The 144,179-nt window shown below is 37.0% G+C and overlaps 3 protein-coding genes across 11 annotated transcripts in view; 1 reads left to right on the forward strand and 2 right to left on the reverse strand.

Annotated features, from left to right (window-relative positions):
- Nucleotides 1-10,755: 10,755 nt before the first annotated feature.
- Nucleotides 10,756-29,167, forward strand: LOC121413926 (homeotic protein spalt-major-like). The gene is made up of 3 exons (XM_041606931.1): nt 10,756-11,155; nt 19,342-19,582; nt 27,361-29,167. Exons 1-3 carry the CDS (start codon nt 10,892-10,894, stop codon nt 28,728-28,730), a joined length of 1,875 nt encoding a protein of 624 aa, XP_041462865.1. The 5' UTR covers nt 10,756-10,891; the 3' UTR covers nt 28,731-29,167.
- A 10,134-nt stretch (nt 29,168-39,301) lies between these two features.
- Nucleotides 39,302-83,382, reverse strand: LOC121413927 (methyltransferase-like protein 24). Of its 2 annotated transcripts, none has more exons than XM_041606932.1 (6): nt 83,050-83,382; nt 71,751-73,618; nt 46,331-46,438; nt 44,597-44,742; nt 43,861-44,125; nt 39,302-40,700 (listed from the first exon to the last, which is right to left on the reverse strand). In XM_041606932.1, the coding sequence occupies exons 2-6, from the start codon at nt 72,264-72,266 to the stop codon at nt 40,386-40,388; spliced, it is 1,350 nt and encodes a 449-aa protein (XP_041462866.1). In that variant the 5' UTR covers nt 72,267-73,618; nt 83,050-83,382; the 3' UTR covers nt 39,302-40,385. The 2 variants fall into 2 exon arrangements, with proteins under 2 accessions (XP_041462866.1, XP_041462867.1); XM_041606933.1 differs by lacking the exon at nt 83,050-83,382 and adding an exon at nt 80,073-80,320.
- A 6,958-nt stretch (nt 83,383-90,340) lies between these two features.
- LOC121413928 (protein mono-ADP-ribosyltransferase PARP4-like) overlaps nt 90,341-144,179 on the reverse strand; it is a 62,185-nt gene continuing 8,346 nt past the window's right edge. For 3 of the 8 annotated variants that reach the window (XM_041606939.1, XM_041606934.1, XM_041606935.1), the window contains 34 exons: nt 143,538-143,678; nt 140,895-141,065; nt 138,063-138,223; nt 136,995-137,132; nt 135,436-135,534; nt 134,691-134,877; nt 132,760-132,928; nt 132,079-132,209; nt 130,733-130,951; nt 128,537-128,742; nt 127,861-127,942; nt 126,978-127,118; nt 124,376-124,562; nt 123,590-123,845; nt 123,212-123,311; nt 121,653-121,823; nt 120,006-120,086; nt 119,107-119,289; nt 116,779-116,895; nt 115,234-115,380; nt 114,351-114,459; nt 113,753-113,808; nt 108,940-112,233; nt 106,437-106,517; nt 104,311-104,445; nt 101,944-102,024; nt 100,879-101,001; nt 98,550-98,627; nt 96,428-96,517; nt 94,540-94,774; nt 93,438-93,679; nt 93,110-93,169; nt 91,878-91,965; nt 90,476-90,716 (listed from right to left, as the gene is read on the reverse strand). In XM_041606939.1, the coding sequence (XP_041462873.1) occupies nt 90,526-90,716; nt 91,878-91,965; nt 93,110-93,169; nt 93,438-93,679; nt 94,540-94,774; nt 96,428-96,517; nt 98,550-98,627; nt 100,879-101,001; nt 101,944-102,024; nt 104,311-104,445; nt 106,437-106,517; nt 108,940-112,233; nt 113,753-113,808; nt 114,351-114,459; nt 115,234-115,380; nt 116,779-116,895; nt 119,107-119,289; nt 120,006-120,086; nt 121,653-121,823; nt 123,212-123,311; nt 123,590-123,845; nt 124,376-124,562; nt 126,978-127,118; nt 127,861-127,942; nt 128,537-128,742; nt 130,733-130,951; nt 132,079-132,209; nt 132,760-132,928; nt 134,691-134,877; nt 135,436-135,534; nt 136,995-137,132; nt 138,063-138,223; nt 140,895-141,065; nt 143,538-143,678 (7,950 nt within the window). In that variant the 3' untranslated portion in view covers nt 90,476-90,525. The other 5 variants (XM_041606938.1, XM_041606937.1, XM_041606936.1 and 2 more) reach the window with 5 other exon arrangements.

The following is a 144,179-nucleotide window of genomic DNA, read 5'->3' on the forward strand; positions in this document are numbered from 1 at the left end:
ATCGAGAAAAATGTTGATGGAAATATTTTTCGGCCCCCTATTGGCGAAAGCTGGATCCGCCCCTGTGTTGAGCACTACGTCTTATTGCTTCTGCCCCTGTGCAGAAGCAATAAGACGTAGGCCTAGTCGCATTATGAACGTTTTTTGGATGTGTGTTCGTTTTGTGTTCGGCGGCACAGTTTATTTTCAAGTAACGGCTATAAAATGGTGAAATCGACCATGATCAAACCCTGATCGTGTTTTTTAGAAGATGGTTTGTTGTTGTTCCGATTTTGAAGTTTTCAGTCTTATGCTTGCTGGATTTTTCTCTTTTTATTAAAAACAACTGTTGGGGGACTTGTCCTTTAAGCGAAACATTCATGTCATAACTTTCTTATGTGCATCCGATTTTTATGAAATAGTTTTCAGTGTTATGCATGTATGATTTTTCTCTTTTTATTCAAGTCAACTTTTTGTTGGGATGAACTTGTCCTTTAAGATCCACATCACTCTCTTTCAACATAATTTTCCATCTGGAACTTTATTCGCTAGTCTCTTAAAGTAGTTATCATACGTCCATCATCGTTACGAGCTTTCTGGCCTTTCTCTTTTTTTAACAAAATTTTGTCAGAAGCGTCCGGTGCATTTTAGCGCGTGACTTGTCCGCGTTTCGCCGGATACGACAGGCGTTTATTGACCATAAACGTTATTGCGACCTCATGTCTGGTTATACACAGTTTACACAATCATGCTCAATTTATCAAACATCAAATATTGAAAACTAAACTTTGTTGCTGAAGATTTTAAACGCTTCTTTAAATTGTTAAATAACTAGGAATGATTCTGTAATTGCTTTCTGCAGAATCTTCTTCCTTTTCTGTAAAATCTGTTTTTTTTAACCATGTTAACAGTGTATACTCCATGGGGCGTGTGAGCCTACCACTGAGCCAATATACACTGTGGATGGTGGTCGGGTGTCGAGTACTGGATGGAACCACCAATGATCATTCCTTGTAAAAGAAATCTAAGGAAGAAAATAATCTATTCAAGAAGCTGATAGATTTAGTGGAGTAAGACTTTATAATCACGGAAACTGAATGTGTGAATTAAAACATTCATTTGGTGAACCTTAAATAGCAGACGTTGCTTTTAATGAATTTAGTTAGTTAAGACACGTCATGTTCATTACCCAACGTTGAGCATCTGTTCCTTCCTTCTTCTTATGTTTTATAAAAATAAAACTTCCGCCGTATCATAGAGCAAAAGAAAATAAATTCCATACTTCAATTAATCATTTTAATGGTTTTGTGCGTAACATATTTAAACCGTCAAGTATACGACCCCCCTTTGAATAAAAGGACAAAGCCTAGCAAAGAGGGAGAAAACGGTTGTTTGGTAAGATTCAATATGTTTTCTTACCAGATTGTATCAGTCTTTATTAGACCCTCCACTTTACTCACTTGTCAATTGGATGCCAAAGCGATTGAAAACATTGGAGACGCCTTAAGTCTATACATTTGGCACATATGGGCTTGTTTTGGTAAGTTTAATTAATCGCCATTACAGGTTGCATACGCGGGGGGACTTCTTTTACTTTTCTTTTATTTCCCCGAACCAAACACTCAGGACTGCACAGATTTGCCGTGTAACTATCCAACCTGCGCCGCTCACTCAGCTTTTAAGAAAAGTCCTTGATTTTTTTCCCTTTTTGCCACTTTTTCTATGTCTCTCACAAGTTTGATTAGGTAGACAGCGCGCCCCTCTCCATCTCTATATAACGATAAGGCATTAAGCAGAGGTGCGTTGGACGAGCGCGCTTAGTGTGTGGGAATTTCGCACAAAGCCTCCACATGTTGACCATCCCATTACAATAGCCTGACAATGGTGCGTGCGCCCCCTACAATAGACGGGGGAACTCTCGCGTCGGGTTTGGCCTTCTCGCCGCTGGGTTGTTCCCGAAGCCGACTTGGCTCCGACGTGCGGACCGCTGCCCCCTCACATCACCTATTTTGAGGGGGAGCGATTGTTTTAGTCGGCAAAAAACGAAGGGGGACGACAGTAGTTGCGATTAATATCCTCTGCAAACAAGATTCATTTTCAGAATCTCAATCACGGTTAGCCTGGTAACGGAAGAGAGTTAAAATGAAGGGAGTGAGAGAGAGAGGGAGAGACAGAGATGGAGATGGGGTGAAGGATGAAGGTTATAATTATGGAGGGGAAGGCCACGGGGACGGTAAGAGGAGTATGTGAGGGCGCGTGCGTGTGTGCGCTGTGAGTGTGTGTAAGCCTGTGTGTGTGGAGGAAAGGGAAAAGACAGGGGAGAAAGAGAAAGAGAAGCGGGCAGAAAAAAAATAAAATGACAAAACAAGTGAAATCCTGAAGAAGAGGGGGGAAACACACCGAATTGTGCTTTCAGGCTCATAAGAGATTTTTTACTCAATTCCAAATTAAGCTCCGCAACCTGTTCACTTAGCCAGACCCATAAAAATCAGCTCGGCAAATGATTCTGATGACTATTATTCACCGGATTTAAACAACAACTGTCAAGTATAAAGCAAGTGTTTAAGGAGCTGGAAAAGGACGAGCTTTCCTGCTTGCCCCCCCCTCACAGTCAAACAATGACACATGCACAAGTCATAGAGACGTTTTCGTTTGATATTTTTGTTCTTACTTGTGGCAAATTATAAACATATAAATGGAATCTCTTTAAATAAATAAACTTAAAATATATTTTGAATACATTCAATATAACAGATGAGAGTGACGATAAAGATTAAAACTACTAACCTAGTAGATTTTATAGATATAGAATTTTTTTCTTTCATTTCTCTTAATTATCCAAATACTAATAGACCTAATAAAGCTTAACTTTTATTAAAATATGAACATATCTACTAGTCTACTGCTTATGTAACAAGAGAAGATAATTGATGATGATAAAAATGGATAAACAAAACGATGATGTTCCACGCATTGAAGGGAATGAAACATATTAAAATAGAAGTAAAACTGCTTCTAAAAAAGCTACAAAGGTACTGCGTCACAGATTGACCCGAAAGGGTCAAAATAATGATTGTCACATTCATTATGTTTTCATGTCATTCTGACCCGAGACAGGAACCTCTCTTTTTATTCCTTAACTCGTTTTGAATTCTTTGAATCAGGCTACAATTCTTGGACTTGTTTATATTTTATTATTAGTTACGCCTCAATTTCAAACAAAATATAAAGACAATCTATCAATTTAAGTTTATGCCCATGCATGCATGGATTCGAACCCAAAGCCTCGTCAATGTATAGCGCAAATTAAGAGTAAACCAGTGCGCCAGGTTGACGAATTGATATTTGCAGCGTCTATTTTGGCCCAAATCAAAACCATCTTTCTTGGAAGACTAGCTCCCTCAAATTAATGAAAGGAAAGCTTTCTAGTTTCCCTTTTGCATCAATCTAATCTTGAATATAACAGCGATTTGTCGATTCATTAACATTATCCAGTATCCTTTAATTTCATCGAGATGATGAATTTCTTTTCCGTAATAAAATAATTTCGTGCCTTCACTATTCAATATCTTAATTAAGTCATTATGATCAGCAACATCATTATCATCATCACCATCATCAATCATCACCATCATCATTATCACCATCATCAATCATCACAATCATCATCATCATTTACAGCATCATCAAATTCACCATCTACCATCACCGCCACCGCCATAATCATCATCATCATCGTCGTCACCACCACCATCGTCCTCCTTCTCCTCCCCCTACACCTCCTCCTCATCAGCATCATCATTATCATCATCATCATCATCATCATCATCATCATCACTACCACCACCACCATCATCATCAACAATAACAACATCAAAATATATAATGTAACTTTAGTTTCTCACCAGGGATTGGAGAAAGTGCATAATCTTGGCTGACGAGCAAGAATCTGACGACCGATCTGATAACCTGCATGTCAAGAGTTAAGAAAACACACTGAATGTAAATAAATTATATTGTTATTATCATTATCATTCTGAATTAAAACGCAACTCTTTGTTTTTAATGGTTTTTCTTCATGTCTACTTCCGTGCTCTATGTTCTTATACTCTTTAAGTTTTTCTTAAGAAGATGTTGGTAGATGGCGCATCCCTTGGCGTTTGATGACGGGGGTCATGTTTAAGCTGATGTAGCTGGCCATCCCTGCCTCCCAGCACCGGCGCACGCACTCACTCGCGGAGTGATGGCGGGCAATCCAATCGACCGCCGCTACCCTACGGTTAACCAAATCCACACTCCATTAGTCATTTAAATTACACCGCTTACAATAATCTTACTCTACTTCTCGGCCCGTCTCGAAATTCCCCCTCCTCTATCACTTACTCTCTATCACTCCATCATGTCCTCCCCCCCTTCACCCCCCCTGCCCCCTTCCTCTTTCTCTCTCGGGGTCTCTCTCCCTATTGTCTCTTCCCTCTCCCTCTTCATTCTCTCGTTATTTCTCGCTATGTTTGTCTCAATCTCTACGTCTTGATCTCTCCCAAAACTCCACATTTCCATCCCTTTTTTATGTCAAAAAGTTATAGAACGGAGTTGTGACTATACGAACGCGCGCATGCGCATGCCCTTCCGGATGTCCCAACGTCGTCTGCTCGCGCCTGTTTTCCTTAGGTGGTAGTTGCATTGGTTAACCCCATTGACTGGAGTTGGTGAAAAAAAAGGATTATTCACCGCCTCCCTCCAGCTCTCTCTCACTTTCTCTTCCAAATCTCCCCCTCTCTTTTTTTTCATCACTCCAAGCGATGTTAACGACAAATGACGCGATGACTTCCCACTTGTTTAAAAAGATGATGAGGGGGAAAACCGAAGCCCTCTCGCAAGTAACTGTAGCCGTGCAAGTGATACTCGGAGTTTACCAGGCTTTGCCGCTGACTTTTGTGTAGGCCCTTTTTTGTCATGGAAATCGATACCACGGGCTGAACGAAAAGGAAGAGGAAAAAAATCCAGAAATGTTTGTTTGAGTCCCCCATTCCTCTATCTGAACACCACCCCCGTTCGTGTTCCTCCGCCCCTGTCTACAATGGGGGGGGGGGGGTGGAGAGAAAATGAAAGAGAGAAGGTGAAATATTATTTTCTGAATAGTATGTCAAAATCTATCAAAAAAATGGATTTTAGTAATAAACTGTAAAAAGGTTTTTACTCGCTCGCAACTTGTTATAATAAATTTTGCCCGATACGCCATATTTCGTCCGCTATTTTTTTTACTGCCTGCTGCATCACAGAAGCATTGAAAGCCCTTTATAATTAAAGTGAAGATATTTATGATGCGAGTCCTCATCAATGAAATAAAACAATCATTGCACAACAAAGACTGTGATACTGATCGGTGTCAATCATTTTACTCTGGTGTTCAGTTTTTGGTGTTATTTTCAACACCTTCACTCTCATAGGTTGGTTGAACGGTTTATTTTCATTTCGTCATATGCCAATTCGTCCAATTACCAACTTGTCTACTATCACTTGGTCTACCGTCAGTTCGTCCAATATCCACATGGTCTAACTGCCATTTCGTCCACTCACCATTTCGTCTAAGAACCAGTTTGTCCATTAGCCACTTAGGCCATATACCATTTGGTCTAACTATACAAGACTTTGGGCATAATGAATGAAAATAAAACGAATATTAGACCAACTGGTTGTGAGACGAAATGGTAATAGACGAACTGGTGGTTAGACGAAGTGATGATTGGAACAAATGGTTACTGATTGGACCAATGGTTTTAGACGAAATGTTGATGGACGGAATGGCATTAGACTAAATGAAGGTAGACCGGTTGAACAACTGTTGGTTAAGAAAAATCTCCATTCGTTGTGCATGTAATGTTCTGTTAACCAATAGTTGGTAGGTTTATAGTGGCCTATGTTAACCAACCTATCATCATGAATATTAATGGGTTTTATTACAATACATTTGGCATGTTTGGTTGTCCTCTTACACTCTTTAGTTGGTGTAATATTAACAACTTAGCCTCATTAGTGTCACTGGCCCTCTGGACACCAAAAACTGCATGATATCAGTTTTAACACCCCAGAATACTGATACAAAAGACTTGAGATTACTTTTTTTTCGAAGCGTTCAAGCCCCCATCCCCTCAAAAAAATGAAATAAAATGAAATTATGAATTAATTAAAAAAATAAATAAGACAAAATTTTCCTACATTGTAATCATAGATACAGGTCAAAAGTCTGACATAATTGTTTGTCAAGTGTCAAATAGGAAAATCGGAAGCTTAAAGAAAGCTATTGTGATAAAATAATTTTGCAAAGGTAACACCAATTTTGGAAAAAAATCTTGCCTGGGATCTGGCCCCAATCGAGACATAGCATAGGTGTTCATAGCTTTATTATTATACTGCCAACATCACAATAAGATACCAATAACTGTATTTGCCTTTCTCTACCTCTCACAAATTAACTGACTCTATCTCTCACAAGAAGAAAATTGGATCTATGATATCTTAAGAATCGTCATTTTTACGTACATTTTAATTTTTTTTCTTTCATGCACTCAAGTCTGAATATTATAAAGAAGTCAGGCACATCTTTGGTCCACATTGTGCTGAACCCAGGTGTAGAATGACTATAATGTTTTATTTACCCAGGGTAGCCACTTCAGTTTGGAAAATGCTCTACCCTCGGGCCCTGCATATATTAATATGCCTTCTCCGATGTAAATGCTAAGCGACTTTTTATAAGTCTTTGACTTGACTCGGCCGAGGATCGAACTCACGACCTCCCGTTCATGAGGAGGACCCTCTATACCACGCCCGGTTTTAAATTTATACAAAATGGTAGATCGTACATTCTTTTAATCGCTTGATAATTTTAAACGCTTGATAATTTTAAACGCTTGTAATTTTTAGGGATCAACTTAGGAATATTGACTCCGTCGGAAATAAAGGATAGCCAACGCAGCCTAAACCATGTAAACGGTGTTATTTAATTGGTGTACCACATCACACACAGTCATGTTACACCGGTGTTAAGTTTTTGGTGTCAATTCAAACATTTCGGTATTAATATCGAGGGTATAATGTTAACACATCATGTTGTGTTCCTCCAGGGACACCAACTGGTGACAGTTTGAAACCCAAGTTTTTTTCAGTATAATAATCTTCATGAATAACTTTTCGGTCGGATTTTTTCTAAAATAAATTTTGCTTCACTTGTAAGGAGCATTATCATTTTGCTAAGAAACATTAAGACATGATGTTAGTCTTATATGTTATGTACGAATTCATGAAAATCATCAAAATGCTCCACATCTATGCAGACTCCCACCCCCCCCCCTCCCTTTCCACACTAGTTAAGGACCTGCATGCCGGCTGCAGTCCAAAGAGCTGGTATAGATGTACCACGTCCACCACCCCTTGTGTACCACGAAGTTGAGTGGCCAACTGGCCATGCATATTTAAAAAAAGTTAAAAACTTTAGAAAGAGTTTTTTTCGTCCCAGTGGGGTATTCAAACTTCTGTTTCGAATCAAAGTCATACAAGATTCAATAACATCGCCGGGTCCTCTCAAAGTTTGTATTTCGAAGGTGACATATGTGTCAAAATTGGGGGAGGAAACGGGAAAATAATGGACTATACGAGAATAGAATGGACATGGAATTGAAATCAAACATCTATTTTGTCTTGCATAAACCCTAGCTGTACTATTGAAGGCGCGCAAGCTGTTCAGTTTAATGGCGTTTAAATAGGCTTGTGAAAGTCATCGATACAGTACACTATTAACAGTGCAATCTACGTTTGTCGAACCCCCCAGATGCTTGTAGAACAGAATATGAACTTTACTCTGTAACACTTATCACCACTTTATTCTTTTCGCGAGAAAACTCTCTACAAAAGAGGAAACGGTTGCCTTTATTTTATTACCATGATTATTGCTTTCTATTTTCGCTCTTAGGATTCTGCAGCTCGCTTTCTCCACCTTTATAACGTCTCCAATTAAAAAGAGAAAATTTACAAAAGATCGAGTTCTATTCCCAGGTGAGTTGCAAGTGGGCCGGCCAACTCAAATTTGCTGAGAGATTAGCGGTGTTTGCTTCTCCACGTACGGGGAAGCGTCGGGCTGCCAGCTCCGTGGTTTCTCGTGAGCTTGGCTTGTTTTGACACAGAATCCAGCGACTTGAAAGTTATGCCTGACTGATAGTTGGAGATGGACCAGAAGCTGGGGATTGCTGGTTATACCGCAACGAAAAAGTGGGAATTCGAAACAAAGGATTTTGATAACAATAATAACAATAAAGATTGATTTATTAAGTGCAGAATAGAAAATTCTCTCCCTATTTACATTGTAAGACATAAGTATTAACATAGTAAAAACCAAAGTAAGAATGCAAACTAGCTAAAGGATAGAAATTACTGATGCATCATAAAACAAAACAAAGCATAACTAAATCAAAGGTGAGTATAATACATTTGTCAATAACATGTAAATGTTTATTAATTCTTATGGGAATAAACTAGCAATACGTGGAATTATTTCAACATGATGATACTAGGAGTTAGGAAAGAAATGGGCAAGTTTTAAACAAGATTAAAAGGGAGAAAAGGAAGATAGATTTCATGTTAGAATCATTTAAGAGACGTTGCGCAGCATAATGAGAAAAATGAATCAAAACTAAGTAATGTCCAGACGTATGAATAAAGGGATTACAAGGAATTTTTGTTTGAATATTAATCATGGGATTAATAGAATTTCGTTAAGTGGTGACATTAATTAATAAGTACCAAGTAAGTGATTCATTTCCGAATTGATTGCTATATAATCATTAGACTGATGGTGTCGAAAACAATAAATCAATGTTGAGTTCAGCTAGACTCACTGGATACCATTACAAAATAGATCAAATTAATTAATGAAGATTATAATCAAAGTATGTGTAACCAGTTGAGATGTATTTTTCATTGTGGCTGTTAAAGTGAAAAGTAAACAAAGAAATGAGAAATTAAGAGATTTTCAAACAAATATTATATTTGAAGAATGAATAGTCATTGTTTTGTGGTCGACAAGCAAACAGCTTGCGCCGTGACACTTCATGACAATAATTTTTATCAAGAATCTGGCTCAACTGTTGAGAGCAAATTTGCAATGCCCGTGTACGCGGTTACGGATTAATGCAATATGTAAAAGGGAATTGTGCTTGTCAGGTTGAAAATTGCCCCCCAAAAGTGATTTCATGTATTTATCCATCTCATTTTTTCTAGCCAAACTGCAGCATTATTTCAATTAATACTATTTGAAATACATCAATTTCAATGTTGTTTATGATCATAATACATCGCTGACAATTTCCGTCGTAAAACACCCGATAATTTTTTTCAGAGTTAAGACAGTGAATTCTTAAGACAATAATCAAATACAACAGATAACATAATATACAGATTTTTTTTACACATAATCATGATCAAAATCCTACGAAGCTTCTCAACCCCTCTTTCTCTCTAAAAAAAAGAGCAGATAATGGATTTGCTTTATAGATTTCTATATTTATACTTTCATGCATAAATTGGCATGAATAATGCACAATTTAAAATTAAATGTATTTAGTGAAGTTTTGCTGCACCATCATCATAATCAAGCGATTTTTTAAAGGGGGGGGGGGCATAACGGAAATGAGATACCCCGGCCATGCCGGAAATGTCAAAGATAGTTATTTTTTATGATCGACAAAGAATGAGCTGCAATAGGGATTTATTTCAGTCAAGATAATCGTTATATAATAATATTCTCCTGTCATAACTGAATGGGGCATTATAATTTTTCTGATATTATTCTTGCAGTAAATCAACGAAGTTAGGTTAATTCCAACATCATTTTGTTTACAGGAAAGAAGATTTTTGTCCTAATATAAGGTACTGAAGCAGTATAATGGTTCATTTGCCTAGTTTGTTAATCTTCTTATATTATTGGCGAATCTCTTAACGAAAATATGAGTTTAATTCGTAACCGTGATGACCCACTCTCAAATTTGAAATATTTTGAAATGAATATGAACTTGACGACCAGACATATGGCATGCGTCGGCTTAAAATCGAGATGAATAAGACTGTCAGATCAGTGGTAAGGCCTAGACACTGCTCATGGCATTTCTGTGAGCGATTCACACTTGATTTGTTTAATTAATTTCAAATCGTCATTTAAACATCTGAAAATCAGATTTAGATTACCAGGAGGCGATGGGAAAATAGAGGGATGCGCGGTGTAGTGTTAACTTAATGCAGCCAGCGGCCGATAAATTCACTGCATATTCATAATGTCGATGGAGTCGAGAAAGAAAATCAAACCGCAACCCTTGCGAGGCGGGTATCATTAATTGTGAGACAGGCGACTTCTTTTAATCGCCTACCAGCTAAAGTGGAACAAATTATCAAAGAATCCATCTTGGTCCTCACTGCGCATGTGCGGTGTAAAGTTTACCGGCTGATCATTGGTCGTGTGTGTCTCCGGCACATGCGCAACAAGTGTGCTCTTCGATTAGCGCGCAGTGCGTGTGTGTGTGTGTGTGTGTGTGTGTGTGATACAAGTAGACAGGCGAGCGTGTGTGCGCTTCATCGCTTGTCCGTCCGCTCCCGCGCTTAAATTGCGAAAACTACCCCTTTATTGAATTATTCAAGTAAAAAAAGGGGCAAAGTAATAGAAGAAACCAGTCACGGCAGAGCCGGGCAAGTGCTCCAAACTGCTCTTTGTTGACTTCATCTATACAGTGCAGCTGTTACCAGTGATTATTTTCTCACCGTTCCTCGGCCGAACCGGTTGGGTGTTTCAGGGCTTGTGATAAGTTGGAACCCGTTATGACTACCCTCAGTATTTCACGTTACCGTTGGCTTGCACTGGGACCAGTAGATGTCCAAGCTAGTGCATTTGCGCTCCACCATGCATCGCGAAATGTTATCTACACCCGGGCACCGTGCGGCCACCAACCCCGCCACCGGTATGCATGTCGCTGGGTTCCGCCCATTTCAGGAGTTATCCCAACACCGCGGCGCCCCTCGAGTTTGGACTTCGTCGGAGATTCCAGCCGACGTCGTGATCGGGCCCTTCGACGACAGCTTGCTCAACTTTGGAGAAAGAATAAGTGAAGATTCGTCTGATGCGACGATGATCGAGGTTAGAATATTATTATTGATCTATTTTCATTTCATATTGATAATAATGATGACATTGCGCTTTTATATGGAGCTTAATACATAGAAACGACGTCTCTAAACGTTTTACAGATTATTATCTTCCGGTCATCTGACCCTTGCCATGCTGGCTTTCCCCGCACACTGATGGACTTCTCATGCACTCCCTGGGGAGCATTCAACAAACGTTTCCAAATAATCATATTAATTTCATTGCAAAAAAATATACGAAACTGAACAAATCAACAGGTGATTTCTCAAGTACTTACACAAGACAAATCCATCATTATGGAAGTTATGATATAAATGAATAACATGTCAGAGATAATATATTTCTATATCTTTGGGGCAATGTTGGTGCACTTATACGTCTTTATTTTAAATGTAATTATAATTTCGGTAACAACTTGCGATGTCCAAACACTGCCATGATCATGATTCCGTCTGATAAAAAACTGCAGTTCTTTGCCCAGTCCCCATCTCTCACAATGTCTGAATCCACAGGCGGTGGAAGCGGGGGGGGGGGGGGGGGCACGAGGGACATGCCCCCCTAAAAATTTGACAACCATAGTTTCTTTTTTTTTGCTTGTCAAATCTTTTACCTGTGTCCATCCCAAAATTTCTGGTAGACCCCCCATGTTTTTTTGCTTCCGCCGCCAATGTCTAAATCAACAAGTTAAAAATGCATCAGCTCCATCCCCTTGACAGTAGCTATACTTTATCTACCCATAATTCCGAATTATCGAACATATCTTATATATCGTATATATTTTCAATCTTTATGTTAACACATGCATATGTATGGATTTCGAAGCACATCGAGGTGTGGTCGTTAATTTATTCTAAAATCAATTACCAAACCCTCCCACCGTCCTTTTCAGCATATTTCATGCTTTATCAAAGATTTTACATAATTATATTAATTATATTTGATGTGTGATTTTTGCATTCTTCAATGCTTTCTAAGAATTTGTGACAGAATTGATCGGTTGACTTGTTTATTTCTAAAAATATTCATTTAGCAGATAAGTTTCATTATCTCTTAATGTGTTTCAAATCAGTTACTTCACCATCTAGTTGGTTATTTCCTTTTAAGAGTTTATAGAAGATTTGTTTCTTTCCAATAACTATTGTACACATACCTTACGTTTTCCTATCGATAGTAATAAAGTATTTGTAATACATTTACCATTGTTATTATCGTCAATTTATTGATATCACCATCAGTGTAATTATTACTAATGTCGTCAACATAGTATCGAAACAACGTTCGATAATAATCATATTATATCCAACCTTAAAATATAACTTTGAGAAAGCTATACTCGCATGTTTTAAGCGAAACGTTACTAATTAATATCATAATGAACAATTAATGGTGATTTTCTTTTCTTCATGTGACTGCCGTTTTATCGATGTGGAGAATTTTCATTTTCTATTCTCTTTTTGATATTTACTTATCGCCAATACTTCTCATGTTTTTGTTGTTCGTTTCTTTTACCTTGCCTTCATTAATTACATGTACTTTGATTGTATCATTCATTTATCTAACAAGCTTTTATCAATATTTTTTGCTAATTGTTTGATTTTGAACTCAAGCATGAAATTTAAAGAATTTACTTAATTTAATCTTGGTCTTGAATTTTTTTGAGGGTCTATGGACCGGACCCAAGCCCCATGTGATATGTAAATCACGAGATGGTAAATAGTACACAAGGCCTGAATAATATTATAACTATAATAGACCTATTTAACTTCATAAATGAAATTTGAAACTATTGATATTTTATCCTTGGTTTTTCAGTCAATTTGTTTTATTTCATATTTATTGAACAAACCAAAGTTTGCATAGAGTATTAATTAGCATGTATTATGCTAGAAAACAAATTATGGTTAATAGTTTTCCCCTTTTTGCATTTATATCTGGTCTTTGATCATATTTCTATATAACTTTATTCATTTTATATCATTTTTATCAGAAGCCACAAGCACAAGACGTATTTTGAAAAATGTTACTTTTCAATAATTCCATAGGTCCATGAATTAGATGTACATTGTGCGTACCTTAAACATTATATGACTATTTGTTAAAACATAAAGAAACAAATTTGAAATTGAAACTAATATTGCGAGATTGGATGGCCTATTACTACGCATTAACACGTAACGCAGTCATCGGTGATCCATCCCTTTTCACACTTATCTTTGCACTATATGAATCGTTTCACGCCCTTTATAGAGAACAAATATCGACTATTAATATCACAACCGGTACCAGTATCACAACACGGAGAGATATTAAACAAAAACAGCTTTTCATTGAAATAAAAGGGCTTGTACACAGCCTCCGCGCAACTGGTGCAATTTTCATACTTCTATACCTCGTGATTGTATTTCACTTACTATTAACATGTAAGAGTCGTGAGAGTAAATCGATCCCATTGATTTACACTGTTTGTTCTTCCAAGCAACGTTTACTCAATCTGGGAACTTCACACGTGCTCAAAAGTGGATTTCGCCTCCTTTATCTGCTTCTCATTTTGTCGCATTAGAATAAATTGCCAGTCTTGATTGATAATGTTAAATAGCTGTATATATACCACGTCAGATTTTTTTTCATCGCGTGGACATTATCCAGATGCATGCAGTCACTCATAATTATGTTGTTTTAAAAAAATCTCTCAGATTTTATTGCATGGTCATCCCTGGCAATTTCAAAGCACTTAGGGGCGATTTAATTAACCTATACAAGTACATTATCCACACCCCTTGGAATATCCAGTTATTCGCTGTTCAAAGAGACCTTGCCATTTGCAGTGCATAATGATCAACGCACTATGTGATTTCATTTGCACACTGTCCACTCCCCGTGGGAGATTCATCCATTTCTGGTTTAATTTTTTTCCCATTTTCATTGCATGATCATCCCCGGCAACTTCGAAGCAGTACATAGGTGCTATTTCATAATGTACATTGTCCACTGCAATTGGAAGATTCATTCTGATGTGTTATTCAAAAGGATCTTTCCGATCATTCCTGGGCACTTCAAAGCAGTATTAAAGGTTTAAGTTAATATGAACACTGTCCACTCCTTATGGAAGGTGCGGTCAAGTCTTGTTAAAACAGATCTTTCAATTTTCATCCCAGCCACTTCGAAGCAGTATAAAGGTGCGATTTCATAATGCACACTGTCCACTCCACTTGGAGGATTTATTATTGTGTTATTAGATTATTTCCGATCATTCTTGGGCACTTCAAAGCATTATTAAAGGTTTAAGTTAATATGAACACTGTCCACTCCTTATGGAAGGTGCGGTCAAGTCTTGTTAAAATAGACCTTTCCATTTTCATCCCAGCCACTTCGAAGCAGTATATAGGTGCGATTTCATAATGCACACTGTCCACTCCTTATGGAAGGTGCGGTCAAGTCTTGTTAAAATAGACCTTTCCATTTTCATCCCAGCCACTTCGAAGCAGTATATAGGTGCGATTTCATAATGCACACTGTCCACTCCACTTGGAGGATTCATTCTTGTGTTGTTCAAAAAGCAGTGTGTGTCATTTCAAATGTCATTGTCCACTTCCCTTGGAAGATGCACGCAGTCAGTGTTGTTTTAAAGAAGATCTTTCCATTTCTACTGCATGATCATCCCCTGCAACTTCGAAGCAGTATATAGGTGCGATTTTATAATGTACATTCTCCACTCCAATTGGAAGATTCACTCTAATGTGTTATTCAAAGGGATCTTTCCAATTATTCCTTGGCACTTCAAAGCAGTATAGGTGAAGTTCATGCCTACATTGTCCACTCCCTGTGGAATATGCAGTCAAGTGCTGTTTAAAAATATTTTTTTTATTTTCATCGCACGGTCATACTATGAAACAGTATATAGGTGCAATTTTATATTGTCATTGTCCACTCTTGGAAGATTCGGTCATGTGTTGTTTTACAAAATATCTTTACATTTTTATTGCCTGTTCATCCTTGTCAAAGCGAAACAAAATTATAGGTCAGATTCCATATGTATTGGCAGCGATGTCTCTGGTATTGGTGAGATGTACGTTATACACTCCCCATGGAAGATGCATGTCATTAAGCGTTGAAATCGATCTCTCCATCGCGTCGGCGAAGATTTTTTTCTTTTTTTGTAAGGGGGGGGGCTGGTGGTATGCAGCCAATCAGTTAACTTCCTAACGGATAGTAATAATGTTCTCTATTAACATAGAACTTGCTTCAGGCGAAAAAAAACATTTCATGCTTCGTTATCTTTTGTTGAGAATGTAGCTTGCGCATCATTTTGACAAATCATGATGGTGAAATGGCCCATGAAATGGTTGGTATATCACTTCCGGCATACACCGTACCTAGACTTCTTCTTCTCCAAATCATGGATGTTATTAACCCGCAGAAATCATTTTGAGTAACAGCGCCACCTTGTGATCGGAAACAATGCGGCTCGGCAAACTTTTCTGATTGGTTCTTCCGAACGATGTGATCTGCCGCAGAGCAGACGACAGGAGAGCAGCGCATGAGTGGTTCTGAGTGCGGCTGCGCAGTCATCGTCCCCCCTTCCCTCACTTGGAGAAATCGATGACGGCAGGTTCGTAAAACAGTTCGTCTCTCGGAATATACTTAGAACGGCTGGAGGGGTGGCGCCATGGGGAAGAGGGAAGGCCTTTTTTAGGGGGGGTGACGCCATGGGAGCAGCCGGGCAGGGGATGGCTGCCCAAATGATTTTCAAGTAGTGGGGAAAAGAAGGGAAAAGGCTAGGGAAAATGGGAGAAGGGAAGAGCTGCATAAAAAGAACGATTTCGGTCGCTTAACTATATATCAACCCTATTAGTATTTACGTCGGCATGCCCGCCTTCCCGTCGAAAAAAAATCTGGCCCCACCCTTGCCTGTCTGATGCGTTGGTTGTAATTTCTATCTTAATTCTTTTGACCAGAGGAGTTTTTCATCAATATTTTTGTCCGACAAGTTGTCGGATCTGACAATTTTCCCTGATTTTGATTGGCTGATAGGCACTGTTACTATGGTAACTGCCGAATGAAACGTCCGACAAGTCCTTTCGTGAAACACTCCCCTGGTCTGACTCGCTAAGAAACAAGAGAAGTCATGATTTATTTAAAATTCGGAAACGTTCCAATTTGAATTCGATATATGTATACTGACTGGATCGCTTCTTCGGAGTTGGGTGCGCTTTGAAGTGGGTTCCCACTGCGAGTCTCCCTCTAATTATATGATCAGAATATGTATATTATAACATAATGCTGCTTAAAATGCAGTACGATTCTTCAGAATGCAGAAATGGTATATGAAAAATACCATGAGAATGATCACATACTTTCCAAATATTCGAACAATTATTAACTATTGCTTCAATTCATAATTCCGGCTCATTCCACATCTAGCAAGCCTATACCGCGGCCATATTGAATTTAACAATTTCTGAGTCCTCTCACTTGCTTCATGACGAATTTTGATATTGCTATCGTATTATATCGAACTGTAAATTGCAATTTAAGTCTAAGAACTTTTGGTTAAAGTTTCCTTTTAAGAGTTGACATTGACAGAAAGCAGCTATTTTGTGAAGATGCTCGACGTTGAAATTTCTACCTACTCACATTTAGGGATTATCGTCAGGATGTAACGGGCCCCTCTCCCAACCCCCTTCTTCCCCCTTCGACTTTCTTCTTTCAAGATTAGGTCCATGCTTCAATCTTTCCCACCGCATTTTTAGTTCTTTTGTGGCGATATCACCTGCGGTGTCGAGGGTTAGCATTATTCAGAAAACTTACTGGTCCAACATGCCTTGCTCTAACTAATTGTTAAAGAGTTTAATGCCCCAAACTCAATCTTACTTAATACCAAGCAATACAACACCAAGCACTAATCTGTAAACTATTCAAATCCCGTCCTTCCAATCAAAGGGGGTGCTTTGCAAGACATGCTTCTCTCGTTTAATGGCGTTGTAAAAAGGACGTGTTCATATTAAATAAAAAGCTACGAAAGTGTTTTATTGGCACGATCTTTCGGGTGTTGAATATATGGAATATCAATATAATATAAATTCATTTATATATCGTTTAAATGCAATAGAGCTTTTTCTTAATATATTTTACTGTAAACTTTACAGACATAATCTTCATCATATTTTTGTTCTTCGTCGTCATCTTCTGTCTTTTTTCTTTTCTTCTTCTCCTTCTCCTTCCCCTTCTTCCCCTTCTCCTCTTTCTCCATCATCATCATCATCAGCACCATCATCATCATTATTCTTTCCCCTGTACTGCGTTTTATATACACAATTCTGCTTTCTACTGCAACTTTGCAATATCGATAATTGTTAATCTCAGTACTCAACATGCTCAAGAAAAACTTATGAACAAAAGTAAAACTATACATATATCTATATATATATGGTTTGTCTTATATTTTAGCGTATTATTTGAATTAAGGTTGGCAGTCTCGTGGCATTTGCTCTTTTATAATTTATATGAGAACATTAAAGTTGATTTTGGAAATTCCATGGGTAACCGGGGTGGGAATCGAATCCTAAACCGTTAGATAGTGGTCCGTATGAGGACCGCGGTGTAACTGAATTTATTCTAGAGATACAATGATATGTTGCCATCTGAACACGTCATGCCTTACACCCCAATGCTTCACTTCATAAAGACTGGTCAAAATACATGAAAAGCTGAAGATATTCCAGATTATACAACAAAGAGAACACGGACAATAGTCGACTCAGATTCTTCTTTTCCCCCTTCACATCAGCTCGAAATCCTCCTTGAAATTTCAAAAAAGACAAAACGCCAAGCAGATTAAATCTTCCATTTCTCCTTCTCTATCTTATAAGCATAAGAGAGTGATAAATCTGATTTCGATTTCTCTTCTTTTTTTCTTTGTTGTTGGTTGTCTTCTGTTGAATTGAGCGGGTTTATTATTTTCAACTGACTGCTAATCGGATTGTCAACCGTGTATGGTATCCGTAAGCCGTCATTATCTCACCATCTTTTGGTTAACAGAAGAATAAAATCCCGGCTCGTGGTCTTGTTGTACCAACAAGGGAACTCCATCTTCAAATATTTTGACAGATTTAATGATCAGCTTTCTCAAGGCTCTTAGCAGTCCTCAGGGTGTATACATTCATAATAGGGATGTGCTTTCCAATTCCTAATGTTCTTACTCCGATGACGTCTATACTAAGCGGATCATTTTTTTTCAAATATATAATGAAACGATTCTTTTCTCCGAACAGATAGTGTTGCAAAAATGAAATATGAATATCATTCAAAATTTCAGTCAACTATTTTTTTAGAGTAGGCATTATCTTCAACGTAATCGAACGAACCGAGTTTTGATACCAAAACAAAACACGAAACGTTCACATTCAAAATTAAATGAGTACAAGGCAGTGACGCGACGAAACAAAGTTTTGAGGGTGCCAGATATGGCGTATCGGGCAAAGTCCGCAAAAGTAGCGAGCGAGCAAAACGTTGAGACTTTTTCTAACAACAATCAAATTTTGTGATAGATTTTGGCATAATCTCAGAATATGATATCATGATCCTTTTCTCTTTCCTTTTATTCGCTTTTCTGTTTTTTTCTTGGTCATTCAAACAAATTGGAGAGAGAGAGGGGGGGGGGGGGCAAGCGCCCCAAGCCCCCATCTGTACACCACTGGTACTAAAGATGAATCAATGAACCATTAAAGGGGACGTTCATCCTGACGATAAATTGATTTTATCGACAGCAGAAAAAATAAAATTGTTGAAGGTTTGATGAAAATCATTCAAAGAATAACGGTGTTATGAATGGTTATTTTTGTGACGTCACCTAGTATAGCTCCTCTTAACATGCTTAAACGTCATGTGATATCGTTGTTTTTAATGCCATTTTTAAATGAAAGTGATTTTGGTGGAAATATGTATACAAATTTATTTCATCACAAAATGAACTTCATGAATTTATATCACATGATATCGACATAAATTCTCAAAAAAAATCATAAAAAAATACCAAGTTTGTTTACAGAAGAGGGCCACGAGACCACACTTCCTCTATATCAAAAAAATCCAGTGCAGAAATGTTTTGTGATTTCTTCTTTTTCTGGAAATTTATTCTAAATATGATTTTTTTTTGTTTGATATCTCTCCTTGTTCAGGTTAAAGTTTCGTTTGGGCGTGTGGTAAGCGCATGTGGCAACGATTCGACAAAGTGGGCGTGGCATATAGCGGCAGCACGCAACGACCACGAACAGAACCTATCAGCAGAGCGCACCTCCGATGGGATGGTCATCTTCAAGACTACGAGAAGGATTCTGAAAGGGGAGGAATTAAGGGTGTGGCACACGCCAGACCTGGCCAAAAATATGGGCGTGCCGGCTCACGTTGGAACTTATCAAGGTATAAATTTTATTTAAGATTTATATACACACCAAAATCGTTGTTTTCTTTTAACACCGATGTTGAATTCGCCACGACAACGTCTTTGGTTGTTTAGTACTCTCTCGTGTTATGTTAAAAATGTAGAGTTAATTTCAACATGAATTATTAGGGTATGGTCTCTAAGAGCACGGTGTCAGTTTAAGCACCCCAATTCTCAGTGGACATTTTGTTTTCTACATACTGGAGCGCTGTTTCTCTAACAGAGGAGGGAACAGAAACCTGTGGGTCACAGTGATTCAGTTCGTTTTTCGCCTCCAAGGCACAGGGGACGCTAAACAAATAATATTATTAATATTAAACATATTTCATCATGATTAGGTAAAAAAAATCGCCACCCTTTTCCCTATCAATCCTTCTGAATGTTCTCTCGATCGAAAAATGAGTGGCCCCTCTTTTTATAGATACCGTCACAGTCCTTTGCTGCAGCTACTTGCAATAAACATAAAATATTAATACAGGGACAGAATAGATCCGAGCAAGATTGTCATGGTCATTACAATGAAAACACACTATGTAGACAATACTTCAAGAGTTTCAGAGAGTTCAATACTTTTTAAAATGTGAGATTGAAATTGGTTCGCCGATTTATATATTACATATACCTCACCTTGATCTAATCCAGCACAATCTTTTTGTTATCCTGAAGGACATGACGACATGGCTGGGATTCGAATCCACAACCAATTGAAAGACGAAAGTCAGAACCGCTAAATATGAATAATGCATGCAGGGGTCGCGGAATTTCAGCCCCCCCCCCATTTTGTTCAATAAACGCGTAAAAAAATTACCTCCTGATTGTGATTTTTTTTGTACATTGTCAGCGCCCTCCGCCCCCACTTTTCAAACCGTCCAGCATGGTCCCTTATAGTTATGGGTACACTCAAACTCGTTTTTTTTTTTAAATGCCTGAGAAATGATAAATTTGACACCAGGGTTATTATTTAAAAAGTCCAACATTTTTAGCGAGATGAGAGGGTGAGAAGAACGTTCTAGACAAACGGTAACCCGTTAGAAAGAATTAAATCTTTGTCCCAACATCTTGGAGAATATCTTGCTCGGATCCTTTTGTTCTGTCTCTGATCCTCCAAGATTAGTATAGGATATATCCTAAGATTTATCCCCTACAGTTATTACCGATATACAATACACTACTGCAAACAGATGTACCCTAAGTGAAAAGCACCTATCTGCTTATGGTATTAGATTGTTAAGAGGATTTTAAATGACAAAAAAGTGAGCCACGATAACGCGCCTTTTCACTTTCCGCCATTCTTCCATCTTTGGGTTTATCTTTTGATGTAGAATATTGAAAACCCATCCTTTCTTTTGGGCTAGTTTAAGGAGGTATGTTAGTATAGTTTTGTATGGAAGCATACCCGTGTCTAACAGAAGTACAATTAGTTGGTGGGATCGTCGTTCGACCAGTTTGGCCGTTGCAGAAGTGGAACAAGCCTTAATGAAAAAGGGAGAGATTTCGTATAATCGGTGCCCTTTTTTATTTCTTTAATCCGATTGATAGGGGCTTACTCGTCTTTGCTATATCAAACTGAGACAGTATTTTAATAATAGCACGAAGCCAGAACACATCATTAGGTCATTTTATTTTCAGTGGAAGTAGGCGTGAGTTAGAGATCTGCCAGTTTGGCCCTCTCCAAACATTTAGGTGACCGTGTGAAGTTTTCAGTTGTAACTTTCTCTCCAGTGGTAAGAAATATATAACTTATTGTGAATTCATAATTATTTGTAAACTTTGTTTTTATAATTATTTTCACGTAGAGCTACCTTGTATATCTAAGTTATACCACTTGTAGATATTAATTAAGAGTTGTACAGAAACGGATAATTTGGAGGCTAAGACAAATCAGCTTCAATGTATAAGATAATTATCCGAATGCCGACATGCCTACCTTCTCTTTAGGACAAGCAACTATTTCATTTAGCGATTTGAATGATACGATTATCATTTAATTAAGTGAAGTCCGTTATATTAATTTCATTTATTATTAATGATAATAATAATTAATTTTTTGGGGAGCATGAGATTTTAGACCCCCTCCCCCCTTCGTTCTGAAAAATCGTGCCATCATATTTGCCGATCCCGTTTTCTTCTCTCAAATTCTGAATCGATGACCGATGGCAAGCAGACATTTCGACTGGTCGCTCTCGATTTAATTCCCATGATTTTTTTTTGCTCATCAATGATGCATGCTAGACCGTGTACCAGGATAATCGAGCCACCATTCGTAAATCGAAGTCCTAAAGGGGGCGACATGTTCCGCTTTGTCCGGGAAAGTGTTTACCACCAGTTTTGAAGACCTAACAGAAATCGATCCATCGATCGTTCGTTGTTAGGGCAGCTTCTTTCCCCATCTTCGCCTTTATGTCACGTCTATAAATGTTTTTTGAGTAAGACAGTATTACTTTTTGGAAATTATGCTAAATATATAACACATTAATTATTGTTGCGTTGTTAACGACCAAATAAAAAGGAAATCGGAGGCATCGTCTTAGTTTGGTTTCGCGTAACAATCTAAACTTGTTGGCAATTATATTAAAGAAGGGGGAAAATCTCGTATTATTACCATTCTTAAATATGGATATCTTTGCAGTTTTTTTTTCTATAATTGTAACTTTTTATCATTTATATTAGAAATAATTAACACCTTTCTCATTTATTATGAATGTATTAGCAGATTATCATAAATATGAAAAGTAAATAAAAAATATAGTTTTTTTAATAACGTTTAAAACAATCCATCTTTTTGGCAAATTCATTACTTAGGAAAATATATTTGTTCCTTACATTATTGCTTTTCTTGAAAATGACTTTGTCATAAAAATGCTAGGAAAACTTCTGGCACCTTTATCATTAAAACCCCCCATTAAGTCTGTCTTTATTAATCATAAGACCAGAAAATCGAAGATGAAAATATAAATAAATCCTTTATTTGTCATCTACTTTATTTGAAACAATCTCGTTATCATTCAATGGAGGATATGATTCAATTTTTTTTAATTATTATTCGTTGAAAATTAAAAGCAATGGCTTCATTCACTTAAATATGCCATATCACTGATATTAAATCAAAGGGGCAACATTGGCAATGAGCGAATTGAACCCCGATCAGCGAGGGCCTCCCCTCCCGCCCGCTCGGCATGACTGTCGGGGCGAACGGTGATCGCGCGAAGCGCACAAGGAACACTCTTAATGCATTCGAATTTGAAATTTAATATGGTATCTCTCAACTTCATTACACTCTCATCCCTTCTGGTGTCGGTTTCATAAAACTAGTTATAATAACAAATTTACAATGACAGTTAAAAACTACTGAAATCCTATCTGATTGGCTGATAATAAATTTGTTATAGAAATTGTGCATAACAAGACTTTATGAAACGGGACTCTGATGTCTGCCCGTATTGGTAGACGATCAATAAAATGAAGACAAGTGACTAAAGCTCAGCTCACTAGGCCGCGTCGGCCTGCAGGACAAACATATTTGTCGATTATTGCTCCAGGCCTTTCCCCGCTAACGCGTTCAACTTCCAACCAATCCTTTCACCCTTTTTTTAAAACGTCATATTGTGATGGTTACTGTTTAGCCCTCGGGGTAATATGAACATTAACTACTATGACACAAAACAAAAAAGCATGGCCTTCGAAAAAATGTGTTTTGGGGACCTGGTGGTTCGCCTGACAACTGCCCAAATATTACAATTGCCATTTTTTTCCAGTGAGTAATTTTTTTTTGATCGAGCAAAGCGACCGAGCGCAAAACTTCTAAATTATTCTTCTGTAATTATAGCACTAAGATGAACTGCATGGATAATGTTGATCTTTATGATATATTTTATATCTAGAATCTCAGGACATAACTTTTACACAGCATTCTGATGCGTTTCACAATGTATGAATGAGACAAAAAATGAAACTTTTTTCTACAGAAAATGATGCAAAAGATAATGCATTTTGTGTATTCAATTATATTCATCTTCTTTTTGTTCGGTTTCAGTAATTATGAGTTGGCAAATACATTGTTGGCTTTTTTAGACCATGATTGGTGTTATTTTCAAAGATGTCTATCAATGGATGTACTTTGGTCTCTTCGTTATTCATAATATTTTGCCCTTTGAATGTAAAGTTATTATTTTCAGAAATGATCATTGTGCGCAAAAGCTTGAGATACGATATTTTTTAATCATTCGTACAGTAATTTCCAACTAAAGTGTGACATACTTTTGTTAAAGGCATTGCATTAATTCAATTTCTTCAAATAACATCAAATTATTAATTTATGTTAAGTATCACTGCATCTAAACCATGAATGTACCGTTTTCAACTCCTTGCAAAAACGTGGTAAATAGTCTTAATTTGCACTATAAATTTGAATTCCCTAATTATTTTCTTAGTTTTAAAATCGTTCATAATTTGCTGAGTCGTACGTACTTAAAACTGTATAGGCCATGCAGATATCGAACGCGGTTCATTTTAACAAACGTCCTTATAAAGGAAAATAACATGGAACGCCTTGGGCACTCACGGGGAGGTTAAACTAAAGAGAATGGAAGAACAAAAGAGAAGAATCCACATTTGATTATCAACCAATGACCATTAATGTCATATCATCCTTTGTTCCAATCTCATTCTATATTCTTCTACTAGTCAAGTCATAAAAAGAAGCGTTGCTGCTCTTTTTGTATCTATATTGTTTCCTGGTTTTGCCGGATAGTTCTGACCGGGAGTTATGATTGCGATAACGAGTAATTAAAATGAAAATGAAGAGTCCGAGGCTAGCCCATCTTTTTCTCTCATGTCTGTCTGCCCATCATCCCCTCCTCTCCTTTTTCTATTTCTGTCTCTCTCTCATTCTTTCTCCATTTCTCTCCCTCTCTCCCCCCTCTGCCCTTCACTCCCTCCGTCTCTCTCCTTGAGTGTAGAACGCCCTAGGGGCAGAGATTTTGAAAACAGACGATCAATCGATAGTGATCGATAATCGCGATTTTTTTCCACCTTTGGTACCAACCAACCTTTCTCTGCTGTATTTTCACGAGGACCTAAAAACATTCGTAATGATCGATAGGGATCGATAGCTCGGACGGGCAGGTAGGTAGTCAGGTGTTCAATTCGCATTGAGATTTTTCTCTCATCGCCTTACCGCATATGAATTATGTCTTTGTGACGTCAGTGACCCTTTTAAACTTACATAAAAAGAAACCAATCCTGATCCTAATTTCCTCTGAATAAGAAATGAGCATGATCCGTTAAAGTTTTCAGAATTTAAAGGCTTGATGATAAAAAGCTGAAAACTGATTTTTGCCCCCGTGAAGGTAATGGAACATGAAAATACCTTTCGTATACCTCGGTTACAAAACATGTTGAAAGGATTAACGAAACGACATTGTTGAAAATATTAGCCCCTTGACATTTTTTTGGTTGGCACATTCTTAGAAGGTAACCACAATAAAAACAACATGCTAGTCGGACAAGTCTGAATACAGAGATTGTAAGAGGGACTGGGTATACGGTTCTAATTAATCGAACACCATCCTTTCACCATGTCCTCAGCCTAATCGATTCTGGCCTTTCTTCTGCCCGCTATTTTCAATTGGACCCTCTTTCATAAAAAACGTGTAACTTGTCGTAAACAACTTCCGAAGTCCTGACAATAGAAAACAGGGGGTATTAAGCTCAAAGACATTGGAGATAGAATTCATCGTGCCAGATGATGGTCTCGTGAGTAGGCGACGCGCTCCCCGGTCTTTCTCTTGCCTCACTCGCTCGCGATACTTCCTCTCATCGTGCTGACAAGTTATGGTGTTCTACGGATAAAACTCCTAGTTTGGAATCTCTTTTGACGGTGCTACTCGGTAAATAATGATACCTGCTTTCTTCTTCTCCTCCTCCTCCTTCTTCTTCTTCTTCTCCTCCTCCTCCTCCTTCTTCTTCTTCTTCTTCTCCTCCTTTTTTCCTCTTTTTCTTCCTCTTTCTCCTTATTTTCTTTTTCTTCTTCTTTTATTGTTATCATCATCATTATGATATCGTTCTTGTTGTTTTAGTATTACACTTTCTGTCAAAAATCCTATACATTTAATTTCCATGAATGTTTTGATCTACGTACTGACATCAGCCTCGTTTCTTGTTTTGTCTCAAGATAGTAACCATTGGAGCAAATCTGTATAATTTCATTCGAAAAATAATATATCGCGATGCAGCTTGACATGAAAATAATTTTTTTTTTATCTGCAAAGTTCATATTCGTATACATTTTAATACTGTATTTTTTTCGTAAGAATGAATCAAAGATCACGAAGATTGGATTTTTCTGTATCTACGTTGATTATGTGTAGTTTTGTTTGTTCCTTCTCGATTTATTATAAATTCAGTTATTTATGGTAAACTTTATTTTTAGTTTGAATATTCATATCTTACACAATTTCTATGCTCACATTCGATTTTGAAGAAGTTTTCAATGCTACACTTGTTTCATTTTCTTTAATTTCAAAACTAAATTTGAAAATTTTTCCTTCTAATTTTCCTTCTTTTTAACACCGCCTGAATAATAGTTCAGAAATAATCAAATGCCAAATTCGTATTAACAGCACAATAATTATGAAAAAGGATAAAAACAAATAGATATACACTGTAATATCAGGAAATAATGATGTTGTGCAGAAGGGGGTTTTGTTATTTCAAACATCATGAACATTGGCCTCGATAGCTATTTGGCCCTTGGCAATCCGCTACATCCACTGCATTTTTGTTTTACCCTTTACTTTTGTCATTATATTGATTGATTTCATCATTGTTTATGTAATTATTGTATGTATTATTGTACCTTTTAATGGATGTAAATAGAGTGAATTTGAATTTGAAACTTTGCTTTAATAGTTTAAAGCAACGGGAACAAGAAACGTTACCAAATCCGCGAGGTGTATTTCGTCGCGTGAGCGCAGAAAGGCACACAGCTCACATTTGTTATCTGATATTTTTTTAATTTTTTATTTCTTTATTTATTTTCTTCTTCTTTTTTTTTTTGGGGGGGGTGAAAATTTTTCAGAAATCCGAATCTTTAATACATGATTATTTCAACAATATACCCACTTAAGTATATTTTTCTAAATCAAGAAATATTTGTTAAATCATTTCAAAATGTATTATGTCGATATAAATTATGTATATTTTTTTCTGCTATATGGTTCGATGATAAAAAAAATATCAGGTATAATTATATTTCAATTAGAATATTGCAGTGTACGTATGCACATGTTACTCATTATGTCATTTGCTTCTTATCATGTTATGCTGAGAAAAATTATTACACTTGTATTTACTTTTGTTATTGGAATTTGGAAATAAATCAATCAAATCAAATCAAATCCGCCGTGCAGTGCGTTTCGCCGAAAGGGTCTTCCTATGTTGATTTTGTGTACACGGCAATAAGCTCAGATATTACACGGACGTTAAAAAACATCTCTAAAAAGTGGGGCTTTCTTATAAATCGTTTATATTGATTATGCAAATCCTGATTTTATTGAATATACAGCGAGATCTATAAACATTTTAGACATCAATGCCTCTAGGAAAAATATATAATTCGTGTTGAATCAGTGTTGAGCCATATCATATAATGGTGAAGTTTATGATGGTGCAGTATTTCTAGGTTATGAATCTCCTTTGCTTATATTGTTTACATTTTTAACGATCCTTCTTCTTTTCTTTTCTTTTTTCTTTGCAGCTGAAGATCGTTCTTTCGTGTGTCCAGTGTGCTCCAAGAAGTTTCGCTACCCGAACACTCTCAAAGCCCACCTGATGAGATGCGGCGCGTCGTCTAAGAGAACCGCATGTCCGCCTCATCGACAGGAACCTTTAGAAGATTCTACAAGGATTGGTAGCGCCTTCAGACGGGTCACGCCACGGTCGATCCCCTCTTCGTCATCGTTCACGACCACGGTGACACTCAGCGACGTCGTCACCAACGGGTCAAGACGACCAGAGGAGCACCCTCCCGAGGAAACCAATGGTAACAGCACAAACAACTCTTCATTTAAGTCGAACCCTTCTAGATCAAGTCCAAAGGTGGGCTTTCGCGCATTCCGCAAGAGCAGTTCCCCATCATCTACGCGTATGCAAGATACCACCATGAGTTCTTCGGATTCGACCCGGAAGGACTCCTCCAACGTCTTGTTTTCAGTAGATAAGATGTTGAACCACACCGAACCACCGAGTTCAAGCAGTCAATCTTCAAAGTCACCGATCGGACTTGATAAGAATGCGAATCCGTTCGATCCGCTTGCCATCCGGTCTCAACTTTCCATACCAACCGGCATCGGTCAGTACCGCCCGATCGACCCGTATTTACCGATTCGCTGCTTCCAACCTGTCATCCCCACCATCACTAGGTATGGAAGCATCCTTCCACCTGCCCATCATAGAGGTTTATACAGTGGTGCGCCTAATCCTTATTTCCCTTACAAAGTCCCCATCCCAACACCTCTCAAATTCGTCCACCCAACGCATCCAATCCCTTCACCCAACGAAATAGAAATGCCCAAATTTGCAGGACTCGATCGGAACCATTTACCAGGAGCGTCCTCCTCGTTCCAGGTCGGCGAAACGCAGTATTCCTATCTGCAGGATTCCAGTAGAAAGAACAAGCGAGGACACCTGTGTATCTACTGCGGCAAGCTCTACTCCAGGAAGTACGGTCTGAAGATCCATCTGAGGACACACACGGGTTACAAGCCACTTAAATGCAAGGTGTGCCTTCGGCCGTTTGGTGATCCTAGCAACCTGAACAAGCACATCCGTCTCCATGCAGAGGGGGACACACCCTATCGATGTGAGTACTGCGGGAAGGTTCTTGTCAGACGGAGAGACCTTGACCGGCACATCAGATCCAGGCATCCGGCCGAAGCGAAGAAAAGAGAGAAGGAATCAGAAGAAGCGGAAGATGCTTCCAGTCACACAACCCATGTCACGGATGAAGACGATCACGATGATGAGGAGGATGTCGATATGACGTCACCTCATAGCCCGGATGTCAGAAAGCCGACTGTATTCGAAGAAGGCCTCAATCCATGCATTGATGTACAAAGCAAAAGCTGAAAATCCAACTTTTTTAGGCCTACTTATATCATATCCACAAGATTGTAGAAGATGGATATTGTAGAGGTAACAGTAGAGCCACAATCTTTCCCAACATCAACATGATCAACGAAAACGTGATTTTGTGCTATTTATTTCGAGGAGTGTCATGTTGAAAAGTCGGGCATGTAATGCTCAAAATATAATTTCTTACTACTATTCACGACGCGTTTGAAAACAATCCTCTCAGTATTCAGTATATATGCGATATTACGAATCATTAATACCGAGTGGGCAATAAATATTTGCTGACACACACAAATGCCAGGATAAATACAGTGATAATCATCATGGTAAAGTTGGTCATGATCGCAAAACCGTCGTGATCATCAACATCATCATCATAATCATCATCATCATCATCATCGTCATCATCATCACCATTTTCATCATCGTCATCATCATCATCACAATCATCATCACAATCTTCATCATCACCACTGTCATCATCATCATCACCGTCATCACAATCATCATCATCATCGTCATGATCATCATCACCATTTTCATCATCAACATCATCATCATCACCGTCATTAACAACAACGCTGCTAACATTATTGTCTTTGCCACTGTATAATATGGAATTATGTTCTAATTCATTAAAAAATTAGTAATCGATCATCACCATGACAATTGAAATAAAATGCAAAAAAAAAACTTAGACCGACATGCATTTTTATTTTAATATTTATTCGAATTTGAACGTTAAATTGCATTGCCCATTAAATAAAGCATCCAATTATGTTATTAAAAATTTATGCTATTTATTTACATATATACCATCTACTAACCTGAATTTGTATAGTAAAAAATATGCTTAAGGGAATGACATTTAATCAATATCAAATACCTTGGCTCAGTACCTGTTTTATGTGCAATGAAATATTATAATATTTAAGTCTTTTTATATAATGTTTTGACGACGAATCTAGCTAAGTTTGATGCTTAATTCTATAAATATTCGTATGTCTATTGTATATTTCTTGATCAATATCATCTAAATATTATGTTTGTTGTATTAACAAAAAGCAATAAAAGTATTGCGCTTCCATGAAATTAATCATTTCGATGCTGTGTTACATTGTTTAATCAAAATTGGATTGTGTGAATTAACGACAGACTGAAATGAAAAGGGGGAAATGAAATCAAAATTATACTGCCTTGATATAAAGAAATTATAAAAAAAAAGATTAATGGGCGGGGGCAGGTTATGATAAGACTGATAACAAGTGTGTGAAGAAGAGAGAAGCACAGATTCAATCAACAGAGTGGTGAACAGACAGGTATATGTATACAGAGATAATAATGAGAGGGGCAGAAAGAAGGAAAGAAGGAAGGAAGGAAGGAAGGAAGAAAGAAATAAAGAAAGAAAGACAGACAGAAAGAAAGAAAAGGGAGAAAACAAAATAAGGCAGAGAGAGAGAAAGAAAGAAAGAAAGAAAGAAAACGGAGAAAACAAAATAAGGCAGAGAGAGAGAAAGAAAAGGGAAAAAACAAAATAAGGGAGAAAACAAAATAAGGCAGAGAGAGAGAGAGAGGAGAGAAAGAAAGAAAGAAAGAAAAGGGAGAAAACAAAATAAGGCAGAGAGAAAGAAAGAAATAAAGAAAGAAATAAAAAAAGAAAAAGAAAGAAAGAAAGAAAAAGGAAGAAAGAAAAAGGAGAAAACAAATTAAGGCAGAGAGAGAGAGAGAGAAAGAAAGAGGAGTGGGATAGAAGAAAATATAAAGATAGATGGATGTGTATCCCGTCAAAGTTCCGCCCGTGGCACTTGCCCTTACCCCTATACAGAAACGACAGTGATACTGGCTTTGGATTAATGGTGTTAATTCTACGGACCGTTTGGTTTGATTCTAGTTTTATCAATTGCTAATTTGAAAGAATTCCGATTGGTTACTTGGGATTCTTTTAAACAACATTGGTCACGGCAAATTTGTGATTTATCGCTACCATCGTGTTTTGGAGTGCAAATTTACCAACAAAAAATGAATAGCACAAGACTAGATATAACAAATAACCCATAATAGATACAAGTCTTGAGATTTAAGAGAATTATATTCATTTTCAGCAATATTTATATATATATATATATATCCTACTTATATTTATTTTTGTCTACTCGTTCACACACCCACACATCACTCGCCGACACAAACTCCCTCCCTCCTCTGTCTCTGCTCCCTCTCTCACTCTCTCTATCTGTCCGTCTGTGTGTGTCTCCCCCCTCTCTCTCCCCTCTTTCTATATCATCTTCGCCATCTCCCCCCTCGTTTTATCCCTCCTCTCACTCTCATTTCCCCCTTCTCTATCTTTCCTCGCATCCCATCATTATTGGAGGGATGAAAATGAGTCACATGGATTTTGATTAATCGTTAAATCTCTATCCATGTTGCTGGGATAAAGATATCTCTTTTGCAGAGCAAATAATCTTTGATAATCACAAGAACTATTTCTGATAAAGTGTAGATTTAGGGTGGCTTATAATGTCATCTCTCTGTTCGCTATCAATGTGGACTTAAGATTAACATAAAGTCAGCATTAGATTACCCTCTAATGCAATTACACCTGCCATATTGATAAGAAAAATGACATATAATCCCTCATTTTTTTTCAATGCATCCATGCCTGCTTGTAGTAGGAGAGATAGTCATCTCGATATCAAGGCTTGTAATTAAGATTTAATAATTTCCTCAAAATACGAGATTAATTGCAGGGACGGGTCGCGATTCATTGATTAAAAAAAGATGATGAATGAATGTGCGCATGAATGCGTATCAAGGAAGAGCGAATGTATGGTGTCCGAGAAAGAAAGCATATTTTCTAGAATGGGGGTTTATTGAGAGGCGTATGTGAAATCGAACATCTGATCATCCGGCCAGCCGACAACGCACTATGCGTGAGACGGGCGGGAACGGGTTTCACGCGATTGTCAATGTCGGTTCGCGAGAAGAGAAGCGAGTTTGTGAGTTATATATTTCCTCTTAAAAACACCGAAACCACTGTTTCATTCAAAACATTCATCGTCTATTCAATGTTTTGGATCTTCCTGTTTTGGGAGAGAATGGCGTAGATATAGGCCTTTTGTTTAGCATTAGCATTGGTCATGTTGGATGGAAAAATAAAATTGATAGCTAAATGCTGGAATTATCAGCAGCAGTTCTTTTTGAATGAGCATGCGTCATGCCTACTAAGATACGCTGGTTGTTGTTGTATGGGGTGAGGAGAAATCGAGATAATGGAAATAAGAAATAAAGAAAGTAAGAAATGCAGAGAGAGGGAGGGGGAGGGCGTGGGGGCAAAGACAAGTTTTGTCGCAAAACGGTTTGAAAGTGGGGGGGGGGGGGGGGGCTGACCATGTAGAAAAGCGTCAAAAGCATCATTCTAAGTTCTTGTTTTTTCTACCGCTATTACAAAAAGTGTTGGGATGGTGCCTGAAACCCACCAAGCACCCCCCCCCTCGTTAAACGGCCCATGAAATAAAGAGGAAGTGAAAAAGAGAGAGGATCACCCTTGTATTATGAGGGAGAAGGCAACAGAAGATCGAATAGGGCAAATAAACTCTGCTGCCAGGTATATCTATGGTACAAGATTAGCTCTTGATTTAGTGACGTAAGAAGCGAAGGATAGGTTTTGCCATGTAACGATTTGGCCGAGTGAGAGGAACATGACAGGGAAACCCCAGACATACGAAAAATTATAATAGCCAGTTTTTATATTAGCATGATATATGACATGATGTACGGCTCAAAGCGGGACAAAGCGCTTTACAGCATATTATTACCCCCGTCCATAGGCGGCGGAAGCGGGGGGGGGGGGACGGTGGGACGGTCCCCCCTAAATTTTTTGATAACCTTTTTTTTTTTTTTTTGCTTGTAATTTTTTTTCCTGCGGTCCCCCTAAATTCACGTGGACCCCCCTGTTGTTTAACTTCTAACAAGTTGTTTAAAAAACACTCAAACAATTGCTCCAATCTTTTGATAGCGTTTTTACAGCGCTTAATCTGGAGCTTAAGAATCGCTGAGTCAACTACACGTATCCAATGCCTTGCCTGTCATGTCTCCTGTGGACGGCGTATAGGGTCGTGCTGCGCAGTATCGCTCAAATCTGCTGAGATAAAGTATCAAAATTATTACCAAACCTATCCTCGCTGAATGTGAGCAACTTTGGTTATCATACATGCATGCTATTTCCATTAACTGTTTCCTCATTCCTCTCTCCTCTCGAAGGCACAATATTTGAAGCCTATTAAACTCTGGTTCTTCCTTCACTCTCTCACGTTCGGGCATGCGCTCTACTCGTGCCTCCTTTTCTGTTCTTCCTCAATATAAGATCTCAACTCCGTACCACTCAGGAACAGAGAACGTAAATTTTTGCACCGCGAGGCAGAACGCTTTCAAGAACATTGAAAATACATGTTTATTATCAATTGCCCTTCATGACAAAGAAAAACGAAGAAGTATTTGCCGAATATTTGTGAAATCAAAACAGTAGTCTTGTCCCTGCAGGATTCACCATCATTCGACAAAGACCTCCCAGCTGTTCATTGTCATTTGGCGGGCACTTTCAACAAGCTTACTGTGATTTTAATTCGTTCTGCGTCACGATGCGAGTACTCACTACTTCCCCGATGCCAGCGAGTTTTTAGATATCCATTTTAAAATCTACACAACTCTATTCAGGGGCGGATCCAGGATTTTCCAAAGGGGAGGGGGCACATTTTCCCTGAGGAATAAAATGACAAGAAAAAAAAAGGTTTTCAACAAAAACAAGGACATTTCGTCCACGAAAAAAACTTGACAAGGAAAAAAAAATAAAAACAAGAAAGGTCTTCACTTTAAAGGGGGGGGGGACACACTTCTGTTTTGACGGCATTTTCATATTACAAATTTTGATTGTGCCTCTCAAAAGAGAGGGGGGCAAAGACCGGATTCCCCCCCCCCCCAGGCCTGGATCCGCTAGTGACTCGGTTACCTAAGAAGTTTCACACTTACCCCCGTTCCTGAACCAAGTTGCCTCTCGAACCAAGCCTTTTACCAGCAGCTCTATACACTCTCAGCATACATGTATCTGGACGTCCTATACAAAGAAATACCAATATAATTATATAATGTAAGTTCGCATCCTAGAAACCATTCATAACACTGCAAAGTGAATCTCATAAATACAGTACACTAAAAAAAAAATGGTAAAATATGCTCCATGAGGGTAATTATGTGTCCAACCAACATCGGGCATTTCTTTTGGGCATTTCATTTATCCAGAGTGATGAAAATTTTGCCAATTCTAAAGTAATTGCGCCTTTTTTAACCTTACTGGATAATTACGCTTCCCACATTGAAAATACTTCCCCAAATATTGGTTGGACACATAATTACCCCCGTGCTGGCTAAAATTTTACCCAATATCTTTTTTACAAGTGTATCTCGAAGGGAATCTATCTTGGTCGTAATAAAATCATTTGATTTCTTTATATTACTCTTTGAAGGAATAACCATTTTAGGTTAAACTTTGAATACCTTTAAATTTTAACGAAGATAACACAGTTTCAACTAAACCACTCTTTTGCCGTTTCTTACTCTTCCCTTGAAAAAAAATTAAGTGTAATTCAATCTCACATAAAATATCAATTAAAGAGGTACTCCAGTTTTGATATATGATTTGAACAGATCAAATCAAACTATGAAAATACTGAAAAATCATCAAAATCGCACAAGGAATAAAAAAAAAAGTAATTTCGTTGAAACAGCTCAACACATGTCATCGTTAATATTCAATTAGCAAGCTAATGATAACATATCCCCACTAAATCTTTTGTATTTAATTATATGAAATAACTTTGTTTTCTTCCAATTTTGTCCAAGAATGAATAAAAATGGATTTTAATTCATTTTAATGTGCAAGACAAAAGTTGAAGCAACATATTTTGTTACAAGGAACCATAGTGAAAACGCTGAATAATTATGTTTTAATGTGATTACATGAGAAAAGGCAAACTGGAGACATTACATCATCAACCCAACTCATGAATACTGTTTCCACAAAATATCGCTAAAAGATTATTAAAGTTCAGCAACTTCATTATTTGTTATCAGATTTCTATGACATTTTCAGCATTTTGCGTGGTGAATGTTACTACATTTATTTACATATATAATCATTTTCAACCCGGAGTATCCCCCTTGATGAAGATTTAGATTTTAATTACCTACACAATATACAGGACAACAGTTGAGTGGCGATCACTTATTCAATTTGTTCTCAGTTATATCTCCATGTGGGCAAAAGAAGGGTGGCAACGTTTGGCTTATTTTCTCTTTTTCTTTGGGGCAAATGCTTGATTTTTTTTACACTGACAGTTTTCGATAGACCTGTTATTCATACAGCTTGCACTGTTAAAAAATCCCTGATTTTACAGAAAAATAAAAGAAGATTTTGCAGAAAGCAATACCAGAATCATTCTTTAAATTCATGAAACAGGAATTTTTCTGCAATTTAACAGAACAGGTCTATTGGAAAAAGGGGAAAAGAGTGTTTTATTTAAGGAAATTTGTAAGATTACACACACCAAATACCAATTTCCTGTAAGATTACGCAATCTGGTAAGATTACAGGTGTTCTCGAGACTCTGCTGCAGGAACTTCTTTTAGTTTAAGGATAAATTTTCTAACATATGGCTCTTATTTAAATTTGATTCTTTATATAATTTTTTTTCTTAATTAAAAATAGAGATCAAAAAATTAAAATTTTCTTGCCATATTACTTTCCACCAATAGAGGGCGTACAAAAAAATATGCCCAAAATTCAAGTTTTTGAGCTCTCTGGTGAATACAAAAATTATTCCCAAGTTACTAATGGTAAATAAATTGCAACTGTATGGAAATAGGTAATTTGGTCACAATAGTGATATTTTAATGATTTTTTTAAAGTGTGTGCTCAATACAGCATGGGCATACCATAGTCCTACCTGTAGATTCTCCACAGGCCAGATGGTAGCAGTGAACAAGTGGTGGCGATGTAGTTTTATTTACGACTGTTAGCCGATGGCAGACAGTCTACCTTGTATAATCCAAACCCAGCTTATATCATGCATGGTCTATGTCGTCGTCAGCTAGGACCGCGTTGTCGAGATGACTCGCATGTAGAACCGAAACGGAGACAATATCATTCACAGTCGACCTCGATCATTCAGAACAAAATGGCGGCCTGGTGTCACAGGCCGCCAGTGAGAGTTTATCTCGAGAATGAAGTGTCTAATAAACTGCAGAGATCCGTTGGCGTGGTCGTAGTGACTTTGCTGTGGGTCCATGGTTTTATTAACGGCCAAAGATGGATAAACATGCAAATTCTGAACGAGAAGAAGTCCCCTTAGCCTGGCCACTTCTTCTAATACATTGTAATAGACCAGTTCGTAGTTACTTCATGGACAATTTTGGTCAAATGACATTTCATTTATTTCATTACCATGATTACGATAGGCAGATTTCGAAGCAAGATATTACGTAAGCATGCCTTACATAGCAGGATGAAGAAATTGAATAGACCAGGTGACTAGAATGGCACACCAGTGAACACTCAATGAAGGTATTTGTTGTATTCTTACTTTGAATGCATATTATAGCATGCTGTACAATGTACTTGGCAAACTGTGAAATACCAGTCGTTCGTGGACGCATTGTTGTTTTTTGTGGGTGTGAATGAAAACCACTATTCAAAAGAATAAATGAATAATCAAGACATCGAAGTTGGTGCTTATCTCATTAAAGTTTAAACCACCATGTCACTTTAGTACAAATGACCTTCTTCTGATCATGCGCAGAATGGAACTACGAACTGGCTTATAAATACACCACGCACCATTCTTATCTTATACCTCGATCACATTTGCTCTACGTCGGCCGTACGGCGAGTCGAAAACAGCCGTTTTATTGATTTTTATTCAAACCATGTATATGTAGCTATTACCAAAATGTCAAAATGGCTGTTTTCGACTCACCGTACGGACGCCGTAGAGCAAATGTGACCGAGGTATCACACTCACACATTCTGCTTTCTTATCTTTCTGCCTATATGACTTGAACAATGCCTGCACCTGACCTAGCAACAATGGACCATTGCACGCTTCATAGAACACATCGCATTCCATTATCTGTTCTCGACCGTGAATAGTCGCGGACTAAAGGGGCTTTCACAATTATATTTTTCTTGCGATCGTTTACGATCATTAATTTTGGTCACAATATAATGTTGCACACAATCGCAACGGTTGTAAGCAGTCGCACCATCAATTGTGAAAGGGGCTTTCACACTCGCTCTTGTGATCGTTTGCGATCATTTGGTTACAATATATGTGGTGCACAATCGCAACGGTTGTAAGCAGTCGCACCATCAATTGTGAAAGGGCTTTCACACTCGCTCTTGTGATCGTTTGCGATCATTTGATCACAATATATGTTGCACAGAATCGCAACGATTGTAAGCAGTCGCACCACCAATTGTGAAAGGGGCTTTCACACTCGCTCTTGTGATCGTTTGCGATCATTTGGTTACAATATATGTGGTGCACAATCGCAACGGTTGTAAGCAGTCGCACCACCATTATTGTGAAAGGGGCTTTAAGGGGCTTTCACACTCGCTCTTGCGATCGTTTGCGATCATTTGGTTACAATATATGTGGTGCACAATCGCAACGATTGTAAGCAGTCGCACCATCAATTGTGAAAGGGGCTTTAGAGGCTTTCACACTCGCTCTTGTGATCGTTTACGATCATTCGGTTACAATATATGTGGTGCACAATCGCAACGATTGTAAGCAGTCGCACCATCAATTGTGAAAGGGGCTTTAGGGGCTTTCACACACTCGCTCTTGTGATCGTTTACGATCATTCGGTTACAATATATGTGGTGCACAATCGCAACGGTTGTAAGCAGTCGCACCACCAATTGTGAACGGGGCTTCAAGGGAGTTTTAGCTCTGCGATGTACGGAGGATTCAAGAACATAGAAAATATTGTCAAATGCCCTTCATGACAATGAACAACCAATAAGTCTTTGTCGAAAATTTGTGAATCAAACCTGCAGTTTCGGCCTTGACTCTGCTCAAACCACATAATGTGCAATTTTTTGTCAGCTCCGAAACGTAGGAGGAAATTTGTTCCGATTCTCAATTTTTCGACAAAGACCCCTCCCCAGCTGTTCTTTGTCATTTGACCGACAATTTCAACAATACATTCATCATCCGTATGTTGCGGAGTAAAAACTCACTTGCAAAATCATGTTTATTATACAGTTTGTAAGGCTATTGTATAATACTAAAAAAAAGAAGACAATGACCGTAGCTCGCAAATTGCTTCTATAAACACGTCGACACAAACAATGAACATCTTTTTAATGTAAACTTGTCATAAAAATGTTTATTATTACGACACAATACAATGACAGAAGCCAATATTTTGGCAATATCATAATAACATTAAAAACAGATATATCAACTTTCAAATGACCAACAAAAGATTTACATTCATCAATGAAAATAATGTAATACTACAAAACTGAAAAAAAATCAAGGTTTCTCTCAAAGAATGCATTTGATTTAAGTAATATCGAACAGAATTTCTATAACTTTACAATTAATTATATTGCACGCATTATAAATTTATACAATGACTTATGAAAACACTAAAAACCATTGATGAAAACCATTAAGTGTTTTAATTTAAGTACACGCATTCTCGAATAATTCTATTTTGTGTTCTCCCCTAATCACGGTAGAAGTAGTTTTAAGATTTAATTTATTCACAAAAAAAATAATCATAAAACGTGTTTATTGAAACTTTTGAGGGTATTCTTATAGCTTTTTTATAAGGCATGGATGATTAAAACTTGGGTACATAACTAAGTACTGTATTACGCAAGTACTGTTTTACTTTAAAAATACCAGCATGGACAAGATAGCCATTCAGTACATGAATATGATGTCTCAAATATTCGAATATGTTCAAACCAAATAAAAAGTTGTTTTTAGAAGAAAAAGAAAAACGAGACAAGTATATAAGTGTACAATATCAGACAAACAATAAGAAAGTTATGAATGTTTAAAAGTTGTAAAAATTGATAATCACTACACCAATTAAGACTTCAAATTGGCCGCATTGGTGATGTCATTGTGATGTAAGACAATGACAACTCTTTAATTTACTCCAATACATAATGACTAAAATTCTTCTTCTTCTCGTAATTTTTTTAAAGTTTATTTTGGGGTTTTTCTTTCATGGGGACATAAAAGAAATATGTTATACTTTGATTACTTTCCCAGGGGAATGAGTACTTATAAGGGAAAAACACAAATCCCTGATAATTACGTTCATGACCTGTATGGGAAAGTTGTACTAGCGTTTGTTATGATTTACTTAATCAGTTGCCAATTTTGAATTTAGATAGTCTTAGGGGTCTCAATTTTTAAACACCTTTACATTCCTTAATACTTGTCTTGTTCGATTTCTTTTAAACTTTCACAATGTTCCTTTTTCCCCTCTCTGTAACTGAACATTTTATGACCAATGTTGGCTTCCCCTTTATATAACAGTAATGAATAGTAGCACAAGTATGGTGTAATGTATTCAAACCATATACATTAAAAAACCACATATCAAGTTCTAAAGTAAAGTAGTATTGGGATTGAAATTGTATTGAAATTTATCATACCGCAGCAGGGGAAAAAATACAAGGCTAGCGTAAATTGTGTATTCATTATATACGGCAAGAATCATCCGCTGAATACTCAGAAAGAATGTTGAGTAAATTAACATGGACTAATAAATAAACTGAATGAAATAGTGGAGATTATGATAAAAGTTCACTCGACTTAAACATTGAAAACAAATATTTTATTGTCACACTGAAAGTCCATATTGAAGTTTTGTAAAAAATACTAAACTATGCAGCTCTATAGAGGGCAGCATATCAATTCAAGGAGAAAGGAGGTTGATGAAACTATCCAGTGGACAAGGATCATCTGTTGAGAAATTCAGGAAGAAAGTCTGCCTTCCTTACTCAAACTGTCGATCGTCTGATTGATTCTTTAATGAACAATTATTCATGCTTTAATATTTCATTATCATTATTCAATCCTCACATCAGTTTCCACTGAATATGTCCTTATTTAATATGTACTAGTATAGTTCGAGTAATAAAACAAAACTCCATATTGCCTTTGTGAATGTAGTGACATTTTTGTGTATTTTGCTGGAACATTGTATTCTGTCACCTCCATATGAATAAGAATTGAAAATAAAACTGAAATTCAGCGCGTTAGCATTATGGATTTAACTCTGAAAATGAGTATGTTCAGAACTTTCCAGTTCGCTAATTATGCATAGCAAGCAAACAGAGAGCTACCATGCTGTATATTACTGACTGTTTCATAATTTTCATCTGTTTGATAAATGCTTTATCATTAAACGAGCTAGACACTATTGCAACTTGGAACAGTGTCTTAAAACCACAACCACTTCGGAAAGAAGTGCCACACAAATTCTAAGAGTGATGATAGTTCAAAAGTGAAATATAGTGAAAGTCTTGATGGAATGAAGGTGGGGTATAAAAATTTACGCTGTTCATCACCTCCATGCATTGTTAACCCACCCTAGCGTGTAAGTACTACTAATATTAGGCATCGTTTGCCCCAAGAAGATAGACGGCTCCGCCTTGTCTTCCAAAGTGTGAAATAATTTATAGTGCGCCCTCTCTAGTTCTTTCAGGACGCTGTACCAGAAACGGATGACGTCCTGATTGGAGCCTTGCACTTCGAATCCGCTCCAGTTGAGGTGGATGTTGAAGATGAGTTGATGAACACGCGATACCGTCCCATCAAGAAGAATGTTTTCTAATACTTTCCATTCGGCGCTCTGGAGGTCGGCTCTGATGATATCGATCTGAAAAAGTAAACAGGGAATAATGCAGTTACTAAATTATTATGAATGAAACAGTATTACCTAGATGAATTATGAATTATAAACAGATTTTTTTTTATTTGGCAAGGAATTTTAATGGAGGATAAATTGCAAAGTTGTGACGGTTGGGGGTGGGGGGGGATAAACAACACCAATGATAGAAAAAAATGGGGGAATCTATATAGTTTGCCCCCCCCCATTTAGAAAGTTAATATCGTATCAAAATTATTCTTCAAGACTTTACCACCACACCACCATCATCATCAACATCATCATCACCACCACCACCACCTGGTCCACCATATGCACCACCAACACCATAAACATCATCGTCATCATCATCATCATCATCATCGTCATCATCATCATCATCATCGTCATCATCATCATCGTTGTCAACACCACCACCACCTTCATCATAACCAATGAACGGTCCCAGACCACAATGATTTGAATTACTTTGTTTAACGTGCAACTGCAGAAACATTTACTCTCGATCTCAGGTCCGAGAGCTACTATCCTGAGAGATGGCGCTATACTAATTCACATTCGCAAAGTTATTGACTGCCTTTCTTAGCACTTGACTACGGCAACGGAGATTCATATTATGCTTTCCACTGAAAGAGAGAGAGAGAGAGAGAAAGGGTGGGGGGGGGGGGGCACGACGAAAGAATTTGTGATAGTTCGACAGGATTTAGCTAGACTGGTAACCCAAACTATAAAACAATACCATTAGAAGTTGACATTGTAAGCGAACGCAGTGAGATCACTTAAATTGAAGAATCAACAAACACAACATAATGGACAAAAAAAAATCACAGCGCAACGACTTGCAGTAAACGAAGTACAACAGTATTCCAGAAGGAATTGTATAAGGTCATCTGGTGTCCGTCCCGGAGACCAAATCTTAAAAACATGTATAATGTTTGTGCTGAAGATTGTAAATGAGAAGCTGAAAATTAAGTTAAAGGGCAAGTCCACCCCAACCAAAACTTGATTTGAATAAAAAGAGAAAAATTCAACAAGTATAACACTGAAAATTTCATCAAACTCGGATGTAAAATAAGAAAGTTATGACATTTTAAAATTTTGCTTCATTTCACAAAACAGTTATATGCACATCTCGGTCGGTATATGCAAATGAGGGAACTGATGATATCACACACTATTTCTTTTGTATTTTATTAGATGAAATATGAACTATTTATATTTTCTCGTCATTGTCATGTGAAATAAGTTTCATTCCTCACTGAACACATGGAATTCCATTATTTTAACATTTTGTGCTTCATGCAAGGAGGTCCTAATCATCAAATTCGTAAAAATTGAAACATTGTATAATTCAAACAATAAAAACCAAAAGAATAGTGAATGAGTGAGTGACATCATCGACTCTCCCATTTGGATGTAACTGGCTCGTTCATATAACTATTTTGTTGAAAATAAGCGAAACTTTGAAATGTCATAACTTTCTTATTTTACATCCGATTTTGATGAAATTTTCAGCATTAAGCCTGTCTGATTCTCTATTGATTCAAATCAACATTTTTCTGAGGTGGACTTGACCGAAGTCATCAGATTGGGCCAACTGGTAACAAGGAGGAGCCTAATTGTGGCACCCACACCAGTTTCGACATCCTCGTCTACAATCTATGCGTCATCATCCATGACTTCGTCGTCATCGAACACAAAGTCATCTTACTCATTTTCGTCAACTCATGCCAGCGAGGTGAATTCATATACTTCAGTTGATGAAAGTCATCACAGAGTCATTTGCAACTATTTGTATAGCTCAGTCGGTAGTGTGGAGGTTTCGTATTCCCGTGACCCGGGTTCGATTCACAATTGATGCACAAGTGACCTTTGGTAAGGCATTTAAATCCTCATTACCAGGTCCCTTGGAGAGGACCATAAGAAGTCGGTCCCCTGGTTGCTTGCTTTCAGTTGATGAACGTCATCTTGTTATGTTATACCGAGGTTTTTTTTTTACCTGACTGCTAAGAAAGCACGAATGCCTGTAAGCAAGCAACCAGGGGACCAACGGCTTAAGGTCCTCTCCGAGGGACCTGGTAATGAGGATAAATGCCTTAACAAAGGGCACTAGCATCACAGAGCTATTAGTGTGAAACTTACACCATACCGCACTCATCAAGCTTACTTCATTCTCGACGCAAGCTGATGAATTCAGGAATATCCATATCTAAAGACCTAACAGCAGCGAATTACGCAATTTCGAAAAAAAACAAGAAAAATCTAAGAAACTACCGCAGCATGGTCAAAATGATGGCCGCATCTTTGTCGCATTACCAACCACGAATGACAAGTTTGTCAAGAAGCTCATTAGATCCATGGAAGAAGCAAAGCAGCTTTCAATGTCTTGAGAAATTGAACATCTGACAATTATCATGCTACTAGAAACAATGAACGCGGAAAAGCAATCTACATAAGTTTATAAATCTTTTAGGATACTTCCATCATACTTTACGTCATGAAGAAGCTTCTTTCTGTTATTACTTGACTATTTTACTTGGTAATTGTCTTTTGTTTATTTTTAATTGTTTTTTTTTAATGCAGAAACCATTATTTTGTGGAATATGTAGAAAAGAGGTAAAAGCTACACATAGAGGTTTGAAATGTACAATGCGTACCTATTAGATTGTTCTTCCGATGTTACTGATAAATAAATACTTCTGAGATTGGAAATGTCGTAAATACTGTATGACTGATATACATTTTCCTATGATATGTCATTCCTTTTCCTATGATATTCAGAAGACAGATCTATTCATCACGAATAGCTCACTAGTTTTCTTGTATATATTGACATAGAAATCGTCATCTTATGCTATTTCTTAAAGACCTATTCCCACGAGGAATTGCAATATATATTTCAGCTTGAAATTTGAACGATTGTATAAGCTCATTACAGTAGTAATCATCGCCATTGGCATAGTCATCGCCTTCACAGCCATCATCATCGTCATTATCATCGTCCCTATCATCCTCCTCCTCCTCCTCCTCATCATCATCATCATTATCACCATCATCATCACCATCACCACCACCACTGGTCCAGCATCACAAACGTTCGAGATATTTTTATATTAGGTTCGTAAACTCAGATTATTTGTTCAATGCTTACCGAGTCGTGTCCCAGTTTGGACATGATAGCAGACAATTTACTTGGTTTCCATGACGATGACCCTTGAAGTCCAACGTTCGAATCCCGCCAATCAAGGGTAGTTTTGTGTAGTACAATGTTCTCGGGCAATGTTCCTTTGCCCACACCATGTTGTTCACTCTCAGATAGGATGTGCGCCCTCATGCGACCACTCGGATCAAACACATGCACCTCGCATCCCCTCTCTGCCATCTCAATCTCGAAGCGAATGTTTGATGAACGAGTTCTAAAAAAGAGAAAAAAGGAGGGAAAAATTACCAAGACGATGAATAGCGATCGTCTATTTTGATAAAATAAACCTTTAACAACTTTCCACCACAATTATTGTGCATCCATTGATTTTCATGATTGTCAATAATCATTATTTTCGTTCAATAAGTTGGAGAGCCCACTGAAATGAGATATATCACTTTTTTTGTAAAAGCGACCTCTTTTATGATACATTTCCCGAGTTATTTCCCCTTGTTAGTTTATCAATTTGCTGTGTATTCCGTATTGGGGAAAACAGGAGGGGATATCATACAACATATTGTTTCCTCACATAAAGTGTAGCTGCGAAAAACGCAATTTGTGTTTAACACCTAAAAAAATACATGCATGAATTTGCTCTATTTTTTTTATCACCCTGTGAATATGAAACGAATGGAAGAGGGAAATGAATATATCAAAATTGAAATTAAAAATCTGAATAAAATACCCGAATGAGTAGACCACGCATCCGGGTCTTAGAGCGCCTCTGCCTCCGTAAGATGAACCTTCATCAAAGCAGACCGTCCATGGCCAGTCTGAACCGGTTCCAACCGGACTGCTCCGCCCTACAGCATGTTGCTCCCGACATTGCACCTTAATACACAATCGGATAGGATAACACGATATTGAAACTAAGGTTCATATTGTAATGTACAATGATCTAAAACGGGGACTATGACACATTGTATTATAACGGCATTGGTTCATAATTGATATGACATAAAACAAAGCAACAAAAAAAGAAACAATAACAAAATGCCCTAAGTTGTAAGGTCTCATTGTTACCAATGTATGTAATCATGGTTATGTTGCGAAAATACAGCCACGAAAATCGTAATTAGCCAGCGACATATAACATATTTAGTGCAAGTATCAATTCTCCATAATGCAACTGGTCGCATGTCATGAGCTGGTCCAATTTCGTGAACAGAGTAAAAATTGTCATTTTTTATATGTTATAGGTATTACCATTCTGTAAAAAAATTTTAAGTCTCAAATACCTTTATTTTTCTTTCAAATGACAAATTAATAGCTAATCATATAGACATCAATATAAATATGAATTTTGAAATGTGTTTTTCTCAAATTAGACCTGCTGCACATAAAATGGTGTCAAAAGTTAATGCAACATTGGATCACGCTAGTAGTTTGCATTTTTAATCTTGTAACATCAATAATTAAATCGGTCACAAAAATCGAATAATTATCTGTTATTGTATGCACATTAATTATACTAATTAATTGACAATATTTAATTTCAAAATTTTGCCCCCAAAATGCCTGTCATTGTTTGTAATTATGCTTGGCAAAATTACTACATGTGCATCAAGGGTAGACATTTTTATTGCAATGATACACAAAATTTGTACTAAAAATTAAGTTTACAAATTACATGTACTAGTAGATAATTAACCCAATTTCTCCAGTTTATTAATTGATTAGGTTGCAGATCAGAGCTGACATACACAATGTATTTCATTCCTGCATATTTTCAAAATTGTCAAATTTCTATAACATTTAGTTGTTCCCTGCTTTTAAACTGCCTAGAAAAATGAGGCCAACAGTCATATTACATTAAGTTGTTGATTAAGTTTAATTACATTTTATCATTAACCACATCCACCGTTTCCGCCACCCCTGTTACGTCAAACTTAATGTACTATAGTTTTTGTTCCTGATAATTTATTGATCTAAAGTAGAGTAATATATTTAGCCTATAGTTTGAGCTTCAAAATGAAATCTTACTCAATAAATTTGGTCAAGATGCTGTGATGGAGCAACAATTTATCCATGGCACTATGTGGACTGTTGTTCATCCGCCATGCACCCTTTTTGCATACCCAACTTATGAAATGCGACCAAATGAGAATAGGATATCGGGAAGAATGGGATGGGTGGGAGGGAGGGAGGGAGGGAGGAAAGAAAGAAAGAAAGAAAGAAGATTGACGAAGAGGAGGGTTGGGGAGGGAGAGATGGGTGGATGGGAGTTGGGGGATGGGAGGGTATAAGGGATGTGTTGATGGAGGGGAGGGGTGACTGAAAGGGGAGTAATGAAAGAGGAGGGAAATTCGATAAAAGGAAGAGAAGGGGTGAGGAACTTGGGTGGAAATGGAGTGAGATGGAGGTGGGTTGGTAGAAGATTGTGAGAGGGGGGATAGGGAGGGGTGGGGTGAGGGCATACCTGTATCTTGGTAATGTATTTGAAGAATCGTCTTGTCTCAGCCTCCATGGAATGATAATTGTCAGCCCAAGGCTGGAGTAGCAGACCCACACTATTCCTCTCTCCGCTCTGAAAAACAAAATAACATAAAAATTCATTAGTATAACGTAGACTTTAAATTTCTTATAAATAATTCATCCTGAAAGTCATCAATGAGTTTATGAATTTGAAAATGATAATAGTCTCTGAGAACAGTGGGACGTTTCATGAAAGGACTTGTCGGACGTTTTATCCGACAGGTCCCATTTTATCCGACAGTTACCATAGGAACATTGCCTCTCAGCCAATCAAAATCATGGAAAGATGTCAGATCTGACAACTTGTCGGATGAAAATAATGATGAAACGCTCCCCAGGCAATTAAAGTAGGCATATTTTTTCCTTCAGTGATTGCCTTCAGAAATTCACGACACTGTTGAATGCTGCAAGTAAATAGCCACTGTAATACATTTGAGCGCGAAGCGCGACGTGAAACATATATGTTATAAACCGACTTGTATTCTCTCTCTCCTTATCTTATTTTTTCTCCATCCATTTTAGGGGGAGGGGCGATAATCTCTACTTCAGGCACTGCGTTATGCGCTACGTAAGATTCAAGGGTATGTGCCCGTAGACTAACTTTCTACAGACCGATTATAGCCGAGATTCATAGCTCTGAAATTAACTTGTCCTTGTCAGCTAAATTAGATCTAGAAGTTGAATGTTATTGATGAGCTCTAGTAATAGCTTACTGATGCTTTTTCCGATCACATCTGTTTTTATCCTCCGTATACAGAATGATTTGGCGGGGGGGGGGGGGTGGTGATCGCTGACGTTCCGAAATTGAGACAAACATGCTCCCCTTATAGGAAGAAATTGGTAACGTGATTATCTGAGTGATTTATCCAAACTCGACTTGCGACGACGTCAAATCGTGGTTAGATTTTAGGTTTTACCAATCGAAACTAGAGAATTAGATTAGATTGTATTTTATTCTCGGTAGGCAAGTTGATATAAAGCGGGCTTTTCGCATTGACAGACATACTGTTTCAAAGGATTCTTTTATCCTGGCTAAATGTACAACATGGTTGTGGAGAATAAGCAAGGAGTTTAAAGAGGTATACTCCAGGCTGAAAATAATATGACTTGAAAAGTGTATTTACATCATATGTATAATCAGACAAACAAAGCACTGACAATTTCATCAAAATCGGACAAGGAATAACAGAGTTTAGTAGGACATTTTCAAACTCTGATTTATTTCGGTGAAACAGTTCAATATGCATGTCTTTATGAATGTCAAATGAGCAAGCTGCATCTCAACATATTCTTTTCTATTCAATTTCATGAAACAGTTTTTTTACAAAATACTGCAAAATTTTAAAATCCGATAACTTCGGTATTTTTTGTCGGAATTTGGCGTTTTTTCAGTGTTTTGCTAAATGGACTTTACTCTATTCATTTACATAAATTATTTTCTTTTTCCGTCCTGAGTCTACCCTTTAAAGTACAGATTCAGTGCCGTTACAGAAGTTGTGACAGTAGTGGCGTTGATGATGTTAGCAGTGGTTGTGATGGTGGTAGTAATGGTGGTAGTAATGGTGTTGATGATGGTAGTAATGGTGGTGATGATGGTAGTAATGGTGTTGATGATGGTAGTAATGGTGTTGATGATGGTAGTAATGGTGTTGATGATGGTAGTAATGGTGTTGATGATGGTAGTAATGGTGTTGATGATGGTAGTAATGGTGTTGATGATGGTAACAATGTGTTGATGATGGTAGTAATGGTGTTGATGATGTTAGCAGTGGCGGTGATGATGGTGGTAGTAATGGTGTTGATGACGGTCGTAATGGTGTTGATGATGGTCGTAATGGTGTTGATGATGGTCGTAATGGTGTTGCTGATGGTAGTAATGGTGTCGATGATGGTAGTAATGGTGTTGATGTTGGTAGTATAGTGGTGTTGATGATGGTAGTAGTGTTGTTGATGGTGTTAGAAGTGGTGTTGATGATGGTATTATGGTGTTGATGATGGTCGTAATGGTGATGATGGTAGTAATGGTGTTGATGGTGGTAGTAATGGTGGTAGTAATGGTGTTTATGATGGTAGTAATGGTGTTGATGATGGTAGTAATGGTGTTGATGATGGTAGTAATGGTGTTGATAATGGTAGTAATGGTGTTGATGATGGTAGTAATGGTGTTGATGATGGTAGTAATGGTGTTGATGATGGTAGTAATGGTGTTGATGATGGTAGTAATGGTGGTGATGATGGTAGTAATGGTGTTGATGATGGTAGTAATGGTGTTGATGATGGTAGTAATGGTGGAGGTGGTGGTGGTGGTGGTGATGGTGTTGGTGGTGGTATGGTGGTGGAGTATCGCAGTGGTAGCAGCCGCAGAGTGGTGGTAATGGTGGCGGTAACGGAAGTTTACTTCACAACCGGTCTTCAGAATACAATAAGGAACAATTTTCATATTTTTTGTTGTTGTTGTGAGTGAGAGAAAAGAAGAAGCAGTCGGTCTACAATGTATTTATTATTTTTTTAATGCAGACTGAATATGGACACTGTAAAGAGAAGCAGGTCGAACGTTTTGGAGTAATAATTGGTCTTTCCATTATCTCCGAGTACACCTAGCTGACAACGTACAGTTTTCCATTACAACGTCGATCGCAGTCTCTTCTCGTGCATAGTTCAAGCATGACGATCAAGTCTGGGACTGTTTACATCGTAAATCTGAAATGCTTTCCAACAGGAATGTAAACAAGTCATATTTCAAGCAGAGGGACTGCTTGCACGAGATAACCCTTTCTATCGAGAGTTCGGAGGCAAGGAGATGATTCAACCCCACCCCCCCCCCCGTCACAGCAACTGACTCCTTTCTTTACCATCCGTTTACCCCTCTCCCTCCCTCACCCCACTTTTAAATCTCCACATTTCCCTCTTTCCCCTTGCGTTTTCATACCTCCCTCCTTCTCCACCTCTGCAATATAACCATAATACATATTTTTCTCTGTTCCTCTCACTTCTCTCCCTCTCGACCCCCTCTTTCCCCTCTGTTTCTCTCCCCTTTCCCCCACTCTTCATCTGTGTTTCTCCCTCATCTCTCTCTTCTTTTTATTTCGTCCCTTTCTCTCTTTTCACTTCCCCTCTACCATGTCTACCACAAATTAACAAGGAAAAGGTGAAACCCGGAGTGATTAAGAAGAGAGAGACAAATCTTTACTATTATTCTGATATTTTGACCATCTTTAAGATAATGACCTACATGATAAAGACAACCTACTTTTAAAATTCCGCTCGAGTTATTTTTATCATTACTCGTATTTACTTTGCTCTCATCACAGATTACCGAGATAATCACACGTTGATAGGGCTTGATTGGGCAAAGTAATGTCATTGATTCCGTAAATGGGCTTCATCATCAGAACCATTTCCCGCTAATGTTGTTTATCTTGTAGAATTCACATGCCGACAAAAGATTCCGACGCAAATTACTCATCACCTCAACCGGCGTTTTTATGGAGTATCCCATTATTTTGGTAAACATCTCTTCTTCCTCCTTCTCCTCCTCCTCCATCTCTGTCTGTCTGCCTGTCTGTCTCCCCCTCTCCCTATCTATACCCTCCATCTGCCTCTGTTTTACCGCCTCCCTCCCTCACTTACCCCCCCCCCCTCCCCGACCCTCTTTCCATTCTGTCATTCTATTTGTCTGTTCCTCCCTTTGTTTTCTACTTTCTCCAACTTGCACCAGAGCAAACGCCATTCTCGAGATCTTCATCATGTTTATGTATAAATGGCTTTATGTAATGTATAATGTAATGATTATGTGCTCTTATATTGTAATTTAACCTGCCGGCTAACTTAATAGGTTGCCGGGCCTGGTTCCTTGACACGATCTTTAATAAAGACACGATGTACTACTTCTCCAAGTTCTCTTTCTTTTGTCCAGGTTGTGATTTGGAGGTTTGAGCAACGACTCACAATGCGAAAGATAATATTGACACACCCGCCGTTCGTGTATTTCGAATATTTACACATATTATGCTATTGACACAAGAGAAGAGTAGCAGCGAAGAAATTCCAAAGGAGTTGAGAGCACTGAAGAGTCCGAATGCTTCTTTCATACCAAATGCGCGAAGCGCACTCTACCAAAAAAGAAAAAAAATCATTAATGTAAACGTATATACTAACGAAATGTAGCCTTGAAATATAATATATTCGACATGATTTTACGGGACGGGGCTCCCAAATCTCACGAATATGCATGTCGCCTACATGGTTCCATAATAACCTTCATGGTCATCACCCGTCATGTGCGTAAAGTGCGATGGTGTGACGCATGCATTTCATGGTACATCGAATAATTCAGTCAGGCATGTTGAAGACTCGTTACGCCGCACTCATCCCGGCGCATCCTGGAGAAAACTCAGGATTTTATTTTTTTTAGAGATGGCAATTAATCGTTCCAGTCTACCGGTCATGTGTGTCCAAGGAGTTAAATGGAACCCATTTGGCATGTTTGGTTATTCCATAAAATATGAATGATTAACATTGCCTTTTCCCTTACACAAACGTATAATGTTCCATTTTCAAAACAGCACGACACCAAAGATTAGTCTGGATTAACAATGCTAAATGCTGTATAGAATTGTGACATGGAATTGTGTGTATAATTCCCCAAAGAAAAAAAAAACATGTTATGTATTTCATTTCAAACATCATACAATAATTACAACACGCATTATTGCAAATGTTTGATTTATCATCTTCATTTCCAACATGACATGCTCGAGTGAATAAATTCTCCCCGTCCTTTCCACATCCTCCTAGGGAAATATATAGGCCCTATCTAATAGATTTTTGTTCAAATCCTATCACCCCTCATTTGAAGTGGCCGATGCTCAATTGTTTTCGAAGTAAAAGAGGGTATATACATATTAATATGTATCAAAATGTGGTAATTAGACCCCCAGAAATACATCCACGACGTCTCATAGATAAATGGCGCTATGAAAATGTTGTTCATCCTCATCATTGTCATCATCATATTTATCATCATCATCATCATCATCATCGTCATCATCATCATCATCAGTGTCATTATCATCATCATCATCATCGTCATCATCATCATCAACATAGTCGTCGTCATCGTCATCATTAACACCATCATCATGTTTAACATCATCATCTTCGAATTTATTTCTAAAGAACAGCCTCCTTTATCTCTCCCAAGACCCCCGTACGCTCGGGAGATATCATACCGAAGCTAACAGAGAAGGAAGAAAAGAAAAAGATTTAGGTCTCATTTCCAGCTGTTGAAATGAATTTTCATTCTTATCCTTTACTCTTTCTTGACATTTAGCTGTTGAAGATTCAACTGGGGAATACAATTGACAATCTCATTTCAACGCACGCTATCGTCAACATCCACCCCCTCATCATTTCTTTCAGAAATTAGTTACTTATCAAAAGGTATAGGCGCCATTATGTTGGGCGCTCCGTCACTGCGCCCCTATCCAAACTGAATTCTTGAATTGCATAACTCATTTCAAACAGTAAGCCTCCATGTCTGATGTATGTACATGTATACCATGCATACCCCAACTGTCAATCTGTGCTATAAATAAACAATAAAATTATCATATCATATAAACAGGAACGACTGTTACATAATAATGATAATGCTACTCATGTCAATCTTCTATAGCGCTCGAACCAGTTACAGGGATCGGTAGATCATATGGTCTACCTTCATTTAGTCTAATGCAATTCCGTCCATCAACATTTCATTTATTAACCATTTAACCTGTTAACCATTTGGTCCAATCATCACTTCGTCTAATAACCATTTCGTCTATGACCATATTGTTTCATTACCAGTTGATCTAATATTCATTAATTTTGCAGAATTTAACACTAACTCCAGTTAGACTAAATGATATATGGACTAAATAGCTATTGGACCAACTGGTTAACAGATGGAATGGCATTAGACTAAATTAAAGAAGACCATGTGGTGAGTGGACGAACTGATGGTAGACCAAATGATAGTAGAGACTAGAGTTAGCAATTGGACGAATTGGCATGAGACGAATTGGTAATAAACCCAGGGATCTTCACTATTGAGAAAGAGTTGCAATTAATCAACCATAGTGAACAAGTATTTTGACGGGATTAGCTTTTTTGGTTATAATTGTGGGTTTTTGACACTGTCAATACAAGACAGACACTAGTCAATGTAGTCTGCTGTTCAAATCCTACATTCGAGTATAGACATGATAGCGTGATATGAATATGCAGCATACGATGCCCTGAGTACTGACATAACTGAAGTGAAGCTTGTTTTATATGTGCTAGTCTTGTGCGAAAACCAACTTGTTGATCAAAGTTTCAATCAGGGTCTGTGTCTGAAGACTAGATAGACACCATGCTCGTACACGGACGATATAAACTCTTACCCCCTCCCCTAAAAAAACAATGAAATGAAATAAAAATCGACTTTTTAAAATGTTGTGCAACAGCCTATACGGGAGAGAGTCGTCACGCCCCACCCCCTTCTACAGATGGGGGAGGGGGGGGGAGCATGAATTCGCCGCGTTATGATAAGATGCAGTTGTTATGATATTTTTAGATGAAAACTGGATAGTTGCGATCAACTTTAATAAATCGGACTAGACGCTCACGGTCAAACGGTAATGAAATAATAACGAGTTTTCGCAATCGCAACGGGGATGGATTCTACAACTTAGTAAATCTATTGTAACCCCGTCACATCACAATTAATAAATGAGAGTTCTTTGTCGAAAATCGGTGAATCGGGAGTCATGGGTCCCGTAACACAAAAGTTAGCGATTCATCGTACGCTTGATTTTTACGATTGATTACATTGTAATCAATGGAATCAATCGTAGAAAAATGTGTCTTAAGCTTTGTGTTACGGGCCCCAGATTGTCCTCAGATTTGGAGATCAAAATTTGAAGATATGTCGTTTTTCCAGAGCCCAGAACGACATTACTGTTTTGACTCACTGATTTTCGACAAAGGCTGCTTTGTCAAAAAGGGCTTTTTTACAATAGATTCTCTACGTGATAGAAAGTGTCTGCGTATTGGTTGCGAAAGCTCCATTATCTTTCAAGGGCAAATGCACGCTATACGTGGGATGATACTTGTACACTGTAGAAACTGTGGTTTTAAAACTGACACCAGTTGGTGTTAATAGAGGACCACACCCTGAGGTGTTAAAATTACACCCTAGAGATTGAACATAACACCAAAGAGTGTAAATATAACAACCAAAGGTGTTGTAATAACACCTATACGTGTTAAACTAACACTGTCACTTTAACACCGGAGTTAAATGACTGGTGTGGTCCTCTATGTACACCGGTTAACACCACCGTTTTTGTTGTGTATCATGAGCACAGAGAAATACAAGACAATGAATACATGAAGTAAACCCAAGCTGACTTCGGTTATTCAGACGAATAAATCTAATAAAAATGTCTAGTTTTTGGTTTCAATTGTTCATTTCGCTTCCGAAAATGATATGTTTTGCGACTGAGACGGTGATCAACACTGCTATCGTCTTACAATTGTCTATAGCATTGTCTGTCGTTTTACAAAATAAACTCGGCAAATCTTCCGTTGTTTTTGAACAGGTCAATATTTTATTGACACTGTCCTTGACACAAATACAATTCTAGTCAAAATTGACAAACCATGTAAGTCAAGAAGTGAACAAAAAATAAACTCAAACTCAAGACGAACATTATCGTATGAGGAAGTAGAATATGAATGGGGCACTAGCTGGGTTCATCCAAAGATAATCATTAACGGTTAAAAGACTGATCTATTTTTACATTATCTATATAATTATATCGCAGGAATTCAGATAAAACTGAAAATAAAAACCACAAAACATCTGGAATTACTCATTTTTTTCATGTGCTAAAATTATCCATACAACGACACATACCGAGACAAAGATTATAAAGATCGAAGAACAGGAAATATGAGGATGTATTGTGATGAGCATGGCATCTCTAGGATCAAGTATCTACATCCGATTATGAAATAACTTTTGACCTTTACCATGGCAACCACAGTATAAGGCTTTACAGCTCTCAAAGCTGTTTGCTGCATCCTATTTGAATCATTCATTTTTGAGCCCCCCACCTCCAACAAAATCCTTACCCATAACTTTATATCATAATACGATGAAATCAAATTCAAGGTAGTTGCAATGGTTCCACAGTAATCGTGAATCGCGTAAATCTTTTTTTTGAAACGAGCCCCCGGTGACCGTTCGGACCAGTTTCCACGGACGACATCTGCATGCAGTGGCCCATATTATTCTCTATTACGTAATGATCGGGTGATGACGGCTAATAAAAACAATCCCCGAGGATAATGTGGATTATGAAGGATGAGCTAGATTTATTACCCAATGGGTGTCCTCATAAGGTCACAGACTAGACTCGTTCATAATGCATGGTCTGCCCAAAATGACCATGGCAAGGTTTTCATTCATATGGCCTGGTGCAGTCTGCTGTGCAAACCCTTCACTCGAGTAAAGGGTCTGAATCGCAGCCTACTCATGCCTTGTGTACTGAAGGCCCTCTCGCTCAGGCAAGATTTGTATGTGGTAGTCTTTGCGTGGAGGCACACTTGTTGATCAAAGTTTCAATCAGGGTCTGTGCCTGCAGACTAGGCCTGGTGTGTGTGTGTGTCCTCATAAGGTCACAGACGACTAGACTCGTTCATAGTCTGTGGTCCCGTGGTCTGCTCAAGAGTGACCACGGTGAGGTTCCCAATCCCAGGGCCCGTTCAACATGTTGAAAAAGGGGTTATAATGATAATTAAAAAATAAAAAAAGAAGAAAGAAAGAAAGAAGGAAAGAAGGAAAGAAAGAAGGAAAGAAAGAAGGAAAGAAAGAAAGAAAGATAGAAAGAAAGAAAAAAAAACTCCGCAACTTTATTTCTAACGAGAACAAATCTTGGCATGTAGGAATCTCGCTTGATTATTAATTTGATAATGCATGTTTTCAACCGTCCCCCTAAATAAATCTTTATAAGTGTTAATTTTTATATGAAAGCAAATCTCAAGGAAACATTTTGTGAACTGCTAAATGTTATTCGAGAATAACTTAACTTCAAACAATGTCTAACATAGGGGAAGGGCTTAGTGGGGGGTGGGGGCAGATTTGATAGAGAATAGGCAAATGGTAAAAAAGAATGAAATGATAAAAGTTAGACGAGACCAAGTTCAATTAACCGGCAGGCAAATTTCCAACCTTTTTATTCATTCTTTGTCGTTTGGTGCAGATGAGGTAATGAAAAATGAGTGATATTATTCTCTTATATTTCTTTCTTCGTTTATTATTAACAAGAGAATTGCCACAAGTTGCATTTATCAATTTTTTTTCAATGCATATAACGTCATATCACAAAAACAATCTATTCAACAGTACTATATTTTTTACACCCGGCCTGTAAACAACATTTTGCTGAGAAAGTGGAGGCAAGCAAGAAAAGGAATAATTCTGTCCGAACGATCTTATTGTGTCTCTATAAAGCCTACTGTAATATGTTTTTAAATTGGAACCAAAAAAGGAAAAAAAAAACCTTGATCATGACTGCGACTTTGAAGGTTCCAATCATGCAACAATCATCCTCGAGCCAATATTCTTTCCTTGTATCTGGTATGCCTATAGATCAAAGTCATATAAAGACAAAGCCAGCTACTATATTGGATTTATACCAGATCTGGCATTTCATATTCATCCCCACTGGTGCATGAATATTGCTCACAGTCGTTAGAATGCAATTTAATTTTGGATTCTATATTGCGGTATTGTACCCACAAACCCTGAAAGAAGAGACAGGGTTATAACCAATCCCTCAAAACGCCAGTCAAGGAAAAGGACAAATGAAAAATGATTTCTTTTTTCGATTTTATCCTTTTTTATTCCTCGTTTCATAATTTTTCTATACACTCTAAAAGAAAGTTTACCCGATATTGGTTAAAAATAGGAGGTTTGTTTGGTAAAAAGATATTTTGTAAATTATTTTACGCAATGTTGCGTTGAAATGTACCCTTCAAACATGCATTTTACCAAATTATGCCAATAGGGGGGGGGTACCCAGCAAACATGCATGTTTGAAGTCTATAGGCGACCCAGATTGGCTGGCTCCTCCAAAAATGCGCCTTTGAATGTCTTTGACAGATATATGGCGCTATACACAAATGCTGTGCATCATCATTATAAATATTGGGTAAATTCTTACTCTCTGTTTCTACAGTGTATATCAGGGCCCGGTATCACAAAGGGTAGTAATCGATCGTAAGGCTGAATTTATGATTGATCATGCACAATAAACAATGCAATCAATTATAAAAGAAATCAGACCCATAAAATCACTCAAGATTAATCATGTTACTATGGTAATGGGGGCTGTTTAGTTTTCAATAAGGAACCTCGACTACAGTCCTGCTTACATGTTAACTTACACAATATCTTATATCATGTTGCATCCTATTGTGAGAAATGATGATTACAGTTGTTTTTCTCTCATAATCAATGTAAACGCTGACCTTTTTTTTGGGGGGGGGGGTCTGCAAGGCAATGGTTATATAAAGCCATAATAGAAATCTCATGAAATTCACCGACGATGAAGATTAAGAACTGACGGAATGACAAGAATCAAAACTATCATGACAGGAAGAGATCAAACATGAAACTATTCTTATTCTCTTCTTTGTGATCATCTTCATAACATCTATCTCGAAATAATTTCATTAAAATATATATGATACAGAGATTTAACATAAAGTTTAAGGTTTCTTTACAATTCGAAATGATTTTGACTGTATTCAAACATGACAGGATATAATATGATGTCTCACGAGACATGGGCAAAAAAGTGGTCGGGAAAATGGAGATACAAAAAAAATCAATGTTAAATGTTTTGATGAGTTCAACTCTCGATAGGTCCTCAATAGCTATTCCCGAAGAATACTAAAATGCAAATGAATTTGAACGTCCAGTACTTCATTAATAGCTTCTTACTCGATTTTCTCATTCAACAAGTTTTTCATATCAAGCATTTATAATGCAAATTATGTCTTGACCTATATTCCAAATCGAACTACAATCAATTTTATAAGTTTTTAACGTTTAGTGGAGAGAAAACTCTTTCACAATGCAATATGTTTTTGTAATTACTTCAGGAACAGTTTATATGAACAAAAATACTATTACGAATACTCATCGCAATCATCATACTTATACCCACGGGGTCTCTCATCCCGCCATGTCTATCAACATAGAAAATATAATGATTTTTCTGGTATCATCCTTGACAGTTGATTAAATTGATTACCCTGCCCCGAATCACATCCACGAACCGACAGACAAAGATGTCGTTTCCTATGTCAAAGGCCAAATGTCAAAGGTCACAATGAAATGATACTGGATAAACAGAACATGATCTTGGAGCCCCCCCCCCCCGACCCCCCCCCCCCTCCCAGGGCCCTGTCCGCGGAGGATTATTCTATTGTTACTGGGAGTGCTGAGCATTGTCACAGCACCCCGGAGACCATAGATAATCATCCGTGGCCAGGTCCACCCCCGTCCCACCCCGTCCCACCCCTTGTGTAGCGGCGCCCCGGTCAATTATCAATTTAATCTGCCTTAATTGACATTTATGCACAATATCTGTCTTTGCCACCGGGTTGAAAAAAATACTGTTATTTGCTATACTAGTCGTATGATATAGGGGAGTCATTCGCTAGCCAAAAATTATTTATTACCCATTTGGGAAAAACTCCAATTTTGGGAGATGAAACAATTTGATGAGGAGAGTAAGATTCATCCCAGGTTATCGTCTAAATCTGTCAATCTCTCCAACTCATTTACTAACAAAATATTATTAGATTAAAAAGGAATATTTCCGTATAATGTAAGCAAGATGTCGGGATGTAACATCAGGGACATCCCTGGTAACATAAACCTATCTTCATCGCAAACAAAAATAATCCACTCCTACTAACTTCAAGTTACGAGCCATTGAAATTTCAGAGGAAAACCGCCAGACAATACAAGCCAGTTTTCCCACTAAATCATCGGATTTAGTTATTATTTGTGTTGTACTTCAAAGAGCAGAATGCCTTGCTATTGTATAAATGAGAGGGAATTTCGGGCATAAATTCACACTATTCTATCCGCATTTCAAAGCTTTCTGTAACTGTTTCATTTCAGGAGGTGTTTAGTGCATGCGCTTAAAACCCGTAGGTTGTAGTGATATTCCATGTAAATTCTCCCCCAATGTTTATGCTCAGTCCCAGGCAATTACTTCTATGTTGTGTATAAAAACAAGACTTAAGGCGCAGTAAATTCTGAGTCATCTGCAGTCCATTTGACAGTGTTGTATTTGACTTTGGCCCTAGATGTCTGGTGGTTTACCTCAATCGACACAGCGGGAGTATGAAGGGTGACAAAAAAGAAGGAAAAGAGAAAGAGAGGTGGGAGAGAAAGATAAGGGATGGAGCATAGTGGGTATAGCAACGGCTATGGGGAAAATTCCTTAAAAATCTACGAGCGAGCGAAGCGAGAGAACATTTTTCATCGCCTTCTAAAAACAAAACTTTCATTCTGTGAAATGTTTTTAACATAATATTCAGGAAATAATATTATCACCAACTTTTCCTTTTCTCATATACTTGGTCAAGAAAATTTTGGGGGTCCATAGCCCAAGCACCCCCCCCCCCCTCCTGTCTGTACGAAAGTGGGACAGAGAAAGAAAGAGGTTGGTTTTCTTGGGCAGATATTATTTTGAAGAGAAGGAAAAAAAATCCAATTATTTATCATCTCTCAAGCTCGAAAAAAAAATCATCTTTTTTTTTTTGGGGGGGAGGGGGTAGATTTTCTTCGTATTCTAATGTGAATACTGCAAACAGTGGAAAAAGAAATTTGAGAAAATAACTAGGCATTACTGTGTCTTCAGTTATATACGATATGGATTTAATTGCATCCGTGATGGAATGAATACTTTCAAGGTCTTTGTTTTCAGTTGATTCGAGGAATTTCCTTTTTTTTCCATTATAACGTGGATCCTTCTCAAGTTGATCTAAGTAAGATCCATGATTATAACTTCATCAAGGACAGGATAGCCAATATTGTATCAATGATGCCATTGATCCGAACAGGATGTAAAAAATAAAAGGGGGTTTTCTAATGAAATTATACCTAGGTCTAACCCATATACAAATCGATCCATACTTTTTATTTATATGAAATTATATGTTTTTAAAGCCAAAATATTTTTGGACAATTTATCGCTGCAGGATATACACAAAATCAGTATTCGTACTCTATTCGTGAATGAGCCGAGTTGATCTGGAAATCGAAAAACACTGAAAAAGTGGGTGAACTTAAGGTTTGAGCAATATTTTGTGAAAACAATCAGGTGGGCTGATGATGCCACGTTCTCGCTTTTATTTGATTTCTTTAGTGTGTTAACATGAAATCATAATTATTTAATATTTTATATTTGTATGTATGATATGTTTTCATTGCAACAAAATGATTTACAGCATCGATTATCTAACGCATTTGAATAATTATCAATCAAATATATTAATTCTTGGGGACAGAACTTGAATAATTAAATCTACATAAACATTATTTTTAGCAAACTAATTATGCGACTGTACTTTCGAAATGGTGATATTTCGTCTAAAAGAAACAAAACAAGTCGATAAGTTCAATTTCGCCGGTCAATGAACGAAATTGAGAACCATCATTAAACATGTCAAGGAGTGCTCAGATGAGTCACATACCATCCGAATCCATTCTTAATAAGCTCATGCCTCTCTCTACCCCCAAGGCGTTGGGAATATCAGGTGTCATTATACCATCATATTCTTTCATATTATATGATCTGCTCTCGGATGTTGAGAAGAAAGAACTCGTACCTCCGAATCCCATCAGGACGGCTTCTCGATATGAAATCAGAAACTACTCGAATGCTTAGGTACTCGTAAAGGTGAAGAATCAGACATTCACTATCTCTGCACGCATCGCTTTTCCATAGTGAGCACGGTTATGCTAGGTTTTACAGGCAACATACTGTACAGTCAGAATTGCCTTTGACAATCATAATATAGACCTATTTCAGTATGTCTACATGTACTTGCATCTTGAGTCCGTCAGTATCATATTGTGTTATCTTCAGTAATATACGATGGTCATTTTGAGCAATTTTACCCCGATCAACATAAATGAGAGCACAGGGGGTGTCACGGGGGGTGGCAGTTTCACTCTTTGAGGGGGTGACCCCCTCCTATGATATCGTCAAGAAGTTTCAGCAACAGAAAAAAAGGAGGGGGAAACTTCGGGGACAATTAATAAAGAAGGGATAATAGTATACCAAGGAAAGGTCTAGATCGTGTAACTGTATAACATATTTATAATTCAACTGCAAAATATGGCGTCACATTTAGGTCATCGTTCCTCCTTTTAAAATATCTTGTCGCCAACCATGTACTAGTACTTCTTAGATTCAGTATCATAAAAGATGCTCCTAGCGTATATAATGCATAAATCTCACATCACTATACACTCTAAAACACCGAGTAAAATTTTTCCCAATATTGGGGAAACATGCAAGTTTGCTGGGTATTTTGTTTACCCCATATTGGGCAATTTCAACGCAACATTACGTAAAATTTACACCATATTTGGTATCTTTTTACCCAACAAACATGCATGTTCCCATTTTACCCAATATTGGGTAATCCTTTTTTTAGAGTGTAAAACCATTAGACTTTTGGCGAGTCGCTCTTTCGGATGTTTTTTTTACTTCAGTTAACAAAATTCTAACTACATTCCAGTCAGTCGAACATCATTTCAACAAAATGCATGTGATTCTGAATAAATCATTATCATACAGAACTGGGAATAAATCAGATGAGATTAAAAAAAAATAACCAAGAGAAGGAAAACCCGAACAGAGCAAACACTATTTATACTTTATTTAGGATTCAGTCAATATTGGGTTAAAAAGGGTTTTGAACTGAGATACGACTTTGCAAATTAACCATTATGGTAACCATGGTGGCATAACTCAGCAGTGAATCAAAATCAAGGTTTCTTTGGAACATTCGTCATTCGTCGTATATACCCGAAATTGGGTCCTGATTAGAATGAGATGTCAATTCTTGGGAGTGTTTCATGAAAGGATTTGTCGGATGTTTTCCTTAATTCGACAGTTACCATAATAACAATGCTTCTCAGCCAATCAAAATCAAGGAAAGTTATGTTGAAGAAACGCTCCCGGACCAAACTTCTATAGTTTTAGTGAAAAAAAGAACAAGTGACAGAATAAAGCATTTTTATGAAAGGCTTATTGCATTTCAAAGGTTCTAGTGAACACTAAACGCAGCCATACATTTTTTTTCTGGACGTGTAAAATCATAAATTACATTTCGGCAATTATCAATACCCGTACATGCAGTGACCTATTGCAGGTGATACGGACTGTCCTAATAAAGGTATTCGAACATTCTCACCCCCTCCCACCAGCTGTCTCACCCCCATATCCATCTGCCTTGATGATTCTTTCTGATTGACTATGATGCCTTGTATCATGTTTGTGACAGAGTTTATCAATGTTTTATTTGCCTGTCACACTGACTGATCGCGCGCGGCAACAAATGCCTGTCGTCTGCTGCGGGCATGGTTTTCGCTTAGTGCATGCACAATCCAGAGTCTGGAGCGGTGAGACTAGATTCACTCATATACTGTGAATTCTTCTGCATGTTGTTGTTGTTGTTTATGTGGGTTTTAAGGCGCGCGCCATTCAGACGTGAATATTTACCATAATTTATATACCTCTATGATAATTACACACAGGGTACGCAGTGTAGGCTTCATTCTGGACATGATATCATTATTTTTTGTCAAAGTTTCAAATTTGAGTCTGTTTGAAGACTAATATTAATGCTTTAAGCCAATCAAGGGCTGGGCCAAGTTGGTATATATCGGCCTAAGGGGCACAGCAAATTATTGTCACACCTAATAATCTGACATAGAAAAATTTATATCATTTTAAAAAAACCCAACATGCCCAAAGGACACAATCCGCTCAGCATCCCCCTGTCCAATATCATTTGTGTAAATGCATGAATGTATGAACTAATTCTATCAGTAACAAAACAATTCTCCAGGTATATCTATAAACCCTCATTCAAGATCAACGCAATGTCTGAATTATAGCCCAATAACACAACCGTTGCACAGAAAACAAACTAACTAGGCTAAAAATAACGACAGCTTACAAAACACCCCTTGAAACTTGAAAATGAACATAGTATACTTTGCTTACAATACTGAATGAAATCAACCGCAATGTCTGTTTACAATGTATGCACTTCACAGTCACAGCGGATCACTTGTTTAAGAATAAATCAAAATTTATCCACCCAAGGGGGGCATTTTAAATGACCGATTTCTTCCATATATAGCTCTGCTCCTAGCAAGTTGAGTAACTACATCGGTGGATTGTTATAAAACTTGACCTTCTGTGTCTAACATTTAAATGATGCGAACAGATGTATACGCTAAGGAATGAGGGAGGAGGGGGGGGGGGGGCTAAAGCGAAAGCAAATCTTATGATTTTTTTTTAAACCGATCAGGGGGTATCCTTGAACCATGGAATTCACGACTCCCTGTTTGATCGTTTAAACTTTAACTATCGTCTGCTTTAGAATAATTCTTCCATGGTTGATGACATTGGCGTATACAGATGGAGGGTTAAGGCTATGACCCCCCCCACACACACACACACTTAAAAAGTTCCACGACCCTCCCCCAAAAAAGAGGGAAACATTGAAACAGAAGATAAGGAAAGAAAAAATATTGTAAGATATGATGTTCTTTCTTAAATATTATATGTCAAAGTCAATCACTATAGTCTCCAAGCACAGACTCATATTTGATATTTTAACCAATAATACCGAAGTCTATAGTGAAGACTAGATGCCAAACTCTCTGTCTGTGTCAAACAAGAGCCAGCCACAGAACATGGTGAATCTAGTCTCAATAGTTCAGACTCTGTATTATGCACTATGCGAATGGCGAAACCCTAGTTTGCCTACAGACTATAGCCTATATCACAAAGTTAGATTTTCATTTTGAAAAGAAAAATGTTATTCGCTCGCTTCCCTCACTCGGGACTTTAAGGAAATTTTGTCACACACCTCACGTTGCGTTGTGTCCCCTCATTTTTTTGCACATTACTGCTGGTTGAAGAAATAATCTGAATAGCAGGAAAATCTGAAAGTAACTTTATATGAGCACAATGCTTATGGCGAGAAGGCGAGAAAATGAGCCTTGAAGACTCAGAAACTTATTTCATATCGATTTCTCGTCCTGGGGATGTAAATATGGTGAGGTCAACTTAAAGAAATGTAATGTTTGATTTAATCATTTTGAAATGAAAGTGTGAACCGGAAGTCCTAATCACAGGTCTCGCGAACGTGACCTCCAGATCAAAGAAATTAAATATGAAATGTATTACACTATCTCTATAGCAATTTGGGCAAATGGTAATCCAAATTCCATACAAACGACGTAGGATGAAAGTTACTTAAATGGAAAGTTCACCCCAACAAAAAAGTTGATTTGAATTAAAAGAGAAAAATGAACCAAACAATGGAAATTTAATCAAATTCAGATGTGAAATAAGAGTGTTATTAGTCACGACATTTTTTAATTTTAAAATTTCATGTATTGTCACAAAACAGATACGTCCGATAAACAAATGACGGAACTGATGAAGTCTCCCGCTCTTTTTGCGTGTATTTCATTATTATGAAATCTGAAATATCTTAATATTTTCCTCATGTGAAAAACAAAGTTTGATTCCTCAATGAATAATATTAAAATTGCCATTGCTGAAACCTATTGTAATTCAATGATGATTTCCCTTATCATGCTTATTGTCAAATCTATAAAACTGGATATATTCTAAGGGGCTTTTCACACGTGCATCTTGAATCATCATTATAATAATGATTGCTATTGTTATCGTGACTGTGATTAGCGTTCGTGATTCTAATCATGTTCTAGTTTGGTTTCACACGTGCTAAACAGTCGTCATTAGCCTTATTTTCACTGGAATCATCATTCAAATTACGATTGTTTTACCGTGTGAAAGGGCGGTATGTTTCATGCAATAACACACAAAACAAAGGGTGAGTGTATGAAACCGTAGAGTTTCTCATTTGCATAAATTGTCATCTGTGTTGTGAATGCAACTGTTTTGTGTAAATAACAGAAACTTTAAAATGTCATCATTTTTTTGCTTCCAATTTTTGATGAAACTGATAGATTTATGCTTGTGTATTTATTTTGTTGGGGGTGGACTTGCCCTTTAACATTGATCAAGAATATTATGTGATATTTACTTATGGGGCTTTTTAATTGATAATATTTTACCAAATCAACACACTTCGAACTCAAACTCATCTCAGGACGAAAATGAACAAAAGTTAACTTTTAAACATGGAAACAAAATTAGAAATAAAACCACTTTCATGTTAGGCAAAAAATGATTTTATAAATGTAACCAGCAATGATCATTGATATTGTATCATCATATATATGTTTTTTAATGGAAATCGAACTGAAGTCGTTCCCTTTAACTGGCTGGCTGTACCACATATGTAGCCCATGGTGACGTGATTGGCTCCACGCTGTGGTTTTGTGTTTCTCATTCTAGCATAGGTCCAAGTTTAACGAGATTTCAGGTAGTATGGCATGCACATGTGGAATAATGAATGATTTATTTACAACACAACCATTCGAAACCACTAACAAATCACAAATCACGACCTTCATTACATTCTGCGGTGTTTGTTTTTTTACAATTCTGTTAAAATATCATATTTGTAATATTCACAGGATGGAATTTGATGAAGTAAACCGACATCGTGATAATTATGAATAAGCATGAAAACAGAAGTGTGGTCAAATAAAATACAATACATAGGCCTTCTAAATAAAATTAGTGATGTAACAATTTCTACCGAAAGAACGTTGATTTCTAGTTTGGAATTGTTTCTAGTTTGAATATAGACAATGTTGGATACGTATAGTTGTCTCATGGGCGGAAATCTGTCAGCAAAGGTAGGGGGATCAGAGACTGGAAAATTTCGCACCCCCCCCCAAAAAAAAGGTATTCACCAAAACGTGTAAGGTCATTTAGTCAAAAATACCGGTATCATTTCGGTTGTGAATGATTTTTTTTCTCCATCATAAAAGACCCAAAATAGTAGGGGGATATTTGATATTGTGACCCCTACTATTTTTGGTAGGGGGCACGTCCCCCTGAGATTTCCGCCAATGGTTGGTCTTATCATTATCATCTTTTATTTTTGTTTTAAAATCAGAAAAGTAGGAAATTCCCCTCAAGTGTTAATGATCAAAAGGGGTTCGGGTTTTCTCTTTGTTTTAAAATTATATTTAGTAGGAGATTTCCCCCAGGTTTTGTTGATCACAAGGGGTTCCGGGGGGTTTTCATTTTGTTTTAAAATTAGATTGAGTACGAAATTCCCGTCAAGTTTCACTGATCACAAGGGGTTCCTGGCGAAAGTGAATGAAAAAATAAATCCGGATAACAAAGGAAAGCGCCATAGGATACTGACAAAGTGCAAATGAAATAAAGATTGTGATATCATTTTGTTGACAATTTTATTTTAAACCTTTGTTTTCAGACCAGACAAAGACAAACAAAAACCGGAAAGGGTCAGTAATATTCATAATTCATGACGAAATGCGGAGGCCATGCTATACATTCACAGTCATCATCAGTTCTGCTATAATAATAATAACAATAACGGTATATTTACCCAGGGTAGCCACTTCAGTTCTGAAACTGTTTTCCCAGCGAGCCCTGTTATTATTGTTACCATGGTTACCCGGCTAAGCTAGGCTACCTACTCAGTGCACACAGTTTTTTGAGGAATTACTTCCTGCCGGTACCCATTTACCTCACCTGGGTCGAGTGCAGCACACTGTGGATGCATTCCTTGCTAAAGGAAATTTCGCCATGGCTGGGATTTGAACCCACGACCCTCTGTTTCAAAGTCCGCAAACTAATCCACTGGGCCACTCTTCACCATCATCATCAGGTCAAATCATATGATTTTGTACAAGATGATTTTAAGAAAGGGTATATCATATCAATCCAAATTAGAATACAAAGGAATTACGGTATTGGATGTCAATTCGGGTTAATCTTATTAACCTTTTACAGGATCAAGTACCCTCTAAAAGACTCGAATAGAACTAGATTTAACCAGAAAAAAACTCTTTTTTTTAAACCCATCTCACCACGGGGGGGGGGGGTCGCCATGCATCACGCACCACGTAATCTACACAACTAGATTTTTTTCTTAAAAAATGTCATATATCATTATCGTGCAAATTTATTACTAATTTACTCAATAAAGTACACAAACTGTGAATTTGTTTGCATGCTAGGCCCTTAGTGAGATTTTGATTCAGACTCCCATAATCGGTACCAATGATTTTTTTTAATGTGATCTATTAATTTCAAAATTTCGTACGTGTTTCTTGAACAACACGTAATTCTTTTCCAATGAATTTTTGCTCTATCCAGTTTGCATTGGATTTATATAGGGCGACATGAAATCACGTCCACCCCTTTTTATGGGGTGTGGGGAGGGGGGGGAATCCATGGGGGATTTACTCCTTATAGGTCGTCTGAATAATTATGGTCTTGAGGGGTGGCCTGGTGGGGGGGGGGGGGGGTGATTAGGGGTAGAGTCACTGTTAGCACATAGCTCCATGATTAGCACACCTGCATGTAGAAGACAAACTGCCGCCTTCAGACATGTCTGAGGGATGACGAAAGACAAAGATTGAAAACACAGAGCGAGGGGTTAGAGAATAAGATGAAGAATGAGGATGATGGGGGGGGGGGTGACATCCATGGGGAATTCACTCCTCAGGTTGGTGTCTGAATGATTATGGTCTTGAGGAGGGCTCGGCCGGAGGGGGGGGGGGGGGGTAGGGGTATTATCACTGTTAGCATACCTGCAAGTAGAAGACAAACTAGACAAACTGCCACCCTGAGACAATCATGTTTGAGGGTGACGAAAGACCAAGATTGAAAACACAACGAAGGGGGTAAAGAATAAAACGAAGGAGAATGAGGATGAGGGGAAGAAACAAAACAGGCAGAAGAAAGGAAGGAGGAGAGTGAGAAGGAGGGGAGAGAGAGCGAGCGAGAGAGAGAGGGAGATAAATAGAGAGAAAGAGTTGGAAAAGGGGAAGAATTCTGTAAAAGAAGGGGGATGATGAAAATGGGGGGGGATTCGTTCACTTCAAACAAAAAAAATTATCTATTCGCCTTCAATTCCCCCCTCTCCTCTGCCCCCCCCCTAGGCCCCCCCTCTCTCTCTCTCACTCACCCAATCTCGTATTAGTCTTTATTTCTATTTTATGTCTTTCGTCACTGTCTGACATGTCTGAGGGCGTCAGTTTGTCTTTCTCATGCAGGTGTGCTAACCCCAACAAAACGCATGAGCCTGTCTAGAGGGGGGGGGGGGGGGGCAAGTCCTTTATGTTAAACAAAATAGTATCCCCCCCAAAAAAAAAACAATAAGCGAAGGAGATAAAACCTAGCTTATCATGAAGACGTTACTTTTTAAATATTAAACAAATGTTGAAATAAAGAACTGGGTCCCGTCATGCCCGTCACACAAAAGTAAGCGAATAATCGTACGCTTGATTTTCATGATTGATTGTACACTGTAGTCCAATGAATCAATCGTCGAGAAACGTTCTACGATCATTGGTAAGCTTTGTGTTACTGGCCTCAGTGTGCAAACTAAAAGAGCATTTTGGTGAATATTTGCAATAAGAGTGATATCCGCTTACTTTCTCAAGACGTATTCTGGATAATTGAAAAGTCTGCTTCAACGTTGGACATACGGATATGGCCTATAGGCCAACGTCCATTTTGGCTCATTATGCCACTGACGTAAATCGTTTATGAAAAGCGAATAATACAAAAAATAGATGAGCTGACAAGCATTAAGATTCAAAGGCAATATTATTATACTAATGAAAGAGACGAAAAGAATAGTTTTTTGATAAGTTTGTTAATAGTTGATATAGCTATACATGTAGGGCAGGGGCGAAAATCAAAAGCTTAAAAGGCCTAATTTCGAGATTCTAGAATTTAGGCACATCGAAACCTACATTTCTGCTGAGATTTTCTGAATGTTATGACTGACCTTTCGATTTTCTCAACTTGTTATCACGTGTTGTAGATTTTAAGGATGGTCTCTTGACTTCATGTCATATATATCAAGTTTCCAGTTTTCCACGTTTTCGTGTATGTATAATCTGATCGCTGGAAGCAGAACAGGTCAAGCCATTGTCCAGTAGAGCCAACTTGACCCTCACAAGGTCTTGACCACTGCTGTACACAAGCCTTAAGGGGTTAAACTCGTTCTACTCCTTCATCCCCCTAGTAGCGTGTCTTTGTGTAGATTTGACTTTAAGGTCAAGTAATTTCAAGAACACTCAACTCATATTTCTTTCTGCTAAGCACGTACAAACCCGACACGTGTTGAATAAACTTGGTCTTGTCAAGAGAACTTAAACCCTTCTACTGTATCACCCTTCTTTGTTAACACGAAGCATACAATTCAAGAAATACACTGCAGCCGTTCAAGCCTCGTAATGCAATCTTATTAAAGATTGGGCAAAGTAATCGATACGTTGGTTAATATTTGTCCAACAGTGAAACTGTCAACCCAAACTCTGGTATCTGTATTCTAACCAATAAATGTGTTGATTTTTACTATTTCGACGGTCAGAAACATATTAACCAACTTACATCTTGGTTGTTTCGACCAATCCTTCTGAAGTTCTAGGCCCCGTAAAAGACCTACGTTTGATCCGATCGACTTCAAATGCATTATGAAAATCCATCAATGTCATAATTCTTTCTACAGGAATTTTACACAATGTCCTATGTACACCCTGAATTTTCAGGAAATCGATGCATGTATGAATATACATCACAAGTAGAAAACGATTTGAACATGCATTTAACATTTTGATGTTGATGGCTTTCCATAGTTGTGGTGATTGAATCAATCGCAACTCTTTGTTAGATGGGACCCTGAAGAACATGTTGTTCAAGAATATGAGTCCACTCAAAAGAAAAGCTATAAATGAATAATAATTCCGTGAACAAAGAGGAGAGAAAGCTCTATAAGGAATTTAAAAAAAGGGGGGCACGACATTGAAGGATACATGTCTAGTGTATATTACCCTACAATCTTTAAAAAAAATTGTTAAGAAAAGAAAATTTCAATTGAAAGGTTTTCCAACAAGTGGATTCTCATTTCTAATAGGCATCTGACAAGGAAATATCGTACGTTGTTTTCTCTTCAACCGTGGTATATCACCCAAATCCCACGACTCTATAGGCCTATATATGCCGATAACGATATTGACAATATTGATGCACAATAAGGGGCTACGGATCGCTTTTCAAAGTATATGTGTGTGTGTGTGTGGGAGGGAGGGGTGACCAAATAAAATCACCATCACATATGGATTTGGATTTAGTATCGTTTTTGTACACACGTTTTTAAAATGGTGGTGAGCTGAATTGAGCCCCCCCGCGCCCCTGGTTCTAGAGCACTGTATTGGCGGATAGCCCGTTCCAGCGTCGGCTTTATTATTTTCGCTCATCAGATATTTCCCATACACCCCCCCCCTGCCATCCAATCTGCCAATTTTCTCCCTTCTCTTCACACCATTTCGGCACATCAAATGAGAACGCAGGTGGGTCGGTTTATTCAGTTAATTAAATTGCTTATACCAATCCGTTTCGACACCTTTCGTCACAAACGATAGCTTATAATTACTACCACTGGAATGTTTAGTATACCTTTAATAAATAAACCAAACCTCAACAGATCCACAGCACATGGGTGCATGGTGATAGAACCGATGCCTAAATACTAGATACAACTGATGGTTCACAATCAAACGAACAAATAGGCCTACACGATAGGCTATCGTCAATATCAGCAAGTGTTTATATTTCGTCTTGATTGTGAGGCTATTAGATTCTATAAAACACGGTATTAAAAAAAAAGACGTCCACTATAATACATCTGGTTGTTCAAAGTCAAAGCCTCTCAAGTTTTATCGCTATCAACATGTTCAATAAACTTATTTAGTCAACTCTGATTGAAAAATAAAACGACTTAAAGTAAACCAGGATTTAGTCGAACCTTGTTTCATAACCTCATCACGTGTGCAACTCACGGAGGAAAGAAAGGTGTCAAGAAAAATTCATCACCATTTCGAAAAACGAATGTATTTAATCGCATTTCCAATATTTACATCGTCGTCTAGCTAACTTCACACATGACAAATGGAACTGTTTAATCATAGGAGACTAAACAAACACACAATCCAGAACTTCTGCTGCCCGTGACAGAAAGAAATGTTAACACCCAACCGAACTCTGATTTTACTCGAATTCAAATCCTTCTTTGTCCTCTTTTTAGTTTTGATCAAAAGAATTGAAAGGAATACAAACAGACATATTCCACTTTGACATATTCATCCCTGACAACGGAATATTGTTTGCTTTTCATGGACGAAGCCTACGCGTATACAGGTAGTCAGCGGCTCGTTTTGAATGTCAGGGTTCGATGGGATAGCTGGGTCTCTTTCCATGGAAGGGAAAGGTTATCAAGACATGTACTAACATTACAGACGTCTCACCCCCCTACATGGATGCGTGATGTTTTTAATATAGTTCATACTGATAGAAATTCACAGAAGAAAAAAAATGAAATTAATGCAGACACTTTTAAGATATCTGTGACTAAAAACTATCTTACTTTGATTTCTATGCTGGGGAGACAAATTTTAAGACACGTGAAAGGGCTACATGGAATGAAAGTAGGATAGTGCTTCTGGGCACTGTATTTTTTAAAATCTTTTGAAACACTTATTATTGATTTTTGTTTGCAATTTATTCAGCAGTTCAGAGTTTCATTTTTACAACATATCGCAGACACAGGCAAAATTGGCGCCTTGCAGCTCAGGCTTTAAGAAACAATTTATGTTAGCCAGTGGCTTAAATTAATGTCACTATGATTTCCGTTTGCCAGGATAATAATAGACAGTTTGCACCAATTAATGTAGAAAATAAATGTTGAATATCTTAATCCTGTACAATATGATGTTTTAATGATTATTAAGAATAAAATTAATTTTGAATTTTGAGTATTTTTAATGAAAAAAATAGAAAAAGAGATAAGCTTACCTCGGCCGTGTACTCGTCTGCAATTGATGAAATCCTCTTTGATAATAACGCCTTCCTACCAAGTTGAAGTTGCACCCCCGATGACCCTCCTTGACCACCCCTCTTCTCCACCACACCAGTCCGTTGAATCGGTTCCCCCATTACCCCTCTCGATAAATCCTTATTAATCATATTCCTCTGCTCGTCATTGATGTCGATATAGAACAACTCGGCATCGCCGTCGTCATCGCCCTCGTCCCTTCGAGTCCTCGCCCTCTCTCGTCTCCCTCCTCCGTCGTTCCACGCCAATCTCTCATCGTCGTCATCGATGGGGAACCGTTTCTCGTAGTTCCTCTGGTTCGACGACAACGAATGGCGGTTGAAGCGCGATGACGCTGCCGCCGCCCTGTTCGAAAATTCATACTGTAAATGAAGACATATCAACATGAAAAGACATCCAATGGAGACCAGTTGCATGACGATCCGACGCCCTAAACTGCGACCAAAGGGTCGACTAAACCATAGTAACATTCTCATATCGTAATCAGGTGACCACTTCTTTAGTCCAGAACAGGCTTTAACAAAAGCTTCATCAAGTCTTTAATAAAATACGAATCATCACGAATCCTGCGCCGCTTGCAGACGTCTCACAGATATTTTCAGCCAGATATGTGTCCATTTCTAATGTATGATTGTATTTAATTCGTTAATTTTAAGTTTTGTTTACCAAGAGAGGCTCAGTCGGTGTATGGGTGAAGAAAGTCGAGATGGAAGAAAAATAAAGAAAATGATAAGTGATCTTTGAGTAGAATGAACGTGGCATTTGAGTAAAGGATAAGTGACATTTGAGCAAAAGATATGTGATCTTTGGGAAGTACAGTCAATACTGAATGGTTATCCAATCTCCTTTCAATATTATTCGAGAATGATCAAGATTCGAATAATGAAATTGATCCATGACCAGGAATGTAATTTCCAAATTAATTCCGGGGAAAGTGAAATGTTTTATTCAACGGACAGTGTCGTTCATTAAATTTAATCATGTTAACGGTTGTTGTTGATTCAGAAGCACGTAGATCATGTAGATTCAATCATGGAGGTAAAAAGGTGATTTCTATGCTTAGCTATGATTGGTCACATTACCCACGTGATGTCATCAAAATCAATGACGTAATATATCAGCTAATCATACGCAATGGATTGATATCATTACTGATTGACTTCTAATTGTGAAAATCATTGATCATGTCGCGATATGATTCCCGATTTAACAATATGGCTTTCCGGAATCTCTTCAAACAAAATGGTTTAATAATCAGATTTCGATGAAAGCGTAAAGCGAATTCATTTCTTTGATATGATGACATTCGAGGAGCCCACGGTTGTTATCACGAAATGAGACGATATGTTTGTAGAGATGATCGTGTTGCCAGAGGAGTGAAAGAGACAGACGTGTTCCTTGCCGGTTCAGTCTCCTGTAGATTCCAAGACGATGATGCTTCCTCCGACCATTCCATCAATTTCTCATCATCAATCATCTCTGATAGCGTGGATGTTTTTCAGCTCGAATCATCTCATTTCTTTTATCACACACGCAAAAAAAAATGCTATAGCTTCTCGATCGGAAGAAGGGGAGAGAATCACTCCGACAGCTGGATTTATTTCTAGGTTTACAGAGATCATCTAAAGTGACGTCTTAAGATCGGAGGTAGCCGAAAGGATTTGGGGAGAAGTAGGAAGGAATGGATCGAATGCTGATAACCTACTTGACCCATTCATAAGCATCCCCAATCTCATCTCGAACTCTACCCATCTCACGATGAGGATGCGTGCCTCATCCGATTCTCCTGATTTGGGATGTTGGCCAGGTTTCAAGCACTTGCTTCAATCTGAGGGCGAAAGAGAGAAAGAACACAATTGAGAAACGTGAATGTGTTTCATTTACTTGATTTAAGCCAACGTAGATAGGATGGCTAGAAGGAAATTGTTGCTCCTTCGTAGTGGCATCCAATCATGAAAATTGAAATCATGACAGATAATCTCTGTCCCAATTTTTCGTGATCATTCGTGTGGTTGTTTTTCTGTATTGAATCCTCCTGAATGCGACAGTACATATCTTGCAAATTGATTTCTAAGACACGAACCAAATTGTATTTTGTTGGAGGTTTAACAACTGATTAAGTTTCTCTGTGAAGCCTTCAATATCCATTTTAAAAAAATGTATATAAATGCAAAAATTTAAACAACCAATTTGAATTGCTCTTTAAAAAAAATCAAACCAAATTGATTGATTGGTTTCAACGGTGTAATAAGCCCCCACCCCCCCAAAAAATATAATAATAATACTAATGATGACTCCCACCCCAATGTTATATCTTAAACAATCTTAAACAGCAAAATTCAACTTTTCAACTTTATTTCTTAATTAATAAGCATGTTTTTAAACTGTTAAACGATTAAGGAATATTTAGTAAACAGAGTTTTATGAAATTTTAATCAGCGATATTACTGAATACTGGGACAAATAAATTCGCTGTGCTCTACAGCTGCTGTAGCTCTCTACTACAGGTATTCAACATACTTCTTCATGAATTCCGGTGTCAGCAAAATTTAATCCATTCGCCATGAGAGTTAATGAATCTTCGACCTTAAAGTGGAGCAGCGCGCGGCGTGGACTGAACAGCGGTGATATAATAAATTACGACGCTAAATGGAGAACGGTGACTGGCTTCATTATCTTGTCGCGTTCCATACATGATATTGATGTCATCAACTTTACTACAGACAAAGAGGGAGTTGGGAAAGAAGATGGCCGATCTTATAATTAATGAGTGAGAGAGATTGCTCGTGTCTTGCTTCATTTACGACCATGCCTTTACATCGTCTCAAAATAAAATACGTTTAAAAAAAACCCCAGCATAACCATCTCTACAGAGTATTCGTGACGTCCACAGCATCCCTAAAGTTATATTCGAAGAAAGTTCACTTCCGATTAAATTGCATCTCAAGAGCGAAATTAAAAGTTTTGCTTAATATCCTATTGCTAGTCAGTATTAAAACAAATATGTATATAAAATATATAGTAATCGATAATTCAATTGATCTCATGAGCATGTGACACACAGATTAGTAACTTATCGTAGGACTGATTTAAACGATTGATTATATACACAAAAATCAATTCAATCGATCGTAGAACTCAGCCCCACGATCAGTCGCTGTGCTTTATGTTACCGGGCCCAGATAGATAAGGACAATTTGAGGAATTTCGTGTTTCACCTTTTCAAAAGTTTAAACGAGACTTATGGGGAGCCTTTCATAAACGTTCGTCACCCGCCAAGTTGTTATATTTGACAACTTTCCTTGTTTTTGATTGGCTAAGAGGCACGGGTGTCCGATTATTACCATGGTAACTGTCGAATAAAACATCCGATAAGACCTTTCATGAAACGCTCCCAAGGAGTAAAATGATGCATACGGAGTAAAATGAAAATACTGTATGAGGTGCTTGTGAGGATGAATCAAGCAATCTTTGAATAATTCACAGAAGTCTGAGAGACATACGGGTTGCTATGGCAACAGCAGGGAAGATGGTTCATAAAAGTGTAATGAACTAGGTACTATGATTTCCCATCATGTCCATGCATGGTAAACTACAGTGTATGATAAACCACAGCTCTGGAAATTTCTGCTTCCAATGGGATGGCACTCATCTTTTATTCCCCTTGATAATAAGCTGGAAAACATAAATTCATAAATATACGCCAACGACAAGCACAACCACTGTAATGTGAGATGATAAAAGGAGGTATTCGTTCAACGACATAACCAAAATTTGAATATTATGTGGATCAATATATTATGTTGGTTTTTATTTATCAGGAAAATTATATCAGTACTATCATTTTGAGACAGCAATTATTATCATCGTCATCATCATCATCACCCCTACCACCACAACCACCACCACCAGGTCCACCACCACATGATCATCGTCGTCGTCATCATCATCATCATTATCATCACCATCATTAACATCATCACCACCACCATCACCACCACCACCACCATCATCATCATAACCATTACCACCACCATCGTCGTCGTCGTCATCATCATCATCACTATCGCCATCATCACCATCACCATCATCATCACCATCATCACCACCATCGTCATCATCATCGTCATCATCATCATCACCATCATCATCATCATCATCACCATCATCATCATCACCACCATCATCATCATCATATCATCACCACCACCATCATCATCATCACCACCACATCATCATCATCACCATCATCATCATCACCACCATCATCATCATCACCACCATCATCATCATCACCACCACCATCATCATCATCACCACCACCATCATCATCATCATCATCATCATCACCACCATCATCATCATCATCATCACCACCACCATCATCATCATCACCACCATCATCATCATCATCACCACCACCATCATCATCATCACCACCACCACCATCATCATCACCATCATCATCATCATCACCATCATCATCATCATCATCGTCATCATCACCGCCACTACCATCTTCACCATCACCATTCAGAGTCAGATCTTCAAGACTATCCGTTCCATGCTCGGGGTGGACAAATCATTCTCCAATAACACCACAAAGTGCTTTAATCCCAAATGAATCGGTGAAAATTCCTGTTCTGCCGGAGAGATGAAGAGGCGATTGACCATTTTAGGAAAGAAATAGGACATGCTTGAGGTTAAAATCGAATACGAGATTGAATCAGTCACGCGGACGTAGATCGTGTAGAATATATATGGTTCCGTGCTTACATTATTAGATTTCACGCAAGCAACTCTACATTCGTAAAGGTCTTCGCGTTCGAAAACGACCCGGAGGGACTGAAAAAAGCAGTTGATGAATTAATCTGTCGGTGATGATAATGGTAGTAATTAAGTCTAGTGGTTATGATGATAGTGACTGTGATGATGATGATGGTGATGATGATGATGATAATAATGATGATGATGATGATGATGGGGATGATGATGATGACGATGATGACGATTATGATGATGATGATGATTTTGACGATGATGACGACGACGATACCACTCTCTTACAAAGAAATATTTTGGATATGTTCGGTAAAGCTTAGAACCATTCTGCATAAATGAAGCCCATAACAAGAACAGAATCAGCCAACATCTTTTAAATGTGGGCCTATGACTAAAAGATTCCATACATCAGCCGTTCGAGTCGTAGATTTCTTGAAAGAAAAAGTATGAAGCAAGAAAATTCCTTTACAATTACATAAGGGATATTTTTATGAAGCTGCGCTGCTGCAAAGACAGAGTGATCACATTTCCAACAGTTGTTTTGTGCATGGTTTAAGAACATCTTCGTCGATATCTTTTTGTTAAATATGTACTAATGTAAACAAGCCCAAAATCAATATTCCGGTAGGAGCTAAAATGTTTGTCTATATCACGGTGTGAATAGAATCGCGACTATCTTGTAACAGGTGGAAAAACATCAAGTGTATATTGGTTTCATTCAGAAATAATATTTTGATAAGTGTCTTTTGAATCTTGGGCATCTCGTCGAAAACCTTTTATCCCCAAAACGCATGTGATTTTGGTATGCGTTTCATTATTTTCATTAGAAATGTAGGCCTATATGGACTATGGTATCATCATATTTTTCCTTTTATATCGTTGGTTATTTTCAAATTATTATTATCATCATTACCATCGTCACCACAATCGTCATCGTCTCCACCATCATCATCATCATCATCATCCATCATCATCATCATCATTACATCATCATCATCATCATCTACACCATCATCAATACATCATCATCATCATCTACACCATCATCATCATCTTCACCATCATCATTACATCATCATCATCATCATCTACACCATCATCATTACATCATCATCATCATCATCTACACCATCATCATCATCATCTACACCATCATCATCATCACCATCATCATCCATCATCTACATCATCATCATTCATCATCATCACCATCATCATCATTGTCGTCATCATCATCATCATCATCTACACCATCATCATCATCACTATCATCATCATCATCATCGTCACCATCATCATCATCATCGTCACCACCATCATCACCACCATGGCATCTTCCTCCTTCTCCTCATCACCATCACCACCACCACCACCCTCATCATTATCCACCATCCCTGCACAATCCCTACCACCAACAAGCACAATAACACTATCCTTATCATCATCACCACCATTTTCATCATCAGACAGCGTGAACCGGACAACGACAAGAAAAAACACTAATATTCGTATCCAATACCATGACAAAAATGTTTATAGATAATAACTCTACAATACCATGGATACGATGCTTTGGAAATATTATTTTCGAAGACCATTTCTACGCGACATTTCAAATAAACTCCGTTTTCATGTCTGTTTTATCATGGAGCTAGCAGAGAGCTCTATGGTTTTATCGTACCTGTCTGGAGAATAACACCCTTCGCATGGCTCACAATAAACCTAAAAAAACGAGAGTAATAATTCTACTTCTAATACAATCCGACAGCCCTTGCAATTCATAATCCATGTTGATGGGATGCAATATCAAGGTTCGTGCCTTGTCTGGAGTCCAACAGCTTCGGGTTAAAGTTCATGTACCAAGGAATATCTCGCAAATGTCATTAACAGCTACAGAAATAGGTAGTAGTCTTACCCCAATTTGTCTTGATTTCCATTTTTTTCCCTCCTCGATTTCTTTCACGAAATGCGTCATGGACAAAATGAGATACCCCCTCCCCGTTTTTGTTTTAATCTATGTAATATATTCACGTTGGCCTATACAGGTGATATCTCTTCACAGACATATTCAAACATAGAGAAAGGTTGAAAGTAGGTTTTGGCGCCCTTAATTTTCAAGCTTTAGAACTACACTGTGAGCGTCCCTTTTTGCTCGGAATTGGTAATTACAATTATCACAAACCTCATCCGTACCTATCCTGTACAAGGAGTAGTATATAGTCTACTACACAAAAAATATTAATTATTAATCATGATCATGCTCAGGTTGCGAACGCGTCAAGAATGATGCGGAGTATATGAGTGGTTGCCTTTTTCGCCGAGTCAAGCCCTACCCCCTCCATGCACGCAGAACGCAATCTCATTATGAATTATACACGGATCAGGGAGCATGATATTCCATTGTAATAGCTTTGTCAACAAAGACCACAGCAAACATAAAAGCTGAGATTGTTAGCTCGATGGTTATATTCATAAAATCAACAGTGGTACTGGTGGCATAGTAAAGCGATATACAAAACCGCACCATTGATGCCGGGGTGACGCCGCCGTGTAAAAGCAGAAACCAAATCAAAGGCCTGCAAGGTGGGCCGACAGCCAAGGCTTTTCATGTAAATTTCAAACAGGGAATAGTATAAATATGGAGATATATAGGCCTATATCTCCATGGCATAAACTAAGTATAAACCAAGAGCCGGGACTGAGAGTAATTTATGAAAAACATTTTGAGATAAGACGATCGAGAAGCAACCATATTTGCGTTACACCCACTCTGGCCTAATCGTTCATGAGCACATATTCATTTTCATCCACCTGAAAGACAAATCAGGTAAAATGGCCTATAGATATAAAAGGGGCGATTAACTGGGTGGAATTATATATTTAGTTATTATTTCAATATTTTCTAGTTATAATCAACTGGGACACAGTTATTTTTACTAGAATAAGTGTAGGTAAGAATACTAGTAACTGATTAGATATTCAATTGCGTCCAGCCATAGGCCCATGGTCCAACTGTCTACTGTCCAATATTATGTAGTGATTTGAACGATTTTATGTTGACAAAGTACAATGAAAATAGATATATCGTAACGAATAACGTGATGTCGATCCATGTATGAGAAAAGAGGCAAAATAGGACGAATCTTGGAGGTGCCGAGTTGATATTAACAGGTGCCTATAATATGTAGAGACACGGATGGACCAATGAGATGAATTTGTTAATTAGCAAAGAAGAAAAATGGCTAAAAGTACTATTACTATTAGCTGCAGTGAAGGCTGAGTTTACGGACTCGGAGAGGGAGGGGGGGGGGGGGTGGGGTGATACGGACTGAAGGGCAACATATTGGATACCGATGCATCTACGATAATCATAAGTCATTAGATATAGGTTAATGACAATGTTCCTGGGAGTTAGCTTAAAATCATTATTTTATATAAAATCGAGTACGCAGTCATTATCATTTATCTAGATGAAAACAATTCATGATAATAGAACGTACCTGACATGCCCCTTTCTCAAGTTCAGATTATTCCTCTCTATAATTCCAATGCTGTATAGAATTTTCTCTCACTGGTTTAATCGCTTTACGATGGAGAAACGGGGACAGTGTCCCCAAGCACTCACAGCTGGTATACCGATGTCGAGAGCTCACACGTTCACTAACGATCAAGTTCAAAGATGATTTTGCCACTTGCCTGGAGGGGCTTCGCTCGCGTGCTCCAATGATTGCATCGCTCGCTTTAGAATCGCTATTTCGCAACGGTGCAAAAAAAGAAGAAAAAAAGGAGAGAAAACCGAGAAGTACAGAAAATGGAGCACGCCCTCTTGTGATGATAGTATCCACAATTGTATTCAAGATCATTGAATTCAGTAAAATATTGAAAACCATTTAGGCCAATGTTTCTCAACCTTTTTCACAGAGTGTATTTTTACATATAAAAACGATAAGACAGTCATCACTATTGATCCCGTGTATCTGATGCGAAGAAGAACAAATACTGCATGTAAATTTGTTTTCAATCCCAAAACTGGTTAAAGCATAAATTCTAGCCAATGATGACAATAGTCAATACCTATTCACAAAATCAAATACAATGTTACAAAATTGAATAGAATACCGAGTGTCATTTTGGCGACAGAGCTATCATGCCTAATCGGGCTTGGCGTGTTCGATGTCGCCATTTCTACTTACAATGTTTATATGTTGACATGATAAGGTATCTGGTCATCTCGCCAAGTATAGGGTGGCGCTTCTTTAAGCTTCCAAATGTTTGCACTTTGTCTCCACGCGTCTGCTAATATGTGATGCTATATTCTCCAGTGAGCACTGATTGATGAAGGTTTTTTTTTGTCATGTTATATGATAAAAAATGCGTTCTCATGTTATTATGTTACGAGATAACTTATACAAAAATAATGCATCATTTCGATATCGAGTTATAATAACAATTATAACTCGATGTCGAAATGATGCATTATTTTTGTCGGACAAGACATTGCGCATAGGACACATTTTTCTATGTACAAATTTGCCTTATAAATAAAAAATACATTTTATGAAAGAGCTTAACATAATATGGAGAAAAAGATATATTTGACCTCTTGTCCCTTTCCTTTTCCATTTTCTCCTTTTTATTTTTTTTTGAAGGGGGGGGGGCATGCCCATAATTGATGAATTGATAATTGATCTGTACGCCAGTGATACATATAATAAATAGGATATCATGGTAAATCTCAGACTGCATTTTCTTTCGTCAGCAGCCGCCACGCACATGCGGACTTATTTTTAATAAACCATTTTGAAGAAAGGATAACAAAAGTGATTTGGCGGAAGTTATATCCAAAAAATAAAATCACCCTTCTCAGAGGTTACATACCTGCTCTTTCAGACACTGTACTGTCTGTACATGTTCCTCGATCAAAGAAAATAACCAAGGAACTCAGAGGCCCGAATTCACAAAGGTGGTTTTTGCCAAAACCATGATTTCAACAACCGTGGGTTTTACTGATTTTGCGATTCAAAAAGGTGGTTTCAAATGAAACCATGGCTTTCCCGAGGTTTTTCGGCACGATTTTAAGTCAACTGTTTCAGGTGGTTTCAAACCATGGCTTTTACAAGAAACCATGGTTTATAGACACATTGACCAATCACAGAACAGTATTTCGGTACATTACTGAGCTATGGAGATAGACGACGATAAATATATTTGCACAAAAAGAAAAGAAGCGAAGCGTTTATTGTTGGTATTAGCAGAGCTGCATGTGAGAACATCGTGAGTAATTGACCATTTTATAGCGACGATGAATATTTTCAGTACCCGCTAAAAATGGGAAATCCCTGGTTTTGAGGTAAAACCCACGGTTTAAACCATGGTTTCATTTGAGACCACTGTTGAAACCATGGTTTCAATAGAGACCACTGTTGAAACCATGGTTTCATTAGAGACCACTGCTGAAACCGTGGGTTTTAGAAAGCATCGTTTGTGAATCGCAGGTTTTAGAAAACCATGATTACATGGTTTCTAAAACCCACAGTTTCTAAAAAAAAAAAACCCATAGTTTGAACGAAACCACCTTTGTGAGTTCGGGCCAAAGTGTTGTGCTTCTTTTGAGGATCCCTGTCCCTGCTTCATTTCCATCATTTCATTTTAAAAATTATTTCCACTGATTGTCTAACACAGCACCAATTTTAGCATAGATAAGAAAATCATTTGCGTCTGGATGATCTTCAACAACACGGAATAGAGCTATATCAGTTATACAGTACAGAAATGAAAGAGCAAAGAGGAATCAAGCGACAACAACTTGGAGGTATAATAATTCCTACCATAATGTGGAGGTAACAATACATTTCGGATGGTGACGTTGAACATAAAAGGTAGGTGCCAGAATTAAATTATCATATCTGTCTGATAACACGTTTGTAAAATTCAATCAAAATACACACTCAGTCATCAATTGCCCGGTGCCTTGCTTTAAACGCGCTAATTATGAAGGCAACGGTTCGAATCTCGCTCTTCTTTGAAGATTTTTTTTTTTGCTCGAAGATTATGAATTGATAACATTAGCAATATTGGATTAGTGGAGTGGGCTGCATACACTTTGAGCAGCACTCGCCAACTTTAAAAAATAACTTCGTGAAATAAAATCAAGGAGAATCATATATGGTTCTATTTTGTTTTCTTTAATGTCAGAAGAACTGCAAAATCTATTAATGCTCCAACAGATCTCGTGGTTTCGACTTTTGTTTTTCAAAGGGTCCTGGATTGGAATCCCATGGCGTGTTTTCCTTCAGCAAGAAGTTTGTCCATAAGGTGCCGCACTCGACCTAGGTGAGGTAAATGGGTATCGGGTAAAGTGGTACGTGATTGGCGTGATAGCTCGCGCCAAAGTCGGGGTAATAAGAATTGCTCTTGAATCGTCTGGCAAGTGTTACAAATCTAGCTACATGTGCCATCATTAGTATAATTTCTCACCTCGTGTATCTGATCCTTGCGAATTAAACACCCCTTGTAGGACGGTTGAGGACTCCACGGCCATTGTTTATAAACTGACCACCAATCTTGTCATTTCTTGTAGGCCGGGAACGAAGAAAAAAGACTTATCATGTGGATATTGGATGGACCATGCATGGAACCATTGAATGCCCGTAAGTGGACACCAGCTGTATTAATTTAAGAAGTAAATTGCACGAAGACCTCTTGAATAGCGTGCTTGTTTGTCGTGTTTCCAGTTAAGTGGTGGTCTTAAGCTACAGTCATATCTGTGAAACCGACTCCAAACCGACTGACGATACGCCATTAAAAATAACGTATTTGCTTTGACCCGACTGGGATTGGTTTCACCATTGTGACTATAGAATAAAGATGAACTGAAGCGAATCATCCAATGGCTTTTTATCATTGTCATCACCTTAAGTAGGGGAAATCGCATCCAAGCGACGAGAAGTTTGACAATAAAGTGATGACAGAACTTTAACGCTTCAATATTATTGTATTACGTAACGTAACTGAGGTTTCACTTCAGGACGTCAAAAAGGACCAGTTTAAAGCGTAAATAGCCAGGACGTGCATGGGATCGGAGGGGTGATGGAAATTGTCTCCATTTGGGAGGATCCCGAAATAGGGGCTAAAAATGATTGTTTCCTCAAAAGTTACGAGAGTTCCTGATAAAACCGGATAATTTGACTAGTCTCATACACACTCTAAACATTGATGTTACATTGCTTTTATTTGTAATGATCCTAACCCTTTGATATCTTATAGTTAGACATACATTTATAACTAATAATACAATTAGTAGTATTAAAAATAGTCACTGTTCCCTTTTAATAATTTAAAATATTTTAGTTTGATTCATATTTGTTTATTTATGTTACTAAGTATTGTTATCTTTGATTTAGATTTTGACTTTATTTTCATGTATGATGTGATGATTTTTTTTTGTTCTTTACGTTTTCATCAGGTCATTGATGAAAAACATCCCGAAACGCGTGCTATAAATGGTTGTATGCTTAATGTTACGCGGAAAACAAGCCCCCACTTTTACACTGTTTTGGAAAATGATGTAATTCATTCAAATAACATGAATTAGCAAGGGGTGAGGCAATCAATATTATCACGAAGGACTCTTTCTATTTAAGGGATGGGGGGGGGGGTGGAGGTTGTGTTTCCAGGTAGAAAGAAATTATTTCATGCACAATTTATGAGCATTTTGAGAATATTTATGAATGATACTTTCCCCCCCCAAAAAAAAAAAGGTCTAACAAACCGGCCTGTTTTAGATACAGATAAAATAATGCAGCTGTTCCCAAGGTAAAAATTATGTGAATATAGGCTGATAATAATTTTATCTTAACGGTTACATATGCAATTATCAAATTATGACACACTTAAAAAAAGAGAAGTGAGAACAAAATATATGTATTTGCAAAACTACTTCATTCTTATTTAGTATAGCAATATTTCTTTACGAAAGGGAAGATGCACATAAAATCTTTCACATTTGTGATACATCATTAAATGTCAATGAATCAATAAAGCTATATCAACAATCCTTCTTTGCGTATCACAGCCTCTATGTAACACCTAAATAAATCTAAAGAAGTTGTTTTATAATAGACAATTGATTTGATCTTGCTTAAAAATGAATTTAGCCGTTAATCAAATGGACATTCTGAATTCATAATAGTGCAAGAGGGTTCAAAGTGAAGATGTGTGAATAATAAGGGCATTTTTCTTTCAATGACTTCTCTCTACCCAGGAGAGTAAAGGTGTGGTATGAATAGACCATTGTTTTCGGGAATATGAAGCATTGAACAAAATGGGTGATATTCTGATCATCAAACCAAGGTTTAACCCTAGTCTGAACAAGAAATTTAAACCACAATTCTATGGAATGCTGGGCTTCATAATATTTCTTCCATATTCATGGAAATCAGGTATAATGTACCAATTTAATTCATTAAAATTTATTCTATTTTTCCTATTCTTCTCATTTCACGACTCAATTATATTTTTTGACATTTTCAGCAGGATCAGAATAATTTTTAATTGGTGAATGAGTTGTCAACTGGCATTCCATTAAAAGTGTTGTCTATATTAGCCGAGTTTTAACTCATGTGACGTAATGAGCCCAAAGTTGTGAGGGGGCTCAATATGGCTTATGGCGTACAGCATACAATTAATAAAAAGTTGCGAGCGAGCAAAAGTTTGACATTTTTATTACAAAAATCATAGTTTGTAATAAATTTTGACATGATATTCAGAAGATATATTTCACCTTTATCACTTTGGGGATGTGACATCATCAGCCCACCCAATGAATATTCATGACGATTTGCACATAACTGTTTTCACACAATATTCATAAACTTCAAAATTCAGAAACCTTATTTGTTATCCGACTTTGATGAAATTACCAGCATTTTGCTCTGTGAATTATACTCTATTTAGTTAGATACAGATACTTTCATCCCGGACCATCCCTTTAAGAACCACTGCATGCCTGACCACGCAGCAAGTAAATAATGAATGTACTCTGTCAACAAGGACATTTCTCTCTCTCTAAAAAACGTATTTGTTTAAAAATGTAACTAACAAATTGCCCAACACTCTTCACTTACTTTTCTTAAATTCATTTTCCAATTTGTACTTAATTCTGTTGTTTATAGGGACGTGCTTGGCTACGTGTTATGTGCTATAAAAGAACAGAATATTATCATTATCATCACTGTCAAGGAAATATATTATTTCCCTGGCAGTTTACCATCTAATATCATTCAAATTTCCAACGTTTCAACCATGAGCAAGTTCATTAATGACAAAAACAAACAAATTCACTGTGCTAGCCATTTTGATGGTCAGGTTTATTACTAATATAAGTACAAACACTGGATTATTATGTAAAATAGACCTCCAGAATTAACTGCCTCGACAGCAATTATTACCTATCATAATTTCATTTTTAAAAATGATGACTACACAATTTGGAAATGCATTATACATTTGACAGATAGTAAAAAATAGTTGTAAACTCTTGATTATTATAGAACTAAATACACAACAGCATATAATTTCTCTCAGTAATCTTTAAACAAACTTTCTATCATTTGATGCATAATATATTTTACTTACCACATGATGTAAACTAGAATAAGCAAGAATCTGGTGTAAATAATGTTAGAATTTACTAACAATGACCAACAATTAAGGTTCAAGACCATGAAAAAAATTATTACTGATATATAATTATACCTGAAAGAACATCGATCTACCACTTTATCATGAAACATGATAACTAGCATAAGCAAGAATCTGGTGTAAATACATGCTACAATTTAATCACAATAACCAACAGTTAAGATTTAAGAGTAGAAGCAACTGTAACAGGAATAAATGTAACAGAATTCTTAATCCATTATCCATAATGGATGTCAAAGAATAAACATTCCTTGAAAGGCTAATAATCATAAGAATAACATTCCTCAAATTTGCAGAGAGCAATCATGTTTCTGTAAACCACAAGATGTTATAACTCTGATACAGTAAATTATATTATCATCACTTATCAATGTATAGATATTCTATAAAATTTAGTATACAACAAACATATCAGATTAATTTCATTTTCAATAGTCATTCTCTTTGATCATGACATCTAGACAGCCATGTTATAGGTCTATAAAAAGATTAAATACAAATAAATTTTGTAAATAGAAATGAAAGGCAAAATGAAATGAAGTATAAAAAAATACATGTATATGGGCAAATGTTTACATGAAAGACTATTTTTCTTACTACCGGTAAAGAAGTTTATGTATACTGCAAACTGAGAAATATATACATTTGTAGTGAATATTGGTTACAGACATGCTACCGAAGTTAATATCTAAGTTGTGGGGTAGGAGGGAGGGGGGGGGGGGCATGAACATAATAGTGGATGGGGTCTATAATATGGCATATACTATTCCAATTACTTTCAAAGGTATATTCACACGTGCAATAGAGGTAGCCGAGGTCTGGCATTTTCTTCTTAAAAGGGAGTTCTAAAATGATTACACCTACGCTTTTTCTGATCTACTTTGTTAACAGGCCTTACATGTAACAACACAAAATACACCGACTCTTAACATAGATAATTCCTTAATTTGCAGACCGAATGTACTCCTTTATGATAAAAATAACTCAAGTTCATTTATAAATCACTTTTGTTGCCACTGTGCACCATTTTTCCATGTGTAGAAATAAAAAGCTCTGATATTCAAACCTTGAGAAAATATTTTCAAAGCTGTGTGCCCCACACGTATGTATGTGAAGCCATAGGCAGTTGTGTACAGTGAACAAAGTGGATACAATCCCCCAACATCAATATCAAATAAAAAAGTGCCCCCCCCCACTTCCCTATACACAGATATATGCATACAAACATGAAGATAATAATTTGAATCAATTTAATCACATTAATTAATCATTAATTAACGGTACTGTCTAATTTTCCTGAATTGCTATAATCACTTCCCATTCTTTGGTATGTCCTCTTACCAAGAATAAAACTATATTTGGTGTGAGTCTGTGAAATAATATGAAAGACTTCGAAACATTTCAATTATCTGCTATATATGTATGTAGGTTGTCTTTTATATTTGCCAACTGATTATGCTCTCACTCTTCTATATGACCTATAAAAGCCCAAAAGGCCCCTCTTGTAAAACATTTCTAAGATAAATGATTACATATTTAAATTCACCATGTTTGCATGCATTCACATGAATGTCAGAACACACAAAAAAGGTTTCAAATCCATTTCTAACATTTCATTAAGAAAGACTGCTTTTTAAGTAGAGTAAACAAGATATATCACAATAAATTTCAAAGTATTTGTTAAGTTTTTACCTATGATTAACTGATTTAAATGTTTGACACAATAAAATATTTACATAACGAGTACATGTAGCATTTCTTGCGTATGAGAAAGTCCAATACATTTTTTGGACCAGCACACTCCCTTCTTCCATTTTCTTTGATTTTATATTTTCTATTTGTATACTAACATCGTTAGATGACATATTTCTCTGTTTCATTATGGACAAAAAAAATTGCCATCAAATCAAGCATCCATTGAATACACACCCTATTATGAACATACATACCAATGTATAGACAAATTCAGATAATAATAATAATAATAGCGGCATATTTACCCAGGGTAGCCACTTCAGTTCCGAAAACTGTTCTCCCAGCGGGCCCTGCTATTATTACCCCGGCTTTAGCATGGCTACCTTGATTGGGCGCTCGAGCATTCGAGGAATTTCTTCCTACCAGGTACCCATTCACCTCACCTGGGTCGAGTGCAGCACAATGTGGATAAGTTTCTTGCTGAAGGAAATTATGCCATGGCTGGGATTCGAACCCACGACCCTCTGTTTCAAAGTCCGAAGACTAATCCACTGGGCCACAACGCTCCACGTTATATATAATGTAACTGTATTTCTGTTATGTTACTATAAGTATATTCGTTGAAATGCTAATTAACACACTATATACATGTAACTTCTATTTATTCATTTCATAGCTATTGAATTGATTTCTTATACATTAAATTGCATAAGAGTAAATGAAAATGAGATTTTTACCAATTAAGAATGATACAGAAAAAATTTAGAAAATGATTTATATAATTCAATAAAGTATTAGAATAATATCATATATCTTTAATTTGTTAATTACATCATCAAATCATCACTACACTATCATCTATAGGCAAGTATATTTCTGTTGTAGCATCAATAATCACATCACCATTGCACCATTTAGCTAAACATATTTCCCTCTACTAATACACTACAAACATATCTTCAACATAGTTTGCATAAAAGCATGACATTTTTTTCTAAAGACAAAATAACAATTTCAACAACATAACCATTTTTAAATGGACTGCTTATCTAATTTCTTCATGTATAATTTCCTTAAAATAAAGATATATAATCATATATTTTCTAACACACTTTGGCATGTATTCGCATTAGTTATTCAAATGAAAAGGAGAGGAACTCTTATAAATTGGGTATCGATCCCAATTATATGACATTTACTTGTAAGATAAACACAAAAACTATTTTCGCAAAATAATACAACAAAGCCAACTCTAACTGACAGACCATACATATTAATATTTACAAGATGAAATATTTCAAAAGTATACATCTCCACTATAAAAATAAAAAGTCAGACAACTGTACATAAAAATGAAACCTTCAAAGCTGTAAGGGAATTAGCATCATACTGATGAACAATAGATTAATTTGTTATGAAGAAATTGCGTAGTTAATGCCAATTACTAGAAAAGTAAATTAATTTCCTACCTCTTGCAAATAATTTTTTCGCAACTATATTTTGATGAAATATCACCATACTTTTATGAAATGCATTACAGAGAGAAACAGCATAGAGAGAATGAAAAAAAAGTACTCATTACAGTTCTCTTTATAAAAAAAATATAAATCTTTTCTAACTTTGACCTGAGATTGTAACCAAATCTTTACTAAGATGTAATTGCACTACAGACTTATCCCTTTCAATGTGGAATTTCAATGTAGTGCATGACAACAATATAATTTAGGATGGACATTTAAAATACATGTGATTTTTCATAAGGATTGAAATGGTAACTAATTAGTCCATCTGATAGAAATAACCATATCGATAATTGATAAGTTTTCATTTCGTGAAGAAACATAGAAGGAAAGTGTATTTTCTTATTAGACAATTATCTAAGATTACTTCAAACTATTATTTCAATGACCAGGAGATGTTATTAATTGGCAACACAATTCTGATCACAATCAGACTTAAAACTAATTAATTTTGAGGATTTTTATTATTTTTGATTACAAAAAAGATATGAAAGATGCTCAAGTCAAGTGGAATCATGACTTTTTGTGCATAACATATTGGGTGGTAGTTCCTACCCCAGCCTACCTGAAACCAAATCTTTAACTACTTTTTACTCATCCCAGAGGCAAACTCTCCAGGATTTCATAGAAGCACAGTGCTGAGCAATTATTTGAGAAGCAACCGCTCTCCAGGAATCCCGCCCATCACAATCTCAACCTCCATCAGTTTGCAATCATCCGAGAAGCAACCTCAATCCAGGAATCCCGCCCATCACAATCTCAACCTTCATCAGTTTGCAATCATCCGAGAAGCAACCTCAATCCAGGAATCCCGCCCATCACAATCTCAACCTTCATTAGTGTGCAATCATCGAGAAGCAACCTCAATCCAGGAATCCCGCCCATCACAATCTCAACCTTCATCAGTTTGCAATCATCCGAGAAGCAACCTCAATCCAGGAATCCCGCCCATCACAATCTCAACCTTCATCAGTTTGCAATCATCCGAGAAGCAACCTCAATCCAGGAATCCCGCCCATCACAATCTCAACCTCCATCAGTTCGCAATCATCCGAGAAGCAACCTCAATCCAGGAATCTGTTCGTGCGATCTCCAGATGTTGAATGTAGTGGGTAAGCTGGTTGAGGTTGAGATGATCGGTGGGCTTGGTAGATGATAGTTTCTGGGCACAACACACGACCAGAGACACCATCAACACTCTCAGAAGTTTGCCACCAATCTTCCCTCCTATGAAACAAAGAAATCAAGACACAGAGGTGTAAAGCAAAACTAAAAGAGGGCCTTTCTCATATTCATTACTTTTATTATCACATATGTAATTTCATGCTTCATTTATTGATTCAACCATGTTTACAAACAGATAAAAAAGTTACAAAAATATTCAAAGAACAATACATCAGAAAATAATACAAAGTAAAAATTGTTAATGGGGAATAAGAGCTTGTTGGTGGGGCTACCTACATGTAACAAATATGAGTAGCAAAGACAAGTATTATAAACATGTATTCTCTCAATTATCTTATGTAATTGAATTTTGCCACATAAGACAACACAATAGCCACCACCAACACCATCACTACCACCACCGCCACCACTACCATTAACTACTACTAATCCTACTACTGCTACTAAAACAACACAATAGCCATCACCAACACCATCACTATCACCACCACCGCTACCATTAACTACTACTAATCCTACTACTGCTACTAAAACAACACAATAGCCATTACCAACACCATCACTACCACCACCACCACCACCATTAACTACTACTAATCCTACTACTGCTACTAAACCAATACAATAGCCATTACCAACACCATCACTACCACCACCACCACCACCATTAACTACTACTAATCCTACTACTGCTACTAAACCAATACAATAGCCATCACCAACACCAACACCATCACAACCATTAACTACTACTAGTCCTACTACTGCTGCTACTCAGTAGTGATCTAGTTATTTGCTACAAGGGGGGGGGGGTGTGGACAAGTTGATTTGACCCAACAATGATGAGCTGTGTCATAATGCATCCTATTCCACTACTGTTCTGCTTGCATGATCCCACACTCCTATTCAAATTATTTGCAGGGAACCAGTAGTTGGGGTTTAAACGCCCCCCACCCCCCGCTTTACCACCGCTACTACTATCACTACTACTACTTCTACTACTACTGCTGCTGCTACTACATGTACTACTACTTCTAACTATAACTACTACTACTACTACTACTACTACTACTACTACTACTACTACTACTACTACTACTACTACTACTCCTACTTCTCCTACTCCTACTACTACGACTATGACTACTACTACTACTACTACTACTACTTCTACTATACAAACTAGCTTGAGTATATACTTACCAAGTGAGTATATGCCTGCATTCTTGAGCAGGCCAAACAGTTTCACAAAGCTTACATGTTTACCAAGAGTAAAGAATAACTGCAGTTCCTGAAACATGACATGGCAGAAAACAATACAAGACTGGATGTTGATGATAATAATGATATGAAACATTTATATAACACTTAATACAGATGTTTCTAAGTGCTGCATATTATTACCACGGCTTTAGCACGACAATTATGATCGGATACTCAAGCATTCAAGGAATTCCTTCCTACCAAATATACTGCACCTGGGTGGAGAGTGGCAAACGTAAATAACGCCTTGCCAAAGGACGCAGTGCTGCGGCAGGGTTTGAACCCCGGACCTTATGTTTACATTGCAATTATTGCAACTACATTGGAAACCTTGACTTTGATTGGCTGCTCAGACTTGTTACCATGAAAGTTATCAAAATGACAAATATACAATTATGAGTCCTTTTATAGGAAACTGGCAGCTCTTCATACAAGTTAAAGTCAAATGGATGATTGCAAAATTGCTTTTATAACCATAATTCACTTTACATATCAATAAAAATATTCTTAAATATAACAATTTAAAAACTATAGGGGCCTATATATTTATTAGGAAAATCAAACTGCGAATACTTAAAGAACCTGAAATCATATATATTTCCTTTTTTAACCTATTGTGATAGATGTAAGAAATTGAAATATATCTCTAAAATTGATCAAAGTTTATTTCTTGTAAGAATAAGCCGTTTTTATTCATAATATGACCTAGGGAACATGAGACATATGACCTCTGATCATCGCCACTCCAAAATGCAACTAGTACATGAGACTAGTTTGTAGTTGATCCCTCAAACAGCACTTTATGTATCTTTGTGACCTTAAAAGACATCATCACCCAAAATCTATTCAGGTTATTGCCACTATAATACCATCTGAAGAAATCGAGCTTTCTCTGCATTTACTTTTACGCACGACAGAGCAAGTGCATTATTTGTTTTATAAAATAGCAACACAGAAACAATTTCTTAAAAAGTTACAGTACAGTTTTGTTGGACTTCTCCTGGGACTTCTACTGCACTGGTTTGCTTGAGCATGCAATATCAATTTTCATTGCGCACCTTTTGCACTGTCGTGCAGTGCACCAAAAAAGTTGGATGTCACGTGACGCGTATTGGCCAATCGCGATGCTTTCAGAACTAATACACCTATTTTATAAAACTTGTTATACTTACAGGCTCCCATTCATCACTGGAACTAGCATCATCATCATCATCATCTGGATCGTCTACACACTGCCACAAAGAAAAAAATCAAGACTTTCATTAATGCACATTATATAAGGCCCATAACTGGTGTGTTAATAACATGTACATGTATTTTGTTCTGCATAATTTGCCCACATGGAAGACTGTACATGTATTGCAAGATGCACTAAAATTCTCCAATGGCTTATGTACAAAACTTGCGATGCAATATCTTGTATTTCAATGTAAACAATAAACAAAATAAAAATCCACTAATAGAAGCTGATACAAGTATAGAAATGTACATAGTGCTTACACTGAACAGATCCAGGACAAGCAAGGATTCCAGGGTGTCCTTGTCCGGTAACGACTCCACTATAACAGGAACCACGAAAGGTTCTAGGGTCATCATGTAACCGTTCACGGCCTGCTTTAAAACGGAGAGCTCCCCCGTTGTCCATCCAGGGAAAGACTCTGGTATGTTTCCAGTACACAAGGCCCTCTGCCACATCCCTAACTCATGCGGCCGGGTGTAGACGCGAGATGTCATTTCTTCAACTGCAAATGATAACAAAAGCGATTACCAAATTGACTATGTACATGCATCATATATTCTTTAAAGCTTTCAAAAGCTGTATCATTTTCACAATTGAAGCACGCAACTAAAAACACAACCATGAACTCGCCATGAAAGACAACACACAAAAACACTATTGGGAAACTCCAACAGTTAGGAATTTTAAATGGTAAATAGTACTCTATGGAAGCGTCACCGTCCAGTGGTTCTGACACTTGCCTTTCAATCAGAGGGTCGTGGGTTTGAATCCTACTCCGGGCGTTAATTTTCTTCAGCAAGACATTCATCCACATTGGCTGCACTCAACCCAGGTGAGATGAATGGCTACCTGGTAGGAATAATGCCTTTATATTTTAGGGTATATGGTGGCTCAGCAACACAGCCTTGGTGATATTAAGCGCAGAAGACTATACGCATATACATGTGGTAGCTGGGCTATAAAAATGGATATTACTATCAACAGCTTTATAATAATACCAACATGCTTCGTCCCTATGCGCTTAAAATTGGATATTATTACCATGGCTTTAGCCCTGCAGCCTTTTATTGCACGGTAGCATTTCAAGGAACAAAATCCTGCCAGGTACCCATTTACCCCACCAAGGTCGAGTGCAGCACAATGTGGATAAATTTCTTGCAGAAATTACGCTTGGCTGGGATTCGAACCAATGACCATCTGTTTCAAAGTCAGAAGAGTCAGAATCCACTAGGCCACAACGCGCCACAGCTTACTATTCTATATGATTGTACTTCATCAAATAAAGTTACAAGTGTTTCCATTTTCTGGTCCGAGAAAGGAAGACACGGTTTGGAGTGGAACCAATAGCAGAACTAAATTCACCTGTTACTTCCTCTCCATCTGAAGGAGACCTTGAACGTGACCTTGCACGTGACCTTGAGCGTGACCTTGAGAGTGACATTCTCAAACTTCTTCCCACTGTCCTACCTGTCCAGAACTGACGCATCTTACCCCGCCCCTCCTCCTCGGTCTCCTCCTCGGTCCCCTCCTCCTCGTCAAATAAGTCATACCCCATATCATCATCCGATTCCTCTGAACTTCCTCCTTCTAATATCAACTGAAAAAGGAGGAACAAAATCATACATACATACATGTATATCCCACCTCAAAAAAAAAATCTTAAAATCCATATTCTATTGATCGAAATAGACACCAGAAATGAAAAACTCCAAAAATTTGTTTTGCCCAATTGATCATGGGCCCGAAAGCCGTCGTGCAGCGCCATATCGACGAGGCTCTATCCCTTTTACTCATTAAATGCCAAACAGGGTAGCAGCAACTCCCATCTTTTAACGTCTTTTGGTCTGACGCGGCCAGGGTTTGAACTCCCCACCTCCCGGTTGTGAGACGGACGCTCTACCAACTAAGCCAACATACCTTTTGGATGCTATCGCTAATGGTGTTGGATCATGTCTCTTTCTTTCACTGAAATGTCGTACAATTGCATAAATAAGCATACTTATTGTACAACACCTCAGCAGTTGGAGAAAACATAAATGATAATCAACTTTTTTCTTATGTTAAACTATGAATATGATGAAACAATTTAATATTGAAAGCAAAAAAACACAAAATCCCTCAAGGGCGAATCATAATTATCTGTCAGTAAAGCAGTTTTTTTTAGCAAGTAGACAATACACACATTGGACCTGCATTTATTTACTCAGCGCAAATGAATATCGTCACATAACTTCCTAATGCCCCTTTCATAAACCCATCCTCCAATTATCCGCCTAAGAATAATGCGGATAATTCAATAAAAATTGCGTTCACAAACTCTGAAAATAATCCGCACTTTTTTTTACGAGCGCCCAACCTGAAAAAGGCGATTAATTGTCATAGCAACTGCACACGCCCCCTCCGATGGGGTTGCGTTGGAAAAGGGTGACCTTGTGACCACACCATGGCAATTATCCGCATTACTTTGGAAATGCGTTCATAAAGTCAAAATCTGGTCCCGATGCTGCTATTATGCGGATAATAGCAGCATCGAAATAATGCGGATAACTCTGGTCCTCCTCCGATTTTACAACCAAATTATGCGGCTATTATCCGCATAATTGGGTTTATGAAAGGGGTATAAGACACACAACAGTACATTTTGGAAGGTATGTGTGCAATGGTATGAAAGGTCATATTGATGCATGAATGTTTGACGGATTAGAATGAAAATATGCTTTTTCTCATGAAAACTTGAGGTAATTTGAGACAGCTTTGGAAAATAAACTGTATACATGTGTGGTTCCTCCCTTAAAGCCAGTCAAGATCATATTGCATTCTGGGAAAGGATACTGGGTGGATATGAGGTAATTCATATCTTGGGATGGTAATGCTTTAAAGTAAAAGTAGCGATTACAATCTCAAAATGAATTCGAACAGAATCCAATAAAATATGTGCCAAATATCTCTGGAAGAGAATACGCAATTGCTGAGAAATGAGCAAAATAAGCACGGAATTCCATCAAATTTCAGGCATTTTTCAAAGCACTATTACTACACTGACCCACATATGCTTTTCTGTGCAAGTTATCAGAATTATCGATTTCGAGCTAAGATTTCATGATTTTACATATACAAGTTTTTATTAATGTAATGGATGTAGATGTATGATAATATTTTGACAATTAACCTTGATTTAAAAGACTTTCTCGTGAAATAATTGTTTGCTGCAACTACTGTGTTTAACCTTTAGATACATGTGATTGCTTACCAAATCTGATTGGACATTCTTCCTCTTCGCAGGAGCCAAATAAACCTCTTCTTTGTGTCTTTCTTCCTCAAGAGCATCAAAACATTCTTCCTACGACAATAGCGAATGAAAAAATAAAAAAGAGACAATAATATATCGTTGAATGTGATAAATACCATGCACTCTCACGATGTCTGAATATGAGGGTGCATAATAGGACCGAGTTTGAAGTTGATTTATGAAAGGGTTCTTAGAGGTCGAGTTCACTCCAGAAAATGTTGATTTGAATAAATAGAGAAAAATCAAACTAGATTAATGATGAAAAATTCATCAAAAACGGTTGTAAAATGAGAAAGTTATGACATTTTAAACTTTCCCTTATTTATCACAAAATAATGATAGGTACAACTCAGTGACATGCAAATGATGATGTCCCTCACTCACTATTTATTTGTTTTTAACTTAAACAATATTTCATTTTTGTAAACAGATTTGACAATAAGGTCCACCTTGACTGAACCATACAGTATTAAACAATGCTAATATCACATGTTCAGGGAGGAATTAATCATTGTTTCATTTGACAATGAGGAGAAAATTAGAACATTTCATATTTCATATAATAAAATACAAAAGAAATAGTGAGTGGGTGACATCATCAGTCTTCTCATTTGAATACCGACAAGGATGTGCATATAACTGTTTTGTGAAATTACATGTAAGCAAAACTTTAAAATGTCATAACTTCCTTGTTTTACATCTGATTTTGATGAAATTTTCAGTGTTAAGCTTGTTGGATTTTTCTCTTTATATTCAAATCAACTTTCTGTTGGGGTGGACTTGTCCTTTAAGTTATCAAGAGAATGAAAAGGGGACGAACGGACAGACGCACCGAAAACATAATGCTGCACGTTGTACAATCCAACTACAGCAGGATTTTGAACAAATAGCATTTATGCATTGAAAAAGAAAGTATCAAGAGGTGAAATTATTCTAATTGAAGTTTGGCATAATGCTAGTCATACTAAAATTGCTTTGCTGCAGGCCTTGCGGTCGAACTTCCCTAAATCGGCTTTAAAGGGGAATGAAACCTTTGGAACAAGTAGGCTTGTGTCGAAACAGAAAAATCAAAGAATAAGAACAAAGAAAGTTTGAGAAAAATCGGACAAATAATGAGAAAGTTATGAGCATTTGAATATTGCAATCTGTAATGCTATGGAGATCCTCCTATTGGCAACACGACAAGGATGTGTGATGTCACACATGAACAACTTTCCCTTTGATGGACTATGAAATACCCTGAAAATGTGTCTTTTTGCTTTTTTGTATGGTGATACAAACTCTTTATCCATGATGTATTCTTTAAAAATCTGTATTACATGCCCTCCTATAGAAAGAATACATGTTCTACTGATAGATGTAATAAAAGAGGCAATTTAAGTGAAATATATACTAAAGTAATGGGGAGAGTTGTTCAAGAGTGACATCACACATCTTTGTCGCATTGCCAATGTGAGGATCTCCATAGCATTAGTGATCGCAATATTCAAATGCTCATAACTTTCTCATTATTTGTCCGATTTTTCTCAAACTTTCGTTGATCTGTTTCTTTCATTTTTCTGTTTTCACACAAGCTATCTTGGTCCAATGGTTTCATTCTCCTTTAAATCGCAGCCGATCGGGACGTCATTACGATTTGAATTTGCTTTTATTCCTACAGGAAGCTTTTTATGACTGGAATTTGATTTTAGTATTCATACCACTCTTCGGAAACATTAAATGTTAACGATTTATGGGTTGGAATGATCATATCAAATGTTAAATTTCTTTGAAAATCGTATCGCAACTGATCGTGAAGGGTGTGCTTGTCTTTCAATAGAACACAATGAGACAAACAAATCTGAGACGCTGCAATAAACACTCATTTTGCAAAGTCTCATAATGGCTTCCCAAGCCCACAAGGGTAATGTAAATGTCAAACACCTTAAAAAGGGGGGGGGGGGAATCTGAGATCCATTTTATCTAAGATAAAATTAAAAAAATGTCATCTTTGTTAAATCAGTGAGATAAATACCCTAAAGTCTCTCCACATTGGTGTTCTGAGAACCATACAAGAAAGTACAATAAATGATAAAATACTTACTAAATCTCCGAACAGTACATCTAGTGCTTCTTCTTCTTTCTGCTTTTTGGCTTTGTCTCTATCGCGTCTCCTATCACCCTGAAATGAAAAAAATGGAATCAAGAATGAGGGAGGTGCATTTTAGAGAAACTACAAATAACCATGAATCCATATTAGGGTGATTCAATACTACCGTTTTCATACTGAAGGTGAAGTGGAATTACTCCGGAATAACTCCGGATTGAGTTTATACGCTTGTACTGCGGACCGACTTTAAACCCCCTTTCATATTGGCAAGCACCGCAGCAGTGTATCCGCAGTCGTTGCAATGGTTTCCAAGCGAGTTCGCGCCATACGTGTGGCGAGATCACAGCGATAAGCGCATACCGCATTTCCGGTGCGGAGTAACTCCGTTTGTAACCCTCTTCTGGAAGTGGGTTGAGTACTCCGCTTTGAATCCGGATCGAACTAATCTCAGAATTTTCATATTGCCCTCCAAAGTGGAGCAACTCCTTCTGGACTCCGGACTTACTCCACTTCAGCTCTCACTATGAAAGGGGTAAACGTGTCCTACAGGAAATTTCAACAAAAATATCCGGTCTCTTAGCTGAATGCCTGAGCAATAAAATTTTCTGTTTTTTTCAATGAGAAAGTTATGGTGGGTAGTTATGTGAAAAACTGATAACCAGAGATGCCAACCTCTTGACACAAAAAATCAGACTGAATATCCTCAAAAATCATATTTTTTAGTGAAAAATCAGATTTTCACGAAAACTCAACATGACAAGTGCAAGCCTTGAATTAAGCAAGGCTTTAAAAAAAATTGCCCCCTGCTCGCGGGCTTTTTACAGGAACCGGGGGCAATTTTCTGGAACCAGGGGCAATTTTCTGGAACCAGGGGCAATTAAAAAAAAGAATATAACTGTGAACCACACTCCAAATTTGTTTATAGTAAGTGCAACTCCTGCAATTTTTTAATAAGTAGTAAGTAATAGGCTTTTTAAACAACTAAGAAATCAGAGTTAAATGTTTAAGCGTGTTTTGACACCCTCACTCCACATCCCCTTTACATGGGCTGATTTACTTTTCATCTTTAATGAACCACAAACAATGAACCCCCCCAAAAAAAAAAATCTAAATCAATGAATAAAATAAACATAAAAAAGAGAGAATTCAGATCAAATAATAACTTAGAAAAAAAAATTTTAAGTTTTTTTTTTCATGGTTAGAATCACGGTTGTGGGTGAGTGTTTGTGTATGATTGTGACTGTGAGGCGCACTTTGATTGCATATAAATTATGTTAAAGAAATGAAGAAATTAAATCAATATCTAACTCAGTCTGTTCAAATTCCAGCACATAGCCACAGGCTACATGTGATTTTTTAAATGTACATGTATCGTAGGTTCATGTACCTTAAGTTTTTCACAAGTTTTTTGAAAACGCAGATATTCACAGAAAATGCCTTTCATTCAGGGGAGAGTCTAAATTCTGTGAAAATGTATTCATTAATAACTTGAATATTCATCACAATGAAGGAATCATCAAGTTTTTTTGACAGTTATCAAAAATTAACATGATATCTAAACTCTATCTGAAACAGAAAATCACCATCACTTAGGCCATTACTGATAGAATTCTCACCCAGAGCTCTGGCAGAGAACGTGAGCTCAAACTGGCTAGCTAACAGCATACAAGTTCCACACTCAAGTGCACGGCGTCCTCCTATTTTTTTTTTAGATGGAGCCTTGTTTATAATTTATTGTCTGATATTTACCCCTCACCAAGAAAGAAATTAAAAAGCTATAATTCACAACTATTGATTTTGGATTAATAAGGCTCCGTTTTGACAAGCAAAGTCGGCGATGTGAGGATAAAAGACTCGAACATCCTATGTGCTGAGAACGGGGATTTATCTCCTGTGCAATTCAAATTACTATTTCACAGAATTGTGATATCCCGACTGGAAATGTGTGCATTAGAAATTACACATGGTGAAGTAGGGGAAAAACTACTGGAAGCATGCGCGTACATGTATTACAGGAAAAAAAAAAGGGGGACGTAGCTCACTTTTTATGGTACTGAAAAAAAGACGCACTTGGCAATTTGAAACTGTGCTTATACATAGCACACATATGGGACAAAAACAGGACAATCAAAGAAAGTCGGGAAATCGTATTTTTGATGGCCAAAATCGTACTGTCGTATTTTACTTGTTTTATCGTACTAAATACGATAAAATCGTACTGGTTGGCATCTCTGGATAACCAACAAAAAATGTTTGATTATGGGGGATTTAAAGGTGAAAAGGTGTGTTTCATAAGGGATTTTAAACACATGTGATTGCTTACCAACAGATCTGATTGGACACTGTCTTTCTTTCCTTCAATAGCAGGAGCCATACTACACAAAAAATCTATCGACCCAAACTCATCATCTTCTTCTTCAAGTACTATTTCTCCACACATCGTAGTCTACGAAAGAGAATGAAATACACAGGAAAATATATAAGGTCACTGAATGTAATGACTAACATGCCCTCTCGTGACGACCGTACATGTATGTGAGGATGCTTACTTGGACCAAGTTTGAAATTGATCCATAAGCGCTCAGAGACATGATTTGTGATAAGCGCTATACAAATAATGTTCATCATCATTATCATTATTATAAAATGGTTATCACGCAAATGACAAAAGTTTGGGTAGTCCTTTTCAGGACCGACAATTGCCTACAAAAGATGATGTACCATGAAACATACTACACTATTTTTCTTGACTTCGCCATGGAAACCTTCAGAAATTACTTTCCTACAGGAAGCCATAAAATAGACAGAAATTTTGATTTTAGTATTCATACCAGAAACATTGATCGTTAACATTTTACGGGTTGGCATGACTATATCAAATGCTAAATTTCTCTGAAAATCGGATTGTGTGCACTGGGCTTTGGGTAGAACACATTGACAATGCAATAAACTTTCATTTTGCAAATAATGGCTACCCTTTCCTCCAGGGGAAGTGTGAGGGTTGAACAGGGGTGGTATGAGGAGACCTGGGATGGTAACTCCGGTAGGAACTCCGCAGAACAGCTTTATGCCAAGCTGGTATAAAACCAATTATCTTCATTAACACTTTATGTCTAGGTTAATCAGTCACAGTGGCTGAGCGTATATACAACAAAAAATACTCTCGGGTCTTTTTATCAAAGAGGAGACAATGGCAGAGGAGGGATTTGAACTCACAACCTTACGGCTAAGAGTCAAGTGTTCTAACAACTATACCACAGACCCATTTTATCTCAGATGAAATAAAAATCTCCTGTCAAATCAGTGAGATAAAATGCACCTAAAATCTCTCAGAATTAGTCGTCTGAGAACCATGCAAGAAAGTACAATAATAAATGATAATACTTACAAAATCTCCAAACTCTACATCTAATACTTCCTCTTCTTCTTTTTGCTCTTTCTCCCTGTCTCTATCACGTCCCTTATCACCCTGAAATGAAAAAAAGGGAAACAAGAATTAAGAAGGTGCATTTCAAAGAAATTACCAACCATAAATCCATATTAGGGCAATTCAATACGTGTCATACAGGACAGTTCAACAACAATTTCTCGTCTCTTACATGAAGCTGAATGCTTGAGCATTAAAATGTTGATTTTTGTCAATGATAAAGTTATAGTGGGTAGTCATGAGAACTGATTATCAACAAAAAATATTTGATTATGGGTAAAAAGGTAAAAATGTTGTGTGTCATACATGACTAAAAAATATCCCATACGGCACGAAACATTTTCATCTTTAAGTCACCCATGGACAACATATTTTTGTTGGATGTCATTTTTTTACATGACTCCCAGTAGTATTTTACTGTGGCCACAAAACAAATTGATGTTCCTTGTTTGTTTGGACAGCAGGTTGAAACATGATGCGAAACTGGCTGACATTTCTTTCATGGACTCATCCATCAACTGAAACGCTTGTTCCATGCAGTTTCATGACTTTTTTCTTTAAAGCTACATGTAAGTATCTATAGTGGCAGCAAACAATGAGTTCATGATAAAGTCATTGTTAAAATCAATGCTTCTTGTCACCATGTCATTGTAGACCCCATCTTCTTCTAAAGAGTTACGACTGATCCAATCAATCATAACTATGGAAAGCCAGCAGCATTAACATTTATTTTGTTCAAAATATTTTCTAGATACCCGTACAGTATGTTGTACATTCATGCACTCATACTTTTCTTGAAAATTCTGTGTACTTCTCTTTCTTTAGAGAGGACATCATGCAAATTTCCCGGAGAAAAAAATTATGACACTTAAGGATTTCCATATAAGATGATCAGGGGCCTGTCTTACAAAGAGTTACGATTGATCCAATCAATCACAACTGTATGGAAATCCACCCATACCATAATCTCTTCTACAAGAAGTTTGCACAATCTCCTTAGTAAACAAAGAGTCACACTGAATCTTCAAGAGAAGGATGAATGTATGAATATACATATCTCAAAAGCATATTTAACAAATATGTATTTAAGATGTTGATGTTGCTGGCCACCCATAGTTGTAATTGATCGGATGAATCATGACTATTTGTAAGACGGGGCCAAGATCAATCATAACTCTTTGTAAAATGGGCCCCATAACCATTTCATTTGCATGAACTGAACAATTTGAGATCATGAAATCTAAGCTGAATGGTGACCAAACAGAAGCTCAGCAACACAACAAAGATGAGCAGCCTCTCTCTATGTTTGTGATATGATCTTTTTTTTTAAATGTAGTTTTCTCACAAAATTTCAAACAATTCTATTTGTGGGATTAATATATCATGAGACTCATCATTCTGTAAGGAAAATATTCCTATTTGTCATGTTCCATTTAAAAATATGATTTATGAAATTTACATTTAATGATTTTAGGAGGGAGCTGTTCGCATATGACATCACAAATCAAAAATCTTTAAGGTTTCATAACTCTTATTCTTGGATGGATTTTCATCAAACCTTCACCATTATTTTCTCTAATATTTACTCCGTTATCAAAACCAACTTATTGATGGAGTGAACTTCCCCTTTATATATGATACCTTTAGTGTTTTCTCTTCATTGATGAAAGTTCACAATAGGTTAACATACATGTAGAGCACACATTTATGCAGTGCCACACGAAAATCTCATTGATTAAAGATCAAGTCCATCCCAGAAAAATGTTGATTTTAATTAACAAAGAAAAATCAAACAAATGCAATGTTTTGCTTGATTTTCACAAAACAGTTATATGCATAACTCGGTGATATGCAAATGACAGAGATAACGATGTCCCTCAATCACTATTTCTTCTTTTTTACTGTTTGAATTGTACTACATTTTAATTTTACAGATTTTACAATAATGACCAACTTGACTGAACCAAAAAATGTTTAAACAATGGTAATTCCACATGTTCAGGGACGAATAAAACTTTGTTTCACATGACAATGAGGAGAAAACTAAAAAATTTCATATTTCTCATGACATACAAATGAAATAGTGAGTGGGTGATGTCATCAGTCTCCTCCTTTGCATACCAACCAGGATGTGCTATAACTATTTATGAAATTAAGCAAAACTTTAAAAACTAGTATATTTTACATCTGATTTTGATGAAAGTTTCCGTGTTATGCTTGTTGGATTTTCCTCTTTATTGGAATCAACTCTTTTTTGTTGGTATGGACTTGCCCTTTAAGAAGAGATTATTTCAATACTGTAGACAAAGGCATGGTATATCAACAAACCTTTTCACGGTTCAGTTCCATCCCAGTTTCCATCAAGCAATAGACATCATCTTGTTCGTATAAAACTCCTTTCTTTTGCTCCTCTTCTCGTTTGTGTAAAACTGCTTTCTTCTTCTTCTTCTTTGCCTTCTCCTCCTTAAACAAAATATCATAAAAGACAAATTAGAAAGACAAATTATGCACTCATACATGGAGGCCTATAAATAAAGTATGACTTGTAAAATAACTCAAATCATCCAACAATGACCTTTGAACTCGTGACCCCTAAATCCAATCAGATTATCATCCTTTTAATACGAATACATGAACCCACCAATATGAATGACAATCATTCAGTTTTTTGGTGATCACAAAAACACAATATTTCAATATACAGGTATATAATGACCTCTGTGACCTTTAACCTTTGTCCTCTTGACCCCAAAGTCTGATCAGATCATTGTCACTCCCATATGCATGCATAGCCAAGTTTGAAGCTGAACCATCAAGTAGTTCTTTAGTTACTGCAAGAACAAAGTACTTTCGTGACCTATGACCTTGATACTAGATCATCGTCACTCCTATATGCATACCTGGAACAAGACTATAGTTATCGTGAGATGAAATACATGGACAGGAGGTACAAAGCAGAACCCCTTCCCCCCCAAAAAAATTTTTTTTAATGAAATCATAATGCTTCCAGTAAGAACCTATATTACGGTGGGTGCATGCAGGCTTACAAAAAAAGAGGGGGGAAGGGAGATTATCAGCATCACCACCATCATCATCATCATCACCATCATCTACATCATCATCACCATCACAATCATCACCATCACCATTATCATCATGATCATCACCATCATCATTATCAGCATCACCATCACCATCACCACCACCATCATTATCATCATTATCATCATCATTATCAGCATCACCATCACCACCACCATCATTATCATCAGCATCACCATCATCACCATCACCACCACCATCATTATCATCATCATCACCATCACCATTATCATCATGATCATCACCATCATCATTATCAGCATCACCATCATCATCACCATCATCATCATCATCACCATCACCATTATCATCACCATCATCATTATCAGCATCACCATCATCACCATCACCACCACCATCATTAACATCATCATCGCCATCATCATAACCATCATCATTATCATCATCACCACCATTACGAAAATCTCCCGTTTGATTCTCGACCGCACTTCGGACTGCAAACTGCGGTCGTATACCCCATTTTTCGTTTGCAAAATCTCAACAACATTTCCAACCCCGATAAACCCATCTTGGCCAGGTAATCCCCTTGTCTCAATTTCACATCCACGGGCCAAATAAACGAGCGTTGAGCCAAGGACGAAATGATAAACAACAGCTGTGCTATTACGTAAGACTTGTCTGCCTGTAGAATGATCTTCGGAATGAAATTATTGTATTCGATATTAATCACGTTTTCAAAGGCATATTACATTCAGACATCCAATACTAGTCCATTTTCAATTTCGAACGAAGAAAATCGACCTCGAAATAAGGAAAGTAAGCGAATAAAAATTACGGTATGCTTAGCATGCAAGGACCGCGATGCATCCCATATAGTTTCTGTCCGTCCAGCAAGAAAATATGGGATGCATGCCGTTCACTCGCGCAATGATACAGTCTTAACGAAAGAAAGGAAGGAAGGAAGGAAGAGAGAGAGAAAGAAAGAAAGAAAGAAAAAAGTTTCTATCAACGCGTGTATACATGGAACTCCATGCACTCACCAGAACTACAAACATTGCAATCCATCGTGTGTGGCCCCCTGCTGTGACCGTTGATGCTGGGGTGTGTTATCTTCGGACCGAGGTCAAGAAACAGGTGTTTCTATACTTAAATTTCATGCTTGAGGGCAATAGGGTTTGTAGTACTGGGAGAAGAGAATTGATAAGGGAAACTGGGGTATACTGCTCTTCAAAGCAAGATTTTCGTCATGATCATCATCACCACCATCATCCTCCTCAACCTCACCATCATCACCACCATCACAACATGGATGTCATAACTGAATCCACTGATACAACAAATTCGATGACTGTGAGCATTACGCTCCAATTATCGCAAATGAAAATAATTACCGGCATCATTCTCGCTGTAGACAATATGGCTGCTCTCCCCTTCTCACGGTGCACCTCTCTCTCTTCCGATGCTTCATGCTTCTAAACATTCCGAAAAAAGGAGATCAAATAAAATGAAGGAAAACATGAAGATACATAACAAAAATAAATTACCAAACTAAGAAAAATACTTTAAAAGAGGGAATAAATGAATACATAAAGAGCCCTGTTTGCAAATTTCCCACTATCACAATAATCAACGCAAAATCATGGCATGGCTGATAGTGAAATCATTATATGAAGAAGAAAAAGATGGGGGAAAAATGGTAACATAGAAGCATTTATTCTCAGCAATCACTCCATACAATCTGCACCAATACCACTAATACCATTTCTTATAGTCACTCAGACTTTCACCCTGGAAGAAAGGCATTTTATTTGGCCGTGATTTTACATGACAACTGTTAAAAGCTACTGAAATGCTTCCTTCTGATCGGTGGACAAAGACAACGATGGCAGTGAAAAACAAAACATTCACAAGAGACTTCAAGAAACACTCTCTGTTCTCATTTCTCTATCAGTCACATCATCATCTCACTTTACCATGAAATTTGCTCTGGCGACAATTGCTCGGCTGTAAAGTCCACCCACAAATGGAATGACCAACTTTAAGCTTGGATTTAACACTACACCCTATCCTAAACCTAACCTTGAACCTAACATAAAACCCTTTTTCAATCCTCACCCTAATCCTATATCTTAGACAAAATAAAACTCGGAGGAACTGTCACCAGAGCATGTCACCCATTCCACACCAAAAACATGCAGATGTACCCCTTTAATACAACTAAAAAACAATTTCTGAGTTTCATAATACAATGTAAGACCAAAGATAGGCCAAATGGTGTAAATTTCAAATAAAAACAAAACAAAACATGCAATGACAATATACATGTATTCCATCAAATTTGCATGCACTGAGCCTAAATAATGTAGATACAGTGTATATATGTATATCAAATATAATGCAGATGAAAACTCAACTAATTTTATTCGTTTATCATTATTCACTTTATTTCATTTTTAAAATCGTTTATTCATTTAGTGGGGGGGTTTCCATTTTATCTATGGAAGACCAGCGATGTTTGCAAAGTTCTTTTTATCAATACTCCGCTATTACTTTAAAACCCCAAATATTACACTGTACATATAGTTACAGAAATGTTGATATTGATATTGACCTGGATTAATCTTATCCCCACTCACTACGTGACTATCAATAAGTCATAATTTGCATTTGGTTTTCATTTGTTTTTTTTTGTACATGGTCTGCTAAGACAGCGAGTGTCGAGGCCGCATGCCTATGAGGGACAGCGCCATACATGACGCTTTTTTTAAGGACATCACCAGCACTTTGGCTGGCATTTGACCAGTCTCAGCTTGCGTCTTGTCTCTTGTGGTCCCTCAGAGGCACCTACTAGTGTTTCTAGATCTATGTGATATGTTGTTTATTGTATTATATTTTAAGATTTTTTTTCTTCTGGATAGTGAATTTTATTGACCTGCATTTTCTCATTAAAGGGAAGTGTCTAGGGCGTATATTGCATTCCTTCAATGTGCAGATTTGCAAATAAAGTGATACATGACAACAATTTGACATTTGCATGCTTTCTTGAAGACATCATTCATGAGGACTGGCTCTCAAGATTTCCATACCAATGATTGTTTTTTTGTCCCGTTTTTTGTACACTGTAACTTTTTTGAGACAATGTTGAAAGACAGGAATATTCATCATAAATCATAAAAACTCATACATGTACTTAGTTTTCATACATAAAAATCATACATGTACCTAGTTTTCACAGATTAAATAACACTAATGGATTATTTATGTAGCTTTTACGTGAAAATGTTGCAAGAAAGAATAGAGCCCTAGTGCATATGATAATCATATTCCCACATCACACCCGTCTTAAAATTACTATAATGGCTCCCAGCCCAGTTGCGTGTAATGTTAAACGTACTGCTTTTAACTTATCAGTGCCTCCATGCAATGGCTCCAAAATATCTTATTGATTGTTAAGTATGTGCCATCTCGTAATCTTAGATCAACTCAGACGGATTTTTTAAATTGTAACAGTACTCAGACCAGTTTTATGGAGAACGATCCTTTGCCCATGCTGCCCCTTCACTTTGGAATACCACCCCATCATACGTAAAGAACTCTTCTCCACCCAAGTTTAAATCCACTTTGAAAACATACTTATTTAAAAAGACTTTCTCATTTTTCTCTGCCTTTGCTGTCTTCTTCAAAAGCGAATAGGGACACATTTGGCAGTGATATGTGCTATATAAGCATGTTAGTATTATTATCATCCTGCATTAATCATTAAAAAAATCATACTTTTCTATCAAGGTTTGAACAACATGGATGGGTTACTTTTGTAAATGTACATGTATTTAAGAAGATGTTGAGAGTGCATAAGATAATCACCATGCATTTATCCAAAAAGCTAGTACTTACTTTAGTTAAAACTAATTCATTTGAATAAATAGTATCTCCGTCATGTCTCTGGGTAGTCTTCACAGAACGTCTGGTGCTCTGAAACCTCTCTTCTTCATAGCTTAGCAAAGAATCTCGAAGTTGTGTCTCGGCGATGGAGTGACTGGCAAATCCTAAGCCCTGTGATGCTACCGGGGCATTGGCATGTGTCCAGTTGTCTGCCCTTGACCGATCGCTGAAACTAAATCCTTGAGACACTCGCGGAACATCACTATGTGTCCGAGCCCTTCCTTCGGACTGACCACCGAAACTGAATCCATTTGATACCCTTACAGCACTTTGAGCTTGATCATTTGCTTCATGCTGACTGCTGGAAACAGATCCTTGAGATTCATCAAGACTGGACACCCCTGACACTCCCGAGACAGCACTATGCATCCGAGCTATGGCACAAGTTGAACTTCCAAAAAATAACCCTATTGATGGTCTATCAAATCTAGGCATTTGTGACTGACTACCAAAACTGAACCCTTGCGACTGGACATTAAAAGGGGACCCTTGTGGCTGGCTACCAAAACCAATTCCTTTGGATGGACCACCAAAAAGTGGCACTTGTGACTGGCCACTGAAACCAGTTCCTTGTGATGGGCTACTAAAAGGGGACTCTTGTGGCTGATTATCAAACCCAGACTTTTGTAACTGACCACCAAAAAGTGACCCTTGTGACTGGCCACTAAAAGGGGACCCTTGTAACTGGCTACCAAAACCAATTCCTTTTGATGGACCACCAAAAAGTGGCACTTGTGACTGGCCACTGAAACCAGTTCCTTGTGACGGGCTACTAAAAGGGGACTCTTGGGGCTGATTATCAAACCCAGACTTTTGTAACTGACCACCAAAAAGTGACCCTTGTGTCTGACCACCAAAAAGGGACCCTTGTGACTGGTTACCAAAAAGTGACCCTTGTGATTGGCTACTAAAAGGGGACCCTTGTGATTGATCCCTGAAACCAGTTCCTTGTGACTGACCACCAAAACTGAACCTATTAGACTGACCATCAAATCCAGACTTTTGTGACTGAGCACCAAAAAGTGACCCGTGTGACTGACCACCTAAATCTGTTCCTTGTGACTGATCACCGAAACTAAATTCGTTTGGCGTACCAACAGAGCTAGAAGCTGATTTTTGTGACAGAAAACAAAAAGGTGACCCTTGTGACTGACCACCAAAAATTTGAGCAGTACGTTGTTGAGCTGATTCAGATTTCTTGAAGGACATCCTGTCAGATTGTGAAGAAGATCCAAATAGACCCACTGTGGGCTTAGACACTCTTCCCGACATCTGGAAAGGCAAGCTCGTGGGTGGCAGTTCTGTACTTCCATGATTGTTTGTAGACTGCTCTTGTGATGCAGGCCCATTGACATCAGGAATTTCAAGCTCGCTTCCTTGTCTTGGGCAGAGGGCATTGTTGGCTTGATGATTTGGATGTAGCAATGACATATCTGATGATTCCATTTCCTGTGCAGATTTGCTTGGGGATTCCGGGTATGTTTTGGATACTTCCTCTGGTTGCTCTAATCTCTCAGGAGCATTCTGATCCTGTCCACACCAATTATCGGGTTGAAAAGGCGTCTCAGTAACTCTCGAATGGTGTGCATGTGTTCCAGTTCCAAGTTTCAGGCTCTGAGGTTTTCCAGTGGAATCACTCACAGATTTGTCTAGCATACCTTGGAGATGTTGACGTCCATTTGGATACAATTCTTGACTGAAATCTTGAGCTGTGGTATCCATGGCAACATTAAACCTTTGGAATTGAGGCCTTTGTTGTAGACTTCCACTATCTCTGGACTCACGGTCAAGCTTCTTTGTCTCACGTTTCTTGCTTTGAGTAGTATCAAGATCCCCACCTTTAAAGACCTTTTCTCTGCCAATTTCATTTTTACTATCAAGAAAAATGACACCTCTTTCACATTCACTTCTCTCTTCCGCTAAATCATCATCAACATCCACTCCAAACCCACAGAATTCCACATCTATAGATGGTGCTAACATTGTACTACCTTGATGAATATGATCTTTTTCATTGTTACTAACTTTTTGCAGTTGGGAGGCAGGTTCAACACCCGAACCCAATGAACAAGGAAACACTTGTACTGACTGCATGGCCTGTTGAACAAGTGAAGGATGAGAAGAATCAAAATCTCGAGAAACTTGAGCATATGCAGGAGAAGCTGGAGAATATGCAGGAGAGGTTGGAGAATATGCTAAATATATTGGAGAAGTTGGTGGAGAAGTTGGTGAATATGCAGAAGGGGAGCGCTGCTGCATGGCTTTTCCAAATGTTTGTTTTTGTGTAGCAAGTTTCTGTGACAGAACTGAGCTCCCATGCATTAACGAGTCAGCCCTAATATCTAGTAGAGACAGATTACTTTCATATGTACTGGAAGCTTTATCAGATATTCTCTCCAAACCTCCAGCAAGGTCCTGGTATTCCGAAGTTCCTCTTGGTTTGGGACTACCTTTCCCACCCTTGTTTAAACCAATGGATTTTACAAGATCTGTATGTCCAGAGTTCCGTGGAGGTGGTGCTGGCATTGATTGAGGAAGAGCTCTAGCAGCTCGGCGTCGAGTTGGAGGTGGAGCACCAATGGCTTCACTCAGAGGTGGAGGTGGCGGATGAGGAGCACTAGCAGCTTTAAGTGACGGAGGAGGAAGAACAGCACCATACACAGGAGCACCAAACATGGCACCATCATGTGAATGTGGAGCCGAAGCAGCAGGAAGACCACTACCAGTAGGTGGTGGAGGAGCAGGTGCAGCAAAACGGCCACGAGAAGGAGGCGGAAGAGGAGGAGCATGAAAGCCACTTAGGGGAGGAGGAGGTGGAGGAGCAGCGAAGACACCAGGAGGCGGTGGAGGAGGATCACAAACACCACCAGTAAGAGGAGCAGCAGCAGGACGGCCATCAGAAGGAGTCAGAGCATAAAACCCACTTTGAGGAGGTGGAGGAGCAGCAAAAACACCAGGAGGTGGTGGAGGTGGAGCACCTGGAGCAAAAATGCCATCAGGAGGAGGTGGGGGAACACCAGCACCCCTACCTCCACCACGACCACCAATAGCAGATGGAGGACGAGCACCACCAATAGAACAATATCTTCTTAAAGGCATTCCTAGAACTCCTTTTTTTCCTGCCCATGCGGATGATATCTGTCGGGGATGTCCTTTTCTCATTATGGATGCTTTATAAAGAACCTCATCAGCAGAGAGAGCTTTTGCTTCTAACATTGTCTCCATGATTGCACCATGTTGTTGTTGCTGTACAAAGAACAAAATATGATAGAAAGCAAGCAATGAAATAATATTGATATATAATACAAACAATAATAACATGCAATTTTCATATAGTGCTTGAAACGATGCTTTCAAGCTCTACATACTATAACCCACTAACACTAATAGCACTGATTATTTATAAGGGGCTAGTGACATACACTGTATGTACATGTATGTATAAGCTATAACCCTAGTCATCAGATTCGATCATTCACTCCCACAAAGTGGACTAAACACCATGCATTCATCAGTTTATCTCTTTCAAGGTAATTACAAACCTTGTTTAAACACTAGTTTTTCTGGGATCTCACATGTAGCACTATTGATTAAAAAAGAAGTTCACCCTGAAGAAAAGTTTGTTCTTAAAATAGCAGGAAAAATAATAAAAGATATAGATGAAGGTTTGAGGAAAATCCATTAAAGATTATATTATTATATCATCATTATTTTAAATTTAGGATCTGTGATGTCATCAATGAGCAGTTTGTCATATGTTATGACATATAAAATGCATAAAGTTTAGTAATGGCCTACATGTATTTTTCTTTTTAGAAACAGGTGCGAAAAATATTTGTCTATTGGGTATATTGAAGGGATAGTAAAAAACATCAAAAATTTTTTTGAGAAAATGACATCTTATTGATTTTTTTTACCATATACCATGTACATGTTAATGTAGGAAAGCTGCTTGCATATGATGTCACAAATCAAATATTTCAAATTCTTATAACTATTTTATATTTTGGTGGATTTTTCTCAAACCTTTGGCAACAGTTTCAATTATTTATTTTTTGCTTTTTTTACGATAAGAATTTTTGTCAGTGTGAACTTTCCGTATAATCCTTATTCACACCAGGCCTGCTCTTTAATCACATCGTTCAATTAAATAGTGTCTTATCATTTAAATTCTCACTCATGGTCCATGCTATTTTGTATGTCTTGAGACAAAAAAGTGGTCAACCCTATAAGCCTCTCACGATAATGAATGTGGGATTTGTATGCATTATGAAAGAAAAAAAATTATCTAAAAATCAAATGGCACCAGCAATTTATTATGCTCAAAAGCCTGATGCACAATGAATGATATATTACCATCCGATTATGAAAGTAATCACAATTGCACGTGATATGAGCATTCCAACTTATAGTTACTCAACGATCAAAGAATTATAAATAGTGGCATGAAAACTAAAATAAAAATTCCAGTCTATTTGGAGCCTCCCCATAGAATGAAAGCAAATTCAATTCCAGAGTGTAATGATTTCATCATTCGGCTGCGACTTGAAGCCAATTTGAATTTTACCCCGACCACAGGGCTTGCAGCAAGGCAGAATTTGTATATTTATATTCCTAGCTTTACGCCCAACTTTGAATGAAATAGTTTCACTTCTCAGAACTTTCACATTTGACGCAAAATGTGTTTTGATAAAAAACTTGCGTCGTAGCCGGACCATATCAGCTGAATGATGAATACATTTAATGATTTGTGGTTAATACATACCTCCTGAGGTAGAGAAAACATTGCTCTCATCATCTCCACAAGTTTTTGGTCAGTTTCTTTACGAAAAAAAAATAATACAAATACATATTTGAACCATATATTACATTTAATTACTAAATTACATGATAAGAGTTTATCATCATATGAGGCATTACTGGACATACATGTACGTGTACATTACTGGCAATGAACGCACATGTACTAGATGTATCCCAAACTTGCAGAATGCTATGACGTCATATTGTATTGGTGTCGAGTGCATGATATACACATGTAACCTAATTTCAAATTACCTGTATATAACTAGGAGAGTATTTCATCAAAATTTGTTCCTAGTATCATACATGCAGGTTGCCAGATCTAAAAACTTTCGAATTTGACTGGCTGAAAATAGCGAGTGGTCTGACCATTACTATGGATGAAACGGAACTTTATCCAACAATTCCTTTCATGACCTCCCCCCCCTTTCCTGGAATTACACATACATTGGTAATTCAACATTAATAATGTGTCAAATACAGATAAACTACAGGTAAATTATATGTATATCAAAGATGAATCACATTTAAATTACTCAAGACATGTAAATAAGACTTACTCAATGTTTCATGATTCCAGCGAGCTCTCTTGACCTTCCTCGACAGTTGGTCGGCCTTATCCAACTCCCGTTTAGAATTTCTCAGGAACTCATGGAGAGCAGAAGCAGTCTGTGAAATAAAACACAACAATAACAGGCATTCAAAGAGCGCCACCTAGAAATATTATAGTCCGAGATGCACAAGAGAAAAGTAAGAATAAGAGAGTATGGATGAGTGTCTGGTGCCAAGAACTGACACTGTTTTAGCAAAGATAAGACTTCAGTTTAGATTTGAAAGTCTCTAATGATGATGTGATTTTTACATTTACACTGTAATAGTAAAATCATTCAAAAGAGAAGAAGCTGCGGCAAAGAAAGTGGCTCACAGTATTCTACTCATGTTTTAGGGGCCTTGAGAAGAAGCTAGTGTAATGATCTCAGACTACGATATATGATGTCATAGGGGTGTTGTGGTGTGGAGGAAGTACTTCCGGGCTTCTGATTACAGAGTACTGGGTTCAATATTGAAGTGGCACTTTGGCAAAACAATGATCTACAATATTATTATTAATACCATTATTATCATTATTATTGTTATTATTACTATTATTATTATGATCATAATTATTATCATTATTATTATTATTATTATTATTATTACTACTACTATCATCATCATCATCATCATCATCATCATCATCATCATCATCATCATCATCATCCTCATTATTATTATTACTATTACTATTACTATTACTATTATTATTATTATTATTATTATTATTATTATTATCATCATTAATGATACTATTATCATTATTATCATCATTATTATCATTATTACCATCATTATCATTTTCATTACTTTCATAATTATTTTTAAATACTCAATGCTTCTTCATACCTTCAAATATACTTCTGTGGAGTCTGGTAAATGATCGGTTGCTATGTCCAACGCTTGTTCATAATATTCTTCTGCCTTCAAGACTGAGAATGTGCTCTCCTTGTTGGCCTGTTCCAGTAGGTCCTCCACCTTCCTCATCGGATCCACCTTCATTAAAAGAGAAATGCCAGTAGTTGCAGTAAAAACTGATTTCATGAGAAACTCTGTAAAACGAGACTTCATTGTCAGTATATCATCGAGGATCTAGATCTGGTACAGCTACATAAACTGAACGTTGTAAAATCTTGAAATCTACGCTGAAAAAAAATTACACAATTTCTTCCAGAATCCTTTGGCACATATGTTTTATTTCTACAAACAGACACTTTGGTGGTCATTTCATTGGATTCTGTACGAACTCATTTTGATATCGTTACCACAACTGGCATTTACCTTTAAATACAAAATAGTTTCAAGTTGAATATTCAAGTTTCAAGTTTTTAAAAACACAGACATGAGTGAAAAAAATCAATGATCAGGAGGGGTGTATCACAAAGATCTAAGTACAACATAGAATCACACTTAAAAGCCAACGTGTACATGCATGCAACGCGCAATCTTATTGATCAATACGCAGTAGTATGCGTCATCTTGGCATGATCTGACCAATGCGGTCATGCCTTTCATACCACGCACAGCTACGCATTTAAGTGTGACTCTAAGTAATACTTAAATCTTTGTGAAACACCCCCCAGATATGTTTCAGATTTTGGTTAAAAAATAATTAGTGATGAAGAGCTTCTCATGTCAACTGGCAGGCTATCAGATACACTGTAGTCTGGGGCAGCAAGGGTAAATGCATGATCGCCAAACATGGCTATTGGTTGCAAAAGGGAATCCGGGGAGCGTTTTATGAAGCTGAAAGGACTTGTCAGACGTTTTATCCGACAACTCCTGTTCTATCTGACTGTTGCCACCAGTAACTGTGGTCCTCAGCCAATCAAAATCATTCAAAATAAAAAGTTGTCAGATCTGACTTGTCGGAGAAATATGTTCATGAAACACGCCCCTGGAACAATAATTTATCCTCAGAACTGTGTAGCCTTTGCCCGTGTAATTGAGTTATGAATTTGAGTCATTGTATTAGGAGCTTTACCGATAAATGACTGAAAACAAGTAAAAAAAATAATAAATGAGATTCTTGCACACAATGGTTACAAATGGAGATCTCTCAAATTGAAGTAGGACGGAAGTTCAGTCTTGCAATTGTTTAATGTTTTAGAGGGCAATGGTCTAGTTCTCTCCAAATAATACAATTTTACTACTTCAATCTTTCACGGTTAATGTGTAATACAATTTATCTTTCAAGTTTGTGTTGTATCAGGGGTCCGTTGCAGAAAGAGTTGCTTTTAAGTCAAAAAATCAATCGCAAGTCCTGAGGGCGTGCTGTTAATTGCTTGAAAATCAGGTTGCGCTTGATTTGTTGAGTTGCGATTGATTGCAACTCTTTCTGCAACAGGACCCAGATCACATAGTATGTGCAGGGCTTAAAGCGAACAGACTTACATCTTCATCTGAATCTAATCTTACAGTCTTCTGCCAGTCCATGTAGGAGAGAAAGTCCACATCCTCTTTCTCAGCAAGCTTCACCAAACTCACCGATCTCCCCTTCAAGTCCTCTCCCTGAACATAAACAAAGAAGCAAGTGGAAATCGATCACAACAGAGATTTGGTACATGTATTCCCTTGTTTATATAATATCAGGGCCCTCATCTTACAAAGGGTTATGATTGATCCAATCAATCGTAACTCTATGGAAATCCATCAATGTAATATTTTTTTTTCTACAGGAAATGTGCAAAATGTCCTTTGTAAACAAAGGAGAACACAACAAACTGTCAAGAAATTAATGAATGTATGGATAAACATTCATATCTAGAGAAAATTTATTTTTGAGCAAACATGCATTTTATATGTTGACTTTGCTGGCTTCCATAGTTGCAATTGATCGGATCAATCGCAACTCTATGAAAGACGGGCCCCAGAGCTGCCATCTTTGATATTCACATTTCAGGGAGAATTTATCGAGGAAGGAGGGAGATCTTTCTGAATTACATGCAATCCAATGAAACAAAGCAATGCATGAATCAGAAAGATGTTGATAATGTTGATAAGTTGAAAAGCCCTGATAACATGATTGATGTTTTATTGATTACAATTCACAACCCAAACCATCCTTAAACTTTAACCCAGGGCTCCAAGGAACCCTCATTCCTACACTTTTTACAGGTCCTAATTGTTCATGTTGGACCAGTAGATATCCATTTATTTTTTACTGGCCCGAACCTAAAATTTACTAGTCCCCCCAAATAAAGAAAAACATAATAAAAGGCTTAAGTTTGTTTTGATGTCTTCTATAATTTTTATTGCCCCTCTAAAAAAAACCCCATACACACAAACAGTAGACACGCACATCCATAACAATTCATGAGAGACATGTCTCAATTTTGGAGAACTGTTGTTTATAAAGATGCCAGCCATTTTTACAATTTACAAAAGAGGAGAAAATATCATTTGTAATAGTTGATATTATTTTTACTTGTCATATTGGACCAGTCAATCTGGCTATTTTCTGAGAAGTTACTGGCCCGTCAGCAATTTTCACTAATCTTGGACCGTCGGACCAACGACAGTGTCACGCACTGTTTTAAAATTGTAAAATTGAATGAATACAAATTAAGAAGACCTAGAATCTCAGTGCACCACACACTGAGGAATATAAAGTGTATCCTCCCAAAAGAGGAAACCGGGATTCCCCACATCTATTTTTATTTAAAGGAAAATTAATTAGGACATTTCATTTACATAATCATACAATCAAATTACTCCTCTACATTTTGTATGTGACAAACACTTTACGCATTAATGAGCAAGACGAGTTTGAAATTTTAATGTCAAAATCAGGTTGCACAGAAAAATTGGACAAAATTGGTTTGTGATTTGACAACCATGCTTATTTGACAATTGGCTCATTAGTATTATTTTTTTTTTTCTTCTGTGTTGAATTTCTCTCACTGACCCTGAAAAAAGTGGATTCAGATTAGTATCTGCGCAAATCATTTCTGATAGACCTCAATATTTATTATGTGTAATGTGCTATGCAAGGAATATTTGCTAAGCTGTTGGTCTCAACTAAAGATGAGATTCCACTCTTGTCAAAAGTATAACATTCATAGTAAAAACATGTTTAATTGTGAAATCTGTCTCTGAAAATGGGTTTCCTTTTTTGTGGGACGCACTCTATATCTGGCCACCAGTTTCTCCATGCCTTAATTGATTACTTTCAAATTTACCATGACAAAATTTCATATGTTTCAATGTGAAAACTCTCATTTCATATTCAGTGCTTCTACCCATTCTGTCACTTGAGATTACAGTTCGGCCTAATGCAAACACATTTCCGAATACCGATTTGAGATGATATTAGCGAGCCGTTAACTGCGGGCGCATCGTGATCTAGTGGTTCTGATTCTCGCCTTTCAAACAGAGGGTCGTGGGTTTGAATCCTAACCATGGCGTGTTTTCCTTCAACAAGAAATTTATCCGCACTGTGCTGCACTCGACCCAGGTGAGGTGAATGGGTACCCAGCAGGATTAATTCCTTGCATGCACTGAGAGGCGGAAATGGTAGCTTGAGCTAAAGCCAGGGTAACAAAAGCAGCGCTTTGTATCCTCAGGCAAAAAGCGCTTTATAAATACAGCTATTATTATCATTATTATCACAGAACAGTCTTAACAAATTTTATATCAAGGACTTCCAACCTCACATTTTAATCTTATTGCAGATTCTATTGGAGGAAAAATGTAATGCTTCAAGAGTGTCAATCTATTCACCTTCTCTCTCTTTTCAATGGCGACGAAACTGGTGAGTTGAGTGACGATGGAATACTTCTTGCTAAGATCGATGACATAAGACTTCTGCTGGTTCTTCCTTGCCTCATGGTGGGTCTTGTCAGGGTCTAAGGTGCCGTCCTCCCAGTCTCTGATCACTGCACGGGCCGTCAAACGATGTAACATCTGCACATCAACAGGTTTAATGAAAGTAGTTAACACTGATTTCACGAGAGAGCCATAAAACCAAGAATAGTCGTCACTGTATCATCGCAATTCTACACCTGGTACAGTTAAATAAACTGAACTTTGTGAAATCACAAAACCCAAGATGAACAAATGGAATGCCTGAGGTAGTCCTGCCTGCATTACGCGATTCAATATAGCAGTAGTGCTGACTTTGAAAACAACTAAGATGAATAATTATTCACAAAAACATAATACATATGATAATAGAATAAGTTCATTTACCCTAAATAACCTTTGACCTTGACTGTGTGCCCTGAAACTCACGCAAAATGATCAGTCATACATTGTACTTGATTTCCCTTATGTCAAAGCTTCATGAAATATGACAATATAAAGAAGTTATGATGACATTTCAAAAATTTGGTTCAAACTTCAATGTTGATATGCCCAACATGGTCAAAGTTCATGAACCTTAATTGACCATGAACATTAATTGACATTTGACCTTGATCATGTGACCAGAAACTCATGCAAGATGATCAGTGAAACTTGATTACACTTTTGTCAATGAAATAGGTCCATTCGTAGGTAACATTTCAAAAACTAATCTAGATTAAGATTTTAATGTTGACAACGAGCAGCAATCAAATTTAACACCAAAATCAAACGCAACTTGACTTTCGACCAATCAGAAGTGGGTATTTTGGACCTACCTGTCCTTTTGTGATGCAGAGCTCTGGTGTTGATACCATGGTGGACACCTCCTCTCCATCAATGCTAGCCTTCAAACAAGCCTTGGAAAAAAAAAATATTAATAATAATAACAAAGATGATGATGATGATAATAATAATAATAATCATCATCATAATGATAATAATAATAATAACAATAATAATACTGTTCTCCCAGCAGACTTTGCTTAACATGACAATAACTATGGAGAGCCAGTTGTGACATAATTCCCTAATGGTTGAGGTTCAATGTACATGTACATGTATCCGCTCAGTTGACTCTCAGATCATTCTAAGTGTCTGGAAATGATGAATAAGATACTTGTTTTCAGCATTAAAGAAATAGAAGAGAGCACAGTAAAAAAGCATCCAATGTAAACAAAATTTTGATGTATTTGTCTCAGTAAAACCCGACTTCAGAATACAGGGCCCCCATCTTACCAAAAGACTGATCCAATCAACCTCAAATGTATAGAAGTCCATCAGTGTCATTATTTTCAACAGAAACCAAGAGAAGCACCCTCACTTTGCAAGAAAGCAATGAATGTATGAATAAACAGCATATCGAGAGATTATTTTGAACAAACGTGCATTTTAGATGTTCACGTTGCTGGCTTTCCATAGTTGTGGTTGATGGGATCAATCGCAACTCTTTGTAATACAGAGCCCTGGGCCCCGTCTTAGTTATGATTGATCCGATCAATCGCAACTACTGACGGCCAGCAGCATCAACATCTATCATGCATGTGTGTTCAAAATATTTTCTAGCTATGATGTATATTCATGCATTTATTGTTTTCTTGAAAATTCACTGCACTTCTCTTACCATACAAAGGACAATGTGCAAATCTCCAGCAGAAAAAAATATGACACTGATGGAATTCCATAGATTTACGATTATTTGGATCAATTTTTTTTTCCTTTCATAGAAAGATTTTATTCAGAAATCAAACACGAAAGCAATTCACTTTACAAAAGAATCATGAAGCGAACATGTTTACAACAACAACTGTACATGCATACTATTATCTAATGATATGACAAAATTATGATGTTTTTGACTGAGAACCCTTTCAATTTCACAATAGCATTTAAATACGCTCTTAAAAGAGCTAAAACACAACCGATTACCCTTACAACGTGTCGAAAAAATGAAATATTTAGCATAAAGAATATAACGGTTGACAGTAGAGTATTGAGCGTCAGGGCAACCAAACAAAAATAAATTCTTATTCAAATACACGTTATTGTTCAAATAAGAGGTTTGGAAGTTTTGAATAAATTGTTGAGTTTCAGGGTAGTCCCAAAACAGATGTGAAATACTTTCAACAGAGGAAGAACAAAATGTACATAAATATCGTAAAGATGTTTGTTCACCCCCATTATCCGATTGAAAAGTTTATATTGAAAGTAGCGGAGTTTTGTAGAAAGACAGCATTTAAAGGGAATCATATACAATCTGTTCCAATTATTAACCGGTTCATTTAAAATGGATGCCCATTTTGATTGCGAAGTAGGGGACTTTAAGATTTTATCAACAGAAATTCTATGGATAAATTTGCATACTCTTTGGAAGACAGCCCCCAGGTCTAGGTCATTATTGCTGCTATCATTATACATGTACATACCTCCGTGCAGTACTGTACAAAGCCATACACAACCAGTCTGGAGCCATTAAAGAGTGATGTCAGCTGACGAGGGGCTTGGACCGGAGTTGGCGGGTCATTATCATGCTGTTTCCACTGGACCTCAAGGGATGATACCGATGGCTGTTTGGCCTTGCTCAACTGAGCTTTCACCTAGGAGTATACCACATCCTATGAATTAATCTGATTATATCACATCTTATGCATTTATCTTTTGGTAATCTCAATAATCATATTAATCTTTATCAACTAGCACTCATCTACACTGAAACATACAACCAAACCTTATCCATGAGTCTTTCTTTACTGCATACAAAAAATCTTATACTGGAAACTTCCCTAAGGAAGTGTATATGATCAAAAGATATACCTGAACCTTACCCTTCTGTATATACATGTAATCAAATCTCATTCCTGAAAATTCCCTTACTGTATGTGATCAAATTGTTTGCTAACTGCATATGACCTAATCTTTTACATGTACATGAGCCTTCCCTTAACGTATATGACCTAACCTTTATATATGTGAGGCTTCCCTTACTGTATATGACTTGAACTTATATGTGAGCCTTCCCTTACTGTATATGATCTAACCTGATATGTGAGCCTTCCCTTACTGTATATGACCAAACTTTCTAGTGGATACTGTGTATGACCAAATCTATTACCACTATCTTACATGTACATGAGCATTGTATATACAAACCTTATACATGAGGCTTCCCTTACTGGACATGACCTAACCTTATATGTGAGCCTTCCCTTACTGTATATGACTTGAACTTATATGTGAGCCTTCCCTTACTGGATATGACTTGAACTTATATGTGAGCCTTCCCTTACTGTATATGACCAAACCTTATATGTGAGCCTTCCCTTACTGTATATGACCGAACATTATATGTGAGTCTTGCCTTGCTGTATATGACCTAACATTATATGTGAGTCTTGCCTTACTATATATGACCTAACATTATATGTGAGTCTTGCCTTACTGTAGATGACCAAATCTTACACCTGGGCCTACCATTAACTGGATTTTATTATTCATTTATTTATTGGTAAATGCACATATACTGACCAGCAGCAGGACTGAATGGGTCAATTGACAATATCAATACAAAGTTTAAAAAACCAAAACAAACAAATACAGTAAATATAACTTTTTGCTTTGGTTTGGATTCACTATCCAATAAATAAAGTTGAACGCAAAAACTAAAAAAAATAGAAAAAAACTTTTTGCTTAATGATTTAATGTCATTAATAATTATGGAAATCAATTTACATGGAGATATATGCATTTCTTGAATAAAAAAAGAATATATAAGAGAAAGAAAAGTGAGGGAGCAGGGGGGATAGAAGTAGAAACGTATGTATTGCAGAATGAGAAACTTGGGACGGGGAAATATGGGGAGGTCAGAGACTAAAGAGTATTTGTATATGACCTTATGACTAAATCTTTAAGTGGTCGACCCTCACGCTTCTCATAATTATGAATGTTGGTGATGTATGTATTATGAAATGCACATATTGCAACATACCTTGGATTCCCATTTTGATTTTGCATTGTTGTCGAAGAACTCAAAAGCACCACGCCCAACTCTTGCCATGCCCTTCAACAGATGCCGGTTCGAGCTGGAACTAGAAGGGGTAAGGTTAAATTATAATTAATTACACAAACACAGATGACTTCATGTACTTGTCAAAGTACATATATAATGGATAAAATTAAAACTAAAATGACTTTTCCAGCAAAGAGTACATCGTGCACTTTACTGCTTTTGGTCTAATGCAATGTCAATTTTCACAATTTCCACTGGAGTGTAATTCCCAAAATGTTGTAGGTCATGTAATGTGTTTTGACCAATCACGATGCTTGAACTAGTTCACCTCTTTTATTTAAACAATTTAATCATTACCTGATACCAAACGTGAAGATACGCGAGTGTGTGTTTTGAGATATAGCATCCAGAGTAGACTGCTCATTGTTGATATGACCATCGGACACCAGAAAGAGGTTCTGAAGTCCCTCGGATCGCAGCAGAAAGTAGGACTGCAGAGGGCGCCATGCATCGGTGTTGCCCTGCGTAGCACATGCCTGGTTGATGAACGACGTCGCAGCTTGGACGGAGGACTCCGTCTTGGCTTGGCTGCCAGCGAACAGCTCCTCAAAGCCTGTAATCGAATGAGACATCCATGTACACTCTGATTTTGGACACAATGTTTGTGTGAAAGACTCAAACTGCCCCCCCCCCCCCAAAAAAAAAAGTACAAAAATATTGCTGATGTGATAGCCAGGTTGATGAGAAATGAAGAAAATAATTTATTATTGCACACAATGTTTCACACTGCTATTTAATTAAAAAATAGAATAAATAGATAAAAAGTTGAATAAATGAATACAGACTGGAAAATGTTCTTGGGTAATAAAATAGTTACATACAGATATCACAAGGCACAAAAAAGGGTCATCAGTTGTGCGTAAAGTCATTCGTATCTTACAAACAGCTTTATGAAACACCCACCTGGTGGGTGTTTCATAAAGCTGTTTGTAACTTAAGAGCGACTGTACGACCAACTGGTGACCAACTCTCAGGAACCATATCGACGCTAATGGAAATCTGGTGTACATCTTTTACCACAAGGATCACCAGTCGTTTGTAAAGTCGCTCGTAACTACACGAACAGCTTAACAATACACCTACCTGTTCCAAAGGTGACAACATTGAAGATGCAGTCATCAGCCATGTGATGCAAGGTGAGGAGGAGGATCTTCTTGGCTTGCTTGAGAGGTTCTCCTTTCATGGAATTGGAACAGTCTAGGAGTAAGACGATCTCGGGTTTCTCGACACTGCTGGCTTCAAAGTCAGGGTAGAAGGTCACCATGCAGGCCTGAAGAGGCACAGAATCAAGAGTATTGATTTTTTTTTATTTACATTGATTTACCTTAATAAAATGAATGAATATCCATATTTTATAGTTCAAAATAGACATGAAATGAAATACTCTGAAAAATTGCTTCGCCCAATTGATCGTGGGCCCGGCAGCGCCAGATCGATGCGGCTCTATCCCTTTAATCGTTGAACGTCAAACAGGGTAGCAGCAACTCCCATCTTTTAACGTCTTTGGGTCTGACGTGGCCGGGGTTTGAACCCCTAACCCCCTGGTTGTGAGACGGACGCTCTACCAACTGAGCCAACACACCTTGAGGCATAAAGTATAGAAAACTTATTTGCCCCTCTGCCTCTTCTTTGAACTTGTCCTCAGTTGAACTCAACAATTTTACAAAGTATGTGTGGGTTTGGACGAGTTATGAGAATTCTGTGTTTGGGTCGAAACGATTAAACTTGGTTTTCCAGGCCTTCACTATATTTGATTTGAATGCATTAATTTATACTGTTACTGTTTACAAGCTCAGAAGGCAAATCATGCCATAGGTTGATTACTCGTTGCGAGAAGTCCCGTAGCCTGATTGATCTTTTTAATATACAGTTAAAAAAACGATTTAGTTACATGACAAGAACGGAAGAAAACAATCTTCAAAAAATAATCTATGCCAGAACTTTTTAATTTCATTGTCTTAATGTTTCTACAGTGCACTCCTTATGTAGCTTTGTATTATGAGTTATCACCTCCATTATATTGTAACTTTTATAATGCTTAACCATATCGAAATAATTATTGGATTAAATTGATTTAAAAATAAAGGCATGATATACCTGAACAAAAGCCAAAAAAGAGAAAGAATTCATCATAAGAAATGTCAACCCCAAAATGCATCAAAAGTTAAAAACTTAATCAAACAAATTTCAACCTTGAGCAAACAGGATAATCAAACTTCAGGAATATAAACACTTAGAAAATTTAAAGTTAAAGATTTGTAAGTCTTTAACTTCCATAATGCTTTAAGCTTTGGAAATGATTATTGGATGAAATTGAATTGAATATAAAAGCATGATATATCTCAACATAAGCCCCAAAAAGATAAAGAATACAACAGGATCGTACGAAATGTCAACCCAAAAACACATCACAAATTAATCGAACAAATTTCAACCATAAACATACAGGATAATCAAACTTCCTAGAAACACAAAATTAAAAGTTGAAAACTTGTACGTCTTTAACTTTCATAATGCTTTAAGCTTTGGAAATAATTATTGGATTAAATTGAATTGAATATAAAAGCATGATACACCTGAACACAAGCAAAAAAAAGAGAAAGAATACAACAGGATCGTATAAGATATGTCAACCCCAAAACACATCAAAAGCTTACAAATTAATTCAACAAATTTCAACCATAAGCATACAGGATAATCAAACTTCCTAGAAACACTTACAAAATTTAAAATTAAAGATTTGTAAGTCTTTAACTTTCATAATGCTTTAATTATTGGATTCAATTGATTTAAATATAGTATAAAGGCATGATATATCTCAACATAAGCCAAAAATGAGAAAGAATACAACAGGATCGTAAGAAATGTCAACCCCAAAACACATCAATCAAAAGTTCACAAATGAACCCGACAAATTTCAACCATAAGCATACAGGATAATCAAACTTCCTAGAAACACTTTCAAATATCTAAAGGGGGAGTAAACTGGCCAACACTGCATGTGGCCTCTCATTGACATGCAGCTAGTCTTGAATTGAAACTTTTTAGAATAACTATTATTGATACAGAGAGTAAATTAGCATATAATTTCTTTTGTATAGAGAAACTGAAAGGTTTTGAGGGGAAGAGTAACTGGTTTGGTTACTTGGTAACACAATAAGTGTGACATGAAAGCATTGAGTAGTGGATTGGTTGGCTATCATTCAAGAGGGTCTATATTATACGACTGCACAGGCTAGAAGGTTGCATTATCGGTTGGGAACCTGACCAGATTTTAGTAGTTGAGGACTTGAGGTGGTGGTTTACAAGGCTGGCTGGTTTGTTGACTTTAAATCCTCTCCAAAGCTTTGGAAGATGCTCAATTAATGTGAATATACTCAAGGATTTTCTAACTTTCCAATCTTACAAAACTATAGAATCCAGTTATACTTCATTAATTTGTTGATTCTTTGAGAAAAACTGAATTTCAGAGCCCTATCTTAGGTTTCATATTTCTTCTTTTTTTTATGTTTGTTAACATGTAACAGTGTAACAAATATATTCAAGAAACAACAATATATTTAAACAAACAGATGAAGAAATACATTAAGAAAGTGTGTATTTTGGGGAAAAAATACATTCAACATATTTCTAACCAATCATACTCATGTACATATCCTAAAGAAGATGAATTCAAATTGAATACCTGACTGTCCTTGTTCTCTGGATGTTGCTCGACCCACATACGAGGACGATGGATATCGGTTACACCAACTAACAACTGAAAACCTTCCCCAAGACTCTTACAGTCATCGGGTAGGGTTATGACAGCCTTGGTTGCAGTTTGCTGTAAGAACAAACAATTTATGATATTTGAATTACATATTTTACGATATGCTAAAAAATAACATTTATGTATTTTTTACAATAATTGATTTGTTATTTACATGAAATTGTAGATAAAAGCAATACTAGCCTTACTGTTATTGCGATGCTCCGCATGAATTAATTTTTACATAATTAATGCTTCATCATATTAATCTTAACTCTTGCATAATATGGTTGCCATATAAACGTATATTTGCGCTTGATAATAGTGGGTGTTGTGCTTTAGAAACTTTCAGTATCCCTTGTTAATTAAACTTTGCATCAGGTTGTTTAAAAGGACAAAACCTGAACCGAAAGAGAGAAAGCTGTATATAGTAAGTATAAATACATTTTTACTATCACTGATTATTACACACTGACATTCACTATAATTTGAGATATGAATGGCAAATGAATATTGTTCTAGTGTGACTGATGACGTTCAACTTATGACAGTATGAATCTAATGTTTGAAAGGTAAAATCTGTCTGCGTGTATATATATGATTCTAATATTACTGATTGTAATTACAAATAGTTATTCTACTTAAACCTGCTTATCTGCTAAGCTACAAATCTAATAACCTGCCGATTGGAATTCTGATGACTTATTGACTATCAATAAAGTTGTCAATACATATCTATATAGTGGAAACTCGTCATTTCTTTTATGACACAGCTTTGCAAACTACCATGGTTTAAACTAGAGGCAGCCACACTTACTTTGATCTTCAGGGGGTGCGTAGTAGATTGTATTGCTGTGATATCCGTGGCCATCTCAACAGACACTGCCAGTGAGAACGAACTGGAAATAACAATAAAAACAATGAAAATTCATGCATCTTCATATTTGTATGAACAGAAAACACTCGAAAGAAAGAATGTACTACATATTAACCACCCATGGGGAAAGCTCTTTCTCACACAACTTTTGAGACCAAACTTGCAATCTCCAGGTAAATACTTCATGCATTTTAAACCTGCAAATCAGACCATGTTTTTGTTATTACTTATTGAAGTATTTAATTGGATGCCTTTTTAAATTACAAAACCATTTCCACAAATTTTCTTAGCCCAAAACAATGAAAAGTAGTAATTTTTCATTATAGATTTGCTAAGCAAAGCCAAGAAGAACATCTAGACCAGAATTTCAAGTTTAGAACAAAATTCTGATTTTATACATAAATCCTAAAAATATTGGCATAATCAATATAGTCATAATGTTATTTTAACAAATTAAGTGCAATTTTCCTAGATAACGACATTTACATCGGCATTATCACCTGGTAGATGGCCAAGATCCAATAAGAGGGGGTCAGGCTTTCCAGCTTCCGAAGTATAAAATACACAGTCATGTTATCTGAAATATTTAAGAAAGCTGAAATAATAACTGACTCACATCGATGACTGATCTTTGACCTTTAAAGTAGCAACGTCCTTCTGTAATACTTGAGAGATGGCAGCCTCCTTACGCCACGGTGCAACGGACCCAGGTAAACTGAAGGCAATCTTATCCCCCTCAACCGACAGCTCAATCACATAGGTAATCTTAATCACAACCTTGACCTTCGGAGGCAGATTGCCCACGCTCACAGTAAACACATCCTGAAGTGAAATAAAACAAAGTCCCCTGTGAGCATTTCATTTTGTATACTTTGTCATGCTTCTTTCACAAGATGACTTGTGTAAAACATCATGTAAAAGGCTGTGTAAAATGTAGATAAAATATTGTGTAAAAAAGTGGGTAAACATTGTGTAAAATAAGGAGTTGCCAATTTAAAGATTGAGTAATGACTTGTGTAAAACAATATGTAAACCAGTGAGTAAAACACTGAATCACATATTGTGTACAACAGTGAGTAGAACATTGTGTACAGCAGTGTGTAAAATATTGGGTAAATACTGTGTAAAACTTTGTGTAAAACAATGAATAAAGCACTGTATAACAGTTGATAAATCACTGAGAAAAACATTGTGTAAACAGTGTGTAAAACAGTGTAAACGTAGTGATTAAAATTTGAATAAAACTGTGTGGTAAGAAGTGCGTAAAACATTACAGTTACGGTGTAAAATGAGGAATTGCCAATTTGAAGATTGACTTTCTGGGGCTTCTTCATCCATCAGATAGGCTCCGTGCCTCTTACTGATTGCTCCCTTGCATTCCTCATGAGCTTGTTCTTCCTCCTTGTACGATGTGCTTGAAGTTGAAGACGACTTGTGTAAAATTTGTTAATTATTGTGTGAAAAATTTAATCAAAACAGTGGGTAAAACTTTCATGTGCAGAACAGTATAGGATAAAAACGTTGTATAAAACGTCGTGCACAGCATTGGGTAAAATGAGGAATTGCCAAATTGAAGTTTGAGTAATACCTTGTGTAAAACAGTGTATAAATTGTGCATAAATCATCATATAAAAAGAGTGAGCAAAACTGTATGCAAAACATAGTGTAAAGCTGTGTGCAAATTATGTGAAACAGTGTGTGAAAATTAGGAATTGCCAATTTAAAGACTGAGTAATGACTTGGGTAAAACAATGTATAAAACTGTGCATAAAGCATCATGTAAAAAATAGTGAGTATAACTGTGTGCAAAACATTGCATGAAACAGTGTGTAAAACATTGTGTAAAACATTTATGTGACAAAATGAGGAGATGCCAATTTGAAGATCGTTTCGGACTCACTGGTGCTTCTTCATCCATGAGATAGGCTCCGTGTCCCTTACTGATGGCTTCCTTGTATTCCTTATGAGCCTGTTCTATGTGCTTTTATCCAATTTAGCCTCAAAACATTATTGTGTGTTATGAATTGTCAAATGAGTTGCCAATTTGAAGTTTGAGTAACGACTTGTGTACAATGTGTAAATCATTGTGCAAAAAAATGATAAAACAGTGGGTAAACCTTGCGTAAATCAGTGTAGGATAAAACTAGAATGTAAAACACAGCACTGAGTAAAATGAGGAATTGCCAATTTGAAGATTGATTAATGACTTGTGTAAAACTGTGTATATAACTGTGCATAAAGCATAATGTCAAAATAGTAAGTATAACTGTGTGCAAAACATTGCCTGAAACGGTGGGTAAAAGATTGAGTTAAACATGTGACACAATGAGATGCCAATTTGAAGATCGACTGACTGGTGCTTCATCATCCATCAGATAGGCTCTGTGCCTCTTACTGATTGCTCCCTTGTATTCCTTATGAGCCTGTTCTTCCTCCTTATCTCTTATCTCCTATGAATGCCTCAAAACCTTGTTGTGTGTTATGAGTTGTCAAATGAATAGCCAAGTTGAAGTTTGAGTAACGACTTGTGTACAATGTGTAAATCATTGTGCAAAAAAATTATAAAACAGTGGGTAAAACCCTGTGTAAATCAGTGTAGGATAAAAACTAGAATGTAAAACACAGCATTGAGTAAAATGAGGAATTGCCAATTTGAAGATTGAGTAATGACTTGTGTAAAACTGTGTATAAAAGTATATATAAAGCATCATGTCAAAAAACAGCAAGTAAAACTGTGTGCAAAACATTGTGAGAAAAATTGTGTAAAACAGTGTGACACAATGAGGAGATGCCAATTTGAAGATCGACTTACTGGTGCTTCTTCATCCATGAGATATGCTCCATGCCCCTTACTGATTGCTTCCTTGTATTCCTTATGAGCCTGTTCTTTCTCCTTGACCGTACCCACTATGTGCTTGTCTCCTATGAATGCCTCGAACCCACACACGGCGGCACTGTCTTCCAGGGGGAATACATACTTGGCTTCGATGGACTCCCGGTTCACGTTGTCATACTCCTGGAAGATGACGACCTAGAGGTACAATGGATGAGAGATAAATTGAAATTTACACCTGAATTACACCCCTAATATAAATGATAATAATAGTAATGACGGCAATGTCAATTCAAAGAAATAAATGAATGAATGAACACATAAATAAATATATAAATAATTGAATAAAGAAATATGTAAATGAATAAATAAAGTAATTGACAATGAAATAAACAAATAGATACATAAATAAATGAAAAACAAAATGGTACATCGTACACATGTAAAGTCCCAAATATCACCATTGAAAAGACCTGTAGAGATAACGAGATATCTACATATTTTCTGTTTCTGTTTGTGGCAAATCTTGTCGGAACTCGGCAGGACAGCATTCATCAAATAAAATTTACTGCTTCGACAAGATCAGGATAGAAAACAAGATAAATATAAATTCTCTTAAGGAATTCCAAATCAAGCATCGTATTGACTGCAAGTAACAACAGAGACAAGACTAGTAAAGGTAACTCTTCCTAAGTCAAATATTTTCAGGAAAACAGAAATCTGTTTGATTTAGGAGAAATTCAACTTAGAAGAGGTATATAACATATATTTTGAACGATCTGGTCTAAAAAAAAATTGCTTCGAGTTTTTTAATCAGCAATTATTCCACTTATGGAAGGTCCACTGAAGCAGAGCAACCTTTATATGAGACTATGCACAGTTCCGGAATAAAGTAACAGACCCAAACTTTTTAGTATTTCTTTTTCTTGTCATACAATATTTCCAATACAAGGTTTTTAAGAACGAACTATATCTTTCCAATTGAAATAACATAGATTTGACTTTCCTAAACATACCTACGAAGAGTTATGATCAATCCAATCAATCGCAACTCTATGGAAATCCATCAGTGTCATGATTATTCTACAGGAAATTTGTAAAATGTCCTTTGTAAACAAAGGAAAACACACCAATTAGTTAAGAAATCAATGAATGTATGGGAATACATTCATATCTCGAAAAAATTTGAACAAACATGCATTTTATATGTTGACTTTGCTTGCTTACCATGGCTGTGATTGATCGGATCAATCGCAACTCTTTGTAAGACGAGCCCAGAACTTTCCTAAACTTTACCTAGAACTGTAAAACTTTTGAAATCTTACCTGGGCTGCTAGGTCCATCATCTTTGCTCGGACGCATACGTTCTTGAGAGGAATAGGCTTGCTGGATGTACTTTGTAAACCACTTACAACCTTATCATTAGGGTTAGGGACTGCCAGTACATCTTTCATTTCTACAAGGAGAAACAATAACAAATAAAATACACAAAATGAAACAATAAAATGATTATAAACATATATTTTAATATTAACATAGTCATTTTCCAGTTAGAAAATTAAACATGCTCAAAGCATTTTACAATAAAAAAAAGAAGAGGGGCCCATTGTAGATAGAGTTGCAATCAATCGTAACTCTAAAAATCAAGCGCAACTTTATTTTCAGCCAATCAACAGCGCGCATTTGGGACTTGCAATTGATTTTTTGACTTGCGTTTAAACACAACTCTTTCTGCAACGGACCCCTGTTCTACTCTTCAAGTGATTACTGAAGGACATGAACGGATGTTGCTGGAAAGACTATTCCAAATACTCCGACAAGTGAAAATTATCCATCCTTGACTTTTTTTTGAAGTTCATTTTTAACACACAACCTGTCCGGACACACAACAACTGGGTATACAACTGATTAAGAATATTGATTTCATTGATAATCATTACAATCAATAACATAATCAATCTTCAGGATCTGTGAAACAGGGCCCAGATTGAATGAGATGCACTCACCAACAGGTGGAGGTATTGGTTGCTCTTTGGTGTCATCCGTTTCCATGGGAACAGTTGGAAGATCGGGGATGAACGATGAAGGAGTGTCAGTCTGATCCTCGGGCAGAGTGAACTCAACCAAGTATCTCAATCGTTGTTGGTTCACATTGTAGATGGTAAACTCGTTAGCCTTTAGAGATATGCAAATCAGTGTTCACGGATTCATTGGAGTTGGTTTCATGCATAACATTTCAATATCATGAGCCAAATTAAAAATCTGAGTCAGTTAAAGAATTCAATGAAATTGGCTTTAAATCCAACACTGACATTTTACAAATCCAATTGAAAATTCACATAAAGTTCTTGATCCTACCCTCAAAATACATTGCTCTTAAAGGGGAAGTTCACCCTGAAGAAAACTTTGTTGCAAAAATAGCAGAAAAAATACTAGTGAAGGTTTGAGGAAAATCCGTTAAAGAGTAAGAAAGTTATTAGAGTTCAAAGTTTTGCATTTGTGACGTCATAAACGAGCAGCTGCCCCATGTGTTATGTAATATAAAATGCATGAATTTCAAATTTTGCATGGTTCCTGATGACTTAATTTTCTTTTCTATTCATGATCGGGTGTGACATGATTTGTCTATTGATATTTGTCAGGGTGAACTTCCCCTTTAATGGAAACATTTTTAAAAATGGACCATTTAGTCTATCTCGATGCCCTTATTTTGTTATTCCATTTAAGTCGTCAAAGGACAGCATCCCCCAAATGTTTGGAAGTCATTACCATATAACTCCAAAGAATGTTCTTCAATCTGATTGGTCCAAATCAGATCACATGATATTTAGTAGATGGCTCTGTAGCATCCACTCACATTGGAGTGCAGATCTTGCACTCTGCCAAATGCAATATTAGACAAACTGATTGTAAATATTGGATGAGACCAAATGGGGTTTAGATAAAGTGGATGTAGTGTTGTGTTGGGGTTGGATCGATTGCACTTTAACTTTCAACCAGACTTAAGATGAGACGAAGCAATACAAAGCCTATACAGTTCATATATACATTTATTGAAGATGATAACTAAGGTGATGATGATGACAAATAATACAGGAACATGAGTAAGTCTGATGGTGACTATACTCTCTAAACTCCAATCTCTAATCTATCTGTACGCTGGAACAATCTGTAAAGTAATCTGCAATCTGTAATAATCTCTAACCAATCTCTAACAATCTGTATTAATCTATAACCAATCTGCATTCTCTGAAGTAATCTGATTTTGGTTCAGATGTGAACCCCTTTTATATTGGTCTGGTCTAGACTCTTTACGATCAAACAGGTGTTGGTCAACCTTGGACGTTTGACCAAAACAATCTGTACGTCATAACTTTACTCTGAATTGGGGGAGTTGACCTTTTAGGGAGAACATGAAATGTAGTGAATAAGAAAGCCATAAAATGTGTGTGCATCAGAAGTTTAGCTGGAAGAAGAATGAGTAACACTTTCAAATGAAAGTTGGAGCTGGTATACTTCCTGTAGAAATATTGATTAAGTATTGATTATGTATAGATATAATATTGAATATGTGAGATATGTCTCATCATCACATAACAGTAGACCAATCTGCAATTTATCATAATTTATTCCTTGAAATGCCTCATCAGCAGCCACTGATAAAACAGTTTTTGTATAGAGCATTATGATTATAACTTCTCTATATGCTTCCAAAGGACTTCAATATTACTACCCCAGCTTTAGCTTGGTGGCTGTCATTATTTACAGCTTACTCGCATTTCAAGGAATTATTTCCTGCCAGGTACCCATTCGCCTCACCTGGGTTGAGTGCAGCACAATGTGAACAATTTCTCATGTGGAGCAACTAGAATGTCCTACATGTACTTGACAGATTATATTCCCCTTTACAATTATTATTATTATTATTAATACTTACACTAAAATCGGAAGCTATCTGTCCAGCTACGGCTCCTAAACCCTTGACACTATCAAAGCCACTTGGAGGTTGGTCGAGGTCTGGGTGATATTTAGTGACTTCATGGCATCTGCCTAAGGACACCTCACATATCATCAGAAACCGACTATTACTCAGTTTGCTTTGGACAGAGTAACATGCGCTGGTGCTGTTAAAAAGAAGAGATACATGTATGTGGTCGGTTAGATTAGAGATTTATTAACATCTGGTTTGAAATTGGTTAAGATCTGGCTGATATTCAAGGACCTAATGACATCTGCCCAAGGATTCCTCACATATCATCAGAAACCAACTATTACTCAAATTGCTTTGGACAGAGTAACATACACTGATGCTAAAACAAGAGAGATATAAGATTAGTTAAGATCAGGTAAGAGGTTGGTTTTGATCTTGGTTATATTCCATGACCTTATGATATCTGCCTAAAGAAGCCTCACATATCATCAGAAAACAACCATTACTCAAGGTGTTCTGGACAGAGCAACATGCATTGGTGCTAAATTAAGAGATACATTACAAGCTTAATAGAAAGATGTCTGTTAATAGTACTAATCAATATCAAATTGTTACTAACACACATGGACACAAAAATGAAAACAAGAACCATATTAAACGCCTGAGAACTCCTCTCATTTGTGCCAAAACACATTGAATGGTCCAATATTTTATTTTACACGAAAGTAACATCAACTTAAATATGCCTTACCTGGCACTATCAGCAAAGTAGATTCCATGTCCCAGCATGCCAGCGTCTGTCCGGCTGACACCTAAATCATCAACCACTATCTTAGGCATCAGCAACCCTCTGAAAATTGAACAGAATACAATCAAATAGAACATTACTTGATAACATTAAAATTAGTGAATAATTATTTCATTTCATTTATTTTCATATTTCTCATTGACATTTGATTGACAATAAAAATGAAACAGCAACAATTACACATAATCATAAAATCATAAACAACTGAGAACTATACAATAACATAATATAAAGATACTATCAGTCGAGCTATAAAGAAAAAGCTTAATTTAAGTCAAAGAAATATGATGGGACCTACATTAAAGCAAGCTTGAAAAAATTATGACAAGATTACCAAACATAGATATCAATGACATCAAAGCTTTAGGAATTAGACTCTAGTATCATCCAATATTCCAATCTTACAAATGACGAGTGGCCCACCGTAGAATTTTCTTCTTTCTGCAGCTGATTCTCTATGAAAAACTTGAATTTTCAATCCCTCTTTATATTATTTCCCTCTCTCAGAAATGTTTATCTATTTTTTTTTAAAAGGACCATTTGAACACTCATCTTATAAAAATTAAGTTTTATAGTTAAGTAAATTATGTGGAATGTTATAGAAACAGTGGATAGAAGAAGAGAAGAAATGGATAGGCGAGAAAGTGGAGATTTGAGAGTAAAGTATTCTTTCTTGAAAGTAGTCCTGAAAAGGACTGTAAACTGCTTGAGTCGGCGAGTAGAGATGATGAGTAGTAGAGAGACGGACAGGTTGACTGTCTGTCTTCACTCCTGAAGATGGACAGTCAACCTGTCCGAAACGTCGAGTCTCTCTACTCGCCAACTCAAGCAGTTTACAGTCCTTTTCAGGACTACTTTCAAGAAAGAATACTTCACCAAATCTGGCCAGGATCCTAACCCACAATGCATCACTAAGCAGTGTAGTCTTGAAATAAAAATGCTCACTTGAATTCATACCCTAATAACCATATAACCATGAAGCTACATGTAAGTGAAGTACTTTTCCTCTAAAAAACCGTTTTTTTTCTATAGTCTCTCTCTATTTCTCTAAACAAATAAAAACCATGCACTAATCTACTCCCGATTTTATTCATAGTTGTCTCATAAGGTAAATTTAAAGACTAGCTATTTATAACACACAGTTAATAGAGTACTGAAGTGTGGTGTCATCAATTTTCTCTATGTTGCTTTTCAATTTCAGCATTTTTTATACCATATTTCAGTGATGCATGATGAAAAACCTCCACAGTCCAAATCTGGTGGGAATCGGTCCATGGGGGCCATAAGATATGACATGATGAATACATAATTAACCCCACTGGAGTAAATGTATTATTGGCCTGGTTTTAAATGTAATCATGAAGTCATATCTTGGGGGCCCCCATGGACTGATTACCAAATGCAAAAAAAAAATGTTTTTTTTTCGTCCTCACTTCAGTACTCTAAAGACTACAAAAGGCATTGGTCAGTTGCTCCCCATTCGAACCTTTAATCATATTTACCTTGAAAGGATACCTAAGAAGTTGGATGGCTTGGAGGAATGGAACAAAAGCTTCTTGTTGCCAAGGTGATGAGCAAAGTTGGAACTTTCTACAAATCGTTCAACGGCAAAGATCCTTTTCACCTCGATGGAATTGCCCCTTTAAAAGAAAAAATAATAAAATGGAAATGCACATAGCAATAATGATATTGATATCAATATCAATGGAAGATGAGATTTATATTGCAAATTTTCCATCTTAGTAAGATGGTTTATGTAATTCAGTGAAAACTAACAACACAAACATTCCTCAAAATGTTATGAAGTGCCCAGCAGGCAGCTACTCTAATTTACTGCAGCCGTGGTAATAATATGCAGGGCTTAGTAACACTTGTACATGTAGCAAGCTCTATATAAATGCTGCATATCATTATTAATATCATTATTGTCATTATCATTACCAATTTACCATTATCGATATAATTATTATTATTATCATTACAATCATTATATCACAATTAAAGGCCTGCCAACATTTGGAAATAAAAAAAGGGGTCATAATCGTGCAGCACAAATTTTTCTGCTCAATGTCAGATGTGTCTCCCTCACTTTTTTAAAATTAAGACATGTTAAGCATTCTAATATTCAAACATTTGAGAAAATACAAGTGTTGAAAAACTATACTACTCTTACACCCATATCCCGCCAAACACATACATATATGAGCTGATTTATTTTTCATCTACGATAAATGGAAAAACGGAATGCTCCTCTTTTGGTTGATAAAAAATCTGAAAAATGGGGTAATAATAATAATAATAGGCATTTATATAGCGCCATCTATTAATATTCTATTCCGAGGCGCATTTATTATTAGTATTACCCCGGCTTAAGCTCGAGCTGCCTTTGAGCGCTCAGTGCATTCAATGAATTAATCCTGCTGGGTACCCATTCACCTCACCTGGGTCGAGTGCAGCACAACATGGATAAGGAAATAACGCCATGGCTGGGATTCAAACCATGACCCTCTGTTTCAGAGTCAGAAGACTAATCCACTGGGCCACATTGCTCCACACATCAAACACCTTACCCCGTCAAGCTGTCTTGGATCTGTTTTGAAATCTGCTCATACTCTGCCGATTCTGATGTTAGGAGTTCCATATGACAGCGGAGAGTACGATACTTGGCCTCTGTACTCCCTCGCATAGACCAATCAGTGGCCTCACAGACGCTGTGCACATCACTAAGCAACTGAAAACACAGTAAAAAACATTAGACTTCTCTGTCACTGTAACATCAAATACTATCCGGAAATGACTTCTTTACGACAAATTCATCATTATGCCCAGTTGTTATAAAATTTGCTGGACAAGTTAATTTCTAGACAAGCTTCAGATGCTGTGAACATCGCTAAGCAACTGAAAACACAGTAAACAACATGGCATTTCTCAGTCATTGCACCATCAAATGATTTTTTTTCCAGTTAAAACTTGAAAACAGTAGTGCTTATTTTGTTGAAATCGGATTTGACTATGGTGATTTTGATAATAAAATTAAGAAACTTAACTAATTAAAGGGGAAGTTCACCCTGAAGAAAACTTTGTTGTAAAAATAGCAGAAAAAATAGTAAAAAATATTGGTGAAGTTTTGAGGAAAATCCGTTGAAGAGTAAAAAAGTTATTAGAGTTCAAAGTTTTGGATTTGTGACGTCATAAACGAGCAGCTGCCCCATGTGTTATGTAATATAAAATGCATGAATTTCAAATTTTTTATGGTTCCTGATGACTTAATTTTGTTTTCTATTCATGATCGGGTGTGAAATGATTTGTATATTAGATACAGTGAAAACCATTTTCAATTTTCTGAGAAAATGACATTTCATTGAATTTTTACCATTCGCTATGTAGGAATGCTGCTCGCATATGACGTCACAAATCAAATAATTGAAATTCTAATAACTTTTTAATTATTTGATGGATTTTTCTCAAACCTTCGGCAATATTTATTGTTATTTTTTCTGCTATTTTTACAATAAACTTTTTGTCAGGGTGAACTTCCCCTTTAATCACTTGGTCTGGTGGATTTAATGGCAGCTGGGCATAATAACAAATTTGGCCTAAAGTATATGTTTTAATATTCTGAACATGACATGAATGACTTTTTTTCTTGGATTTTTACTGCTTTTTTCGTTATTAATACTCAGCTGATTTTCAATCTACAACCTCTGGATACAAGGAATTCAAATTCTTTATATGGAGCATTATCTGTGATAATTCTTGACAAGAACTCAAGAAAGGAGATTAAGGAAATGGCTTGCCATAGCCTACGCATGTTGTTTCATGCTAACTAAAACATTCCGGTATGACAGCCCATTCAGAAATACTGTGACAACCACTCCAGAATGAAGTAAAGTCTGGTTTCACTTTCACGTACTTGCCAAGTCTTCACACAGATTACTACTCTCTTTAAGGACAAATCCACCCCAACAAAAACTTGATTTGAATAAAAAGAGAAAAAAACTCAACAAGCAATAACACTGAAAATTTCATCAAAATCGGATGTGAAACAAGAAAGCTATGACATTTTAAAGTTTCACTTCATTTCACAAAACAGTTATATGCACATCTCGTTCGGTATGCAAATGAGGGAACTGATGACATCACTCACTCACTATTTCTTTGTATTTTACTATATGAAATATTTTGATTTTCTCGTCATTGTCATGTGAAATGAAGTTTCATTCCTCCCTGAACACATGGAATTCCATTATTTTAACATTTTGTGCTTCAGGATAGGAGGTGCTTATCATCAAATTCGTAACTATTAAAATATTTTATAATTCAAACAATAAAAAACAAAAAAATAGTGAGTGACATCATCGACTCTCTCATTTAGATGTAACCGGCTCATTCATATAACTATTTTGTTAAAAATTAGCAAAAATTTGAAATGTCATAACTTTCTTATTTTACATCCGATTTTGATGAAATTTTCAGCATTGTGCTTGTCTGATTTTTCTCTATTGATTCAAATCAACATTTTTCTGAAGGTGGACTTGACCTTTAACTATCTCTTTCTTGCCTCTCGATTCCTACTCAATCTCTTTCATTTTCATTTCTCTTCAATCAAATAGTCCTTCACAGGTTTATTCATGAGGTGAACCCTATTAAGCATTGTCAAAGCTTCATGTACAAAGATCACCTAGTCAAACATAAATATCTGCTGATCATAAATCTTGTTCAACACTGGGTGATTGGTAACAGCTGTTACAGTCTTACGCACCTGGATGGTGTCAAGTTCCCCAATGAAAACTGATGACCATTGCCTATTAAAAGCTTTTTATTACTTAAGTACACTGTCACATCCTTCCATGCAAGCCTTGCGTGTGTCTTGTGGGTAACCATTTATGCTACTCGCAGGTCGCCTGCAATGACAGTATCCGGCGCGGATCTAACACGCAGTTGCCTAAGGAAGCGCACGCAAGTCTGATTTGGGCGCAAAAAAGTTTTGAACACGCTCAAAACTCTATTGTGCGTGAGTTGCGAGCAATCATCCGTAACATATCGGCGAGGCTTGCACGGAACAATGTGACAGGTCCTTTATAACCAGTGTATCGGCTCAGTTGGTAGAGCGTCTGTCTCACAACCGGGTGGTCGGGGGCTCAAACCCCGGCCGCGTCAGATCAAATGACGTTCAAAGATGGGAGTTGCTGCTTCCCTGTTTGTCGTTCAATGATTAAAGGGATAGAGCCTCGTCGATCTGCCGTTGCACAGCAACTTCCAGGCCCACAATCAATTGGGCAAAGAAAATTTTCGAGGTGTTTCATTTCATGTCTATTTCCAACAATAAAATATGGATTTTTATCTTACATCTTTTTATTCATTCTTAAATATGCATATATTATGAGAGCTTGAATACTAACCTGACAGAGTCCTTGCTCTCTTGTGATATCCTGTTTAGTCTTCAAAATAGGCTGCTTCTTATGCGGAATCTTATCATAGTACTCATGACTCAGCTTGAGTAGAACGGCTTGACTTCTATTTGCGTCTAATCCTTCTTTGATCTGCAGGAGAATGCATTCGCCTTTCTCAACCTGGAGGGTAGCAAATTCGAAAAGGAAAATAATCATTAAAAGATATAATTGAATAAATACTAGTAACAAATAACACAATATATTTTTCTTAGTATAGCACATTTTTTTTTCTTTCTTTTCTTTTAATCCCAAGTACAAACCATGAAGAGAACACATTGCGCTTAGAAACACCCGTAGTAAGCGCCTTGTAAATGTTATGTATTATTATCTGCCGACTGTGACAACCAAGAAATGGGAACAACATCCTATTCAATATTTCAATATTTCTGAGAATGTTTCACAGAAATGCATGTAGGAACACAAATCCAGACATTGGCCTTGGCATATTTATGTTCGAACTCAAGAATGACAATTTACCAGATGCCTTTGCGCCATTATTTCAACGCAATTTCATTGTACATTCCCATTCAACTAGACAAGCTAATCATTACCATCTCCCACAAGCCCGAACCGTTTTTGCTAATAGCACCTTTACTACAACAGGACCCAAATTCTGGAACAGCCTTAATAAGGAACTGGTTGAAAGCCCATCTCTCAATTGTTTCAAACGCAAGCTCAAGTTATACCTCTTGGAGAGGTACAATGCTGGATCGTACTGATGACTGCAATTAATTAATTAATTTTGTCTATTCTTTCTCTTTATATCCCTTGACCCCCCCCCCCCCCCCGTCTTTTTGGTCGTTTTCCAATTTCTTTTTATTTTGCTATTTTTATTTCTATTCGGTTTTTTTCTATTTCATCTTTTTCTGGTAACCTGATGCCATTCGATACCATTTGTGTAAAACAATCTACGTAATAAATATGTATTCCGTTTCCACATTTGTTCGCTCAAAGTAACAACTTATATTTTTCCCCCATTGGGAGCCTAATTTTTTACAAGCTCTGCTTTTTATTTAGGTTTCCTCACTTTTTTTACATTTGTAGTGTACCTTATGCTTAAAAAAAAAACTTATGTTAGATAGGGGAAGGCGGGGTAAGTTGAGCATAGGGCAAGTTGAGCCACCAGCCCCAGGCCAATAATGAATGAGTCAGACATTGTGGTGGTGACATGTATTGATGACCCATAGCATAACCCCTAACCCCACCACATTGTTTCCAACTTTGAAACAAAAAGTAGTTTTTTAGAGGGAAAAATATGAATTTCAGCCAAAAAAGTAAAAAAGAGTGTGAAATAGATAAGTGCTTTATAAACACACACATCTTTAAATATAATAAAGACATGATAACAACATTATTAGTCCAGGTATGGATCTTCATTTTTGTCATAGTCTTTTATATGATGGATGCATAATAAATGTGTGGATACAAAATTATCGCACTAAGTTCGGACTGGGGTAAGTTGAGCCAAACAGCATGGGGCAAGTTGAGCCATGGTAATTCCTATGGTAATGTATCTTAAAAAACAAACAAACCATAAAAATCGATTGAAATGCAGGCTGAAAGGAGCAAATTTACATGACTGCTCCTTTCCTTTTACAGGATGTTAGTATTTATAGAGAATTAGCAGGTGAAAAGACTTTAAACAAAAAATTGACATGCTGGTTCTCCCCCATACATTTTGTACATAATTTTTGTGGCTCAACTTACCCCAGAAGGTGGCTCAAACTTACCCCATATATGGGGCAAGTTGAGCCATTTGACATCGTTTTTTTCAAAGGTCACAATGACTTTCAGTGTGGGGATAGAAAGTTATATATAGGTGGAAAATATTTCAGAAGAATTGAATTTCAAGGGAAGGTACTTATTTCGACAAGATTATTAATCATATCAATTCTAACATGCAAAAAGCAAAAACTGTCACAACTTACCCCGCCTTCCCCTACTTAATTTTATCATTGATACACTATGTTTATGACCACATTTGTTACGTATATTATGATATTTGTTTTAAAAGTGGAATCAATAAATGAATGAATGAAATGAATGAAACTTAACCTTTTTTTTTAATAACAAAATATTGGTACCCCCTGCCTCCTTTCAACTAACACTTGTAAGAATACACATGAAGATCTATGGGGGGGGGGGGAGTGCGGGGGAGGGGGGATTTAAAAAGGATGCAAGTTGTGGACAGTGCGACAGCTATCCACAATCAGAATTTCATGAGTTTAAAGTCATGCCATTTTTAAATTTTGGCAACCCTTCCCCCCCAAAAAAAAAAGACTAACAGAAAGAGAAATAAAATAATGGAACTTTCCTAAGAAAGGCCAGGTGTAAATAAACCATGGGCTGCCAATGTACCTCCTCCCTACCCCCCCCCCTCCCATCCGTTTTTTCCCCATATATGTCCAGGCTATCCCTTGTAATGTCTTTTTCAAAGGGAATGAGAATATGACGTATTGCTGACCTCGTCACATGACACCCTATCCAAAGGGCATGAGAGTATATCATTAAGATGACCTTTTGCTTACCTGGTCACGCGACACCCTATCCATGGGACATGAGAGTATGTCATTAAGATGACCTTTTGCTTACCTGGTCACGTGACACCCTATCCATGGGACATGAGAGTATGTCATTGAGATGACCTATGGCTTCCATCCATATCTGCTCCACAAGGGCTACTAAATCCGATGAAAGCTTCTCACCAGCCAAATAACCCGCATCAAAGGAATCCTAAATCATAAAAAAAGAACAATAATGAAATATAATCAAATCAAACAACAATCGTCTTTTTGAAGTTGAAAGATTGTAGCCACCAAACCTCAACAATTTTACAAACTTACAAAATTAAATCAATTTGATGAAAATTGTCATATGCTTTGACAGCTCAGAAATGAATGAATTGAATGAATGAATGAATTTATTATCCAATGCAATGATAATACCAATTTTACAAGTTTACAGACAATCAGTTATGAATACATAGAAAAGTAAGGATAATAAGAACCAGAAAATACATGAATGCTAGTCAAGTCTGGCCCCTTCTAGTCTAGATAGAAAGAAATTTGTTTCTTAACTTAATTGTTCAGAATGAACAATAGTGAGTCTACTGAATATACTCTGTAATATAAATAAACAATGACTACCAGTACTTAACAATTTAACAAAAGTTAACAGTATTTACATATGAAAGATATATACATGTATATGATAACAAAAATACCGTATACATGA

This window comes from Lytechinus variegatus, chromosome 4, assembly GCF_018143015.1.
Source record: "Lytechinus variegatus isolate NC3 chromosome 4, Lvar_3.0, whole genome shotgun sequence".
In the NCBI taxonomy this organism is placed as follows: Eukaryota; Metazoa; Echinodermata; class Echinoidea; order Temnopleuroida; family Toxopneustidae; genus Lytechinus; species Lytechinus variegatus.

Coding starts and splice junctions, on each gene's coding strand:
- LOC121413927 (XM_041606932.1), bottom strand. CDS start 72,266: ATGAGAATGTTACTATGGTTTAGTCGACCCTTTGGTCGCAGTTTAGGG. Junction 46,439..71,750: donor CAGACGAGTACACGGCCGAG/GTAAGCTTATCT, acceptor TTTGTTTTTCAG/AGCGGAGAGAGGAATAGTGT. Junction 40,701..43,860: donor CCAAACTGGGACACGACTCG/GTAAGCATTGAA, acceptor TTACTTTTTCAG/ATCGATATCATCAGAGCCGA.
- LOC121413926 (XM_041606931.1), top strand. CDS start 10,892: ATGTCCAAGCTAGTGCATTTGCGCTCCACCATGCATCGCGAAATGTTA. Junction 11,156..19,341: donor CTGATGCGACGATGATCGAG/GTTAGAATATTA, acceptor CTCCTTGTTCAG/GTTAAAGTTTCGTTTGGGCG. Junction 19,583..27,360: donor TCACGTTGGAACTTATCAAG/GTATAAATTTTA, acceptor TTTTCTTTGCAG/CTGAAGATCGTTCTTTCGTG.